This window comes from Drosophila tropicalis, unplaced genomic scaffold (genome assembly GCF_018151085.1).
Source record: "Drosophila tropicalis isolate 14030-0801.00 unplaced genomic scaffold, ASM1815108v1 contig_158, whole genome shotgun sequence".
NCBI lineage: Eukaryota > Metazoa > Arthropoda > Insecta > Diptera > Drosophilidae > Drosophila > Drosophila tropicalis.
Genome location: NW_027172602.1, coordinates 11,496,416 through 11,602,861, shown reverse-complemented (window position 1 = coordinate 11,602,861; position 106,446 = coordinate 11,496,416). Strand labels below are relative to the sequence as shown.

The 106,446-nt window shown below is 38.6% G+C and overlaps 6 protein-coding genes across 18 annotated transcripts in view; 5 read left to right on the top strand and 1 right to left on the bottom strand.

Moving 5' to 3' along the window:
* The first annotated feature begins 5,729 nt into the window (after positions 1-5,729).
* Cngl (Cyclic nucleotide-gated ion channel-like) lies at positions 5,730-48,285 on the top strand. 6 transcript variants are annotated; one of them, XM_068303297.1, is made up of 20 exons: positions 5,730-5,960; positions 22,871-24,095; positions 26,853-27,130; positions 33,409-33,453; positions 36,691-36,826; positions 36,897-37,103; positions 38,298-38,405; positions 38,475-38,615; positions 38,692-38,844; positions 38,908-39,038; positions 39,183-39,266; positions 40,217-40,370; positions 40,439-40,839; positions 40,905-41,255; positions 41,317-41,545; positions 43,094-43,216; positions 43,374-44,734; positions 44,795-45,273; positions 46,691-47,019; positions 47,087-48,285. In XM_068303297.1, exons 2-20 carry the CDS (start codon positions 23,931-23,933, stop codon positions 47,984-47,986), a joined length of 5,775 nt encoding a protein of 1,924 aa, XP_068159398.1. In that variant the 5' UTR covers positions 5,730-5,960; positions 22,871-23,930; the 3' UTR covers positions 47,987-48,285. The 6 variants fall into 6 exon arrangements, with proteins under 6 accessions (XP_068159398.1, XP_068159395.1, XP_068159396.1 ...); XM_068303294.1 differs by having other exon boundaries at positions 43,010-43,216; XM_068303295.1 differs by having other exon boundaries at positions 5,730-6,004; positions 43,010-43,216.
* Positions 48,286-53,480: 5,195 nt separating this feature from the next.
* Positions 53,481-57,610, top strand: LOC137586663 (WSCD family member CG9164). 2 transcript variants are annotated; one of them, XM_068302780.1, is made up of 5 exons: positions 53,481-54,104; positions 55,908-56,060; positions 56,123-56,252; positions 56,574-56,978; positions 57,051-57,610. In XM_068302780.1, the coding sequence occupies exons 2-5, from the start codon at positions 55,926-55,928 to the stop codon at positions 57,368-57,370; spliced, it is 990 nt and encodes a 329-aa protein (XP_068158881.1). In that variant the 5' UTR covers positions 53,481-54,104; positions 55,908-55,925; the 3' UTR covers positions 57,371-57,610. The 2 variants fall into 2 exon arrangements, with proteins under 2 accessions (XP_068158881.1, XP_068158882.1); XM_068302781.1 differs by having other exon boundaries at positions 53,483-54,104; positions 56,577-56,978.
* A 2,523-nt stretch (positions 57,611-60,133) lies between these two features.
* On the top strand, positions 60,134-90,022 carry acj6 (abnormal chemosensory protein 6). 6 transcript variants are annotated; one of them, XM_068302588.1, is made up of 9 exons: positions 60,134-60,284; positions 61,058-61,648; positions 69,448-69,504; positions 69,985-70,161; positions 87,932-88,109; positions 88,160-88,300; positions 88,440-88,671; positions 89,095-89,258; positions 89,316-90,022. In XM_068302588.1, exons 2-9 carry the CDS (start codon positions 61,523-61,525, stop codon positions 89,375-89,377), a joined length of 1,137 nt encoding a protein of 378 aa, XP_068158689.1. In that variant the 5' UTR covers positions 60,134-60,284; positions 61,058-61,522; the 3' UTR covers positions 89,378-90,022. The 6 variants fall into 6 exon arrangements, with proteins under 6 accessions (XP_068158689.1, XP_068158690.1, XP_068158691.1 ...); XM_068302589.1 differs by having other exon boundaries at positions 60,134-60,875; positions 89,101-89,258; XM_068302590.1 differs by having other exon boundaries at positions 60,134-60,875; positions 89,322-90,022.
* Positions 77,748-83,333, top strand: Pp1-13C (Protein phosphatase 1 at 13C). Its single transcript, XM_068302593.1, has 2 exons — positions 77,748-78,025; positions 81,895-83,333. The coding sequence occupies exons 1-2, from the start codon at positions 77,984-77,986 to the stop codon at positions 82,897-82,899; spliced, it is 1,047 nt and encodes a 348-aa protein (XP_068158694.1). The 5' UTR covers positions 77,748-77,983; the 3' UTR covers positions 82,900-83,333.
* A 5,354-nt stretch (positions 90,023-95,376) lies between the features above and the next one.
* Positions 95,377-100,357, bottom strand: Ranbp21 (exportin-5-like protein Ranbp21). Of its 2 annotated transcripts, XM_068298506.1 has the most exons (3): positions 100,159-100,357; positions 99,884-100,095; positions 95,377-99,783 (listed from the first exon to the last, which is right to left on the bottom strand). In XM_068298506.1, the coding sequence occupies exon 3, from the start codon at positions 99,773-99,775 to the stop codon at positions 96,017-96,019; it is 3,759 nt and encodes a 1,252-aa protein (XP_068154607.1). In that variant the 5' UTR covers positions 99,776-99,783; positions 99,884-100,095; positions 100,159-100,357; the 3' UTR covers positions 95,377-96,016. The 2 variants fall into 2 exon arrangements, with proteins under 2 accessions (XP_068154607.1, XP_068154600.1); XM_068298499.1 differs by having other exon boundaries at positions 99,884-100,357.
* Positions 100,358-100,824: 467 nt separating this feature from the next.
* Positions 100,825-106,446, top strand: part of Elys (AT hook containing transcription factor 1 homolog) — a 6,543-nt gene continuing 921 nt past the window's right edge. Inside the window, 9 exon segments of the mRNA XM_068300469.1 lie at positions 100,825-101,107; positions 101,183-101,815; positions 101,875-102,179; positions 102,240-102,606; positions 102,672-102,862; positions 102,930-103,820; positions 103,884-104,569; positions 104,571-104,976; positions 105,041-106,446. The exon segment at positions 105,041-106,446 is cut by the window's right edge and continues 921 nt beyond it. Of these exon segments, the coding sequence (XP_068156570.1) occupies positions 100,978-101,107; positions 101,183-101,815; positions 101,875-102,179; positions 102,240-102,606; positions 102,672-102,862; positions 102,930-103,820; positions 103,884-104,569; positions 104,571-104,976; positions 105,041-106,446 (5,015 nt within the window). The 5' untranslated portion in view covers positions 100,825-100,977.

Genomic DNA, 106,446 nt, shown 5'->3' with positions numbered 1-106,446 from the left:
GCGGAACTGTAGAAAAAATTTTGAGGTTTTTCAAAACCCGCGTCATAACTGGGCCCTCTCCCCTACTATAGTATATACATACATACATACATATACTTATTTATACATACATACAAACAAACATATATTGAAATGCGAACATAATGATTATGATTCGTGTGAGCACGTGCTTCTGTGTGTGTATGTGTGTGTGTGTGTGTGTGTGCGCAAACCCAAAATTAAATGCAAAAATAAATTATGAAAAATACTTATAGATGTAAAAAGAGATTTGTTCATTTTTGAAAACGATTTTGTTTTTAATTACATTTTCTAAGTCAGTAGAGGAACTAGTGGTAGGGAAATTTGATCAACTAAGAGGTTGAATATTTCTTTTGGAAAGTGAAATTTGCTCCAAAAAAACCCTTTGATAGTTAGTTGGTGTTTTTATGAATAAATTTTGGGAAGGCATATTATAAAGCTCTAGTTTTGAGTACTTCCAGTTGATCTTCCACGTCGTTTCCAAGAGATCATATGACCCAACCCAAATTTTTGGTCAATTCAATGATAAATTGTAACTACTATTTGGCCTTTTTGGCTGTTATCTAAGATAGTGCGATTGTTTAATGTCTCGCAAGATTTATCATAACGAAAGATAAGAAAATCGCGTGAGCATAAACTTGTTGACAACTATTTATATGATAACTTGGAGAATTTTAATGCTTAGATATACACTTGGATCTTGCTTAGTTGGTCCTCATTTAAACACTACCTGGCTGCGTCCTTGCTTGGCTTCTCCAAGGACAAACGATCCACAACATTTGCTCACAATTAGGCGTTCAATTAAAAATCACATAGAAATAATAAAAAAAAGGTTTCTTTAGCCTCTGAAATGCAACCTCTTGTTCTGTTTATATCTCTTTTAAGAAGGACTCGCAAGTAATCTTTTCCGAATTAGGCCAGGTTTAGGCTTGGGTTTATGATAACTTTCAGATGTTTGTCTGTTGTTTGTTTGGCTTATGTATGTATCTCAACTATTTCAACCATTAGTTTTCTGCCAAGGAGAGCTTAGAGCATAGCAAAATTCAAAATTCCAAAAACTATGCACTATCGACAACACTTTGGGGACTAAAGCGAAACGTGTTTATGCATATTTGTTTGATAAACTGGTCAGTAAATAATGCTCCATAAACCTGACCTTCACGCAATTCTGTTGGCCTTGGTCCTATTGCCATGTCTTGTCTCTCAAGCCATCTACCCTCCCCACCCCCAAATTGACATGCTTACTTTTCTCATTTTCATTGCCACGTGGCATCTAAATTCACAAAATTAAATCAACATCAAATGATTGTGCAACTTGCTTCCATCATCTTTTGGCTGCGCCTGCCCTTTGTCGCAAATTGACATTCGACAAGATAACTAAACAAAAAGAAAAAAAAAAAGCAAAAGGAAAATGAAAATTCTCGTCAAATATTCCTGCAAAATTGCACACACACACACACACACACTACACACATCGATGAGTGTGAGAATTGCAACAAATTGCACACATGTGGTGTGAATTGAGTGAATATTTGCTACGATTTTTTGTTTTTGTGTTTGCTTGCCATTTTATCTGCCGCAATACGAGTAGATGCAGTGCACCATGAGCCGTGGAAGCAAGGGGGACATGTGCGGGGCGGGGGCATGAACGAGCAAATATGCTCAAGTGCTGCCTGCTGCAGGACCATCGTTAGCCGCTTGAACTAAAAAAAAAAAAAACCCAAAAGGGGGCGGCGAAAAAAAAAAAAGAAAAGGCAAAAAAGCACTCTCCAACATGTTGCAGTAGTTCTTGACCCGCTCCCATCTTCTCCTCCTCCCACATGTTGATGTTGATGAGGTGAGATATGGTGAGGGAGGAGGGGCGACTGAAAATGTATGCCATGGGTGGCATATGTACCTTTACCTTTTACATGATTGTTCGCTAATTGCTGTCAACGATTTTGCTGCTGCTGCTGCTGCTTCTATTGATTGCCATTTCACGCTCTCAATTTGCTTGCGTGCTAAGGACGAAGAAACGGACCGCTGGACGGATGGACGAATGGACTGATGGGCTGATGGACTGTTCGGACATATAACAAACAAAAAGGACAAAGTCAAAGAACAGCTTATTGATTTTATGTCCATGTCTATCAAAAACCAAAACCGTTGAAGAAAATGACGGGGGCGCAGGTTAAATTGAAAACACAAGGTAACAAAAAAGTCAAAAGAAACTCCTTTTATTTTCCTTTTTTTATTGTTTGACGCATCAAAATAACTTGCAGTCACTTGCAGGAACAAGGAAATTGCAACCTAGCTAGCGAAATTAACTCTACCTGCTTGAAAACGGGGTTGGGTTGGGTTTGGGGTTGGGGTTGGGTGGTGGGCCACAGCAGGCAAGTAACTTGTAGTTGCCAATGACTATTCATACTCTTATTCACCTTAAAGGATATGCTCACTTTGAACCGGAAGTCAAGAAATTTCATGGTATCAACTTAACACACGATATGGAAACTATATACTAGTAGGTACTAGCAGCAAATGTTAAACTTAGAGTGTGGGAACCATCTTTACAAGAGAATCCAAAACTTTAGTCTCTATTTAAATAAGCCAGTTAGCAACTTTATGTCTATGTGTTAAAGGATCTTCAAAGGGAGACATCAAGACAAGAAACAGCAAAGAGAGACGATGCGATAGCTAACAGAGATTCCAGGACAGATTGGATTAGGATCTATTATCTGCGAGATCAAACCACATTAAAGCTTAATCAATAACTAAAAAAGATTGCAGAGATTGGACTTGACTTGTCAGGGGATTTATTCGATTGTATTCAATTATAAATATGCAACAATTAAGACCCAATGAGCACAAATTGGGTTGCAAATGTAAGAGATGGAGAGATGGACAAACGGACAAATCGTGCCAATTTTTCACACTATACGGAAGTATTATGTGGGCCACATTTCCTGCTGCTTTTAATTAAAATCTTGCCATTGACGTTGCCTTCGTTGCCGTTGCCATTGCCGATGTTGTCGTTGTAGCTGTCGTTTGGCGGAAATACAAATTTCTTCTTTTTTTTTTTGCCGTTACAAAGCGCTGAAAACGGCTCTTCAAGTGGTAGCCAGAGCAGAGGCATGGGCATGGACATGGGCATGGCAAAGGTAAGGTAAGGTTGAAATGAAAGGAATGGGGAAAAAAAGGAGGAAACTTAGCTAGACGGCAATTTGGCTTAATGACTTGGCCAGAGTTAACTTCAAGCCGAAAGCTCGACCCGAGAGCACGACCTAAGCCGAGCATGAGAACGACACTCACAACCTATTGCCCTTCATACTATAAGTATATGCGGTATGTAGGATCCCCAACAACAACAATAATGATGGTGGGGCTACCAGCAGGGACACATTGTTGTCCTCCACATTGTCCACATCTTCTTCATCTTCCTCGTCGTCGTAGTCGTCGGCATCGGCATTGGCATCGGCATCAGCATCCTCATCTTCGTCGTCGTCGTCGTCTTTGTCTTGGTCTTGGTCGTCGTCGTCCAGATGATTTCAACTCAGATTGAAGATAAAACACATGCGCTCATCACGTTTGCTGTTTGTGTTGTGTTCCCATAGTTCCATGTCTCATGTCCCACGTTCCATGTTGTTTCTGCTGCCAATATTGTTGTTGTTGTTGTTATCACACACACTTGCACAGAAAGGCCGCACACACACGCGCATATGATTCGCGTTTCGGTTGCTTCTTGGTCCATTCCCACTGGGAAATGAGCAGCAGCCGCCGCCGGGCGCATGCAAATATTTTGTCTCACATTTCTCCAGAGATACGTGTTTGGTTTTCCTTGCTTTCTTTCTTTCTTTGTGTTTTCCATCCTCTTCGTCGTCGTCGTCGCCGTTTTCCACAAATATTAAGCTCATCATTCGATTTATTTTCCTCAAATGAGAAAATTAAGCAAATATCATTACAGTTAGATTAAGAAGAATGCCTAATTTTTGGTAATTGGGTTACCCTAAATACTCATGAATATACTTGACTCATGTTTGAATGAGGATTCATGTGACTAGACTTTTTTCTTGGGGACCTTAAGCAAACATGGCCAACTGATTCAGATTGCAGATTCGATCAATTACTATCAAAGTACTCTTACTCATATGTCCTATTCATCACTTGAGTTTTTCTATTCATTTTGAATTGAATCAAGCATTGAATAAACTTCTGAGTCAGCATTTACAGATCGATTGAAAGATGAATGACTCGATCATGCCTTAAGTCACAGATTTTTACCTAGGAAATGATAAGAACAAGAAGAGTTAAGACAAATCTCTTTCCAACTTTGAAAAAAAGCACAAGTTGGAAAAGATCGAAAGGATTCCAATCAGAGTAATGGGCGTAACTTTTTGGACTTTCTTTAGATTAGTTTTCTTTGTAGGATTAACAATTGACTTCAAAATGGGAACAGTCAGGAAAGTTCTTTTCTACATTTCTATCGATTTTCAATATGCAAGAACAATTTTTCCATTTGAAATTACATGCTACATATTCAGGGACCTCAATTAGGAACTAATTGCGGGTTGGCTGTAAATAAAGTGGGGTTTTCTCTACCTTTGAGAAATTTTCACAGTAAGTCCTTCTATAATTACCATGAAATATTATTTTCCAGTGTAGACAATATAATCATTTTTTTTAAGACATTTGGTAAGATAAATACACTTTCAATTTTGGTAAGTTTTGTGGACACAGACCGAGAGTCATGGCTAACACATGCGTTTGTTCCATTTCCCCAATGGGTTGCCTCTGGGCATAAGAAGCAGCAGCAGCAGCAGCAGCAGCTGTGGCAGTGTCTTTCTCGCTCTCTCTCTCACTCTCTCTCTTTTACTCACATACTCTTTACTGCTGGCCTGCTCTTGCTTTAGGTCGGGCACATCTTTTGATATGCAGCTCCCGGTTATTTTTATTTATTTTTGTTGTTGTTGTTTCCCTGTGTAGTAAGGCAAATGAGTCGAATCCTGGCTGAAGAGGTTTGCTTTCTTCAATGAACTTGAAGGAAGATGAAATAAATTTCTATTTCATTTTCACCGTTTTTGTTCTTGGTGTTGATGTTGTTGTTGTTGACTTCGCGCATATCCTGTGAGAAACCGAAACTGAAAACCGAAAACCGAACGCCATGCCGAGATGGTAAAATTGGATTCGTTTAAAGTATTCGGCTACCTTCTCGTCTGATGCCTGATGATAAGCTTGGCCAACTGGCCTCACCACGACTGTTCTGTGTGTGTGTGTGTGTGTGGCTAACATAACTGACTATGTGTGTGTTCCGTTCTATTCTGTTTTAGTGCTGTGTTCCGTGGTGTTCTGTTGTTCTCTGTTCTCGGTTCTCGATTCTCGATTCTGTCCGTTCTGTCGCCCCAAATAGAAGGAGGCCCGCCGACACACAGAAGGAAGGATTCAGTGCCAAACTGTCAATCGTCTAGTGCGGTCATGTCGCAAAAAAGCCCAAAAATAGGAGCCCGCCCCCGAATGTTGCTCGACTTTGCTGCGCTCTTCTCTGTCAAACAGAGTTTTGCTTTTGCTTATTTATTTAAATAATAATAATATTAATATTAATAATAATAACAAAATACATAATATAAGTCAAAACCAATTAAAAATAAAATAACAACAAAATAAACCCTCTATAATTGAAACCAAAAATCCTATAAAATAAAAACCAAAAAAAGTTAAAAAAGCAAATTGAAGCAAAAGAACAAATATATATATTTTTTTTTGTTTGTTGTTTGTTGAATAAAAGTAAAATAATTATAACAAATTAAAAAAAGAAAATCAAAGTGCAAAGTGCCAAACACTACCAAAAAAAAAAAAGGAAAAGAGAAGAAAATCTATAGAAAATTATAGTTTGATAACGCGTGCGATGTGAGTCAACGATCGGAAGGAGAAGAAGAAGGACTAAAAACTACTGGCAAAAACTGGACAAAGTAAGAAGATGCTACTGGCTGTTTCTCTTGTTGGGCCTGGCAATGTGCGTGAATTTCTGAATCAAACATTCTAGAATCCCATTTTCAGGCCGGTTGGTGGTGTTTAGGGGCAGCTGAGGTGGAGTGTGGGCGGGGGGAAGGTCTACATCCTGTGCTATGAAGCGAATTATGCAAAAGGCTCAAGTCGAGACTCTTCATACACATTCGCACAGTGGCATATATCCTTTGTGTTCTTGTGTATTTCGAGTCCTTTCGAGTGTGTGTGTGTGTGTGTGTGAGTGTGTGAGTGTGTTTGCATACATATGTGTTAACGTTAATCCAATTTGTGTGTCAAGGCTGACTCTGTCTCTGCCTTTGACTTTCCCTGCTTTCTCTTCTCTTGCTTTCCAATTAGTTGACAAATTACGCAAAACTAATGCGAATAACAACAACAATAACTACAACTATATCTACAATAACAACAACAACAACAACTAATTGCCGTCACCAAACGCCGCCGCCTTCAAAAAGAAAAATCATTTTGTTTTTCTTTCCACCACATACATATATACAAACGTCTATGTAAAGCTTTCTTTTTTTTTTTTTTTATATAACACAAAAACTGTCACACAGACACACTCACACTCACAGTCACACACACACACACACGCACACATACAAATTGGGTGAACTGGGATGCTGCTTAAAGTCGTCTCCCTAGGTCCTTCTCCAGCCTTCTCATTCAATCTAATGAAGTTGTGTGGCTAAGAGGGGAAAAGAAAAAAATTACTCAATCGTTTTCTCTATGTGTGTGTGTGTGTGTGTGTTTGGTGTGTGCGTGTCTGTACTTGGGTGTGTGTTCACCCTCGGGTTAGGCCTTAGCCGCCTTCTTTATGTGTTTCGTTTGTGAGTTTGGGATGCTGGTTTTCCTTTGCCGCCTGCTCCTTATGTTGTTGTTGTTGCTGTTGTTCTTGGGCCATTGCCGACTCTTGTCTTCGCCTTGTTATTTTTACAGGCTACTTGACCAAAATATATAATTTGGGGCTTTTCATTTTGCTACGGCTGCTGTTGTTGTTGTTGTAGTTGCCTGTCCCGTTTGTTGAATCCTGGCATTTCCATTAGCTGCATTTGTTAAAGAATTCTTGAGATTTTGTTACGTTTTCGTTTTGGTTGTTGAAAATTATGCGAATTATTATAATTTATTGCTTTTAGTTGCGGGCAATGAGAGAATACAAAATAAAGTATACTTAATTTAATCAACATAATTAACATCAAAATCAACTTGATTTGAAATTTTGTACACTTAAATTGTGAATAAAATTGTAATCAATGTGAGCAGCCCAAAAAAGTATGCTATATTTTTTTATATTATCTCTCTATATGTAAGCCATGCCATCTCTCTCTCTCTTTCTCTCTCTCTCTCATACACACTCTATTAATGTATAAGGTTGATATGACAGGCTCACTTTCAAATTTATGCCACACCTCCTTTTGGCTATTCCAAAAATGTTGTATTTAACATATATTACGTATACGCACCGCACACATTGAGTATATATACATATGTATTTATCTAATTGTCTCTCAAATTTGTTGCAATTGTTCACATAGATGCAATAAACCGATTGCAATGATGATTTAAATTGCCAAGCATTATGACAGACAAATGAAATGAGAGCATTTCGATTGAAAATTTCTTGCAAATGATTAAAATTGGTCAACAAAATTTGCTCTTTAAACAGAAATGAATGCAAATGCTTTGCATTAAGTCTGGCAACCATTGAAACGAAATTTAAATGGCAATTAACCAAATCCAAAGACGCTTCAGCTGATTGAGTTTAATGCAAAATATAACCAAAATTCATGACTAAATGTTTCATTTCATTTCATGTTGCTTGATTGTTATATTTGGCTCAAAGCTAGCTTTGTACATTTAAATATCTAAAATATCAGCTGATAATATGAATCAAATGATTGTGGCAAGTCATGGAGTGATGATCTTTCTTTGATGCGATGAGTTCATTAGCTGTCTAAGGCATTCATAGTTTCACATAGAAATCAAGGCAAAATATTGTCGATTTCAAAGGTGTTCAATAAGTTGAACAAAGTGAAAGTTAAAGTGCCTTAGACATTCGTTTCCTGGATGTTTACTAGCCATCATGGCCACAATGGCAAGTCCAATAGGTCTTAACTGTAGATAGAATGCATTATAGTCCCAAAGTTGAAGTAAATAGTGAAATATATTAAAGTCAATAGTTCTTATTTTAACAAGTGAGAGAGTAGACTTAGTTTCAGTTAAGGCAATACGATTGCATTTCATTTCATAGGAATAGCTGTGAGTGCAGCTTTAGCCTGGTTTTTTTCTTAATGGTTTGAAACCAAAACCAAATCCAAACAATATTTTGTTTTTTTTTGTGTTTTGGTTATTTGAATTTATTTTATAAATAAAATCAAAATATGTTTCGTTATCAATTTTCATTGGAATTCAAACCATTGACAGTGGATTATAGAAATAGCCATAAAGCGAGATAGAGAGAGAAAGGCAGAATGAAAAAAAATAAAACGGGCGAAAGAGATAGAAAGAGCTTTAGTCACATTTTCAATATTAATTGTCACACATTGACACACACACACACACAGAGACAGAGAAAGAGAAAGAGAGAGAGAGAGAGAGAAAGAGACATCTAAACCCCCTTCTGTTGCCCTCATTTTTTGTCCATACAGACGCAAAATGTGTTTGCCTGCTTGTTTGTTTGTTTGTTGGCCTGGCCTGGCCTGCTCTGGTCTGGCCCAGCATGGGCTTTGGCTTGGTCCTCGTCGCCGTCATCGTCATTGGTGACTTTGATGGACAAAAATTGGATGGATATGGGATGCTGATGCTGATGATGTTGGCCATGTGAAGGCGTTGGTTTTCATCCATTCACTGGAGCGGGGAGATCGGTCCGCTATATGAATGTTAGTGTGTGTGTGTGTGTGTGTGTGTGTGTGTGGAGGAGGTCACATTTTTGCTTGTGCTGCTATTTTTGTGCTCTGATGATGGGGGGGGACGGGGGGGGACTGAGAGAGCGGCGGACAGTGGATCGGGTATAGCGGCTGCTGTGTGAATGAATGTCATAATCGATAAATTTAATGTGCAAAGTGGCTGGCGGGTTTTTTTTTTCCATTCATTCCCCACACCCCCAAACGCCCTCTTTGTTTTTCGCTTGGCTTTTCCTTTGGGTTTTTTCGTCTTATTGTTGTTGTTGTAGTTGTTTTTTGGGTCCCCATAAACGTGTTTAATTAATGGCAAAATGAAAATGGCTGCAGAAAACAGAAAAGCGAAAACAAAAAATTATAAAAATATATAGAAAATAGAAGAAGGAATGTTGGCCAGGCAGATGAAGAAGAAGAACGAGGAGGCAAAGAGACGAATGTAGAGGCAAAAGCAGAAATGACACTCGTCGTGGCACATTCGAAATGTCGACAAAATAAACACGGAAAACAGAGGCGGCACACCAACAAAACAAGAACGAGAGCGAGAGAGCACACACACACACAGAGAAAAGTAAAAGATGAAGAAAAAGACGACGTCGACGACCACAACGACGTCGACGACGGCAACGAAAAAGAAGACGCTGCCGACTATGAGAAAGGAAGGACACAAAAAAAAACAGAAAAAAAGAACCAAAGCCAGGCGTTGAAAAACGTATGAGTGTGTCTCAATGTGTGTGTGTGTGTGAGCGCTCTCCGGCTCTGTCTGTGTGTGTGTGTAACGGCAATAATAATAAAAACCTAGCAGCAGCATGTGTGACTCTGTGTATGTGTGTGAGTGCTCAAGCAAATGCCAAGAAATGAAGTATCTCCTCTCTCTTGGTCCCTGCTTCCTCTTTATATCTACATATATTTATATGTATATCCCTCTCTTTCTCTTGCTCTTTAACTGCTTTTCTCTCTTTTCTTATACGTGTATGTGTGTGTGTGTGTGTCTGAGCCCTACAATTACATAATATGCTTCGCGCATAAGACGAAAAGTATTGCTAAAGCCTTTTTTGTTGTTATTCTTGCTGTTGAGATTTTCTTGCCAAAAACCTAAAACGAGCGGGGGAAGTGGTTAGTAAGAGAAAGAGAGAGAAAGAGCAAGCACAACAGTGGGTGAGAGAGTGAGAGAGGGGGGAGATTTCATATCATTCCTCTGCCGTCTCTTCATCCAGCATCGTCTTCTTCCTGTATTTCTCACTTTCATGTCTCCGTCTCCGCTTCTGTGTCCGCCTTCATCCTCTTCTTTTTGTCATTGATTCAAGTGGTGAGTCTTAAATGAAAGTGAAATTTGTCGCCTTCGGTCATTTTCTTTTCTCTTTTGATTCTTATATGTATTTATATATATACATATACATAGTTATCTCTCGCTCTGCACGTGCTCAATGCAAGTTCTTTTCTAATGTTCTTCCCTTTTTCGCTGCCATTTCTATACACACACACACACACACACATGCAGTGTGTTGTGGTGCAAGTGTATGAGTTTGTCCTACTGCCCTAATGAAATTACATGGCATGCATCAACACATTCTCTCACCCACACACACACACACACCCCCACACTTATACAGAGAGTGAACTCGTTTGTTCTTTCTCCTTCTTATCCCTCCCCCCCCAGCATTTTTTGGGTGCATTTTCTTTGGTTGATTTTCCTTGAGTTGTAATAAGAATTTGTTCACAGTTTTACTAATTCAATTTTAACTAGCAGCAAGCTCAAATAGTTTTCCCTTAGCTTTTTCCCATTAGCTTGTCATAATACAGTCAACTTCTCTCTCTCTCTGTCTCTCTCTCTTTCTCTCTCGTTCTGTCCAGCCATCTATATCATATCAAAAGCTATATCTCAATTGTTAAATTAAATTGTAACATAAATTTACTTAAATTCCATTATCCATTTCCTTGTTATGACATGTTTGCTTGTTATTGGTAAAACATTGCGTATACGTATTTTGAAAAGTTTCAATTAATTGCAAAATGACAATCTTTAGTCTTTGTTTATCTTGTAATGCAAATAATGATTATCTCGTTAATTGGGTACACAAATTTGTATAAAATTGATTTTTAACTCGATTTTCGATTAATTTCAAGCAAAGTCATTGCTTTTATTTCTCTCTCGACTTCCTTCTCAAAAGTTACAGTACTAAGAATCAGCCTCCTATATCCCTGAGGGTACTACTAATCAGTATTTTCTCATTGGGAAGGAAGCTCCACTTAAGGTCAGAAACTCCAAAAGAGTTAAGCTGGCTTGAGGTTTGAGATTTTAAGTGATAGGTGAGAGGATAGCCAATAAATATTATCAGCATGTAATGGCAATACCTATTAAATTCTTTATCAAACATTAAGAAGCCAAAAAGCATATGTATAATATGTAAAAATCACAGACTATTATTTCAACTAAGAGTTTCATTTCATCCAATCTGAAGGCTAAGGAGGAAAAGCATCATATTCTGGAAATTATCTAGCTCACTCTCCAAATGAGCACGTTTCAAACATTTTCGATTGAAACTCAATACGAGTATCGAACTCGTATAGGAGACAACACATTTCGCTCGTTCGTTTCATTCATTTGCCAAGCCGAGCCAAGCCAACTTTATTGTGATGTCTACTCCTCATTACTAAACTGTAGATGGCTACAGTTACAGTTGCCAGATGCAACTCAACTACCTTCATCTTCATTTGCCATTTGCTGTGTACGTGTCTATTAGCCGGAACGTGTTTCATTTGAATGCTTCAGTTTAAGTATGTGTGTGTCTGTGTGTGTGTGTGTGTGTATCTCTTTTTCTTACCCTGTGCGTGTGTTGAGAGATACAGCAGGGCCTCTTCATTAATTTCCATTTGCTAGCAAATTAACAATTTTCAATTGAAAATGTATAAAAGGATGCGCCAAAAGGCTGCCAATTTTACCCTTTTTTCATATCTATATATATGAATTTTTTTGTCACAATCAATCAATCTGGGTTTTTCGGACCAAAAATTGATTATGTTTGTTGGAATGGGCTAAACGGCAAAGAAGTGTAAAGAGAAAAGAGAAAAGAGAGGAGCAAATCGTTTGCTCAAAAAAGTAGGCAATAAAAATGATGTACATTGAATTTAAAGTGAATTTTTATAAATGAATCAATCAAATACATATGCATATACAAAAATATATGTATATGTATAGATGTACATGTATGTACGCTCTAAACCTAAACATTTTTATTATTTTTTGGGCATTGCCGCAGCAATTTGCTTGCCAAATGATTTAAGGGGAACGAAGCCCTAGTAAAATGCACACCAGGGACTGTCTGACTTTCCGCAGAGACCCATGTGAATAGCTGTGTGTTTATGTGAGTGTGTGTGTGTGTGTGCAGGAAATGGAGAAGAAGAACACTTTGGAGGGGCGTTTGGCCTAGCCTTTGCGTGTGTCGGACATGAGCCATGTCAAATAGTTGTCAATTATTTTTATTACAATTTCCCTTTCCCGTCTGTCTCTTGACTTTCTCTTTTGTCTTGTTGTTGGTGTTGTTGTTGTCACGGTTCCGCCTTCGCCTTCAGTTGTTGTCATTTCATTTAATTTTTTGTTTTCCTTTTTTTTTTTTTAACGCATTTATTATTTCGAGACGCGTCTTTTGTTGATTGCCAGAGAAAGCTAAAGTACGAAGGACGACTCGTTGGCTTCAAGTGTAGGCTTAATTGGCATTCATCTCCATATGCGTATGTGCGTATATACATACATATATAATATATACACTTGTATATTTTATAATTTTTCCATTTCTCACAAGCAAACAAACAGACATACACACACACACTCACGCATTATATATATATATGTACATACATTTATATATATGTATATATTTCCTGTGCTGTGCCACTTTTTTATGCTTTCATGCGCATTCTGAGCACTTTTCCTGTCATTCGCGTAATTGTATGGGTGAAACTGTCTGTGTGTGTGTGTGTGTGAGTGCCATTTGATGGAGCTGAGCAAGCTTAACCAGCTGAGCTGAGCATCTACCTATTCACTTTCATTCTTCGTTTCGTATCTGTGTGTCGTCAGAGTTAACAACAAAAATTCAAATCCAGCGGAAGTAATTTGACGCACATGCGGGGGGTCACCTGAACAAACGCACTAACGGTACTCTCCTTCAGCTCCCCATTATCTCTCTATCCCAGTGGGGGTGCCACTCTCACACCCCCCTTCCAGCTCTCTGACACCCCCATTCCACCCATCGCCATTCATCATTTCAAGAGTGTGAGCGAGCAAGTCAATTATGTGCATGCGTGTGTAAATACATACAGCGATACAGTGTGCGTGTGTCTGTAGGTGTGCGTGCATGTGTGTTTTGTATGTAAATATGCCTTGTTGAAACTTTCACGTTTCATTCCTCAATCAGATTTTCATTTTATTTGCCTCAATTAAATATTTAAGCTAATTAGCTACACCGAAGATTGATGTTGGCGTTGAAATGTTAACTTAAGTTATGTTATGTTATGTCATCTTTATGTTTTTCTGTCTGTCTGAACAATTAAGCCGAGTGATCCAATTTGAGTGTTGAATTGACAAGTGTTAACTAAAGAGGAGATTGATTGCTTTACTTCAAATACCCAAAATGAGCCAACTCCATTGACATGAAGTAGAGCGACTTGACTTGAGTATATAAACAAAGTTAGTCACTTGTTACCTAGTTAAAAGTATTCTATGATTTATTCTTCTTCCATTCAATTTTAAGGAAACATTTGTTAAGTTACCTCACATTACGTATCCGACAAGTAGTACCTGTTTTTAATCTCATCAGCTTGTCAACCATCACTCCATTTGAGCCTTCCTACATCCTTTTGGTCTTTTCCCCTTTGGCTTAGTTCTCCTTTTTAGTTAGTCCTTTGAGTTAACTTTCCATCATCTTAGCTCATGGACAAAATATAGATTCAATAGAATATTTTTAAAGTTTCCTGTTTACTTTGTGTGAATTCGATTCACATATTTTGATCTTTTGTTTTAACTTTTTACCACCAATCATTTCATATTGTTTAACTAAATAATAAATTATGTAAGACATTTATTAATATTTAATGTTCTTATTCGGATTTTGGTCATTGGCCTGGTTTAAAAATTTATTAATTGTGGTAGCACATTTCATTCAATTTGCTAATTCAATGGCCAATTGTGAGTCATTTCGGGTTAATTTTACATAACACATTCTTATATTTTACAAGCAAATGCATTAACCAAGAACTCAGGGCGTATGCGTAATATAAAGGCCATTGGAACGTTAAAGACCGAATATGGTTTTAGTATGATATCGTTTGATATGGGAATGGAAACAAAATTAAATGCCAGCCAACTGCCAACATCTGGCCATTAATTTTCATTGCCGTCGCCATTAAAACACAGTTCAATTTTTCAAACCAGGCAATGCGCCAAAGCGCCAAGCGGCAAACAGCGAAAAATTTCTGACATTGAAAAATTGTTTTCTTCGCCCCCGAAAAGAAGGCGACGGCGACACTGCAATCTTAAAGATAGAGAGAGAGAAAGAGAGAGAAAGATTGAGAGTAGGTATATGAAAATGAGAAACAGGTAAAACTCAGGAGTCGCAGTCGAGTTGATAACAAACTTGAGTTGCAAATTTATCTGCCTCACTGATTGCACGATTCGGCTTTTGTCTGAAGTTGATGGCCGATGGTGATGGCCGATGTGACTGTTGGTGTTGGGTGTTCTGTTGCCAGACAGGAGCAGCTGAACCAACAGCAGCAGCTTTAATGAGTTCACGTCGGCGTTTTGGGGGTAATTGGGGGTATAACCACACTTCTAAATGCCGACTGCCGATTCCCCCACTCTCCGTTCTCGACTACGATTGCTATTCCGATTGCGATTCCCAGATTCGTGTTTCTAGGTGAGCAACATTTTGAGCTGATTAGATGGTAATCGATTGGACTTGGGTCATTGATTTGATTGCCAGCAGCCTGCGGACAAAAGATATGGCTTAAATTGGTTCGATTGGTTTCCATGATTTGAAAAGATCGTAACACAATTTTATTATAATTTGATGGTTTTATCATTCAATTTGTCAGTTTTATGTTTTACTCAAATCCATGTAATTAATAGCCATTTGCTTGGAGAAATAGTTCATTCAATACCAAAAACACGTATTTCTTTTAACAATTTCACTATTTCCAACTTATAAATCATTGAGTAAAGTTTTTATCCAAGTATTTCAAACGATTTCGAGTATAAGTTACTCAAATTGAATGGACTGTTCTAGTAGAAGATGATGATATGAAAAGCTTATAGTAGATAATTTGATTTATCCATTCAATGCAATTAGAATACTTACATAATACAATTATTTGGGATGTCTGATGGGGGATTATCACACATGTGTAAGTCTTGAACTTGAAGACCAAGTTGAGTCAATATATATGCCTTTATATTTATACAGTTTAGGTGCATAACTGAACGCCAAGTTAGGCTAAGTCAATGGCTTATATACACATATTTTGTTGTAGCCCCCAGCCCAACCCAACCCAACACTCTGTCTGTCTTTCTGTAGTCGTTCCGGCTGTCCGTTGGCCATGTGAAGAAAAGTAAAGTCGTTCACCTGGCGCCCAAAAAGCTGCTACCCATGGCTGGTACTCTGATTATTTAAGCAATCACTTGGCATAATCAGCTTTCGCACACAGATGTGGTGCCGCACGTTGGCAATAAAGTGCCCTGATGCAGCACTTGGGACCAGAGATCAGGACATATAGACAGCCAGACCGACACACACTTAAAGTGAGAGGGAGAGACAAACCACAAGCGCAATAGCTTGAAATACCGCATATTGGTCGGTGGGTTCACAGCTCTGGCAATGGCCACCGAAGCATCAGAGAGAAGAACAAAAAATCGAAACCAAAAAGTGCATTAAAAATTCAACGCCTTTGCGAGTGATTTTTCACTTTGGTCTGCCTGCTAGGCGGACGATGAGAGCAACGATAATGCCTTCTGACTTCGTTTATTGCATCATGTATCATGTAGGAGACAGGAAGCCAGGACCAAAAGAAGAAGAGGAAGGCAGCTTAATGTGGCTATGTGACTGGCTGTGTTAGTGTGTGTGTGTGTGTGTGTGTGTGTGAGCGCTTTCATTTCCCAAACGTTCACTTTATTTTTCGGGTTTTGGCTTAATAATTTTATTGCTTTCGGTTACGGTTTATGCTTGGCTGAAGCAAAGAGAAGAACCTTTTTCTCTCGCTTTCTCTCGCATTCTCTGTCGCCAACTAACTATCGTCCTGTGTGTCTCTGTATGTGTGTGTGTGTGTGTTTGTGTAAATCCTTCCTGTAATTGCATTAAAGCTTTCGCTTCAGGCAAAACAAGAAGAGAGAATGTTTGTGTATGTGTCTGTGTATTTTCTTTTCTTTTTTTTTTTTTTTTGTTGTTGTTTAATTGAATTTCATCCTCACCTTTTACATCCTTTCTCTTGCTGCATACATATTTCATTCGGCTTCTTTATGCTCTTCTTATTTACATATTCGGCCTGCCTTTCTTCACCATTCCTCGTTGCTACCATATAAATCACGATTCAAGAAAAACACAGAAATATGCCGCTCTCTCTCTCTCTCTCTCTCTATCACTCATTCTCTCTGTGAATCTCAGTTCTCTCAGTTTTTTCGAGTCTTGTCCCTAGTGATATATGACCTTTATTATGGGCCATAAATATTTTGTTGAGCTTCGGTTCGACGAAAGGCGCTTTTCCGCTTCTTTTTTTTTATTAATATTATAACGAGTACACACACAGAAACACACGCGCACACCGGGCGTATGAGTAACAATTTCGCACACTGACTTCCTCAATTGATAAAAGAGAAATCGTGAAATGGCACACGGCAAAAAACCAAATCACGGCCGCAATTTTCACTGAAATTGCTTCATTTTCATCGCGCAAAAGAGAAAAACACAAAACGAAAACGAAATGAAAGCCGAGTAGAAGAAGCAAACAAACGAAAAGAGAAAAAATAAAACACCGCTGACAAAATGTCATGTTTATTCATGAGTATTTCCATGCGTACAGTTTACCTGGGCCAAGCTAACACAGATGGCGTAAACGAAAAAGGGTTTGATTGATTTAACGCATCCGAAACATTGCAAAATGAATTGCTGGCAAATCAGAACCCATCAATAAGCTGGGCCCCAAAATCTGTCAGTCCTCCAAAAACAAAAAAACACACATGAGAATAATTTAAAAATTGTTAACATTTCCAATCATTGAAAGTGTACAATAAATTTAATCCATTTTGATGGATTTACATAATGCCTGCGACTTGATATCTTGGAATCCACCATATCCAGTGTTTAGTCCTTACAGATCTTTCGATGGCTTACTTATGGCCATATTTGTGCTCAGAGTAATTGGCCGCATTGAGAGAATATATATTTCTTTTCATTGGAATATAGACACAAAGCTCCCCCAGCCAAATAGCAGCAGGTGACCTTTGCGCCATGCAACGAAGAGTTTCCATTCATTTTTCTAAACGTTCCCATAGGGACGTATGTTGTGCGTGTGTGGGTGTGTGGGAGGGTGTGCGGGAGGGGGCCATTTGTAATATGCTAAAGCTGTTAGCATTGAGGATAATACAATATTGAGGCACGATCCATTGAAATATCCAACAAAAGAAGGATTCGTCCCTGCATCAATTTAATTTTGTCTTGTCTCTAACATCTAAAGGACGCTGCTCTCAAGATACATAATAGAGAGGAAGCTGGGAAGTCTGAAGTGGACCTACTGGACCACATTCCTCTATTTGCCCCAACTTGGAGATGTTCAAGGTCTACTTCTTAATGATCCATCTTATCGTAGACTAAACATTGCAAGTTTCTTCCAAACTGGACAGAAAAGTCCAACTAAAAAATGTCAAATTAATTGACATGGCAAAAACAACTAATTCAGAATTTAATGTCAATTAACTATAATGGCCATCTATTGCGTAGACTAGACTAAAATGTTTAAGCGCTAATGAGAAATCATTACAGCAAACTTAATTATTAAAGTCTCTTAAGCATTTTCAATATGTGGGTAGGTATCTCTATGTATATGGGAAAATGTTTTCTAAATACTTTTTGAAATATTGATTCAATGTTTATATACTACCAACACGATCCGCCTTCTGGCTGTCAAGTGGAGGCTTTTTACCTAACTTCAGTGTTTTAATTACAAGCGCTAAAAAACCGTCAGAGAGAGAGAGAGAGAGGTGGAGAGGTGTTAGGGAGGAATCAGAAAGTGAATTAAAATAATTTTATCTGGCCACGGCTGTTGATTTTGTATAAAATTTGTAAATTGAGGCAGTCGACTATGGTTACCATGGGTTGACTTGCTGCTTTGAGTTGGATATTCTGTTGCGGTGATGTCTCATGCAAATGTCTGCCCCTAATTTATGCTGCGGCTCAGTTACAAGCAAAAAAAAAAACACAACTACAACAAAAATGTACAAAATTTACATGAGGCAGCAGCTGCTTGACCTACTATATACCTCGTCTCGTCGTACTCTCCTTGCCTCTGCCTTGGTGACCATAGCCCATCCGGAATCACTTAAGTCCAAGCTATATGCATGAGCAATGGCAACATTTGGTTAAGCTAAGGATCAAACTTCATATTCATAACATACAGAACCCCCGACACACACACACACACACAGCACAACAATTTTTTTCAATCTTGTTCCTCGGGCTTAAGACAAACGAAAGAAATGCAAACCCCTCCTAACAAGTAGAAAAAAAAAAAACTAACTGAATTTGCCATGTGAAAGCGTTAACAAAAAAAAGAACATGGAAAACGGAAAATGAAATCGGAACAAGGGTAGGCAGTGCCTGACAGCCAAAAAGAACTAAGCAGAACAGAAATGGAAATGAGCGGGAGAGGGGGGGGATAGGAGGACAGAGAGAACAAACATACATAGAGATTGGCCAGGATAGGACAGGCAGTTAGGCTACTTAGTGGCTAGCCCGATGGCAAGCATTTGACATAATCGTTGATAAGGGATTGCGGATTGAGAAAGAGGATTTCTGCCCCATGTTGCTCCCAATGCTGGCAAAGAGACATGGACACATACACACACACACAGACAGACTGCAACAATTTGGCAAGAAATTTTGAATACCCTAAACTAAAACGCCTCGCATCGTTTATAATGAAAATCGGTTTCGTTTTTTTAATGTTTTCTGTTTTCATCCTTTATGAGTCGATTCTAAAGACATTTTCAATTTGTTGAGATATCGGCCAATCGCTCGATACCATTTATTACAATTTTTGGCCCATTCCACACTTCGTTTTCATTCTAATTGTCATTCCATTTTCAATTCGAATTGAAATTCAATTACCATTTCCGGAGGTGAAAAACTTTGTTATATGTGTACATTATTTTTATGTTCATCTTGTGATTTTGTTATTTAAAAGAAAAGATTCAAAATAAATCGATTTCCTCAAGTTGGTCAACATTTTTTTGTACAAGAGAGTTTTGCGGGGAAATGGACACGTGGTCTCTTAATTATATTGGCCAGCAACAACCAAAAAAAAAAAAAGAAGTGAGAAATAAAATGTAGAAAAAGTTTCCATTTTTTTTTTTTACTTTACTTTTTATGTACTTTGTATGTTATTTGTTGTAGTTGCTGCGGTTGGTCCTTTTCTCTCTCTCTCTCTCCCTTTCTTTCTCTCTTTCTCTCTCTGGTTTTTGTTGATTGCAACATGACGATAAGTTTTTGATAAATTTTTGCGATGTGCGATGTGAGGTTGCTCTGAAGGAGCTTTTGACAAGTGGCTACCATTTTTTAATGTCACTTTTTTTCTCTTTTTTTTTGTGGCCACCGCCAATTTTGATGTTGGGGAGGAGATATGTAGAGAGATTGAGAGAGAGAGAGAGGTATGGAAGAGTAGGATAGCGAGTGTTTTTACTGCTCAATGGAGCGTATATTTTGAAATTGAAATCATAAGAGGCAGGCAGAGCAATGCCAGTGGCAAGTGGCTAGGCATGGGGTTTGGGGCAAGTGGAGTAACTGCTGGCTGGCAGGATGTGCAGAGTAGAGAAAATGACAGAGCAGAGATGAAGAGCAGTTGCTGTTTATCTCCCACGTTGCTGACTGTCAGTGGATGCTTGCTTCATTGAGTTTTATGGAAAAAACGCGGCCAGATATTGTTGTATATAAAACTCTGTCGCCTTTTGCCTCACCAACTCCCACTTCCACTCTCAATCTCACACTCTCTCTCTCTCTCTTTGGCTGAATGTTGTCTCGCTGGCTGTCACTTGATGGCAATCAGGGGCCAGCAGAAAAACTCATAAAACACAGCAGCCCAGAAGCCGCTGGGACCAGAATTTAAGCCGTTTAAGCGCTCCGCACAAAGTGTTAAGTCTTTTACTTTGTTTGCATCTCTCATCTCCACCCGGGCTCTCTGCCCGTCTCTAGTCGTTTCTTTCCCGTTTACTGTTTGAATGCTTTATAATTACATTTTATGTGCCAACAGGTGCAAACTCGCCCAACTTGCTCGCTTCATCCAACCATCCAACCATCCAACCATCCAGCTAGCTTCGGCTTCGGCCTTCGTTTTGTGCTTATTTAGTTTCCACTTTTATTGAATGCTTTCATTCCTTTCACTTCTCCGGCTTTAGAGACTCAATACCATGGAGTTTGAACTTTATGGTCTCATCTCCCATCTCTTTACATTCATTCTTGCTCGTAAAACAAACATTGAGATTGAGATGAAATCATTTCGACTTACAGATGCTCTACGTTCCATCGTTAAGGCTTCTTGCTTCATCTTTTTCCCAATGCTTTCAGTTGGTGTGAGCCCACAGAAAAAACAGGGAAAGAAATACAAAAACGTGAGAGACAAATCTTTTCTTGGGGCATTCGTATTTAATTTTCCGTTTTCATTTCATTTTCATTTGATGATTTAAATTATCTGATTAAAGCCGATTGATTGTCTGTTTGTCTTGTGTATGGGATGCTGATGAAATGTTGACTTAATTAGCTAATCCGATTCGATTTCAATCAATCATCGAATGCTGTGTAACATTGAAATCATATCAACTCCCAACACACACACACACACAGCGACAAATCAAATCATATCAAATCAAAAGAAAGTTGACTGAACTTTTGCTTCTTACAAGCTCAACTTAACTGCATCCTTTTTATTTTTCTATGGGAGCAAGGAAGAGAGAGTTAAAGGGAAATACGGGTTTCCGCATCCTTTGCTTGATTTTTCCCAAGACGATTTATTTATGATATTCTTTGGAGGGAAGGCCAACAAAGTTTTTTTTTTTTTGTGGATTAAATTGCGAATTCTCCTTCCATTTACATGTGCACGTGTGTGTGTGTGTGTGGGTGAGTGTGTGCTTGGATACATATGTGTGTTTGCTTTTGCAATATTAATTTGAATGGTAATTTGAAGAAGCTTGCAGCAGCAGCACTCACTCGGCCAAAAGGATAATATAAAGTGAGCAAAATTGTCTGCAGGGGGTTGGAGAGTGGGCGGGCAGGAAGAATTTTCGCTTGAAACTGGTTTGTAATTATCACATTTAGCAAATTGCAAGGCAGGCTTAACCGCAAAATGTGTGAAATTCCAAACTGAAGTGAATAAACTGAATAGTTGCTTCAATATTCTCTCATCCCCCTCCCAGACCCCTAACAATGCCTTCTTCAAATTCCATTCCCCCTATAGTCAACATCTACTATTTATGCATTGTGTGTGTGTTTGTGTTTGTGTGTGTGTGTGCCCCAACAATGTGTAATTAAATACTCTTTCCAAGGTGACCCCCAATAATTTAACGATGCCAGCAACAACAAGAATATTTCAACTAAATTTCATAATACCAAAACTAGTCGGCCAAAAATAATGAACCTCAGAAACGGATAGCAGGTTGATATTTATGTACATACCCATGCATACATATCTTGTGTCAATTTCTATTCCGAAATTCCCACAGTTTTGTGTTATTAATGAGACATTTGGCATTATGTATTGATAATGCATTTTGACAAATTGAACTACTCCTTCTTTGTAGTTTAAAATGTTTCAAAATACTTGTGATCACATATGCAAATAAATGGAATTCAAATTCTGCTTTAATAAATTTTAAAAATTTATCGTTGCACTTCAGTCGATTTGCATAAATTACAAATTTTATAGTTTCTTTGTTATTAGTTTAACTTTCCACTCCATTTTGTGAAATTTAAGCAGAGCCTCAGCTGCTGCTGCTGCTGCAAAAAGTGGAAAAATGCAAAAATTTTGCCGAATAAATTTTGTTTAATGAAAACCAAAAATGTCACCCAAGAAATATGCAAGCCAAAGTATTACCAACTGGGGCGAATAATAAACCCAAGTTTACGGGAAGGAGAGGAGACAAAAAGTGTAATTGGATACATAAATATTGCTAAAAGTACTTAGAATTTCAGGCAGGAATTGTTATTGTTCTTGATGATTCCATCAAGTAGTTCGTTTTGCTCTTTTCTATCGATTGGCTAAAAGATAGTTTACTCTTGATTTACTGACTTGCAAGTAGAGTTAGTAGTAAGTAGAAGCAAATACATAGAAACCACATGCTTTGGTCTTAGTCATTAATGCTTTTACTTCGCAAAATGTTGATTACTTCAAGTTCATAAAAATGATTTTCCTGCTTAACTGTGTATATTCTCCAAAGAAGAGCTATCAAATTTGGCTAAGAAATTCTATGGCAAAGTGCTAGAGCAATGATGGATAATAAAATTCTTGTGCATTGTGCGGTGCGCTAAAAAGTATGCTACAGTCCTAGGCTTAGAACATTGTCTCTGCCTTTGCGTCGCTCGTTCTTTCTTTTGATTTCACACACTTGTTTAATTAAATTTAATTTTCATTTATTTTACTAGCTGTTTTTAAACATTTATCATTTGAAAAGTAAACTGAACATTCAAAATGTCTTTTTCATCCTGCAGGCGACAACCAACAACAGCAACTACAACTACAACAACAATAACCAGAAACAACGATATACATCAGAAGGGCAGAAGCAGCAGCAGCAACAACAAAAACAACAACAACAACAATAACAACAACTACAGCAAACAGCAACAAAAACAACAAGAACAAAACGCTACTTGTAACTAAAGTGACATGAGGCCTTAACAACAATAACTACAACAACAACAACAACAGAAACAAGAGGAACAGGAACAACAAACAAAAACCGTAGAGCACTAAAACCCAAATTACAAACAATTAAAAAGCAAGCACCCAAAAGGATCCTAAAAACTTCTACTTTCACTCCCTTTCTGCTCCCTAATCCAGAAGCCGCCTGCAGAAGCTTGACAAGAAAGGCAGGCAAGTAAGGCGAAATGTGAGGCACAGCCATTCAGTCAGCCAGCCAGCCAGCCCGCCAGTTAGTCAGTCAGTCAGTCAGGCGAAGGCACTGAAAACACCAACACTGAACACACCAAAAACAGACATAACCCAAGGCAAAAACATTTATGACCAACTAAAACTGAATAACAACAGCAGCAGCAGCGGCCAACAAAACGCGTAGAAACGGTGACGGTTGGGCAAGCGGGTGGGTAGGAGGAAGAGGGGCAAACAGCACAAAGGACACCAGACACCAGAACGACTTCCACTCCTATTCCTTAACCCCATACAGCTGTGTCTCTTTGTGTCACATCCACAACAACACAAAGGCACAAACAAAAGGCGGCAATAAAAAACATTTCGCATTGTTTGCTTTGCTTTGGTCCACCCAGCGGCAGAGGAGTAGGCGGAGGAACACATATTTAGTTTTTTTTTTTTTTTTTTGTTTTGTTGTTTTGTTTGGTGCCTTTTGGCTGGCATCGCCTTTGCCCCACTCAATTACGCTCACTAAAAACGGAGAGCAAACTGAAACCAGACAAACTCAAATACAGTCAACTGGCCACGGTAACGGCCACGCCTTTTGTGTGAATAGGCGTGGATCCGTAACCGTGACGGACAGCGGACAGAGGACAGAGAAGCGGAGAGTTTAATGTCACAATGAAACTGAGCGTGAGCGCATATCGGGCGCATGCATCCGCACACAAGAAAATACTCTCGAGCGGCTATCATTCCCAGCTCAATTACGGCAGCACTGGAGCCGGAGCATCTGCGGCCGCATCGTCGGCGGCCTCAACATCGGCCACTGTAACAGGCCTTTATACGGTAAGTGACCCAAACTGTCGTTGCCAATGTCAGGTGAGAGCTCTGTCAGTATGTCTGTCTGTCTGTCTATCTGTCTGTGTGTGGGTGAAGAGGTCAATCTAAAATTTTGGGTGTGAGCCTAGTAATTTGCCTAGTTTTACGACATTATTCAAAATGCTAATCAAAATATATTAGCAAAACGTCTTACCTTTTGCCCTTACACACACACACATAAACACACACACACACCGCCACACACAGACACACTTTTCTAGACATTTTAGCCCATAATTACCTATCCAGAGTTTAAAAGTTTAATAAAGTTCAAACGGTTGTCAGAGCAAAGAGCAAAACTTTTTTCATACCTTTGAAGTTCATAAATTAAAAACAGCAACAAAAAAAATAACAAACTGTTGGTGAAAATGTGCAAAATATAGTTAGGGCTGGCTGTCCATCATTTCAGTCAAAGGATGCTAAAAGGACCTAATTACATTAGAAACTTGGCAAAACTAATGCTAAATACATTATGATTTCACAAACTAAAATGACAAAGTACATGAAACTTCATTGGTTAATGAAACATTCTAATATTATTACTAATATTAGGCATACTTTGAGTCTGAAGTTGTGCGATTTTGTCTCCCATCGATTAGTTAGCTTCAACCCTTTGAGACTTGAGAGTTGCGACTAAGAGTTTAACATATTGAATTGAACCCGTTTAGGTTAAGCAAGGAACAAAAAGAAGCCCACATAACTATATACTCTGGTCAAACGAATTCCATAGCAAAACACATTCGGAGGCAACACGTATAACGAGGTATTACTGTATTAAAGTATAATGAGATGATTTTGCCTTCAGTTCAGGCTAAAATTTCGTTCGCAATTTATTAGTTGCTAACCATTTCATCATCATGTCTCTTTCGTTTGATTTGTGACATGAATTTTCTTTGGATTTTCCTTCTTTTTTTCTTTGGGATTGCTTGTGAATTTTTATATTCAAAATTTTGGATGTCCCATATTCATATTCATATTCGTAAAAAAAACTGTTATGATTATGAGAGTATGCAATTCGTTTGCTGCGATAAAGATTGTGGCAAGGCGGTGGCTGGTTTATGGTGTTAGGAAATTGAGGCGACGTGGTTTTGCCAAGTTGCCAAGGTCTGGGGACAGAAACTAAGAGAGCATGAGAGAGAGAGAGGGGGGGACACCCTCTGTCAAAATTTATCACTGCTTAATCAAATGAATTTCATGGAGATGTTGTTGTATACACATTTTTATATTTTTTCGGCATCCCAAAAACTTTTTTTGGGTATAAATTATTATGGCCTGTGGTATGGTATGGTCCTGTTACAGGATCCCCCATAACCGCACAATAAATTCCAATCAAGTTTTGTGGCACATTTAATTGCCATGAAGCACAGTGAAGAGCTAAGGCCAGCATAGCAACGATTTGTCCCAAACTAATTGGTCGCAATGATAGAGATAGGATATAAAAGTGGAAATACAAACGCAACGAACATCTATTTACATATGTACATAGTATGTACATATACATAGACATATATATATATATATTTTTGTATGTATAGAAATGTTATGTGGCTAGAAGCTCTGTTAAGGGATTTGCCAGTTTTTGGCAATTGGACAACCATTGAATTTGTCCCATTGGTAGCATTGTTAACCTGAGGCCAACAACTTTTGGCCACAACTTCTGTTGGCTCAAGTCAAAGTGTTGTAATTTTAGCCATTCCTAATGCCATAAAAGAGAATGTTAGCAACAGGGCAAATAGCCTTAACTATTGGGTGCAAATTGACTGGAGTTTATTCTCCAGTTTTCTCATCGTCTCTCTCTCTCTCTCTCTCTCTCTCTCTTTATCTCTCTTTAATCTGTACGCCTAACTCTTATTCTGTATTTGTTCTGCGTTTCTGGGTTTCTCAATACCTCGAGTAAGAAAAAAGCGAATAGAGATGAAGCTAGAGAAAGTTACTACTTTTCTGTCGCGTTCTCTCTTCACCCACTATCCATCTTCATGTTCTTTTTCACTTCTCTTCTCTGTGTCTCTCTCTCTGTCCTTGCCCCTTTGTACTTTGCATAAAGATACACTTTCTATCTCTCTTTGTTTTTTTTCTTTTCTTTTCTTATTCCTTTTTTATTGTTTGGAATCTTAAATGTCATCTTTATTAGTCACTCTTCTTTATGCTTTCTTTCTATGGTATCTCTTCCTTCCTTCTTTTTCTCATCAATTTGCTGAGTAGTTCTTTACTATTTCTAAGCTTTCGCTCTTCAGCTGATCTTTTCTTTACTTCATTCTCTTGGGCATTCTTGTTCAACTGTAATTCGCTTTTATGTTCCCCTTATTCTTCTGCTTTTCTTATTCGCAGTTTACTTGGCTATTGGCCTGTTCCTTCTGTTCCTCAAGAGCATCATCGTCAACATTATCATCATCATCAGCAGGAGCAATAAAATGTAATTTTAATTACCTATTATCGCCACATCCTCCACATTGTTGTTCCCTACTGGGAGCATTTTATGGTTATGTATGTGTGTGTGAGTGTGTGTGTGTGTCTGGGTTGTGTGAAATTGACTGCATGAGACTGATGCTTAAGGGGAAATTTGCATAATTCTCTTAATTGTGGATGATATTGATGTTGATGACGTTGATGCTAATGATGATGATGATGATGATGAGACGATGTTGATAGAGATGAGGATGGATAAAGCTCTCTCTTATATACACACACCAAGCCAATTGTATTTGATTGCCTAACTAATTTCAGATGGATACGCACGAGCATGAGCATGGTAAATTTCCCAAGGATATGGCACGCAAAATGCAGCAGCATGGCGAATGCAATAGCGATACGGATGTCATCAGTCCAACGGGTACCAGCAGTTCCGGTGGTGGCGGCGGCGGCGGTTCTGGAAACGTTCCCAGTGGTGACGGCTATCATAAGCGGCATCATCATCACCATAAGGCGATGATGGCATTGGCCAATAATGATGATGACAACAATAGTGCGGTGCATTCCTCCGATAGCAAGAGTCCTAGTCAGCGGTAAGTATTTTGAAAGTCTCACACGGCATTATACACACAAAGAAACATACTCATACTCATACATACAAGCATACATACATACACATATACAAGTACATTAAAAACAAAAATAAAAAACCGCGAAAAATTACCCACCCCCCCACACTCTAAAAGAAAAAAATTGATTGAATAATATATAAACTCTCGCCTGGCAGAAAAAAAGGGATGAATTCCGATGTTGGCCCTTTCCGCCGTTCCACGTCTTAAACCAATTGTGCTTATTGTGCAAAATAAATATATTCATAACCATACATTAACTCACACATACACATAATTCACACATACATGGATCACAAATCCATATACACGTATCCACATCCACATCCCGTGTCTCATAACATGCCGTAAGCATAAATGTGTAGCATACTTTGTTGGGCTTCGCCTTGACAGCTTTTCGTAATTGATCAAACGCAATTGGAGTACATTTAGTAGGTTATACGTATCTGCCGTATTTATGGCTCGTTCTATTCTTTATATTTAGCTATATATATATGTATATACATAAATGTGTATGTTGATAAAAAAAAAGATCTTTGCAAGTATTTTAAATGGTAAATGCTATGAAAAATATGTTCAATAAGTCAAATTGAGCGTATTAGCTGCTTTTTCTCTATTCTGATTGTGCTCCTCTTAAATCAAAGCTCCGAAAGGACATTATTCAAATATGGTTTGGCTTGTGCTCAGTCCAATTATTGATTGCTTGCTACAGTGTCAGTTAGAATTACATGAAAACTGCACAAAAGAGGTCTATGAATTCAAAACTTTCACCTCTGTGTGTGTGTGCGTGAGTGTGCTCGATAATGGAAATGGCCATCAGTAATTACAGCAGCGGCAGCATTCGTACCACAATCAGTCACAAGCCTGACAGAAGTCTGACAAGTTACATACGTGAGACATTGGAAATGTGATCTACTCGTATGTCAATTAATTACCCGAAATAGTCATTGATGATTACAAGTATCTAAGAGTAGGCATTATATTCTCACAGTAATGCTACACTAAAAGGTTTCATTACTCACACACACACGCACACACAGATTGTTGTGGCTACATTATGAAAAGTTTCTAAAATTAAACAAATTATATTGAGCATAGAGAGAACATTAGTAAATGTTAAAGTTTTATTCTCCATTTGCTAAATGAAGTCAAGTTTTTATAATGTGACAGAACCACCTACAACAAGAACAACAACCAAACAGGGCATAAACAAAACGAAACTTTGCCATGGGTTTTATTTAGTTGTTGTTGCTTATTGTCGGCTGTCTCTTCCTCTCTCTGTGTGTGTTTGTGTGTGCTTATGTCAGGGATGTGGAAATTAGCAATGACAATTAGCTGAGATTTCTATGTCACACACATATACACACACACACAGAGACAAAGACAGACACAGACACAGACTTACTCTCATTAGCCACAAAGTTGACAACTCTTTGGACTTTTGGTTAAGTGAATTATCTCTGACCCAACCCACTCACACACCCACACAAACAAAACCGCCCCTCCAACAGACACAAACAACACTGAGAACATTTTACAGCAAAAAACCTGTTTTTCTTTTTGGTTTTTGGTTTTGTTTTGTTTACACAATTGAAGAAAACCAAACTACTTAAGCAAACTTGGTATTTTTGTGTCTTTGGGAAAAATGACGAAAATGAAAATTTGAAAATTCGAATCGAAAGATCGGGCAACTCATCGCAGATCTGTGCAGATCTAAGTAACAGCAGTAACAGTAACTGTACAACTAGTTTAAGATACACAGAGAGGGATAGACTTATATTGACAACTGGAGAGCAGGACGAGCCTCGACAACGTCGTCACCGTGGTGGCAAGGTGGTGCGACTTCATTTGAATAGTCCATCCTCTGATTGCAGTTTGCAGCCGGCGTTGCAAGGAAACGGACGTTTGCTAAGCTCCTCATCGAGTTCAATCCAATTACATCATAGAACAAAGACCCTTTCATCGTTCATAAGCGAGCATCCTGAAGAGTTGATGATAGCCAAAGCTGATGGCATTTTAGATGATAACGGCAAAGAGCAGACTTTTCATCAGGACCAGCAGCAGCAGCAACAGCAACAACAGGAGCAGCAACAACAACAACAACAACAACTTACCAAATGGAAAAGTCTTAGGGCCGTAATGGCCTATTACTGTTCACTGCGTCGCATTAAGAGGAATGAAAGAATAATATTTATTCATACATATTAAAAACATATCTAAAAAATAAACAAAGAAATTGCAATATGTAAACGTATATTCATATATATATATATAATTCTCTCTATATATAATATATATAATTCTCTCTCGTATATATCTTTTGCATTTTGTGCGTGCGTCGGCGTACGACTGTGTGTGCGTGTGTGTGTATGTGTGAAAATCAATCCCTAAAAAAGCAACAATCATAACAAACTAACTTTAGATCTATCTCTCTCTCTCTCTCCCTCCTCTCTCGCTCTCTCCCATCTGATCTAACTAATATCTAATTAACCATACTAACTAACTAACTAACTAACTAAGCAACTAATTACTAACCCATTCATCGAACCAACCATCATTCCCACCAGTTTGTAGTGTATATGATCCTATGTGTAAAAACTACTACTTACTTACTACTTACTAAATCATTTGATGTGTAAACGAATGCAGTCCTTTTTCCCCTCTCTCTCTCTCTCTCTCCACTATTTCTATCTTACTCTACTCTCTCTCTTTCTCTCACACTGTCTCTGTCTCTGTCTCACTCCTATTCAAAGTAAAATTTTCTAATAATATCAGGAGGAAAAAATGAAAGAAAGAAAAAGTCTTCGTTCGTTCGTCTTGCCATCCTTTATATATAAACATACTGAATACATATATATATATATATCTCACTTTTGCTATAACTTTTTTCCGCTTTTATGACCGTGTGTGTGTGTGCGCGTGTGTGTGTGTATAAGTCATGCGGTTACTTTGTTATGAAATAAGTTTTTCATGATGGTTCAAAGTGAATGATGTTTGACAGGGCAAACAGTAGAGATATCCAACTTCACATCAACTGACAGCCAGCTTAGATTTCACTTTCACCGAAATGGGATACCAACTCTATATTCTTCTCCAAACTCAGTCACATAAAACTCTAAAAAGAAAAACCTGAGAGTTGGTGAAAGTAATGACCAATAAAGAAAAAGAAATTCAATACGAATGAGAGATAAATGATCGCAAGTAAAGAGAATTTCTCAAAAGTTTATTCTTCGTTTCTTGTTGGCTAATTTCATCTTTAGATATTTCAAAATCTGTTGATGATAAAATAATTGTTCATCTGCATAAATGCTCCACTGTACAGTGTAGACTTTATATATAGTAAATATGGTATGTATGTTGGGTAAGCAGGGGTCACCCGTCCCCCCTTACCGTCTTCTATTCTTTGCTTCACCCCATCGTTTATACTTTTGTCCTAGTTTTTAGTTCATTTTTGGCCAGGGCAACTTGCGAAAGTTTTTCGGCCAGAGAGCTAAACAAGTTGCTGCCAAGTAGGGGCTAAAAGTGCCAGAGCAAACACACACATACACACACACGAAGACAGACAGACATACTGGTACACTTATATAGTCATACACTAGCTTGTATGAGATCTGAAGTTTCACGGGGGTGGGAGAAAACAATCTCAGCAAACAGCAAAAGTTAAAGTGGCTTTTCTCTATGTGTCTATGTGCGAGTGTGTGTGTGTCTAAGTAGAGGGACAATCGATATGTTTAAGCTGACTGCTGCAATGTAGGCAAACTTCTGATAAACATACACACACAGAGAGAGAGAGAGACAGAGAGAGAAAGAGAGAGACAGATACAACATGCGCCTATGCATATGCTACACGACTTTTGCTGCTTCTGCTTTGGCATTGTGCATGGAAAATGAGGGAAAATTTAGTCCTAAGCTTCGTACCGAAGCGTCGCTGGCATCGCAGCCATCTCGCATCTCGTTGACTGACAACTTACAAAGAATTTGAATTTAGAAAATTGTAAATTTATGTAGAAACCCCGAGCAAACAAACACATACACACAGCCAGACTATATGTATCTATATATAGACATCACGCAGAAAGGAGAGATAGACGATTGAGATGGTAGGCGACGACAAGAATTTATGCAGCATTGGCTGGCAACGATTTGGTTTAGCTGCCAAAAGAGCATGCCAGGCGCCTGCATATGCATATTCAGTACACTCTCCCTCTCCCCTCCCCACCCAATCCCTCTAAGGAGAAAGTAGTCCAACCGTATTGGGTTCTTCTGGTGCTCTAGTCTTTGGTGTCTCTTTGGTGAGGTAACTAATTCACTTACAAGTTTCCCCCTATCGAATTCATTGTTCGATTTCTCTGTGTATGTGTGTTTTTTGTCAGTCTATCTGTCGTCATCTGCTGGCAATTGTATTTTGATTTAGTGCTATTTGAGATTCCAAATGCATAAAGGGGGATAGAGAAAAAGAGAGAGAGAGAGAGTAAGACTATTTATATAGAAACCACGAGAACTAACATTTTACTGCATTACAACAATAACAAAGTTTCATTTGCTCTCCAAGAAGTTTTTTGATGGCTAAATGTATTCCATTTTTTTTTGTTTTGTTTTCTCACTTTTTGGCATAACGAAAGCTGCCAATTTCAGACAATTTGCAAACATATTTTTTGGTCATTTGGGTCAGTTTTTGTAGGTCACTCCCATGGGATTATTACCTGGGCTTACCTGGGAGTTTACCCCAATTTAAAGCCCTTGGACACACAAACACACACGCACAGTGTAATTCATATTATTAGAAGCATCTGAATATGTACCTATATTTTTCTATGATAACTTAAACATATTAAGGCAAGTTCACTCTAAGCAATATTTGCTTCGGGGATTCTTAGTGTGCTCTTAAAGCCTATTGCATACTTTAGAGGGCAAAGTTCCTCTCATTTCATTGTTATCTATAACTATAACCTTCCATCAGAAGATCTTTTTCATTGCCAAGTCCTAGGCTTCTATATCGAAATGAAGGCACCTTAATATATATTCTTTTATTTAAGATATTTAAATATTTATTGTTAACTGAAATATTCATTACAATTAAATGGTAGCACATCCCAATTCTCCCTCTCTCTCTCTCTCTCTCTCTGTGACCCTCTCTAGCTGCACTCTCCAACCACCACTTCCGTTAGGGATAATGACTGGCCAGAGAGTTGGTTGGTCGGTCGGTTGGTCGATTCAAGTGGCTTGTCGTAATTTAAGCATATATATTTGTTTGTTTTTTTTTTTTTTGGTTGTTGTTGTGCTTTTGGCCAGGTCATGCGAACTGACAGGCCGCAAAGTAGGCAACAAACAACAACTGGCCATAAGGAGAATGCGTTAATTGAAAATCAGCTTAGGAACCAAAAACAAAAAACCGAATACATCGACAACCATCGACATGGACAGTCATTAAACAATAACAATTTGCTCTGGGCCCCATGTCCGATGATTTGTGGTGCAATAAAAAATTCCATTTAACGAACAAAAACCCGTTTACATTATATTTACTGTTTGTGTGTGTGTGTGTGTGCGTGTGTGTGTTAGTTGGTTAACCTTTTGTTTGGGGCACGAACCCAAAGAAATCGAATTGGAAGGCAACAAGAAAATGGCTAACCAAACCAAAAACTAACAAGCTCATTTTCAATTTATAATAAATCGAAAGTCCAGCACACAACATAAAAGGTAATGTTTTTTTTTTGTCTACATGTGTGTGTGTGTGTGTGTGTGTGTGTGTGTGTTCTTATCGTGCAGCAAGCCTTTTTTCCGCTTGATATCACTCAGCTGCCATGGCCCGCATGTGGCCATAATGGGTCTCTGTTTCTCCTGCGTCCTTCGTCCTTAGAGGGGCAAGTCAGCAAAAGGAAAAGAACCCCCCAAGGGAATTGTCTGCTTGAGTGTGAATGAATAAAAGTGTCTCCCTATTCTGTTACTCTTCTCTCGTCCCTTTGCCTAACTCTTTTGCTCTCTCTCTCTCTTGTTCTCTATCTCTCTGTGTCACTGCCTCTTTTGTCTCTCTTCTGTCTCTCTCTCTCTCTCTTACACTTGCTCATATCTGTCTCAACTGTCTCTTTACTACTTACTATACAAAATACTACATAGCATTATTAACAAAACAACAACAATCTATATACATATATACAATCAAAAAGAAAACCAAAACCAAAACCAATCCAAAAAGAAAAGAAAAGAAAACGAAATGAAACTTTCACTCACAACTCGTTTAGGAAATCGCGTATCGGAGATGGAGCTTCAGATCCAGATTCCGATTGGTAAGTTTAGTTTTGCTTTTTCTTCTGTTCAAATTTTATTATTTCTTTTTGTGTTTTTTGCCTTATTGTTATTATTATTATTACTATTGTTGTATAATTTCAAACACACACACACACAAAGACACATTTATACACAAAAAATACACTCAAAATGCTAAGCAAAAAGATTAAAGTTTGTTTTGATTTCATTTTCAATTGTTTTTGTTTGTTCGTTTCTTGATTTTCTACGATTTCGTTTATAATGTTAATGATGATGAGAATGATGATGATGATGATGATGATGTCTAAGATCGGCATGTAAGCGCTTCATACAAATTTTCAATTGCGACAAAAAGACAACAGCAACAAAACAACAACAACAACAGAATAAGAACAATAAACATTTTTTTTTGTAAGCAATTTAGTACAGTAAAAAAAGGTTTGGTTGAACATGCTGGGACTTTCGCCTTTTAATATAGAGCTAAAATCCTAACAAAAACCTTATCTCTTACCTTACCACTACACACACACACACATACACCCTGTAAAAAGCACACACACACACACTTATATATATATATACATATACGTATACAAATGCCTAGTGGCGCTTTTTCATTTGCTTTTCATTTACATTTTTCGTTTGTTTTTAGTTTTTTCCTTTTTCTTTTTTTTGCATTTGCATTTGCAATTTGCTTACTTTAGTAGCACAAAATAAATTACCAAAAAAAAAAAAAAAAAACTATAAAAGTCAGCAAAACAATAAGAAGGCAATCAGCTGTAAATATGTAGTAAAAAAAAAAAACAACTTAAATTACATATGTAAAAAACATTGACATAACAAAAAAAAAAAAAAAATATATATATAGTCTACTTTTTTGGTCTTAAATTAAGCAGAAAAATGTCCCCCCATTGTATATAAATATCAACAAAGTGGATCCAATAATAAACCACAAAAAACAAAAAAAACACATAATTAATATACATATATAGGTATATTTTTTTTAATGGCAATTAGTGACTTAGTGACCAACAGCAACAAAAAAAAAAACTTCTCGAAGCTTGGATATGAAAATAAATTTCCAATAAGAAATAGATGGAAACGCTTTAAGAAAAACCAAACCCAAACTCCCACAAATTCCCACTAATTTCCCCACCTTCAACATTTCCCGAGTTTTCCTGTAGACATACTTGAATTTAGTATAGTTTTAGTCTGCCTATATTAGTTAATACACATACATATAATCAGGAAACTCTTCCAATTAGCTTTCATTTGCTGTCTCTTTCTTTGGATTTTCGTTTTCTTAAAGAAAACTCAATTTTCATACTTTTAGATGAATTTCATCTGCTAATTTAATTATTTTTCCTTTTAGTCATTCCATTTTTAGTTGAAAATTCAAATTCTTACAAACGAATTGAAATATTTTTGTATAACTTTTCTAAAGGATATTCTCATGGAAAAGTAGTAGAGTATTTTTCAATTTTTATTGGAAACCTCCCTAAAGATCAATATATCGAATAGTTTTTGGACTTTCATCTTGACTCCTCCTCAGACTAATTACTGAGCCGAAAATTCGAAAATGCTTTCTTATTTCCTATTACTAAGGCTTTCAGTTTCTTTTTTGACCATTCTAGAGAACTTCAAATGGCTACAGAAGTTGAGTTGAATCTAATAATCTACTTCAAATAATAATTTCCACTACAAACCAATAGAATCCTTTTTGCAATTTCTTGAATTTCGTTTCTACCAATATGAAAGTGGTTTGTTTTTTATTTTGTTGTTGCTTTCTTTCGCCCCTTTGCTTGGCTTCCCAAGCTTTTATCACTTTCTTACTTTCACTCTGGCCAAATGAAATCTGTAGGACAAACAGACCACACAAAGACATACATACATATACAGACACACGAAAAAAAAGCCAAGCAAAAGGCAAAAACAAAACTCATTTTCGTCCTTAACTGAAAATCGAAACCTCAAATATTGCTTCCAATTCCAAATTCTCTTCCCATCGACGACAACGCCTACTACTACAACTACTACTTACTACTTACTACTACAACTTACATTCGTTAAGCTAAATTTAATTTTCCGCCCACTTGCGCTTTTTCTGATTCTCTCTCTCACTTTCTCTATATATATAATGGCTATATATATTTACCTCCTCTCCAATATATATGTATATCTCTTATCGTTGTATTGTTTTTGACATTCTTTTTGTTTGGTTTTTTTTTATTTTGTTTGACTCCTTATTACTTATTATATTTATATTTATTATTATTATTATGATTATGATTACCCACTTATGTTAGTTGGTTCTGGCCGGGTTTCGACCCATAACAAATGCATTTTCAAGCATATTTATCTAATGTATAATCGATTGCACACATACACAAAAACTAGTGTGTTATATATTGAATTTAGTATCTATGCTAACCTAAATATACATATGTACTAACCCAGAACAAAAACCAAAATGTTGAAAACTTTATCAATTTCATTTGAGTTTTTGTTGTTGTTTAAGCATGGCCGACCGACAAATGTTTCGAGAGATTAATATTCAGCGAGTCATCATCCTGTTTCATTTCATTTCGTTTCATTTCGTTACTGTTCCGTTACTGAGTTCCTGTTTATGTGTGAGTGTGCGTGTGCGTGTGCGTGTGTGTGTGTGTGTGTGTGTGTGTGTGTTTACGTTACGGTTTTTTGAGTTTCCGTTTAAAATGAATATGAAGATTTTTTTTGTGTTTAAGTTTGTTGCCATCTCCTTTTTACATACATGTATTACATATTATAGTTACTCCTAGTGCCCCAGTGTGTTTGCCTGTGGCCCGTTGTTCGACCGTTCTTTGCCGTTATTTGTCTATGTAACTGTAACTGTAACTGTATCTGTGTGTGCTGTGTGTTGTGTAAGTTATTGCCTGCTCCGTAGTTCCTTAGTGTTGTTGTAGTACGTAGTAATCAGGCACCGTAACGTAAGCGCACGCTTAGTTGGCCTTAAAGCATGACCGCCCCAAACCCCCTCCATCTATCACTCTCTCTCTCTCTATCTTTCCTTATCTTAACTATCTACCTGTCTATCTACTATCTTTAGTTGCTCGCTAAATGTAATTAGATTTCTATTTGAATGTAGTTGTTTTATGTTTTCATTAATTTCCATTTTAAATTTTTCGGTATTTCGATTTTATAAAGAACCAAAAGAATCGTATTTTATGTTTATCCCATTGTTGTTGTAAGCCAATACAATTTCAATTCAATTCGTACAGGACACGTTCGAATCAACGCTGGATGAAATTACGCACCACGGTACAAATATCATCGGCCATACAGAAGAAACCACCGCTTAAGCGTGAAGATTCATTCCTGAAGCGTTTCTCCACAAGACAGATACCCGAGACACAGGTAAATCTGCCCCCTCCTCTGTCATCTGTCTCTGATTTGGATTCTGATGCGTTTGATCCTTATTGTGCAGGAAACTGTTGAAGACACGGGTTCAGAAAGTGCCTCTGGTGACGTCGACAAAAGTGTTAAACGTAGTAGACGACGTTATTTACAGAAACGACGCTCCGTAGTTAATCCAGATGAGAATTTTTACTTCTATTGGTTAATGATGTTAACTGTATGTGTTCTATATAATCTATGGACCTTAATTGTGAGGCAGAGCTTTCCTGAACTGCAGGTGAGTTCCGTTCACTTGAGATATTCCCCCCAAACAAGAAACACAATGACCGAATGTATAACAACAACAAGCCGTCATGGGTCCAGTTTCAGCTCCTGAGGCTATTCAACATCAACAATAACAAGAAAAATCCCTTTGTTCCCTTTTTTCTTCGTTTTTTTTTTGGGTGTGCGTGTGCTCTTAACACTCTATGCATACATAAATACTGTATTATATACCATCATGGCTATATATACAAAAGTATATATGTATGTATGGACAGGGTATGAAAATGAACACTTCTTTTTGGACACCCCATCATTATGTAGGCGTTTTAACTATGTGCGAGAAGCTACCTTAACTTTCTTGACCCTTCTAAGTGAGAGAAGTTGTTGCCTTTTAGCCAGGAGCAAGGTTTCAAATATGAATTTTATAATTGTGAAACCTGCCACAAAATATTCGAGCGAGTTTGCAAGTTTTCTTGAACTTGTATTTCTATTGAATTGAATTTTCTTTTCTACTTAGAATATTGTAAGTAGGAAGCTGACAAAGATTTTGAATTCAAAAACTGTTCCCTCCATTGAGTGAGGATTAAAATTAGATTAGTTATTCATACAAAGTGATGAATTGATCTGAGGCATAGAGCATTTAGCAGTCGTTGTGTTAAGTTAATGTGAGCCTGGGGATTCTTCTTCTTTATGATTTTTTCTTTCGTTTCCTAGCCTTTTATCTTTTGCTGTGCCTTGTGCCTTGTGCCTTTATGCCTTGTTGTAATGACTCAATTATAAGACACGCAGGCCGAAAAGCAGCCACCGAAACTTAACTCAACTCATAAGCAGAAAAATGGGGAAAATTGTGAAATGGGTTTGGAGGGTGGTGGGTGAAGGGAGAAGGAATACGGAAAAGGCACGGCCAAGAGCCTCCCCCCTAGACCTGGGCAAATGTTTGTTTTACGGCCCAGTTAGCTGGTGTTTGTCATCAGATTAGAGTTTGGCTAAGCGTGTTGGCCTTTGTCTCCGTGTTGACCTTTTCATTCGTTTTCACACACACACACTCACACAGAGGAATGAGATACAGACAATTGCACACTTGGCTCCAGGATGTAGTAATAATTGCCCTTGACCTGATACTAAAAATATGAACTGATAAATTACTAATCAAGCAAATTGTGTGTGTGTGTGTATATGTATATTTATTTTTGCTTTTGATTCACAGCAATCTGTGCCTACATTTTGGCTTATCTGCGATTCAATGACAGATGTTGTATTTATCTTAGATATAATAGTTCAATTACGCACAGGATATTTGGAGCAGGGCTTAATGGTGAGTACACAGAAGAAAGGAAATGAGCATCGAGAGAGTCGTTTGGGATTAATCTATATATACTTCTAGGTATACGACGACAGGAAACTGGCCTGTCACTATGTGCATTCGAGGGATTTCATCTTCGATATGATAGCACTAATACCATTGGATCTCCTTCAATTGAAAATGGGCACACATCCGCTTTTGCGTTTTACGCGCTTTTTTAAAGTAATTGATCGATCACATTGATCAGTCGGTTCGAAGGTATTTCTAACTGGTTTCGATTTGGTTTTTGTTTCTAAAGGTTTATCGATCTGTGAGATTTTATTACATCGTAGAGAGTAGAACAGTTTGGCCAAATTTATGGCGCGTTGTTAATCTAATTCATATCCTGTTAATATTGGCCCATTGGTTTGGCTGTTTCTATTTTTTACTATCCGAGGCGGAGGGTTTTCAGGTAAGAATACGTATATGTATGTGTGTATACACACTCATGTTAATGTTTGCTTTCTGTTGATAGGGCGATTGGGTCTATCCCTATCGACCTGGCGACTATGCCACTCTGACACGCAAATATCTGGGAAGTCTATATTGGTCCACGCTTACCCTGACCACAATTGGGGATCTGCCAACGCCCGAAACGAATGCAGAGTGAGTATTATAAGTTGTTTGCCTTTTGTTGTTGTTTTGTTTTGTTTTGTTGTTTTTTTAAGGCCAAGACCAAAAAGTTTTGTCATCTACTGTGAATTCGAGTGGTGGTGGTCACGTTGCCTTTCTTTCCTTTATTGTTTTTAGACCGAACTTTTCGGTGGACGGCCCCAGATCAATACCAAGACGTGGCATTAAATCACGCCTTCTACAGTTTGGCTCGAGTTATGGGTACGGCACACATGATAAGCAACAAAGACAAAAAAAAATATCATAAATTCTAAGAAAATCAATATCAAGCAATTTGTATTTTGGGGGCTGTCCACTGTTAATCGTTCCATCCGTGTTCTGGTTCACTTTTAATTCAAGTTTTGGCCTTGCATCGAAACAAAAAAAAAAAACAATTAAAACAAAAATAGTGTATGAGAGAGAGAGAGAGGGGGGGAGTCTCTCCTCGCTTTGTCTCTTGGCATCAAAGTTTTCGAAAGCGTGCGACAGCCTTCAGCGAATTGTTATTGAATATTTATTTTCTTCATTTTAAATACAAGCTGACTTCAAGCTTTCGAAAACTTTGATTTGGATTGAGTTTCAGTTTCAGTTTCAGTTTTGGTTTTTAATTTTATTTATTAATATTTAATCCTTAACTTCAATTTGAACCTCTTTTTCTTGTTTTCTCCCATTCTTTCTCCTTGTCTTCTCCTATCTTTCAATAACCATTATGAAATCTTCTCTTAACTGCCTAGGAGAAGGATCTCTTTATCTTTTTCTATGTTTTTCTTAAACTTCTCCTCCGCTTCTTCCATATTTCTTCTTCCCTTTTAAATACCTTTTCCTACCTTTCTCTAATCTTACTCAACCTTCTCCTAACCTTCTCCTATTCCCTTTCCTAGGCATCATTTATGAAACCTTCCCATAACTTTTTTAACCTTAACGTTTAAACCTTCTCCTAAGTTTCTCATATCCTGCACCTTGGAGAAGTTTAGAACAACCTGCTCCTATCTTCTTTCAATCTTTTTAATCCCTTCTCCTAACTATCTTATACCTGCTCTTTAATATTTCTTATTATTTTTTTTAATCCCCTCCTAAGCTTTATCTCAGCATCATATTAAGTTGCCCTTATCTTTAACATTTTTGGAATTTTTGCCATAAATTGTTTCTAATATTGCTTGCACATTTACTAGGTACATTTTTACGATCGTTAGTTATTTGATTGGAGTTTTTATCTTCGCCACAATTGTGGGCCAAGTGGGCAATGTGATAACAAATCGTAATGCAAATCGTTTGGAGTTTGAGCGATTATTAGATGGCGCTAAGACATATATGAGACACCATAAGGTAAGTAGAAGGGAGAGAAAGATTTGACTTTTAAGGACTTAATCAAATTGATTTACTTTCCCAATTAGGTGCCTGGTGGAATGAAGCGTCGTGTTTTGCGATGGTATGACTATAGTTGGTCCCGAGGTCGCATTCAGGGTGGCGGGGATATAAATACCGCCTTGGGTCTGCTGCCCGATAAATTGAAAACCGAGTTAGCCTTACACGTTAATCTAAGCGTATTGAAAAAGGTGACCATATTCCAAGAGTGCCAGCCGGAATTTCTTCACGATTTGGTGCTGAAAATGAAGGCATATATATTCACGCCCGGCGATTCGATTTGCCGTAAGGGTGAAGTGGCGCGTGAGATGTTCATTATAGCCGACGGCATCCTGGAAGTGCTTAGCGAGACAGGCAAGGTTCTTACCACAATGAAGGCTGGCGATTTTTTTGGTGAAATTGGCATCCTCAATCTGGATGGTCTGAACAAGTAGGTGTGGCATTTCGTTTGAACCTATCATGTACTCAATTCTCTCTCCTCTCTCTCTCTTTTAGACGTACTGCCGATGTTCGTTCTGTGGGCTATTCTGAGCTCTTCTCACTATCACGTGAGGATGTTTTAGCTGCCATGAAAGACTACCCAGATGCCCAGGAAATTCTACAGACCCTCGGACGCAAACGACTCATGGAAGTTCGTTGTGTGAATAAGAAATATGCCAAAGCTCAGCTCGATAAGGAGAATGCGGCATATGCAGCCGCTCATCCGCATGCCCCACATCCACATTCACATCAGCATCAGGGTCAAGTGCATCAGAGTGATAGCAGTGAGAACAGTGCCTCCAAGAAGATAGTCGACAAACTGAAACACGATGTCAAGGGTTTTCGTAATGTGCTTAAAAAGTCCAGGTGGGACATGCGTCCATTTCCTTACAGTTGTCATTCACACTAACGAATTTCATCCATTCAGAACTTCACGCAAAAGCGACGAGTCACTTGAGATGCAACCACTGCATAGTACCTCGCCGCGTGGCAGCAAAATCATGCTGAAACGTATGTCGCGCGTACGTTCCGATGAGAAGGATAGTGCCGACAAGGAGAGCGCCGAGGCCAAAGATGAACTGCATGACAAAACACCGAGTCCCATTGGGGCAGGTTTGCCGCTGTTGCAACGTCTGCGATTGCTTAAAGAGAAGCAGGTAGGCTAATACCATTGCCCATTGCCTAAACTAACATTTTTTCCATGCCACGCCACCGTTCCACCGTTCTTTTGTTCTACCACCGCCACCACTAAGTCACTACGTTACCAAATCACTCCAAGATGATCACTCCTCATGCCACATCATCATTTCAACATTCCTTTCCACGATTCCTCCCCTCGCCAAAACAAAAAGCTTTAAATGGTTTTAACTAAGACAAAACAGACTAAGGCATTGAATGAATATAAGCTTGACATAAACAAAATTCATACAAAGAAACACACTCTCCCCCCCACACACTCTCTCCCCGCCCACCGTTTTTTCTTTTTATCTATATTAATAATTATAGACTCGCTTTCTCGATTTGCTTATTTTACTTATTGCTTATTGGTTAACTTTCTGTAATGCAGTTAAATTAATTAAATTTCCTTCATTTTTAGTGCACTTTGAAAATAGTTTACTCACAATTTTGAATGGTATGAAAAAAAAGTGATAGGGACATCCCCTTTAGACAAGGTTCTGCAACTGAAATAAGTTTGCTTATCGGCAGAGGGCTCTAGTGGTTATAGATGATCAATGCGTATGCTGATCTCTAGAAATTAGAATCAAAACATTCCAATATGCTGAGAAGAGTTCAAAATAGAACGAAGATCCCTTTGGATGAGGCTTTTTCAACTATTAAAACTAATACAAAATATTTAACATTTCGTTACATAGATTAGAAAAACACAAGAAGTAAAACCCCACAACTTATTCCTACGGGGATTAGTTGCAATCAGTCCATTAGTTATCATTGACAGAAAAAAGTTGATTAAGACCTCCATTTTAAGTTACTTCGCCGCCATTTTGAGTTTCGTGCACGTTGGGGTCACCATTTTGAGCCTTGCTGTTAAACTTTATGATCTCAATAAAAAGTGAATTTGAAAGGACTTCAATAGAAAGTTGCGAAGAACAATTATAACTCGACAGGCTCTAATTCAGCTTATTATTATGGAATTCTATTAACATAGAATTATTAGACTATTTTCCTCGCTTTCATCAGCTTTGGCTTAAGGTGATTGATTTTCCTCTGGCTTGTAGTAGAACGAAATAACTTTATGGCTGTCTGCGTTTCCTTTCAATTGATTAGTTAGTTGCTTATATTTATTTTCTGTTTGAATGGTATACACAAACAGACTTGAATTAAACCTGGCCTTAACAAACACTGACACACACACACATATATAGACATTACTTATACCATACATACATACATAAGAAGTCACAGATAAACGTACATACATACATATATACGAAGACAAAATGAATCAAGTTTTTATTTCTTTTTTAATTTATTTTGAATTTAGCAAAAATAAAACACAATGCAAAAGAAAAACAATGAATACAAACTTTATGTTGTTGTGTAATTTATCCCCGGCTCCTAAATAGTAGTTTTTGTATGTGTCTTTATGTGTCTTGCACTAGGATCGCGAAGAGCGAGCTGTTAAGTCCACCACACCACAGAAATCTCCACCTCACTCACATGTAACGTGTACGTTATCGCCGCAGGAATCGATACAGGAAGAGCCCGAACGCGAGTTCAACGAAGGCTTTCCCCTAATCCAGCGTCTGCAACAGTTGAAAATAAAGAATGAACCTCAAGCGAATTCTGAGACCGGAGTCGGTGTTATGGTAAAGCTAAATGACCCAACTTACCCAACCTAACCCCCTAACCACCACCTCACACCCCTCTTCAAAACCAAGTCCAATCCAACAACAACAAACCTTGACTTGGCTTTAGCTTTCAAAATACTAATCTATTTGAATGGTCTTCTTTGTCGCATGCTAGGTGAACACTCCGGCGAATATCAGCAGTAAAATTGATACGCATTTCGGAGCCGGACCATCGGGGGCCATGGCCTCTGTGGCTCAGATAAAGCCCATTATGAAGGTGTCCTTTAAACAGAAAATCCAGCAAATGCAATCTGGCACAAGTACAAGCTCAGCGGGCTCCTCGACTGGTGCCATTGCCAAGAAGGAGCCGCCCAAATCTTTGGCCGTAGTGGCCAAACACGCCACTACTGAGGAGACGACAACGACAACAATTGCAGTGGCCAGTGGAGTGGCTAGTTCGGGAACAGCAGTGGCAGCAGCAGCAGCGGGAACATCTGTTGAGGGGGGAATAGACCCCATAAAGAAAGCAATGAAACCATCCCTGAGGCTCGGCGGTACTACTCCTCCACTACAATCCGATACGGACACAGATGGCACACCCATCAAACCATGGTCCAAGCTTAAACTCGCTACACTAATGTCGTCTAGCTACACAAGTCTCACCAATTGTCAATCGCCCGATGACGGCACGCCTTTGAAGAATTACTCGTTGAGCAATATACCGCAGCATGCCATGGAGGGGATGAGTTCGCGTCCCCGACATCACAGTGCCCGCAGTTCGCGATCGCCCAGGCATTACAATCAGCAGCATGGAGGGCATAGTGGTCATGGGCATGGACATCATCATGGTCACCATCATCATGGTCAAACATCGAGCTCCAGCTCAACACGAAGCCACCAAATGAGTAGCTGTACAGCTGCAGCCACAACCCGCCCACAGAAACCCGAGCAAAGGCTACCGGAACCAAATAGCAATGAGGCCATCGGCGAGGGTCGCAAACTCTATCAGAGTGTCTTCGACCTATCGCCGGAGTATTGCGGCTTGCCCTTTGTGAAGCGGCTGAAGATACTCAATGAACGACAGAAGTTAGTCGAATTGGAGAATGCCCTGCAAACGCGTAGCTTTAGTCTGGATTGCTCCAAGTCGAGTATCAACAGTCAAATGCCCATCAATGAGTCATTGTATCGTTGTTACAGCGATACATCCGGCATCTATTCACAATTTGTTAGCACCTATGAATCGAATACAACCACCAATACAAGTTCTACTTCCACTTCGGCCTCGGCCTCGGCATCGGCATCTGCCTCGGATAGCAATTATCAACGGCAAGCATTGCAATATTTGCCCCTACCACTAAGTCCTGAATCGAATGAAACTGTTGAGCGACGCAAGCTGAAGAGTATTTTGAAGAAATTACAGAAGAGTAATAATAACAACAATCCAACGAGCAGTGGCGATGCCCCAGAGGCAAATGAACCCTCATCTCTGTCTCTGTCCCTGTCCAGGGGCCTGCCCAGGGAGCCAACCTTGGAAGGGTACGTGGCCAGGCACAGTAAGCTCTTGAAGAGTGTAACATTCCATTCAACTCTTTCTAGCCCGCCCGCAAGTGCCAAATTGACCGAAGAAGATCCAGAGGAGGATGGTCAAGGTCAGTTCGCTGCCTTGGCCCCTTCCCACGCGAACGTGAACGTGAATGTAAATTTAAATGCGCGCGCGCCGGTTAGTTCGATAGTGTTGAATAAGCAAGCGGTTCCGGATCCGCCAACAAATTCACCGCAAGATAGTTTCGCGTCACCATCGGCATTTGCGTCAAGTAGTTGTGGTGTTGGTGGTGGTGGTGGTGGTGGTGGTGGTGCCGAAGGTGGCACCGCCGCCGCCATTACATCGTCATCGTCGTCGTCGTCCGCATCTGCCACCGCATCGTATATTGTTGAATCTCAGCAGCAAATTCTCTCACAGTCTACCACAACATCCACAGATTTGAATTTGAGTTTGCAGCTTCGACAGAATACGATGAATGCTTCATCCACATCAACGACAACGACAAGTGTCGCTCAGGTTCCCAAGTTGGAAGGTAAATATACGAATTTCCATTTTTCCTTCATTTTTATTTTTCGCTTCACCAATGACAATCCTTCGAACACTAAAACAACAACAACAAAAACAACAGGAGCAACCGAGCAGCAACACTTGCCTAAACAATCTATCTGATCTCTACTCTAACCAATAATCTTTCCGCTTCAATCTTTCTCTGCTGAAACTGTACTTTTCTTTTCATTTTCTGTTTTTTTGTTTGTTTTGCTGATCCTCTGATCCTTCTACTGTAACTGTTTCTACATTATGTTGATCCATACATTGTTCTATCTCTGTTCTGCGCATGCCTCAAGAACAACACACACAGTTTGTCTCTCTCTCTTTCTCTATGCCCCCCTATTTCTAGCTTTCTCTCTCTCTCTCTCTTCATTTTGAACTCTATTTTAAGGCTGACTTATGCTCAAATTCAAACTTTACACATTTGGCAAATATTTTTGCATGATTAGCGCTTTAAAAAACCGCTTACTAAACATTCAACTAGTTTGAATTCCATTTTTTTTCCTCTCAGTTGATAACTAAGTGCGTTTATTTATTTGGATTAAGTCCTCCAAGCAAGATGGAGGCTCCCTCACCCATCAACCCCTACCAACCCCCTCCAATCAAGTGTAAATACGCGAGAAAAACAAATATGCTTTACCTAGTACCCATGTACATATATTTTAGTATAAGTTCATCCATTCACTTTTGCACATTTAGCTTTAAGGATATTTTTCCAGCTACATAGATCCTCGAGCGTCGCTAGCTCAAGTAGGTACAGTCACGCACAAGCACGCTACTCACACACACGCCAAAAATGGAACGAAACGATAATGGAATGGAACACTGTCCACTGGAGTGAAACGCCCCACAATTCTTGAGCCGAGCATGTGCAACTACATTAAATAATAATTTTAGCCAAAATGCTTCTTGTAAATACCTTTAACTAACTGACACACACCAATACACTCACACAAGCACACACACACACACACACACACAGCTTTGTGATGGAGTTGTGACATTTTTTTATTTGAATTTTAAACGATGATCGCAAGGAATGTGTGTAACGTATGTATTCTGTAACCTGTAAATAACTGTAATTGTATATATACCTATATTCTTTTTTGATTTTGGGACTATAACCAAGTAAATTGCTTACCACAGAATCACAAAAACAATTCAAAATACCAACAGCGTATCCAAAGTGTTTTGGTAGTGGCAAAGAACGTTCGTTCGATTGTAGTGTCTACTAACTTATCACTCTCAAATCACAATGCAAGATTAGCTACAACAATAACAAGAAAAACTACAACCAACTTGTGCGACCAAGTGCCTTTAACTTAAATCACTAATCCCTCACTTTGGCTTACTTAATCTTACTAATCTCTTGGTTTTTCTTATTGAATCTGTTTTTCAAGGATTTCCAGAAGCTCAGGACTATTTTAATCAGATACTGAGCGGCATTAATCATGTGATCAAAACTCATATGAACGAAATGCATTCGAAATTTGAAACACAATTCTCTAGCATGGCCGGTGAGGTGAGACGTCGAGATGCCATAATAGCCCAATTACAGTTAAAGTTGCGGACCATCGAACAAAAGTCAACCACATCATCCTCATCCGCAGCCGCGTTGATAACTCGCCGACAGAAGCGTGAGAAGATGTCACAGATATCGGTGGATGACGATGAACCATGTGAAGACGACAACAGTAGTTCCGGCTCCTCGGCAGAGCTTTTATTTATGGTGAGTCCGAATCAGTGAATAAAAACAAATGCTGACAATGATAATAATAATGATGATGATATTTCAGCGAGGCGATTCTTTAGATACTGTATTTACCTCATCACCGCCCATTCAGGGCAGGCGGAGTATATCGCCCAGTCCTGGCTCGAGGCCAAGTCGTTATCATCATGCTGCCTCGGCGAATGCTCTGAATTGTCCGAGTAGTTATTACACGGGTCCAGGCAATCTCACCACACGTCATGCCCAAAGTCATCCCAGTTTTTATACAGCCCACGGCAATGGAAATGGCAATGGCAATGGGAACGGTCGAGGCAGTCGTATTGGCTATAGAGATTGGAGTGGAAGCGAAGAGAGAAGCTCTGTGGGTCCAACTCGTATGGTGGCCGATGTTACGGGGAATCTGACACGTCTCTCGGACAGCGTTATCTTGGACATTGGCGAGAGTTCTAGCTCAAGTTCGTCATCGAGTAAACTGAACATAGCCGAGGAAGACGATGAAGATGATGAAGGTGATGGCCATGGGGAAACGGATGCGGGAGCTGCCTTAGTATCTAGAAGCCATGGCCCAAACGACTGGGAAGTCCAAATGCTGGCCGCCGAAATGGAGAGGCAAGAGAAACGCAAACGTGGACTCTCCCTAACCGATAATCTTGGCGAGCTAAAACATTGCAGCACATTCTTGCGCAGACGTCGCAAATTCAGCGATACCGAAACGGAAATCAGCGAGACGGATTTGTCAAATGAACAGCAGCTAAGCGGCAGTTGCCTAGGAGCTGGTAGCTCGGGCACTCTAGCCACCTCAACGGAGGCAGCATCTGGCAGTGGAGAAGCTGCAGCTAGAGCTGCCATTCAAAGTGGCAGCCAACGTCCAAGGGCGTCCAGTCTCGACCAGTTTAATTTACGTTATGGCATTGGACGGGGAATTTTTAAAGCAATGAGCATCGATCGTGATAAAGACAAGCTTTGAGAACTATAATCATTATAATCAATATATGTATGTATGTTCGATCAATAACCCTCCAATTGGATAAATTTCTAAGCAATTCCGGGCAGTATTACTAACAACAACAACAACCACAACAATGGCACCGATACAACCTAAATGTTGGGACAAAAAGGGCAGCATATAGAAATATATTCTGCTTAGCTCTTCCAAAAACGAATAAAAAGAATGGATATCTATATATATAAATGAATATATGTATAACACATGGATATGAATAGTTTTTAAACACAAAAAAGAAAAATTAAACCAGAGAGTTTTTCCATTCCACAAAGTTTCCTTTTGATTTCATTTCATTTTCAATCTACTACACTCTGGAAAACCAAAGAAAACAAAATATGGAAACTAGTTTCGAATGTTAGAAATACTGAAATGTAGGAAAAGTTTCTTTATTTTTTAGTTTCATTTGTACAATTTTGTTGGTTTTGTTTTCAAATGGTTGTGTTATATTAGATTTCTAATATTTAGTAAGATACTTGGACATCTCTTTTCAAATAATCTCGTGCCTAGAACGATATTACACAGAGATCGAGATCGAAATCGAAATCGATGTCATTGCGTATTCAATTCATTCTATAGTTTATCGGTTTTTAAGACACAAATATCGCAATTAACTTAGACTTTTATTATTATTATCCAATTGACTTAACTGAAGATCGTTCAAAATTGTTTCAAACGATTTTCAATGGTGGCACGAACTATTAACGATCAACGAACTTATTCGATATAGACTTATCGATAATAAAAAAAATGAAAGAAAAACCTGTTGAAATGACATTTTAAAGATTTTGCTGATTTCGAATACCTTTTGCTCTGGCTTTTCCTCTTGGAACTTCAAAAATTAGTTTCGAAATTGAATTTTAAAATCTAGGCTAGGTTATTTTTATGTAAATGTATATAGGACGTTTTTAAAGATTTGTGACGATTTTTTTCCGAGTGTAAATCATTTCCATTTAAATGAATGAGTTTACTTTGAGTGACTGTGTGTATGTGTGTGCGTGCGTGTGTGTGTGTGTGTGTGTCTAGCATGTGTGAGTTAAAAATTCCCACATTAAACCGTCCTACATAACGTCCATGCCATTTGGAGCATGTTTGTTTTTGTTTTTTAGTATGATTCGGAATTGAAATGGTAATCGCTATATACATACTTATCTATTCAACTGTATGCATGATCTATCCTCAGTTAGGGTTATCTTGGTTGGAATCACTGCGAATGGGCTCTCTCTTTATAATGATTGTTTTTCTTTTCTCTATTATTCAAAAACATTAAATGTGTATATATTATGTACCTCTTACTGTTAGAGACTAAGATGGGAAAATATAAATATATATATATATATTTTAAGTATATACATATACACACACAAATATACCTAGAGACAGAAAATAAAACAAAAAAACCAAAAAAAAAAATAACAACAACAACAACCTAGTCTAATGAAAACCGAAAGCTTTAATACTTATATGACAAAAAAATAAAAACAAAAAAGAAAACATATTTAAGAAATGTTTTAAATACTAATCAACCAAAAAAAAAAGTAAAGAAAACAAACAAACGATAGCTGAAAACGAGTTATGATATAAACTTAAGTCGAACACATACATACATACAAATATATGTACTATTCATATGTATATGTGTGTGTGTATGTCTAGTTATTGAAGCCTCCTCCCATAGTGTATGTATGCCAGAAAACTGCAAAATGATATCCTTTTTTCTTAATTAAATCAAATGTTAGAAGAATATTCCATAAAACGAAACTCAATCATCAATTTTATGCATTTTATTTGTAGAATATTTATGCAGTTCTCTGGTTTAACTAAGCCCTAAATCTTATTATTAACTAATTAGCACTCTCAATCTAAGTTTCAGCTAAGGAAAACCTACAAATCCTACAATCAAGAGCTAAAACAAACTGAAACTCTCTCTGAAACAACCGACACACACACACACACACACACAGAAACACATACACTCTGTCTCTAACTCTATCTATCAATCTATCTAACTCTCTCCCTAATGTATTCCTAAGTAGTGTTTAGTGCTAACAATATGTATTTCAACTAAAAAGCTTAAAGCTAATTTATGCAAAACGAAACAAATGAAAAACTGTAAAATTGTTCAATGAACTCATTTGAATTGTTTGAATACTTTGAAAGGCCGACAGACAAAAAAAAACATACAAATTACTAGAAACTAACAAATAGCTAGCTGACATCTAGACATCTGACATCTCAGCCCCCCTCTTCTTTCTATCTCTTGTAGTCTGTAGTCCGTAGTCCGAACACTGCAAACCAATCCACTTCACTCCTTTGAAACCAATATATACATATATACCACCAAGAGTTTTTTGTAGCGAATGTTGAATGAAAACCAAACTAAACTTAATCTCTCTTGCATTAAGGCGGCACGCGGCAAACTATTCCAAAAGAAAACAAAAAGAAAAGAAAACGAAACTTATATACAATATGTATATAGTATAATCTATATACATATATACTATATATATACATATATATTCTTAGCCATATACTGGGTTGCATTGTACAAACAAAAACCAACCAAAAAATATGAAACGAAAATTCAAGGAACAATTTCAATGGGTTCAACCAAAATAAAAATGGGTCACAGCCAGCTAAGCAGTCCAATCTATGTAAATCTAATAAGTATGTACCACGCACACACACACACACACACACACATACACAGCACAACACACTTGATATAAATATATATATATATGAGATATGATAATGGCCAGAGAGCTCTTCACTAAGCCTAACTATTTAAGGATTCACCATTCTGTTAGTGTTAGTTTAGTGTATTTCGTTATCCTTCTGTTTTGTATCGGTTAATCGATTCAACTTACTTACATACATACATACATACATATGCCAGGGACCACAACAAAACTATTGTGTTTTTTTTTGTTCTTCTTTGGGTTCATTTTTTTTTCTAAAAAATAAAAAAAAAAACAACAACTAGCAGACTACATATATATTTATAAATAAGAAACGAAAAACAAAAACAAATGCGAAACAAACAAACTTATTTATTAACAAACAAAATACCAAAATGATAAACTTACCTTTGAAGTCCTAAAACGAAACGAGTTTAAACGAGAGGAAATTTCAATTAATTATGACACAAAAAACAAAAGGATTTCGGTTAACCGAAATGAATATACTCTTACAATGAGACAACTTTCTTTAAATGGGCAAGAAGGACTAAGAAGATCCGATTAAAATGGATCGATAGTTTGTTGTTCCAGTTCCATTGATTCCGATAGACAAACAGACAATCGGCAATCGAGATCTCATTTGCTTAATCTCAAAACGAAGAATTAACCTTTATGTTAATAATATTGAAGGATTGCCAATTGTATGAGTATATAACCACAAAAACAAAAACAACAACAAAAACCCATGTATATAGAGAAATCACTTCAGCTAGCTCATCTAACTAGTTTATCCTCCATTTGAGTTTCGATACGTGTATTAAACTTACTCTGTGAGTCAATTATGTGTATAATGTCATATTTGTGAACTGATTTTAAATGTCTCCCCCTTCCCCTTACCCACCCTTACCCTCTCCTTTCCTTACACCAAATGTGTATCTTATACTTTCTCGTTTAGTATTCCATTTGTATTTGTTGTATAATATAATATGTATGGCATATATATATACCTATATATAAATATATTTTAAATTGCTTGTCTTTAAGTTTACCAATATTTTTGTACATTAGTTTAAGGTAGCTCTAACAACAAAAACATAAATGAACAAAACATGAGTTTATAGGACTCATTGTTGTTGTCGTCGTCCCACGAGTTTAGTGTAAAATTTAAATGTTTTTTTTTCCTATGTCTAATTTTTGCGATAACAAAGAAAGAAAACAAGAAAACCAAACCAAAAAGCAAGTAAAAACAATTATTTATAGAGTAAAAAGTTAAAATTATATGCAAAAAAAAAAAAAAGAAACTAAAACTAAAACTAAATACGAATGAGAAATTAGCACGTGTTAAAGAAATGCAAGAAGAAAAAAGAAATTAACAAGAACAACAACTACAACAGGAGATAAAACAGAGAGAGAGAGAGAGAGAGAGAAAATAATAAATGTGTATATGGAGGAAATTTGAAAATTTTTAGTGTGCCAAATCTCTTCTCTCTTTTCTATCTATGCATCATATCAACTTTTACTCACCAAATATATGGTATGATGTTGCTAATAAACAAACCAACAACCAACACAAACAACAAAATAATGTCAACAACAACAACAACACCATTATGTTGAACAAAGAAATCAGAAATCTCCCAAAATGATCATAAAAATAATTATACCAAATGCAACCAAGGTGAAAAAAAAGAAAAAAAATATGAACAAGAAAATGTATTTAACTAAAAACCAGCTAAACAAAAAACAAACAACAACAACAACACACTCCACTATAAAAATACAAACATAAAATTTAATAAAATGTTGTATTATTTTAAAAGGTATTTATAAATACTTTCTGAACAATGAATAAGCGCAGACGAATCCTTAGGGGGGATGGCCAATGAAACTGATCGACTCTTCCCTTCGCAATTTCCGATTTGACCCACCGATCTCTTTCAAATACCGATTATGAGCTAGCAAAGGATATATGTATAATGTCAGTGCCGTTTGCTTGGATATTTTAGATAGACTTTATTCTTCTTTCAGTTTTTCCTATGCCTCGGCTATGGCCCTCTATTAAAGATGGGGAGAGCGCTGGCTCAGCGGTCTCACGCTGGCTTAGCCCCAGCTTCCCAGCTCATGGATATGTTTATATGAATACGTGAATGTGCGTAAACATAAACATTTGTTTATTGCGTATATTTATAATTGATTACCACATTATGTATGTATGTAAACATATTTTGGATGAGCATAAGATGTGGAGTCGAACTAAAAATAGGAAGACAATATGTCATAACATTATGACGATCGGCAATGCAAAGCAAAATGAGATATGCAGTGGTAATTCTGATTTTGCCGGCTCTCAAGTGACTTGATATGGAAATTTTTTGTTTGTTTTTCAGCATCTTTGTTGTAGATCTATGATTTTTTGATTTTGGCTTTGGTCTTTTGTTTAATTCTGGAATTCTCTATCGACATTTCTCAATGAAATTGTATGAAAATTAGGTTGTTCTCAACGTGTCTCAGAATAAATAGGATAATTTCCATGGAAATTACATGAAAATCAACATGACTATGTGACCTCTAACTTTAGATACTTACTCAGACAGCTAAAGCTTTGAAAGTATTATGCTTAACGGTATGCATAGCTTTCTAACCGCAAAAAGCTTAAGAACAATTTCAAATTTTCATAACGCAAGCGCAGTGCGTATACGTAATATTTGTGTGTGTGTTTCTTGCGGCATGAGTAAACAGTCATCATCATCAGCTGAGCACTCAACCACCAAACACAACCAACCAGGGGATGGTTCTTTGCATAACAGTGTGGCAACTCTGGCCAGAACACTTTGCCGTACGGTTTTCATAGAGCTTTCACCCCCCGAAGCGATGCTGAGCAGCAGCAGAAGGTCTTAGGCAGTCGGTAGTGCAACGGCTGCTACAATACAAAAAGGAAAAGACAACAAAAAACCCCAAAAAAAAAAAATACATAAAGAAAAATTGAACAAACAAATTAGAAATAAATAAAAAATTTCAAATAAAAATCTAGTTAAAATTTATACAACAATTTTTGATTGCTATACGTAGTTATAAATAGTAAACATTGCGAGACCTGCACACCTAGAGGGAGTGAAAGAGAGAGAGGGGCAGAGAAAGAGAGAGAGAGAGAGCACCAAAAAAATAAAAGGAAAGGAAAACGTCTTCTGCTTTAAATTCAGTTATCTGTGTCATGTAGCGGTATTTTTTGTTTCAACTTTTTTTTTTTGTTTTTTTTGTAATTTTCTTTTGTCGTTTTGTTGTTGTGGTTGTTTTTTTCTCGATTCTGGGTGTCTCTCTCTCTCTCTCTCTAGCCTTTGGCATTAAGACTCCCTCTTAGGCATATTCACGTGCAAAAGAAGGACAAGGGGAAATCGGAATCGGTAAGTTGAAAATTTGGTCGAAACCAAATTATTTGTTTACATTTCACTCACATGCGTGTGTTTGTGCCTGTGTTCGTGTGCGTGAGGGTGTGTGGTGTGTGTGTGTGTGTACTCAAGAGATTTTTCGTATTGTTTATTTAATTTGATTTCTAATGTTTTGAATCGACCAACACAGAAAGGTCGTTTTCGAACCTACAGATCTATCATCAATATGCCCATCAAAATTGAATATATTTCTGTATTTTAAGTGGTTTGCCACCACCGCACCACACCTTCTCTGCCCACCCCACATTGTTTCTGTGTAGAGGGCACCTCAATTATACTTATCCAACGCCTAACAACCGCCTCTTAATTATTATGTAAAATACGCCCCAAATCAAACACAACAAGAGCAAACCAAACTCTCGGTGAGGTCGATCTTTGGGGGTTTCTCTGTATGGTCATTCTGTGGGGAATATGTGGCGAGGTGGGGGGGTAGCTCCCCATCATAATAATTTTCGGTGTGCTAATATGCGTGGTGGTCTCTCTATTGTCTGATTTAATGCCGTAAAACAATCAAACTATTGTCCATCATTCCGCTCTTCCGTTTTGCTATGTAAAGCTTTTATCTTGATTTCCATTCCTTTTTTAGCTTAGCTTCAATGAAACGATTAGTCAGTTGGCTTTAGTCGATTTTTCTTTAACGTTTTTGTGTCTTTTTTTGTTTTTGGCCTTGTTTTAATATGAACTAGTTTTTGGGCTTAATGCTAGAAGAGATTCCATAAGCGAGGGTTCATCCAATAGATTGTCAAAGCCATGAAAGAGGAAACTAAAGAACATGAAATGAATAGAATTAGGGATCCGAAATTCTGTAATTATTCAATTCCTTTCAAAGCCTCAAAATTGACATTCCCAACATTCAGTGACAAAATGACACAAAGCTAAAACGAATTGCCTAAATGTGAATATTATTAGAACTTTTCAAAGGATTCAGTTAATCATGTGTATTTGAAATCAAATAACATTTAGATTGACAAATAATTAGAATGCAATATGTACTTATGATTTAATCTGAACATCTTTTAAAGCAACCCTCGCCAATTTTATCCCCAGCTGTTGCATAAATTTTCGCATTTAGCTGCTTGTCTTTCGCATATATTGTACGAGTATGTATGTATGTATGTGTATCTATGATTATGTGAGATTGTATGTGTGTGTGTGTGTGTGTGTGTGTAAGGTTGTATCTATGAGTTTATGGATGTCAGTATGTATTTGCGCTTTTGTGGATTTCGTGCGCGTTTTATGCAACTCAAGGAATTTCTCTTGGCCAAGAGGCCTGACAAGGCTTTTTTTTTGTTTGCTTCTTTTATTTCATTCTATTTTCCTTGCCTTCTTTTTTTTTGAAGAGTGTTCCTTAATTTTTTCGGTTTTTTTTGTTTTTGTTGTCATCGTGGTTTGTTGTCCGGGGTTACTTACCTACCCATACGCTCTCCTCTCTATTGAGGAAAAAGGTCCTTGTCACATTTTATTTTTGCCTTTGTTTTTGTTTTTGTTTCGTTGTCATAACAAAATCAACAACATTTCGTATATTATGGCGACAGACAGAGGTTTTACGAAAGAGGCAACTTAATTAGTTTCATTAGGCCTAAGCCGAAAAAAACAATGTTCTATTAGATTCTACATGCATATATTAACATATCTATATTCGATGAATACGAATGGAAATATTTGTGCATATCTCAATAAGTTCTTTTCGGTGTGGGCTTCGGGTTTCGAGTGCCTTTTGCGATCCTTGTAATAGTGTTCTGTTGGTTTTGGTTTCAGTAATGCAAAGGCGGCGTTATGGCACTACAAGGCTGGCGCTTTTTCGGTGTCTCGGCAACCATCATCATCTACATAGGCGGCGTTTTATTTCTATCCATGAACAATATACCTGGATCGCATCCAAAACGCACACGGATCGAGCGTTTTGCCGAGGTAAGTGTGTGTTTATAACTACAAATTTGGACTGGTCTCAAATTTGATTACTTTCGGTATAGTTTCCCAGCTTTCATAGTCCCCGATTTCCTATGCCTAGCCGCAAGATGACCATACGCTGGTGTCGAGATCTCAAATATATAAATCGTGATCTTCCAAACTATACAGATTACAAGGCTGGAGATTTTTTCAGTAAGTAAACATGAAATAACCCACATTAATGTTTAACTTTGGCCGTGTCGAAGTTTGTGACTCTTCCGTTGTCGATCAATATATATATACTCTATATACTTGACGGTTCCTTCTCCTATACGTTCTAACCACAATTAATATAACCTTTTAGCAAGGATATATACATAAAAATAGACTGACTGATTGCCAGACAGAGAGATTTTATGGATTAGCAATAAAGCACCCTAGACAGGGTACAAATGTGGTTAAAAACGTTAAGACTAAGACTTGTTAAGATGATGAATGTAATTAAGAGGTTTCTTTTGCTTTCTTATTTTCCAGCAGCTGCCCTGCCCAGCAGCATTCTCGGCAGCAGCAGCAGCAGCGATGGCGAGGCATTAATGCCACCAATGGCCATGCCCATGCTAACGGCTTTGGCCAGTTTTCCGGGCAGTGGCAACACTTGGTTGCGTTATTTGCTGCAGCAAGCGACTGGCATACTCACGGGCAGCATCTATAAGGATTATGGACTGCTCAAGACCGGATTTCCGGCCGAAAATGTCTGCAATAGCTCAGTATTATTAGTGAAAACACACGAATGGGGCTCCAAGGCTTGGGCTCCGTTCTCCAAGGCCATATTGCTGGTCCGCGATCCGGAGAAGGCCATTATAGCCGAGTTTAATCGGCAGAGTGGCGGCCACATTGGTTTCGCCTCACCCGATCGTTACAAGCGTACCAAAGGCAAATGTATGTCCAAATGAAATTCCATTCCATACAAACCGATTAATTATTACTTTTGCCCTTGGTTTATTTTGACAGATTGGCAACAGTTTGTTAGCAACAAGCTAAAGGGCTGGGAGCTAATGAATCTTAGCTGGGCCCGTAATTTTACTGGCAGTATTAAGGTTGTATTCTATGATGATTTGGTCCATCATACCGAACGTGAATTGCGAGCAATTTTGGAATTTCTTGAATATCCTGTGGACGAGCAGCTGATGCGTTGTGCTCTGATGCGCAAAGAGGGCATTTTTAGGCGTAAGAAACGTGTATTATCCTTTGACCCCTATACGGATGCCATGCGAATGGAGGTGCAGACACGTAAACGTTTGGTCTACGGCCAATTGGGCAGACAGGAATAACAATAAGGACAACAACGAGACGAAAGCAACGATTATGGAGCAACGTGCAATGAACAGACAAATGGAGACAAAAACGACACAAAAAACGGAAAAAAAGAAACCAAATACGTACCACCAATACCAACCATAGCAATAACATCCTTATCAATATATTCCATGCCACGCCCTTGCCCTTGCCCTTGCCCTAGTCCTTGCCCATCCCAAACCCCTGAAAGTTTTCTTCCTTCGTTCCACACAAAATGACTGCAATGCATCAAATAGTAATAGTAATAATTATAATTACAATAATAATAACTTACAGTTTATATTTCACATAGGACCATAGATCTCAATGATGGAATCAAATTGCAATAGGATAGATAGTTTAGACCTTACTTTTTGGATCCACTTTTCCCCACACTGTGTGCGCCTTCTTCCAAATCAAAGCAAAAACAAAACCAAAACCAAATTGTTTTCGCATTTTATCGTTTGCTTATAGCCAAATAATAGCATAAGCTTATAGCCTAATATTAGTTACTACTACTACTACTACAACTAGTTTTTTTTTGTGTCTAAGTTTTGTTAGCTCTTTATACCTATTTATATATATATATTTGTATATATATATATATTTACATATAGTTCAAAAATGTGGAGGAAAAAGGTATTATGATTCCTGAACGAATTTATGAAATTCATTTATCGCTTTATCGCTCATCCATACATATGTATGTATGTATGTATGTATATATCTACATACATATATATTCATTGATATTTTGCTCTGATTAGTAACTTTAACAACAACAACAACCACAACAACAACAACAACAACAATTAGACTATCCTTGTAAAAAGTTTTATACACAATTCTACAAAGCAAAAAAACACAAGAAAACAAATGAAAAAAATGAAATAACGTTAATTTATGATTATATTAGATAATTGTACAAATTTGAAACTGAAATAAAAACAAAACCCTATATACAAATAGAAACAAGGATTCAAAGGATTCGTTCACATCTAAGCTTTAAGCTCTTTCTATAATTTCAACGAGCTTAAAAGGGGTTAAAAGAGTCTCAACTAAAAGCTTTTCACAGGACACTCAAGCCAAGTCCTTTTGAAAGAACTGCGAAACACAGATGGCGCCACTGAGGGCGGCAACTAATTCATGAACCTACTAACTCATCTGTGAACAAATGTGAATTACTAGTTACTAAAAGTATTTCCAATGAAAATAATAATGATCCTATATACTCGAGCAGAATCCGGGTGTTTCTAAGCTGAAGGCCATAGTTGCTAGTCCTTGTTTGCCTACACCTATATCCTTTACTGACAATACTAATATGCATTCGAATCAAAACGAATTGTATGTCCCATTCATTATTTCTACCTTAAAAAGCCAAAAGTTGTCTATGCAAAGATATTCGAAAGTATTCATTAGAATATGGTGCCAAATTTCATTCCAAGCAAAAGTCGTCATAGGTGTGAATGCTTTGCTGGACTAGAAACACAAAAACAGCATTCAATCAGTATGAATACACCTTCTCATTTTGAATTATTCGAATATACTCATGATAAACTCTATTTGTTGAACACTCGTGTTTTCAATGCATAATTGGATTGATTCGAATATTGTGTTGAATTTCATGGATTGAATATTTTATTCAGTTTAAGTAAATATTTAAGATTATATCTCCATTACTCATTTATACTTTGTGTCTATCTGTGGTTACCTTCAAGTCTACATTCTGGACGATTTTGATTTGAAATTACTGCCAGAAGAACTTGTCGAGGGCTGATCTACTAGACTAGCTACTACAATAAGATTAGTAAAAATATTTCAAAAGAATATCTAGTCTCGGTAAAGAAGAGATCTCTGAGATTCCCTCAGACACAGAGAGAGCAATTTTAAAGTCTCTGATTGTGACACCCGTTAAATCAGACAACTGTCAGTATGATTAGGTAGGCTTTAGAGGAGACACCCTGTAAAATTGTTTAGCAATGTTGCATGCTTTTAACAGTTACACTAGCCCAACAACAACAACTATGAGTAGGCCTCATATATGCCCTCGGCCTCCAAGTCTCTCTCTGGCTCAGTCTATCTCTCTATCTCTCTCTTACTTTCTATGGTGTACCTGTACCTCTACCTCTCCTGGCTCTGCCCCTCTACCTCTTTCTAACCCCCCTTGTGCTTGCTTCTGTTGTTGGCGTCGTTTTGTGCCTTTTGTTAACGCCAGTGCCAAAAAATTGTGCCATATGCCGGACGCAGGGCATTGCGATGCTTACAACTCGCAATAGCTAGGCAGAAAGAGAGAGAGAAAGAGAAAGAAAGACAGGGAAAGCTACTTACAGGGTGTGTGTGTGAGAGAGTGACAGCGAGTGACCAAATCGCATGAGAGTCTCGTCCTGGCGGCGGGAATGAAGGAAAGGGAATAAGACACTGCGCAAACTCTGACCCACTCGCTGGCTCTGCCACTGGATGGCAGACTTCGTCAAGTTATGCCTAGCCAGGACTCAGGTAGAGACACAAAACGTTCGCTCGTCCAATTCCAGCTGAACGAAAGCGCCGCTGTTGCCGGCTCTGTGTGGCAAGGCGACCAATCAGCGCTTATATAAAGCCATTTTGTAGGGGTGGCGCTTGGGCGGACTGGGCACGACACGGCTCAACATTGGACACGCCCACGCTGATAAATAATGAAAACATGTCCTCCCCATTTGGAGAAATAAACTCTGAAGTTAGCGAAACTCATCATAGAATTCTTTATCACAACACCACGCGCGCTTGTCTAGTTGTGAAATCTGTTCGCTTGCGTTTAGTTTCGACAATAGTTGAAGGCGTGTATAAGGATAACCAAGCATCAAACAGTAGCAGCAGCAGGATACAATTACATGCAGGCCAATATCAGCTGAGCAGGCGACGGCTGGACAAACAGTTAACTAGACGCACTACCACACACACACACTCACTCACACACACACCACACACACACACACACACACACACATACACAAACAGACGCACACACACACACCCACCTATACACACACCTACACACACCCTACCACATGAATGCCTAGCAAACGATAGAGGAAAATAACTCCCGTGTGTTGTGCAAAGAACAGCCAAAAAGGACAAGCAGCCAGGAGTTAGGAGGCTTAAAGCTTGGCTTGGCTTTGCTTGGCTCTCGGGGCTAGGCTTGGCTTGCGCCTTCTTCTGCCTGATTTGTTTTTGTTTTGTTGGGGTTCCCTCTTTCTTCGGTCACGACGCCGAAACGAACACAAAAATTATTGCATTGTCGCGCGTTCTCGCTAAACGTGTAAACGCCAGTGACGCATACGCTAAAAACGCCGGAAACGGAAACCGAAATCGAAACTGAAACCAAAAACGAAAAACGGAACGGAACTGCATCCAAACACACACAAAAGTCCAAGGATCAGTATCGTCGGCGCAATTTGGAATTATTAACTTGACAAAACGGAAACGGAACTGCCCAAAAGGGACCAACAAACAAAAAAAAAAAAAGTATTAAAAACAACAACAACACAACAAAAAGAAAAGTCCTTTTCGGTGTTTGGCTTTTGATTTGCCGCTTAACTTGGCCGTTTGATATGATTTCATTTGATTTTTGGTCGTGATTTTGTCCTTTACGCGTCGGCTAAATGCAAAGCAACATCCTGATTTTTTTCTTGTGATTTTTTTCTCAGTTGTCTAAACCGCAAAACTCGTCCATAAGCCAAAACAACAACAACAACAACAACAACAACAGCAACAACAGCGAAAAATAATAAGAAAAATACAAAAAAAAGAAAGTGCTCAAAACCAACAAAGAGAAAATCAAGTGAAAAAGAGAGAGAAAGAAAGATAAATAATCAAAGAAAAAAGCAAAAAAAAAAAAAAAAAAGAAAGAAAAAAGGCAAAGGGTATAGGATCCAATCCAAAAACCTTTTTGTTCATTGTTTTTCAACTAATCGTATATATATATGTGTATATATATTTGATCTTATACATATATATATAGACATATATATTTATAAAATTCACAATTATCCTGTCCTGCATGCCAGGACAGTCGGTCAAGTTGTTAAAGTAAGTGCTTCAAAATTTATTCGCCAACAACATTCGACGCCTCAAGGGCGTTCAAACTGGAGGAGGATTTCGTCGGCGGCTGCATGACAATGTCGATGTATTCGACAACGGATAAAATGAAAATGTCAGCGCCCAGTTGTTTTCCAGGACGCTACAGTCCATCGTATCGAAGTTCAGAACAAATGCGACGCTGTATGCCAAATCCATCTGTAAGTAATCAACCAAAGAAAAAGAAACCAAAACACAAATTTACATTAAGCCACTTTCATCCCGGCCAATTATCGACAGACCACTATTAGATGTTACGTCTTATGCCCAACACTTGCTTAAGCATTTATCCAACTGATGTCACAAGATATTCCAAATAAGGCCTGATTTCATAAGTTCATAAACAATATTAGTTGAAATGTCGTTTGGAATAATGGTTAAAGATATTTGGGTTTCATTCATTCCGTTTCGTTTAGCAACAATCACAAAAGTAAAGAGTTTAAATACAAATTTCAATCATTAATAAGAGTTCTCAGATTGAAAAAGTATGGCAAAACACATTTGAAAATGATCTAGGATAAACAAACCAAACAAACACATCATAATCAAGGGCGTTTTATATCAATCTATGGACTTTCGTATCCTCTTTCCAATTAGAAGAGTCATGAAGGAGTCGATTTTCTCAATTTGAATGTTTACTTTGTCAGGAGCACATGGCCCCCTAGCATCGTCTTCTCCTTTTGAGTTGCTTATGAGTCCTTCTACTAATCAATTTTGACTTCTTATAGAGTCATATTTCTAATCAATCAATTGTTAGCCTCACATTATCTTAAAGTACTCTAAATGAAACAGTTTCAAATGCATAAGGAAAGGAGACTCAAAAGAGTCTCGTCTAGGTGATGTCTGTTCAAATAAACTTTCAAATGTTGGTTTAATAAGTAGTCCTTCGGTTTTTCGCCATCGTATTTACGAGTTCCTCAAAAGAAGGTTAATGAATTTCTTAAATATAAACAACCAAGCATTTCAACAGTTTTTTGTGGATTTCCATGTAAACTATTACCCCATTTATTCAGTTAGGGGGAGGGACGGATAATTGAAATGGCTCACCAAAGCTTTAGAGCCACCAACGGTTGGCCAATTCACATAATGTTTCATTCTTTCTAAAATCCCCATAGTCCAAAGAACACTCATCGGGCTTTATAATATTTATATTTTCTCATTGAAGAAGACCACGCGTTGCCACCTCCTTGGACAACAAGAAGAAAAGATTGAAAAAAACAGGAGTGGATTTTACTTTAACTTACTTTTTGTACACGATTTTCGCATTGAATGTATTTTTGTCAATTAATGTTATCTAATAGTTACTTATCACTCAGGATCTCATATTTAAGTGGAAGACTTCTTGAGTTATTGCAATGTCTACGTGGCATAGAAATATCATTTAGATTTTCTACACGCGTTAATGATCTCTGTTGAGTTTTCCTTTTAAATGATAAAAGATTAAAATTTTAAAGAGTTTCGTATACCAGGTATCTAGATGTGTATTCTTTATCCCCCTAAGATTGGAAGGAATCTCAAGGCACATATTGGCATTTCTCATTACATCATGAATTCTTTACACTCTTTTTAAGCTTTCTAAAATTCTCCAAAAACTATCAGTTTTAATTATTTGTTGAATTAAAAGACAATTGCTTAAAACTCATGAGGTTTATAGGAATAAACAAATTCCAGAAAAGTCATGTGAGTCCGTTTGTGTCAAGATATTGAAATTCACATAATTTTGATGACTTAATAACATGAATTTCTATTATAGATCAGTTCTTAAACCATCCTTCATCCTGTTAACTTTTTTTACTATATTTTTTAATCTCCGTCATTCCGAGAACCGAAACGAACATTCTAAATTATCTATAACTTTGCTCTTATCGTTTTGATGACCTACGAAGACTAAACTATTTTATATATTTGGTTCCATTTCTAAATCGTTTTTGAGGGCATTTATTGGTAGATACTAGGATAAATTTCTTTCAAATGTTTAACAAACTTGTGATTTTTATGAAGTTTGATATAGGATTTTATACCACTCACACACACACACACACAAACAAACATTATATTATTACGGCTTATATCCAGACATGTTTATTTATACAAAAACAAAACGGAAACGGAAACTAACAAAACAAAAGAAAGAAAGAGGGAAAGACCAAGCGAACAAATATAATAACTGACTCTGTCTCATTTTTAATGCACTTGTTTTGCCACACCCACTTGCTCTACGCCACCGCCCCCCTTTTTTACTGCCTTTCACTCTGACTTGTTTATGTTTCACTCAAGTTCAGCCCAAATATAACAATAAGTAAATATTTGTCTTAATTATTGCATAAATGTCGCAATTTTTTGCGTTGCCTTCTCGTTTGTGTTTTGTTATTTGTTTTGTGATTTTGTTTTTGTCTTTTTTTTTTGGTTCTTTTTTTGGTTAGCCATAGATTTATCAGAGTTTGCTTACATTTGGCCCTAATGGGCATAACCTTGAAAAGTGTTTTGTAATTTATTTGCATTAAATATGTATTAACTATTGTTTGGCCAAACAACCAGAAAGAGACAGACAACCACAGGGCACGAGCAGACGGAGCGACAGACAGGGACAGAGCGAGAGCGAGCACAAAAAATGTGCATAAATAAATGATTTGGGCAAAACAGAACAGAACAAAAAAAAATGATATACAAAGAAGACTTGGTCGAAAAGTTGATTGCATACACACTCACACACAGACACACACACACACACACACACACACGACGAACGCAAATACTTACTCACCTTCATGGTACAGGTGAAAGTAATAAGAGTTAAGCAAAAGGGTGTGGGAGAAAGTTACTTACATTCGGCTCATGTTTTTCTTTTTTAAAGAAATCAACGCTTAAATATTTTCACTTAACATTTTATGTTGGTAGCATTAACTTTTGGGCCATTTGAGTTGGATTCTTTTGCTTCTTCGAGTTTTGTTTGTCAGTCTTAATCTGTTTTAACTCGTAGAGATTGTTCAGAAGATTCGAAAGAGTATCAAGTTCCTTGGTATTAATATAGTTCTCTAGTTGATCAGGTTCTAACTCATTATGGTTAATATCTTCTGGCTTTAGCCAACTTATCTGGTGATTCTAAGTGTTTTTCGCTTTATCTAGCTATGACTCCCAACTAATTTTAGCATTGAATTAGTGACAATTCTAGAATGCTTATTGCAGTCGACAGATCAGGAAACTTAATAGAGAAATTGTCAATTTCATCGAACTGAGTGATCCCTAGGGATATGTATATACCTTAAAGTTATCCAAAGAATATTGAATATAGCATTCGCTGGAAAAAGGTATTCTCTTAGAGGATGAGACCGACAAGTACATTTGCTTATCGGATTTACTTTACCCCCCAATCCCATGCCATATTCAATCGGCGTCCATACCCTCAACTCCTCCTCCTTTCAGTTAGCCACTTTTCGGCTTTTCCCAAGACCCAAACGAAGCAAAAAGTATGTGATCAAAGCGGCGGATTTATAGGATTTATAAGCTGCTGCTGGTTCTACTGTCCGCCACCCTTGGCGCATTAGAGAGTGAGCCTTGATATAGCCTTGAAAAGGCGCAATGTGCACGACTGTGGATAGACAATTGGACAGAGATTTTTTTTGATTTTTTGTTAGCTGGTAGCAAAAACCAAAAAAAGAAACACTTAACGCCTTGCAGTCCATTAAATGGAAATTTGTCGCAAGCGACGCAGGGGTGTACACCCCTCTGCCCAGGGGATTGAAGGCAGTGAAGGTGAATAGCCAAGGGATGGAATGGGAAGGGGAAAAGGGCAGGGGGTCCACTTGAATTGTTTGCAGGAAGGCGCTAAATGGACAGCGGTGTCCCGTTAATTTGATTTAAATATTCATAAACTGCATTAAACTGGCCGCGACAAATGTGCCGAGAACTGGACAAAAATTACCAATTTGTAATTGTCTGCATGAATGAATGGATGGACACTCTAATTGTGGAAAGCAATCTAGGGATTTTGGTTAGATGAATGGAATCAAATGTGATTCCCATTCCATTCCATTGTTGTCTGGTTTCCAAATTTATGAACTTCTTCACACTTTATTCAACTAAATATTTACCAATTGTCCTTCGATGGGAATTTGTAGTTAACTTTTTTGAAATGTTCGGAAGAAAACCTTTAATTGAAATCCTTTTAAACAAGTTGATTTTATTTTAAAGCTTTTTTGATTGGCTTGGAAAAAACATTTATATTTATTATGTTAGGTTACCCATAGCTGCTAGATAAGGGTAATGGATAGGAGATAGTGGATAACATTTATTTAGTATACAAATGAAATTGAATTTGTTTGAATCCACCTTCCATCAAAGACATTGTAACTGCTTTTAATATTTTCACCTTCTAAGTATTAGCAGCTTAACTTAAATGAACTTCAGTTGTTGTAAAATGAATGAAGAAATAAATCAAATTTGTAAAACATTTTGTTTCAAACCTGTAAATGAAGGACATTCAAAAACCAAGTAACTAAATGAACTCTAAAGTTATGTAGTAGTACCTGAGAATTGTTAGAGCTAAACTCTGTCGTAAGCGAAATCAAGTAAAAGTCCAATTCGTTTAAGGAAACTTAACTTGGGTTCAAGCTCTCACTTTAAGGCAAAGAAATGACGTTAAAATTTTTCTACTCGGTAAGATTTTTGTTAAGATATCGACTTATTCGATTAGATAAGACATACAACAGTTCTCGACAGATTAAGTCATGAATTTTATTACGAAATTCGTGTTGAGATGGCTAAATAAAGACTAACTAACAACACTTTCGTCTCAAAATTTCATGTAGTTACTAAAAGATTCGAAAATTGTGAGGGAAACTTCTTATTCTATTAATTGAAAGTTCTCTATAAATGTTCCTTCCAAATGGCTTATTCGAGTATCTAATGGACCTTGAGTCTATTGTATTTCATATTCTTTTCTCTTCCGTGCCAAAAATCTTTGATCTCAACAATCTCTATGTTGCAGTTTAAATTCCGATTCTTGAAATGTTTTATGGCTTGTTTATTTTAGTTCACATTAAATTTCACCCACATGTTATCTGCCGGGCTTTAAGATACTTTCACTCAAAAACTTCTACTTCTTTATGCTGTGCTACTTTCTACTTTCATTTTTGTTTTTTTTGGCATTTTTTGTGTGTATTTTGGTTGGTTTTCTTTTTTGCATTAGTTTTGGTTTTTACACACAAAATCGATAAAAATTTAACATTCAGCAATGCGTATCTATTTACACACACATCATAAATATTAAATGGCTGACAAGCAGCAAAAAAAACGCACACACACACACAGAAATGAGAGCGAAAACAAAATAAACAAGTAAGGAAGAGAGAGAGAGAGAGAAAGAAAGGAACCAAAAACAGAAAAAAAAAGTTTACTTGATTAATTTTTCACACTAATAAAGAATTTATGTGCAAGTGTCAAGCTGCACTGCGGCGCCCCCCGTCTCACCCGTCGCCTATATTCCGCTCCATGCTCGCATGCCAGACAACGTGCAGGTCAAGACTTTGAGAGAGAGAGAGAGAGAGAGAGAGAGAACAGAGAATCCATGAGTTCCGTATTCCTGTTTCTGGTATCTCTGTTAATGGCTGCTGGTTCCCGTCTCGACTGCTTTCTGGGTGACAGAAAGTTCGGGTGGGGGTCGAGTGGTAACTGGCTGGCTGTCGGGTGTGAGTTCATAATTTGATGAATGACTGCGCATATTAATTCATAAATTAATTTGCTGTTTATATTGCGGCTATTTTTATTGCCCATTGGCCCAACATGGCAAATTGTTGCCTACTTTACAGGGCCAATCGACCGAAATACGCACAAAGTCACACACACACATACATTTACGTCATACATACATATGTGTTTTATGAATTCCACATTAGGCGAAATTTATTACACAAATTTAAAACTTTAGGCGAATTAACAATGTTTTACTTAGTTTATTCTACTAGTTTTAGTTCGACTCTTGACAAGTATGTAGCTTATCTAGACATTAAAATTTCTGTGATTAGTAGTAAGAATTAGCTAATCAATAATCAATCTCTATGTTTAACTAGGAATATGATATTGCGGAAATGTGCCCCTTTTAGTATGCAATAGTTGTCTTAAGTGCTGTATTAGAATCATCCAGTCCTAAAGAGATGGACTTAAAACAATGTTTATCAAAATAATCTTTGATTAGATACAAAATTAAAGTTTTCTTAGCCGCTTATCGAGGTTGGGAATGATTTGCCCACTTTCAGGATGGACTTGTTATGTAAAAAAACAAAATCATGACTAAAAATTGTTAATTTATTTCTCTTTTTTCACTGTCAAATGAAAAATTAACTATAAATTAATGTTTTCAAATTATAAGTTGATAATCCGATTACAGAGAAACTTTTCAAATATCTATAAAAAGTAAAAATAAATTAAGTAATAATAATAAATTATTTGATGTCTGAATAACTTATGTATAAATTGCAACTATTTGAAACAGAAGCTGAAGAGATCAAGATCAAAACACAAATTTTTCGTTTCAAAATTAGTTCATTTTTAGGAAGTTAAAAACAGTTTTTGAATGTGGTTTTGAATTGTTAATGTCCAGTGCAAAGATGATATTCAAAGAAATCAAATTTGGATACGAGAATATCAATAAACGAATACCTAATTGAGAATGTTTGAAACTTTCATTTCATGAGTGCTGTTTGTGTGTCTGCGTGTGTGTGTTTGTGTGTGTGTTTGCTTGTGTTTTCTGATGATTTTGACATTGTGTAAATGAGAGCACGCATAAAACCTGTCGCTGTCTAGTGTCCTGTCCTGGTACTTGTCTTGTGCTGTCCTGCAAGTTACCATTATGTGGCTGTCTCTGTTCCGTTTCTGTCTGTCCTTTCTACCCACATACAAGCACACATACATACATACATATATACCTAAAGGACTGAATGCAAACAAAAACTGTCGCTGTCACATTATTTGCCTGACGCCCACAATTCGCCACGCCCGTCGACCAAGTTTAAGCGACAACTGCCTCGCATGGTAATGAGTAAAACAAGCTACGGGGCAAGTGTGCGGTTGAACGAACGGGAGGAAGTGGGGAGTGGGATGGGCTGTAAGTGGGTACGACACTGAGGTATATTGAGCAAAAGACATGCATTAAGAATGCACAACATTTTGATTTCCTACAATGGCCGCCACCCGGTTATTGCGGTCTGTCCTAGAGAGCGAGACACGTACTCATGGCACACACATACAGCCAAATCAGAGAGCAAACTCACGCTGAAAGAGAGAGAGCCAGTGAGAGACTGAGTGGGAGTGGGAGTGGGATTGAGAGCCTCGTTCTTATTCTTCTTACGCCTTTACTTCCAAAATGAGCGAGCAAATTTTATATGGAGACCATGTGAGTTGCCTCTGTCGCTGCTTCTGCCACTGCCACTGCCGACGTCTTCATCTCATCCATTTCAAGTTTCAAGTTTTGTGCGCATCTAAATAATTGATTAACTGAAAAATTCGTGCGAGTTTTCCCTCATTTTTGTTTTGTTTTTTTTTTTTTTTTTTTGTGTATATATAACGATACGATATATAAAATCGATAAAGACGACGGCAAAAGTCTATGAGAGAAGAGAGAAGGCAATTCTAAAAAAAACCAAAAACAATAAACCGTAACCATAACCGAAACCGAAACAGAAACATAAAATATTTGATATGTATGTTTCTTTGTTTTGATTATTTATTTAAAACTTTAGCCAGCGGCTGGCAATAGAAATCGATATGACAGAAAATACTTCAAAATGATAAACATCAAAGTTGAAGTTGAAGATGAAGTTAAAGCTCTTGGCTTTTACACATATATAGAGTTATATGCTTAAAGCGATCTAACTCGAAATTCATTGAAAAACAAAATAAAGAACATGTCCATCTAAATCCTATCCATTTGTATCTATTCCATGTTCTGTCTCGTCTTTTTCAGAGTCGTTTATTAGAAGATGCTTCCCTATTATGCAATTCGTGGTCAGCACGTCAGAATGTAAGTTTAATAACAACAACAACCACAAAAACAACCACAATAAAAAAAACATCAATTATATATTTATAATGACTTAGTCTTATTTTGTTAAACAAAACAAATTGTTTTGTGACATTCAAATCTATTCTAAATGCTATTCTAACAATCGACTCTGTTTGCAATTTCCTTTTTAGTTTTTTTTTCGAGATTGCATTACAAATTGGTACCAAAAACAAAAAAAGAAAACAAATTCAATCCAAAACATACATATAACTACCATATGATTTCAATTCGATTTCAATTTTCTTTGATATTTCGGGGTTATTCGGGTAGTTTTTAAAAAATACCTCAACCAACTGAAAAACCTACAAAAAAACAAGTTCATTTCAATTTGAAAACAATCAAATATTGGCCTGAAATTTCATCAAATGTATCTGGTATTATCTTATTTTATGAATTTGTTTGTGAAATCAACTAATTGTTTTTCTGTCTTGTTCACAGGGTGATATTTTCGCGGGTATCAACGATGGCATACTCAGCAGAGCGGAAGCTCTGGCCGCCGTTGATATACAGAAACATCAAGCCCAGCATGTACATAGCCAAATGCCCTCCCAAATTAAGCACGATGTGATGTATCATCATCATACAATGAGTGGGCCCCCGCAACGTCCATTACAGGTGAGTGACACAAATCTTGAAATGAACTTTTGGGAGAGAACTATCAAAGATATGCTCCTTAAACTAAGATCGACTACTTACGACAACTCTGAATCTACTTAATTGATTCCTGTACAAGTAATGCCAGCCGGGAGTAGCTCCAGAAATTCGTATATATGTAGTTCTATAGGACTGTGAAAAGACCTACATCAATCTTCATATACCCATGCTCCATGTCAATCGATTAGATTCGCTTTCCATGAGTTTCTTGATCGGTTCTTGACTTCCATTCGTTGCTTGAAAGAATTGATTCTGACATTGCAATGGGCTTAAAATTCAATGAATGAGATTTAAATTCATAGAGAAAGATCTTATCCATGGATAGAATGGTGGATGGAAAAGTGTTGTGTGGAAAAGAGAAGAGGTCCTTAATGTTTTTATAAAGAGTTACAACAAAAGTTCTTCGACTTTAACTTAAAACGACGAGTCTTCCGATTGATAAAGAAGGACCTAACCTTAGACTTCCACTTTAGTTCACTTTTAAGCCATTTTCGTGGGGGGCTTATCTGTTGGATAATGAGAACAAAGACGAATGGTTTCTCGGTTTCAGAAAGGAAGCATTTGGTAATCAACTTGTTAGTTCTTTTTAGAATTTCGGAATGTTTGTTCTTATTGCTGCTTATTCATTTCCCCGCCTTTGTTCGAATCAAAATGTGATTATTATTGAACAATAAGGAAAACAAGGATAACCCTTCGTGTTATAACATAAATGAAATTGAAATTTGTCACGGTACGGATGCCTGAATTTTGTCATAATTGATTTGATCTCACTACTAGGTTTTTTATGTGTGTGTGCGTTGAGGATATGGCATATTAACCGCCTTATGCTACATTTTATGACTGTCATTTTTTTTGTCTATAACAAGGAACTTTAACTTTCAGTTGTAATTTGCTTTCTATGGGACATATAAATTGGGCGATTTCCAATTTTTTGTCGATATTTGGTGTCCCACACGCACATACAGAATGGCTGTGAGTGTGTGTGTGTGTGTGGGTGAGAGAGCGAGATCAGGGGCAGAGGCCTTCGCGCTGTTAATTTGAAATGTTTCTTTAATAAAATTAAAATTGTGACGTGTAAGCCTTCTGGGAACGGGCCACGTGACGGTCGTTTGCCAGGTAAGCACATCATGATTCGTGTCGTTAATTGTATTGTACTTCAATTTCGTGGCAATACGCAGGACTTGGGCGTTCCACAAGCGGGTCGACAGCAGCAGCAGCAGGTCGGCTTCACCTTCCTTTCCATTCCGCGTGGTGGGCACAAGTGGCATTATGTGTCTCTTTGGCGCTGGTGCTGGTCCTGAATCATTGGTGGTTGGAACTCTATTAGAAGTTGATTGTAATCAAATTACATAAGCAACCTGTTTCAGTTCTTCGTGTTGTTGTTGCTACTATATTGTATGTATTTATGTATATCTAGCCTCGAGGCTAGTTGTATGTTGTTGTTGTAATGCCACTTGTTTTCGGCACAATCGAGCATGACGAGCAAACCAAGTGGCGCACACCACACCACACACTGTCCACGCGCCATTGCCGTCGGTGGTTGATGCGGTGATTCCCATTCCCAATCACTCTAACTCTACCAAGTCGTCCCATTCCCATTTTCATTCCCATACTCCCCTCGCTGCACTTCTCAGAGCGTGTGTGTGTACCGACTTTAATTTTCAGCAAAAGAAAGAGGGTAAGGGGGTGAGCATTTGGTTTAGATTTCAATTGTCTCAGGTGCCACAACCCGCTCAATCAACCTTCACGACATAACCAACCTTGTTGCCTATCCCAAGATGTGCCTTCACAAATCAATCTAAGATTAATGCACAAATGTTTTATATTGTTCTCAGCATATTAAATTTTAATTCGGTAAGGTGAATCGTTTATGCATTCCAGAAAAGAAACAAAAACGTGATGCCAAGTTCTTGACCCGTTTTCAAGAGCCCTTTTTCCATTTTTCATACCAGATCTGTAGAAAATTTAAAAAATTTTAAGACCAATTTCAAGAGGAGAATATTTGTAAGACTCTGAAGAGACAAGAACACTCTTGAATATCACAAAATCTGCTCAAAGACGTGAAGAGATGGTATGAGGCATATTAGGTTATCCAATAGTATAAAGCATACATATATACTCTTGATAATCATAATGATTCAAGATCGAAGATCGGCCCACTATTTCATATGACTCCCCTTTGGGAAACGTTGTTTGATCTCTTTTCAAAAAGAGTATTAAACTTATTATAGTATATATTTAAGTTATATTTTGGAGAATTAAAAATAGTCTTAAACTTTATGTATGTATATACAAGGCAGAGAATGTTTGTCTCGGAAAACTTTAATCAATATTTGCGGTTTGTCGTTAGACCCATTCTGACACCATTTCCGATTGGGAGTTTTAACATGTGCCAAACACGGTGGTCATTCATTCGGCCAACCAACCACACGTCAAATCTCACATCAAATATTCGGTTTTTGCAATGGGAATGACCTAGTATTTGGGCACCTGTTCAAATAAGCAAGCAAACAAAAACCTGAAAAAAGAATGAGGATAATTAAAACATTTATAAGATTTTTTGGTTACAGTAATAGCAAAATCAATTTTAATTTCAAGTGAATAGTCAATTTTTGATTAAGTTTTTTAATGCTTTGAAAGACTACTCAAATGACAAGTCCCCTTGTTGAAATGCTTAGGGAAAGAGTTTATTCCGATTTCATAGACAATCATGTCTACGATCCGTCAATCCGGTCCAGAAAACGACTCCGGCACTTTCGACTTTCAGCTCTAGGTGTTGTGATACAGACGGATTAGGTAGATTGACCTCAAGAACAATGAATATCAATGATAAACATAATATAGTTAGACAAATCTTGGCTATATCTCCTATATATGTAAATGTTCCCCCGTATCTCCCCATAAACACATCAAGTTTCACTTGAATGAAAAGGGTAAAATTTAAAGCTCAAAAAATGTTCATTCCATTCCATTTGATGGGCTGTCAGGTAACTTTCTCTTTTTTATTCTTGGGTAACATGTGTCATAATCGTAATGCGTAAAATTCCCCCCCAAAAAAACAAACACAATGACAAGCACAACATTATAAAACTCATTAAATTAAACTAATTTACGAGCTACAACTCCTTCACTCCTTTACTCCCCCGTTTGTGAGTTTTGTGAGCGGTTTTGCGAGCATATGAAATAGCAATTATGAGGCAAGAGGCAATTGCAATAAAAGGCAACATCAAGCCCACATCATGGCTATGGAGCAAAAGGGTAAATAACACCGACAACAACAACAACAACATCAGCCAGTAAATATAATGCTAATTAAAATAATCATATCCATCATAAAGTAAGACTCAAACATTTTCAGATCTGGCCTGTTGGTTGTGGCGGTGGTGGTGGTGGTGAGTTTTCATTTTCAGTTTCGGTTTCATGTTTGTACATTTGTAACAATTACCGAAAGGAAAATGTACATTATCAATTTATCCCAACTGTGCAGAATGCAAGAGGGTAGGAGGGTTGGGCAGGAGACTGTAGACTGGCCACTTTGCAGGCATTTATCACAGATTTTTTCGTTGCTTAGACTCAAGGCCAGACTGAGGACAGTCCCCCCCATTCCTCCATCCTGCCCAAAGTTTGTAGGAAGGAAATAACAAAAATTTTGTTGGTACACTTAATTCAATTTAAATTACACTTTCATATTTCCGGTTAGAGAGGGCCACAACAACAACAACAACAACAGAACATACATATCTAAAGCGGCAAATTGTGGGGTGAAGACTGGGTGGGGCTATCCATTAGTATTTGCAACATATGGCTCAATTTCCCTCAAATCATTTTCCAGCTAGACCAAACTATACACGCACACGAACAATTCGCCCCGCAGGTCCGCAGGACTCGAGCGTAATTTGTAGTCCATGCCATGGGCTGTCTGTAAAGGGAGGGGGAGAGAAACGAAACAGGGGCAACCACAAGTGGTTTATCATATTGAAATTCATTTAGTGCACCTGTTTGATTTTTACGAACTTCCTTCCTTCCTTCCTTCCGTCCTTCCGTCGCTACGTCCTTCCTTCCTTCCTTTCCTTTCGTCTTTCCTGTCATGCTGTGGTCGCGGTTCGGACATACCTACATATTGTTTTGTAAATATCGTTAACTTTCCATTGCCGTTGTCGCCACTCGGCACGCAATCAAATTCCACTTAGTGGAACTGATGTTATACATGGAACAGCTCCAGTTAGGCATTAGTTAGTTCAGTTTGCTTAACGTACAATGACAAATATTTGCCATAGAAAAAAGGGACAGGCCTAACACAACCAAAAAGTCCACAAATGTTCAAAGAATCCCATCCTGGGAATAAAGAATTACTACCCCACTTTAAGCCAATGGAGTGATCATTTATCCGACTTCAAAAACAGAAGCGACCTAGAGGAGACGAAAGGGTTTCAACATGTTTTGTTTTTAGTATTCAACAAGTTTTTTTAAATTTTGCAAAAAACATTTAAAATAGATTCTTTCATCCCTAAAATTTCTTGCATCCAGTTTTTTGGAAGTTGAGAAAATTGATTAGTTTCTATGGTTGTCTTCACTACGCCGCAAAGTATGCTATAAGACGTTCCATTGGTGCACAGTTCTTGGTTAAGAAGATTTAAGAAAGCTGGCAAAACATTGTCCAATTAGTAATCAAAATTTGAGCAACTTTCTTTTCATTGATGAGAGCAAATGTTTTTGTATAAATATTGATTCAATTAACGCCCTTTTTTTCTGGTTCATTCACCTGGTGTGGTTCCTGGGCCTAGTCGGTGTTAACAATTACTGTTTTATTTATTGCCCAATGATTGACATGATTAAATGTGTAACCATATTTGATGTAACACACACACACACTCACATAAAATATAGACACTTATAAAATATACAGCAAATTATGATTACTAATGCATTAACTTTAGTGGTCCTTAGTGTTGCCTCTTTTTGTGTTCGATTTGTGTTAACGCCCCAGGTTAAAGTTGAACAGTGTTATTTTTGTCTACTTCTCTCTTATATTTTGTGTTGTGTCCTTTTTTTTTGTCGTTTTGTGCAGAAAGCTTTGTGTCATCTAGTGACAATTTAATGCCCATTGTTCTTGGTTGCTGTAGTCATTGGCGCTACCTTTCGTTGATTTTATTTATTTATTTATTTAGTTTTCTCTCTGTTTTTCCTCCATCAATTATTTAGGTTTGTCTCTCTGTGTGTGTGTGTGTGTGTGTGTGTGTGTGTGTGTGACCGACCCCTTGTTCTTTGCTCTTTTCTTTTGCCTTCATTCCATTGCGGGACAATTGACGCCAGCAAAGACAAAGTCTGGTCCTTTTGGTTAGACCGACCCAACCATGACACATCAATATCGAGGCTAGCCATCCATACACTTCTCTAGCGGAAGGTGTGGGGGGAGCGGGGGCTCAGTTAAACGTTTTTACAATTATTTTACGAGCTCTACTACTACGCACAACTACAAATTGCACTTTCACCGTTTCGTTCCATGAATATTTGAGAGTGCATGCAAAATGCATTTGGAATGTAATTCAAATCGAGTTTGTAGTTTCAAATTGAATTCCCTTCATTCCCCTCTCTTTTCCACTCTCTCGCTCTTGAGCATCAGACAACAAGAACTTACTTTAAGTGAGACTTTTCGAACTTTCATTGCAAAAAGTAGCAAGGAGCTTACAGAGATTGACATATGCACATAAGTGGGCTAAAGTAAAACTTTTTACTTTCTTGATTTGCCAATTCAAGTTTTGCAAGTCAACCTAAAGAATGGAGAGGGAAAACGTTTCATTGTGTTTCGTGAACCTATCCTTAAAGATTGTTAGTAGATCATATTAATCGATAAACGATAATTAAACAATCTTCTATGTCGATTCAGACGCCTAACGATACTTGAAACAGAGACAAGTTTTGGTTTTGGATCCCAATGTGGGGCATTTGCATTTTCAACTGGGGACAAACACACTTTCAACATCTGCCTAATGTAATCTAATCTGTCCACCTCCACATCCCTGTCCATTCCATCTGTTTTGTGATAATGGAAAACCTTTTTCAACACCCAGGTTAACCTGCTTAAAATGCACATCAACGCATCACTTGACCCAGAATGGACGAGGCCAACCCCTTGCAAACTAAGAGAGTGAAAAACTCTGACATATGTAAAAAATTTTCAAAACAAAAAACATTGAAATGGCCAACAATGAAAAACAACTTGGAAAATTATCAGGCGGGCATCAAAACACCATTAGATCAAAACCGCCCTCTCTTCCCCTTCCATTGCTTGCTCTTCTTCTACAACAAAATATGTTTTCGAAACATTTTTCAATAAGGTTGTTATTTACTTTACACCAAAGTGAGCATCAAATTGATCGTATTAATGGCCATAACTAGTTTATCCCGCCCATCTTATCAATTCAGGGGGATTATACGCAGATTTCCATTACGAAAACAACAAATGGCATGGGCAAAGGGCATAGAAGAGCAGAGCAGAGCAGAGCAGGGGGATGACTCAACTCGAAAGCAGGGAACACTACGAAACATTAATGCAATTTCAATGAGGTCCCCTTCTGCTACTGTGCGTTGAACTGGGACTGGTTTGGTTTGGTTTGGTTTGGTTTGGTCAATGCTATGTCGAAACATTGAAACACTCTTTTTCGATTTGTAGTCCCCGTCTCCGTGTCTCCGTCTTTTACCCCACTCCACTTCACATTGTTGTTTGATCCGCTTGTATTATTCGTTCCTTTTTTTTTGTGTGTTTTGTGTTTTATATGCCCAGAATGGGCATACAATTTGTTGTTTTTACCTTCAGAGGGTTGGGCCGAACTCCCACAGGAATTCCCAGGCAATATAACTGAAAGCAAAAATGAAGATAACAGTCAACGCGCGGCAAGTGCAAATCCACCCGTCCATTTAACAACTTGTACTCCATCCTTCCATGCCACCAGCCACCAGCCACCTGCCACTCTGTGCCCCGTACTCCCCCCGGCCAATCTCTCCCCCCCACCCGGTGTCTTGTACCTTTTTTGCCTAACCAACTAACTGCCTTGACGGTGCTTCGGTGGTTGGGAAGATGGCTCGATGGGTCGATGGTTAGCTCAATGTTTGGGTGGCTGGCTGGGTGATTGGGCCTGGCCTCACTCTCACTCTCACTCCCCTCTCTCTCTCTTTTCTCTCTCTCTGTCGTTCGTTCTTTGTTTGATGCTTGTAAAGACCACTTTACCCGCTATAATAAAAATAAATCATAATATTTTGCTCTCCCTTCCGCACAATTGTCGCGTGTTGTAAGTGCAGTCGTCTCGATTGTACAGTGTCACAAGATCTAATGGAAAATGCACCAACATTTCAGAAATGAGAAATGCTTCATTCCGATTTCTAGTTCTTCTTCTTATTTGTTATGTCTAAGTGATGATAGAGTAACGATATTCCAACAGTAAATGAACTCAACTACTATTTATCATCACTAGACAGAATTTATTTTCTTGTTAACCTAGAGTAGTAAGCATATATTTTTCAATCATCAAAAAAAGACCAAAAAAAAAACAACAAAAAAAGGAAAAAATACAAAAATATAAAAAAAAAAAACAGAAAACAAATTGTCGAACAAAATTAAACTTTTTCTTTCCGAATTGTGCTCTCAAGTTCCATCTTCATTTGCTCCCATATGCATACATAGTATATGAATGTATGTATATAATATATACATATTATATATGTGGTAGGCCAAGATCTTCCGCAGACATATACATTGATAACTAGCGAATCGATTGACCCCCAAATGGAAACAAATGCAGCAACATTGAAGTTATCGCCAGAAGAGGTAAATACAAATTTTATAGAACTCCTCAGCACAGTGGTACGAAAAAGAACTTTACCTGATGCTGTTTCTTGCCCGCTTTCCCACCTACCAACTACACCTTCGTCTTGTTCATCTCCTCGTGTTGCCGCTGTCGTCGTCTCTGTAGCTGGAGGTTGTAACCCCGGATAATGTACTTAATGCATCTACATATTAATGTCGCCCGACACACAAAAATCTAACCTACGGCCGGAGAGCGAGCAACCCTCGCTGCTTGTTGTAGCTGTTGCACGTAGTCGAAAAGTCCTTGCCATGGAATAGTGTGTCTGTCTGTCTGTCTGTCAGTTTGTGTGTGTGTGTGTGTTTCGCAAAGGTATATGCAAGTGTATGTGTGTTTTTCTATTACTGGGCCGTGCTGTAATCCCTTGTGTCCGCTACCCCCTCCTCTTACTCCCAGGCATGTCGCTTCTGTGTCGTCATCATCCTTGCAACCTTACGTTGTGCTTTTTGCTTCCTTATACTACTTAGTTGCGTGTATCTCTGTGAGTGTGTGTCTCCCCTTGTTGTTTTTATTGCACGGACTTAGAACGAGGTTTGCTGCCGCCACCGCCGCCGCCGCTGCCGTGTGATTGCCACTCGCTGGTGCCGCAGTCGGGTGCACTTGTTCGCTTGTGTCCCCTCCCCCTGGTTATATTGATATGTCTCCCAGTAGAGCTGGAAAAAACAAAACACAGCCGTCGCCGGTAGCACACAGTTAAGCTGGGACCGCAATGTGTAAAAAATTACGAGCTACAAAAAAAAAGAAACACCGAATGAAAAGGAGGGAGACGCAGAACACACGGCAGCAACAAGGGGGAAGGACGCGAACAAGGTCCACATTGGCAGGTGGTTGCTTTTCCTACCACGCATGATGAGCCAACAACAATATGTTCGTGTTAACCCTGAAATTTTCTATGTGTGTGTGTGGGTGTGTGTGTGTGTGAGTGTGGCAGCCACTTTTAGAACCGACGTACACTTGAAAGAAAATAATCGCATCAGACTTAACGGAGAATGAACCACTTCAGGAATATACATATTATTCCCCTCCGTCTTTCTCTCTCACTCCCCTCTTGTTACTTAACCTTGAGCTTGAGTGGTGCCACTATAATCCAACAGCTGATTGGAACAGCTGATTAGACCAATTCAATAGGAAAGTAAGAAAAAAGAATTCTTAACCCTATAATACTAAATAAGAAACGAGTCCTGACTTTACAGATCGACAACAAATCTCCTGTATATGATCGGAGTTTTCTTCAAAGGAAACCGTTTTCTTTTCCGATTTCTAAGACAGAGTTAGAATGATTCTATCCCTTAAAAGGACCTCTCGAAATGCTTTTACCTCCTGTAAATACTTTGAAGTATACATATGTATGTTTATAGTATTTAGATGATCCTAATAAACTAAAAGGATATTGATAAATGGAATCTTAAATCTCGGACTGTATTCTTGTCCTAATCGACACAACTAAACGAGAAAATCGTCGAATTACGTTTCATTAAGATATAAAGCAGACACGAATCTAGGATATGGACACATGATCCATATTAACGAAGAAACTGCACACATTTCTGTGTCCTGCACGGGTTATGAAGTTTCAAGTGTCCTGAAGGTGAACATTTATTGTGCCCAGTGTAGAAAATCAATGTGAGTGGGGGGAGGGAACGCAGGAGAAAGTCTCTTTAGCAGACTTTTGACTAGCTCTAAGCATTTGCGCTCAAAAGGTAAAAAGTAAAAGTAAGTAAAGCCACGATATGACCCCTCGAACTCTCTCTCCCCTTTCTTGCTGATCCGCATTCGCATCCGCATTCGCATCTCTCAGTAACTTGTTGTGGGTTGCATATAAAAATAAAATAAAATCTATTACGTGGCAAACCACCCTACATTTATGTGGCAATTTGTTGTTACTAGATTGTAAGAGTGTGCGTGTGTGTGTGACTGTCGCCCTCTCTCTCCCTCACTGGGTGGGGTGTGGGTGTATATGAAAGTAGGCAAAGTAAAGTAAAGTGTATCATTTTCCCATTTTGACGACCCCTTTTCCACCGTTCGCACTTTGTCTCAATTCCCAACTGTCTCTCTTTTCCCCGCCTCTCCAATTGCTGCAATTTATGAAGATTTGTGTGGTCCGCCCTTACTGTTACCGTTACCGCTTCACCCCCTCCCCTTCCCCTTCCCTTCTGAGAGCACAGCCCCTAGTGCACTTGTTTTGATTTGTTTGGAATAATAACAGATGCTTACCGTTCATATTATTCATTGTTAAAATTATTAACGCTTGACAATAAAAATTGTATTTGAACAGCTCTCGAAGCGGAGTGCCAAAGGAAACGAGAACAAGCAACAGCGTAGAGAGAGGCGGGGAGGAGAGAGAACAGGCCAAGGGCCATTTCCATAGATGGAATGAACTTAACTGGGCTTGGGCTTGGGATTGGGCGAGTGTGTGTGTTCGAGCAAATTGCAATTTGTGCAAATATTTATGTACATTGAAAATTACTCATTTGTGTAACACCAATTAATTTCAACAAACAACAGCAGCAGCAGCAGCAGGAGCAGCAACAACAACAACAAGGACAATGGCCAACCATTTATAAAACTTGGCCTGTAACTTCCTTTGGCAGCCTTTTAGCTCGTAGTTCATTGTTGTTGGCCTTTGCTTTTACTCTGCTTAAACAAATGCTTACCAAAATGGGCTCTTTTGTTTCCCCAAAAAAAAAAAATAAACGAATGCTTCGCATGATGTTTGTTTGCCTTACGACACACAGCATCAACATCAACAACAACAACAACAGCAGCAACAACTACGACAATAGCAACAAAAGTTTAACAAACTCTCTTGTGCAGGTGCCTTACTTTTCTCCCTTCTCCTTAAACTTCCCCTTTCCATCCTCCTATATCCGTGTCTCGCTTGCTTCTCCTCCCCCCACGTTGATTAGCCCAATGCATTTTGATTTTCGGTTTTTCCTATCCTCTTTGCTTTATCCTTTTTGCGGTTTTTGCAAAATTAGTACTTCTCTTTACGTTTACATTGCAATTTTTCATTACACGCCATCCATCCAACCAACCACCCACCCACCCACTCACTCACCCGCTCAGCTCGGCAAGAAGTTTGAACAAATTGCAACTAATTAGACAAAAATGAAGAACCCAAACTTAACTACAGTTCATGATGAGTTTTTCCCCCAGTCCTGTCGCTCTCTCTCTCTCTCTCTCTCTCTCGAATAATGTTCCATAATATAATGCAATAAATACTTGTACGGAAAGATAGTTTAAAAAGTTTGTTCCTTAAATGCTTTAATACAAACGACCGACCTTGGCATAATCTTATTTAGTAGCTGATGACTAATTCATAGCTTAGTTCTTTAAAGACTTGTCCAACCTTATCAAGGGAAGCCAGAACTTAGTAGTTCTTACTAATTAATCTCAGGCTAGTTCCAGAATGTTTCAGTTAGATGGTAAAGACCTTCGTAGTCCAAACAGGATATAATATAATCTCTTGTAATTTGAACAATTGATGCTTTATGCCCAACTCTCAAAGAATAGAAGTAAGGATGTTGGATTTTGTATTTTGATGTTTAGTATTGTGTTAACGAGTTATCCTAGACTTTAATTTCGTTCAGTTTGATCAAATAAACATTCGATATTTTTGGTCCTAAGCTATTCACACTGGTGGTGTGTGTGTGTGTGTATGTGTGTGCGCGTGTGTGACAATGTGTGAAGCAAAGAAACATATAGAACAATAAATACAAATTATATGTAAATGTGTGTGTGTGTGTATAGTTTATATAGATATTTAACGTGTATATATCCCCCTCCTACCTTCGTCCCATTTCTTCCTCATCCGACGACGACGACGATTCAGTGGGTCAGTGACCAGAAAGCCGCACCAACGGCGTCCCAAGCGCTTAACCGGCAGCCACAGGACCTCGCCATCGCCGCCCAGAAGCCTGGTGGTGCCATGGCAGAGGTGCTCAATCTGGATAGTATAATATCCAGACTCTTGGAGGTGCGGGGAGCCAGGCCCGGCAAGAATGTTCAGTTAACCGAGGGCGAGATACGTGGCTTGTGTCTGAAATCCCGTGAGATATTCTTGGCTCAGCCGATTTTGCTTGAACTAGAGGCACCACTGAAAATATGCGGGGACATCCATGGCCAATACTATGATCTCTTGCGCCTATTTGAATACGGTGGCTATCCACCAGAATCGAACTATCTATTTCTTGGCGACTATGTGGATCGTGGCAAACAGTCGTTGGAGACAATTTGTTTGCTTCTAGCATACAAAATCAAGTACTCGGAGAATTTCTTCCTGCTGCGCGGCAATCACGAATGCGCCAGCATTAATCGCATCTACGGCTTCTATGATGAGTGCAAGAGACGATATACCATTAAATTGTGGAAGACGTTCACCGATTGCTTCAACTGCCTGCCCGTGGTGGCGATTGTCGATGAGAAGATATTCTGCTGCCACGGCGGACTCAGTCCCGATTTGACATCCATGGAGCAAATCAGACGCATTATGCGGCCAACCGATGTGCCAGATCAGGGTCTGTTGTGTGATCTATTGTGGTCCGATCCGGACAAAGATACCATTGGCTGGGGTGAGAACGATCGTGGTGTCAGCTTCACATTCGGGGCCGAGGTTGTTGGCAAGTTTTTGCAAAAACATGATCTGGACTTGATTTGTCGGGCCCATCAAGTTGTTGAGGATGGCTACGAGTTCTTTGCCAAACGTCAATTGGTCACCCTGTTCTCGGCCCCAAATTATTGCGGTGAATTCGATAATGCCGGTGCCATGATGTCCGTCGACGATACTCTAATGTGTTCCTTTCAAATTCTGAAGCCCATTGAGAAGCGCAAGAAATAGATGGCCAGATTAAAAGAACACAGATGGATGGCCAAAGAGGTTACATATATATATAATATAATTGGGACATTCACGCACACACACACACACGCACACACAGTTTATTCAAAATTACCCAACCGATTTCCAATTCAAATGAATGGAAATGGCTCATCTTTAACCCAACGAATTCCTTTCCTCTTTTTCTTTTTTTATTATTCACTATCAAAATCATTTTTAAATTCTAAATTCCAAGTAAAATGTCTTGTTGCAGAATCATTTATTTCAATTCAAAGGTGGCTCTGCCGCCAATTATGTTGCATTCTCATTCCATATCAGAGATAATAATAATGTAAAATAACACGCCATGTAATTTGATTTATGTACAAGAAACAAAACGACCCTTCCACTCGATCATTATGATTAAAACAAATACACTATATACTACATCAACACATGTGGTTTTTTCTATTCAATTGTCCTTTGGCTTTATCCTTAAAGGTCGGCCAATTCGTGGTTCACACAGAGAAAGATTTATTTGAATTGCGCAGAACTTTCCTCCTGTTCTTTATCGAATTGAGTCGCGATCCTTAAGAGGAACGATTTGTAGTTGTAGTTGATTGTTTCCTGAGATATTTAAGAAAGTATTTCCAAAGGAATTCCATTCTGATCGACCTTTGGGCATGGATAGCACGAACGAATGCTTACTTAAACCAGGAAACCAGAGGAAGGCCTCAGAAGACTCATACCCGCCGCCATAACATATTAGCATTGTTCAAAAATTAATGAATAATAACAGAAAAAGAAAAATGTTTACACAAACACGCACACAAACAAACACTGCCAGACAACGGCGGAAAAGCACACGAGAAAGGGAAAAAAACGAGAAGAAAATTGCACAAACGTCAAAAAAATACAAATTTAAAGAATATAATCGAAGAAAATATACCCAGCATTAGACTGAGAAAAAGTGAGTTAGACGATCAAATTTGTCATTGCTCTCCATCTTTTTATACTATTAGTTTAACTTTAATCCAAATGGAAGTTTAGATTAGGTTCAAATAGCCTTAAATATCGCCCCTACATTTAGATATATAAATATTTTAAAGGGTATCAACAATGACAGCAACAAATTACATTATCTATAATGAGGTCATTTGCGCGTAAACAATCAAGGAGCAGAAAGGAGAAGGAGAAGGATATGAGTTAACGACAGAGTCAGAGAAAGTATATACTATCTTGTAAGAAAGAGACCGAAACACATAGCGAAAGAGACAGAGAGAGAGAGAGAGAACGAGAATAAATTGCAGTCACATGTTTATCAACAAACAGACAAATAAATAAATTATGTTCGGGCAGCAAAAAAAAAAAAAAAAAAAACCATACTCATAATTCATGAAGAAAAAACGCAAAAAAGAAAAAGGAAAAACACAAATCTGAGACAAACCGAAATTCATATACTCTCCAAATCACTTTATAAACTAATTATATCTTAAAAAAGAATGAAAATAGCCAACTACTAAAGTTAAACTAAACTTTAAGACATTGAAGCAAACCAATTTGATAGCCAATTTTGAAATTTTTTCTATTTGATATGTTAGAGTATTCGAATGTTCATATGTACATAATGTGCAGTTGGTTTTATGTCAATTTAAGCATTTTTCGACTTTGGGGGCTCGTTTCATTTCAGTTTATTTATAGCAAATGTGGGAATTCCATTCATACATGAATTGTGCAAGTATTTTTCTATTTAAAGCATTTTAACTTGACTTAAGTCCTAGATTACCAAGAAGCGGTCAGCTAAGACGAGAATAGACAACCAAAACCAAGCAAATAAATTGGGGAAATTTGTTATATATCCTTTGATTTCCTATAATTAACAATGTTAAGTGTTAATCACAGCATTCTAATATTAGTTCACTCGGGAAGAAATAACAATTTAATCACAAAATTTACCAGTTTCAGGTGCCCAGGTGCTTTCTGCTGATTACTTTTGATTTGGCTGGCCATTAAAAGTAATAGCTTGATTTGGGAAACATTATTGTTTATATAGAACAAGCGTACTTTAGTCTATTGAATTGTTTTTACGAGGAAATTGCAATCACAAGACGATTTGCATGTTTTATACATGTTTTTTTTTGCAAGTCCCAAAAAAGTAGGCAACATTCTTTTAACTCGCGCTCTCGCTTAGGCCATCTATTATCTATCTATCTATCCTGCTCATTCAAAATGGCGTATGGCATCTATGGATGTGTGTGTGTGTGTGTGTATTGCAATAACAACAATAAAACACACAAGAAAATCACACAAAACAAAACGAACACACACACAGAGCGACAGACATAGAGTCCCCCTCTAGAGAGAGAGAGAGAGAGGGAGAGAAACCAATGACAAAACAATAAAACAAAAAAAACAACACACACACACACACACAATTTCTGTTTTCTTTTATTTTGTTTGGACAATTGATGCCCGGTATTTTATTTACCATTTGCCAATATTTCTTCTCTTTTTGTTTTTTCTTGCCAAAATATGCATTTTGCCATAAAGTGTAAGAGGGAGAGAGAGAGAGAGAGCGAGAGAGACAGCGCGATTGAGAGCGAGAGGAATGGAAAGTAAAGAAAGAGACTCGCAATATAAATTTGAAGGAGGAGAAAGAAGAAGATTTCAGCTAATGTGAGAGAGCGAGAGAGAATGAGGTGAATGCCACACCCACACACTCACACACCCGACCGCATACATTCCCTTAGTGTCGCCACCTAGCGCCTAGTTTGAGCAAAACAAGACACAACAAACGAAATAAATGAAATATAAATGCTTAAGATTTCATTTTTGCCATTTTATGCGAATTTTGCGTTGTGTCCTTTTTTTGTGACTGTTTTTGGTTTTGTTTTCTTTTTTTTTTTTTGTTTTTTGTGTGTTTTGTTGCAAATTGACTTTCATGAGATTGTATTAATTAGAAATTATGCGCCTAATGAAATGGATATGCCGACGATGATGGAAGGATGTTTGGATGGGTGGTCGGTGTCGGGGTCGGGAGGGGATCTCCATAGAGGGAAATGAATTTTGCATAAGCCTTAACCAACCACAATGCAGCATAGAGCAGGCAGGCTCTCTCTTTTTCTCTCACACTCACTCAGTCAGTCAGTCACTCAGTTGCTCATTCTCTTACGCTGGCTGCAGCAGCAACGATATCTCTCTCTCTCTTACTCGCTCTCGCTCTCTGCCTATGAAAGAGAGAGAGAGAAAGTGTTTGGAGGTAGGTAGGTAGGTAGGCAGGCAGGGTGGTTTACAGTTAGTTAGATTGAGCCATGCGCAGAGGCATGGAACCAAGAGTTGAGAGCCAGCAGAGCTGAGCCACCAGGGTGCAGCAAACCAATAACAGTCAGACTAATTTTGGGATTGGTTTATAATTGAAGAGTTTGCCATTGTTGTCGACAACGGCAACGTCCGTCGACAAAGGCAGAGGCAGAGACACACTGACACTGCAGACGGCAGAGGCAATGGCAGCGGCAGAGCCCGATACCGTGACCGAGGCAGAGGCAGAGGCAGAGGTTCTAGCAGTGGCAATGTCTCCTGAATTTGGCTCCTGGCAGCAGAGACTTCTATATAGTTTTTATGTACCCAGGAATATTGTATCGTAGTTGATATTGTTTTTGTTGTTGTTGTTACATGGCTAACTGTTTTGCCCTATCTTATTGTTTTCTGTGTGTGTGTGTGTGAGTGTTTTTGTAGGCCTCCACCCTCCATGGACAGAGCGCCTGCTTATCATTTTAGAGTTTTACATAATTGCTCCTCTCTATCTCTCTCTTTCGCTCACACACTCTCTATGACTCTAGCTCTCTCGCACTTAACACTCTTACACACAGCTCTCTCTCTCTCTCCATCTCATCACCATCTCGCTCTTTATGGCTCTCTCCCTTTCGATCTCCATCTCTCTCTGTCGCTCGGTCTTTGCAGTCTCTCTGCGGACTTGTCCATTTTCCAAAAGCCGAAAATTCTTCTTTTTTGTGTGTGTGTGTGCGCGCGTGTTTTTGGGGGCGTGGTTGTTGTACTATACATAGACAACAACAACAACATTTGCTAGTTTTTCGGCCAAAAAATAAATAAATATGAGTGACCCAAACGCCCACTAAAACGACCCTCTTTCTATTCTCTCTTAGTTACTCGCTCCACCGCCCCGCCCGGCCCCATCCCGCCGACGCCATGTCTTTGCTTTAGTTCCTTTTTTGCAGCTCTTTTGTAGCATACTTTTCAGCTGTAATCAGTTTAAATGCTTAACAAAAAGTAAAATTGGAGTGAGAGACGAATTTTCCTACTCCTCTGTTACACAGGACCACTTCAACCGTCCCCCCGTCCCGCCACTCCACCAGCACCTTATTCTCATACCAGTTTTTAGCCTTCTAACTGTGGCTCTGCCTGCTTTTTAGTTGCTATTCATATTTGTTTTAATAATTGAACATTTCTATAAATATTTGATGCGTAGACAAAAGAGTTGTTGTGTGTGTTGTTCCAGCCGTATCCGTGTCTGAGTTACCTATAGAGTAACCCCCCTTTGTTCGTCCCTCCTCTACCCGCGCCACTCAATTGCCAACCGATACCGACAATTTCGTTTTCTTGCCTTGCCTTGCCTTGCCTTGCCTTTTAAGGGGACTTCTAAAGGGTTAACCTGACCTGAGCCATGTCGAGCCCAGACCCAGCCTTTAATTAGAACCAAGTCGTTTATCGCTTGTAAAAACACACAAGAAACTTTAAATGCACTTCTCATGTTCAAAATGAGGCAAAAAGTTTCCAATTATATTAAATGAAATTGGGTATGGCTGAGAAAAGGCAGGGAAAGCTGAGATTTGGGGGGCAAAGAGATGTCTTCGTTTTTTTGCCAATCTGAATTATCTTTTACAACTTTCTACTCTAAGACATTAAATTGTTATTCAGTTAATAAATCACTGACCCAAGATGAGAAACAAAAGAAAAACAGATTTTCCAAATAGTAAGGATATTAGTGGGCAGAAAGAAATGAAGCTGTTATTAACATAATGATTGGCGATTTCAGATGCACCATTCAATGGATCAACTGGATATGCTCGATCCGACGGGTTCAATGACCACATTAGCACCTATTTCGGAATCACCCCTAACGCCAACACATCAACACCTGCACGGTTCCTATCACAGTATGAATCACATGATGAGTCATCACCATCCGGGCACGTTAAGTGGTCATACGGCGGGTAAGTGGCCAGGCACGAGCACATCGATCGTTATTAATCCCTCTATTTAGGGCATCATGGACACTCAGCGGTGCATCATCCTGTTATAACGGCAGCTGTGGCAGCTGCTGGCCTGCATCCCGATACCGATACCGATCCACGTGAACTGGAAGCGTTTGCGGAACGCTTTAAACAGCGGCGCATTAAGCTTGGTAACGATCTCCCATTAACCATTCGTTAGAGCCATCCAATTCATTAGCACGTGTCCTTTGTGTCATTTGCTTATTTTTCTTTCTCTCTCTCTCCCTCTCTATCTGTCTATCTATCTATCTCTCTGGTCTGGTTTGACAGGTGTCACGCAAGCGGATGTGGGCAAGGCCCTGGCCAATCTCAAGTTACCTGGCGTTGGCGCTCTGTCGCAAAGCACAATCTGTCGTTTCGAGAGTCTGACGTTGTCGCACAACAACATGATCGCCCTGAAGCCCATTTTGCAGGCGTGGCTGGAAGAAGCTGAGGCGCAAGCGAAAAACAAACGTCGAGATCCGGATGCGCCCAGCGTTCTGCCGGCGGGCGAAAAGAAAAGGTAGAAAGTGTTTCGATTATTCGTAAACACATCCACACCCACACCCATACACACACGCCCACGTACACTGAGCCCAAGCGGTGCCAGTGACCAAAAAGACCAAATATCAATTTGCAAATCACAACAACTACCAAAACTCCTCCGTGCAAATCCCCGTGATATTGGCCAAAGAACCACAAAAACAAAAAAAAAACCAAAAAGATTGACAACAATTTGATATGAATTTTTTGTTTTCTTGAAAATTTTTGTAGAACGATTCCTAAACAAAAACGAAATCCCCTCTTAACCTTGTCCTCCCCGCTCCCCGCACACCCAAAACAACAAATCCAATCGAAATCCACCTCCCCCGCTTCCCCACCCAGCTAAACCGTTCGCTGTTAGGGCCCCATTTCTAAAGTAATCTATATCGAGTCTTTTTTCAAGAAAAAGGACTTCCATTGCGGCACCTGAAAAGCGCTCCCTGGAAGCCTACTTTGCCGTCCAGCCGAGACCATCTGGGGAGAAAATCGCCGCCATTGCCGAAAAGCTGGATTTGAAGAAAAATGTGGTGCGAGTCTGGTTCTGCAATCAACGCCAAAAACAAAAACGTATGAAATTTGCCGCACAACAACACTGACAATCAAATAATACAGCCACACAATTAGGTATAGTTAGTAGTGTACAACCATCAATGACGGGCCACGGTTCGGCGGGATTCGGATACTGATAGTCATTTATGACGGCAGCAACAGCAGCAGCAACAGCAGCAGCAGCATCAGCAGCAGCAACAGCAGCAGCAGCAACAGCGGGAACAACAACAACATCAACAGAAGCAGCAACGGGATCGGGATCAGCGGAATCAATGACCACGCCTCCACAATGCATACACGGCGGCGACTATTATCTATAGTGATTGACACACACACACACACACACACATAAATTGATGAGGACAGAAACGACTTTTCAAATTTTCGGATACGATTCGGAATTGGAGATGATCGACGACCACCAAACCCAGCAGCAGCAATAAACATCAATCTATCTGTCTCTCTCTATCTTTTTTTTCTCTCTCTCTCTTTCCCCCACAACCCCATGTATTAGCAAACAACACCAAACACTCCCAACTCCCCTTCCCTCACCCTCCGCCACCCAACCCCAACACACACACACACAAACACACATCGAAACTATAAAAACAACAAAAAAGAAATTAAAAGCAAGAAAAAGAGAAGATAAAAAACCAAAAAAGAAACGAAATATTGAAAAACCAAACCAAGGAATACAAGAATTTTTTAGGAACGAATTATGAAACAATGGACCAACATATCAAACGCAATAATTTATACATTTTGTATAAGAGCAACAAAAGGTGAGTGCATGAAACAAGGCAAATCCAATAGAAAACAAAGAAAAAGCAAACAAAGGATCGAGGTGGATCGAGAGATGTGAAATGGATGAGATTTGCTAACCAAAAAGTCTGAAATGGCCAATAAAAAAGCCAAAGAATAGAATATCTGCCCCTTAAAGTATGCTATAAGCAAAGTTTTGCATTGAAGATCATATTTACGGGCTACAACGCATTTCAAAAACTTTTCATAAGAATCAAAAATTGAATACTTTGATTGCCCATTGCATACTTTAAGGAGCAGTTTATATCCCAGTAGAATCGTGTTGGGCTAAATGATTGATTAATGATGATAACATTCACTTATTTATTAATGTGTTAAGAAGTCACTGGTTCTCTTCACTCACTACTGACTCATTTGTTAAGTCTGTACTGACTTTATTGTTTTTATGAGGTCCTTGAACAGTTTTTAAGTTAACTATCAAAGGAGTAAGTCAATGAACAAGGAGTCACTGAGTCAGTCATTGAGTGAACAAGTCAGTGAGTCAAAATTAAACAGTCATTCACAAGCCAACACTACTCTAGAGTCTAGACCCTCTAGGCAGAAGAGTTTGCCATGAGAGCCATTAACTTTTTGGTTTTCAAAGACTTCATCCAGTTCATATCACTCTCATTCTCTTTTCCTCCCTTTTCCAAAGTCAATGACCGCTTTCTAACTCTATTTGCATAGTCACTCAAGACTTTTAGTCAAGACCTAAACCTAACTCACTTTTTTACCCATAAAATGGGAGTGGCCAATCGAAGGCTGCGAAATGACGGATGTTTGCCCCCTAAATTATGCAATAATCAGTTCAAGAATTCGCCTTTTCAATACGAAAGGATATAAATTTGTTGAAAACAATGCATATTGCATACTTTAAGGGGCAAAGTTTCGCTGTTTCAAAGTTCTAGATGTAGTAGGATGATAGGAGACAAATGAGATGTGCTTAAATTTTGAAATTAGATTAAAATACTAATTCATTTTTTTGAGTTGCTATCAAACAACCCAATTCTCTCTTCAGATACATAGAAATAGGAGATTTACCCTTTGATATATATGGAAATTTAAGACTAAATCAAATCCTTTAAGCTAAATTCATTATTTTGATCATGTTCATTATATTTATTTGCTTTTGTGTTCTTTGTTTTGTTTTGTTTTTTGCAGAAAAATAAATAAATTGAAATGATATATCGATATCAATGGGCCTTTCCCGCACCGTAAACCCAGACCATTGCTACACACACACACACACCGACACAGACACACACACACGGACAAAGTTGCTTCAAGTGATCCGATAATAAGAATTGCGCTATTTAATACTTAATAAACTAAGCTCAACTGGATAACTGACTAAACAAACAAACCAAAACGAAAAGAAACAATACAAAAACATCAGAAAAGGATAACTACAACAACAACAACAATAGCAGCAGCAGCAGCAAACAGAAGATGAAGAGGAATCAACAACAACAACTACAACTACAACGATATGCATTAGTCGAATGTATATAATAGTTATATTATATATAAGGATAATATATATACCACACACACACACACACACAAACACACATCTATATATATATAGAATTTCGATTCAACTCTAAACTTGTAAATACCGCAGCAGCAATAGAACTTTGTCATATAGAAAACTAACAGCAACAGATCGCATAGAACAAACTATCAACAACTATATATATATGTATACATATAAACTAGATGCAATAGTTAAAGCCAGAAAAAAAAAAAACAATCGGAATCGTAAACGGAATTGGAAAACAAAAGTAAATCAAAAATTTCTCCAAAAACAATAACAAGAACAACAATCTGAACAACAGCAACAAAATTTCCTTCATCAATGATTTCCACTTCCTTTCAGAATCCCACAACACATCCACACCCACCCACACCCACACCCACACACACACACACACACACATACGCAGTTAAGGGGTTAACCCACTAAAAACCTACACAAACAATTAAAATAATGAAAGAAAAAAAGTAAAATGAAAACCAACAACCAATTTTTTTTTTTGTCTAATTATAAGTAAACAAATGCAAATAAAATAAAAACCAAAAAAAAAAAAACAAAAAAAAAAATATATGCACACACATTAGGCATAAGAAGACGGAAGAAATTTTGATTGATTAATTTGTAAAATATTAAAAATGAGTACACAAATTGTTCCAATTGATTGATCCTTGTGAGTTAAGTTTCATAAGCCACGCCCCTTTGCCCGTTTGCATTTAAATTTAATACACTAATTGCTATCATTAATGCCCAGCGACAAACTTAATTTCATTGAAATCAGACAAGAAATAGCCAAGTTATGCCTAAAAATGGCCATGAGGCCGATATTGGCCATTGCTTAGCTCATTCCTCTTGAAGTCAGAGGAATTTCTGTGTGTATAGAATTCTCTGCCAGAGAAAGCACTTGTCTGAGACTTGTCACTTTGTCTCTAAGAAGGAAGTGGTCTAAAAGCCGCTCCTGCCTAGGATTAGTCTCTCGCCAGATTGCTCCCGTTGGGCATTTTCGTAGTTTTCTGATCGAAATTTCCGAGCGTCTCTTATGCCTTATGTAAGCAGCAACTGGAGACATTGCAACGAATTTAAACTGTTGCCAAACTAAACTAAAAAAAAAAAAAAAAAAAAAAACAATTGATTACAACAAAAACAAAGCAAAGTAAATAAGAAATGAAACTCTAAAAAACTATTACATATATATAAATATAAATTATATATATATATATATACTTAATTATATATATAAAGAATTTTTTAAAAAATACATATATAAATAATTGATTATTTTGTTGTAACTCCTTTTTTTTTTGTTCGTTTTTTTATATATATATAATTTAGCACATTTTAAAATAGTTTTACTAGAATTGTACATATATATATATAAATATATATTATATATTGAGAAACCAAAATGCTAGATATACATATATACATACATATACATATAGGCAGGATCATGTGGCTTATGTGTATGTATGTATGAGTGTGTGAATGATGAGGGATTTTTTGAACGGCATCAGAAACATGCGCAAAATTCAATAATAATTTTAATAAACTAAAAAGAAAGTAAATAAAGCAAAGAAGAGCAAAGAAACGAACAAACAAAAAATAGTTTTGTATCAAGAAGAAAAAAAAAAAACACAAACCAAAAAATTTAATTAATAAAATTGCCGAACAAATTAGTGCATAAACCCCAAACCCCCCTCCACAAAAAAAAAAAAAAAAATCAAGCAAACATAAAAAACCAAAATAATAAGAATAATTTTTTTTCAAAAAAAAAAAAAAAACAAAACTCATAATAATGATTATAAAAAATTATAATACCAACGGTAAAAATTGCAAACCTGGACCTGTAAAAGCCGAACAGGACGAAGGACAACGCGGTGGAGAAGGAGACGAAGAAGAAGAAGGAGACGCTCTCAAGCTCCCAACAAGCTCATCTTAACTACATTTAAATTTAATTTTAGTAGTTTCTAGACACAAGATAATATTGTAGCATGAAAATCAATTGATAAGCGCAAATTGTCGCCGGAGAAATAAGTAAATAATAATAATAATAAAAACCAAGCAAAATAAGCAACAAAAATAAAAAAAAATATAAAAAAAATAAAAAAAAAAGAAAAAAAAAACCAAGAAAAAACAAAAAGAACAAAAAAAAACAAGAAAAATTACAAAAATGATATATAAACAAAGATTTCGTTTTCATTTATTTCTAAATTTTCAGGGCGATAATTCTCAGACGTATTAATAGACGTTTTAACCACGATCAATCGAACATTATAACACTTGGATCTCTCATTCTCATGCTCTCAGTAATTGACGATTTCAATTCAAGTCATTTGGAATGTGGTGACTAATTTGTTAAATAATTTGTCTAAAGGGCAAATCAAGTGAACGAATTCCTTTTGAATCTAAAACGAAAACAAAAGCCTTGCCATTGACTTTTATAATGATTTTTAAACTTTTTGACAAATCCTTGCTAAAAATGAACTAAAATTCTAGACCAAGTCTTCAGTAGACACACACTCGGGATCAAAGTATTAGCTACATAAGCCATTGAGAGTAATATATTTCAGAGTGTTAGTGAAATAAACATGGAAATCGTTCCTAACTTTCGATTAATTGAATATTCTTAAACGTTGCAACGTAAATCCATAAGGAACTTCGCCATAAACCAGATGAGTCTAAGTACAGTGGACCCTAGAAACGTACACAAATAGATGCCCAGCATCTTGTTCGTTGTTGCCCACTGTAAATCTTTTAGTTTTCCCAAAACGTTCCTTACTCTATTCGACCTTCGACCTATTATTTCCTTATCCTTTTCGTCCTTCTACATATTATTTGGAAAACTCGATCCAAAAATTTACATACTATGGAGGACTTGGGGGAGATCTTGGGCAGTTGTTGCTGACATACATGTATGAGAATAAAAAAGGATTCTGTGTACTTATTATTTTGACCACGAGTGTTGCAAATTTTGAAAAGCTACGGGAAAGAGCAAAAGGATTTCCTAAAAGATTTTTTTAAATCTTTTTCATTTATAAGAAAAAAAGATTTTTTTTGTGATTTTCGCATTTGATTTTATAATTTTTATTTCAGTTTCAGTTTCTTGGTTTTTGAATTTTTTTTTTTTAATTTTTATTTTTTTTTTTTGTAATTATTTCGATTGTTTCTTCCGTTTTTTATGCTTGTTTCGATTTGTGTTTTGTAAAATTGAATTTACATATAAATAATTAATATACAATTTGTTTCGTTTATCTTTTTAGTTAGTTTTTTTTCGTTTTTGTTTTTTTTTTTTTTTTTTTTTGAATATTATATACCCGCATCATTATACATACATTTTTATATCATGTACATAGTAATTCTTAGAATCCCGATGTGTATAACAGTTTTTTTTTTTTATCTTCCGTTTTTAAGTGGAGTTACATGAGTAGAGGAGGGGGTGGAGTGGGCAGGAGAATAGGAAAATGGTGGGGAGGGAAGGAAGGGCAGTGTTATGCCCTATATATATATGTATATGGTATATGTATGCAAATGTGGTGGATTTATATTATATAATAATAATAATAATCATAATAATAATAATTATAATAATAACTCGTAATCGAATGCTTAAAAACTAAAATTAAAATCTAAGCGTAAATTGTTTTTGTTTTGTTTTGTTTTCTTCCGTTTGTTGTTGTGTTGGTTTATCATTCAGTTTGCTTTTGTTTTTGCTTTCGTATCAAAAAAGGGAAATATAAATGTTACATGGAAGGGGGTGAAGTGTAGATGCATTTGGTATGGCGTGGGGGGGGGGGCAGTAACTTTTCCTTTTACGTTTTTTCTTTTGTTTTTAAGCACCAGAACAGAGGATCGACCGTTCGTTCAAATAGTTAAATGACTTTTCTTTCTTAGAAATAAACAAACTTAAACCAGATTGAGAGGAATGCAGAGATAATCGAATAGGGCAACGGGTGGGGGCGATAGCTCCGTGGCGGGGGGATGGACTGGGTTCGTGATTGCGTTAGTTTAGTTAGTTGCTTAAAAAGAATGAATTTACAATTTTTAAATGCACTAAATGTAATAAATTATTAAAACGTATTTAATAAAAAAAATGTAATAATTAATAAAAACAAGAAAAAAAAAACCATCTAAACTGGGACGAGGAGCGAAAACGAAGAAAAAAATAAGATTAAAAATAAACAAGTGGCGACCTCCTAATCCTCCAAATCCATAGACAATTCATGCTAATTTACAAAACACATGTATGTGTGTTTATGTGTGTGTGTGTGTGTGTGTGTGTGTGTGTGTGTGTGTGTGTGTGTGTGTATATTATTTCTCCAGTATTCAGCTTCTTTTTTGTAGTAGTTGGTTCTAGTTTTCAGTTTTTTGAGTTCAGTCGTCGCCATCAGGGTAGCCTCCTCTGCCTCCTCTGTGGTGGTGGTTGCTGCTGCTGATGCCCGTGTCACTTATCCGTGCGAAATAGCTGGGCGAGATTGGCATTCTGATTGCTATCCATTATGTTTACATCCACAGCTCCGATCAGCGTTTTGTTGTGCGTTTGCATGGGCGGTAAATTGGCAATTTGGACTTCGTGGCGAAACAGTTGATTGACACTACGTCCTACTAGCTGGGCAGTTAGCTTCTTAAACAAATCCTTTTTGGCCCGATCGACTTTGTTGCCCTTGACCGGAGCCACGGCGATTTTCTCGTCGAATTTCTGGATATCGGCAGCATTCACGCTGGGAATGTGCTGCAGCACCTCGGTGAGGATGGGAAATTTGGGACGCAGTAGCTCATAGAATTGGACACCGAGAGTGATGAGACCCGATTGATTCGCCTCATGCTGGCCATGAACTTGCATGCCCTGCAGAACGGCAGTAAAGGCACTCACCGCCTTATTCTCATCAATCAGATGCGGTTCGGCGGCCAGGAAACGCATCACTGGAGCTGCTATATTCACGGCCTTCATGTTGCACATGCCATCGTTCCAGGCAATGGCCCGGAGCAATGTTAGTAGTATATAATTACCGATTTGTTCGTTCCTCAATAGTTTGCCGCCCAGATCCGAGATGATGTCCGAGAGTAGAGCCGATTGGGCCGCCCGTGACTGCGGAGCACTGTCCATTGAATGCTCCTCGTTCTCCATGGCCATTGCATTGGCTGTTGTCGAATGATCGGCTCCAATTTGACCGCCAACCAGGGCAATCTTCAGGACATCCAAATATTCGCGGGTCAATGTGCGATTCAGCTGATCCTCGAGTACTTCTTGGGTGTCATTGACCTCACCATTCAGTTGGCCACTCTCGTATAGCGACGATATATATAGCCAGCGCCGCGACAAACGTTCACACATCAATGGCGTGAGATGTGCAAAAAGGGGAACTAAAACTGATCCATAGAAACTGGGTGGGCAGGAATATACAAAGGGTTTGAAGAATACACGAATAATGGGCCTCATCCGATAGTCGGGTACGATATCCAGGCAGCTAAATATATTCGTTATTATGGCATCCGATAGACCCATAAGCTGGTAAAGATCTCGGCCCAGTGATGGACCCGCCGAGCCCATCAAATGATAACAACCTTCGACAAGGAGCAGCAGGAATGTTTGCGTCTTCTCGAATGGTGTGGGTTCCGCCTTTATTGTCGTATCCAGGGGATCAGCGGGTATAGCACAAATGCCCATTAGCAGCTTCTTCTCATGCTCCATCATGCCATGGATTTTCTTATAGCCCTCTGACAGGGCCGCTAAGGCTCTTGGCGTAAACATCTCATTAAGCATGCGCATGAGGGCGAGTATGTGGGAGAGCAATGGCACCACATGCTTGGTCGCCGGATTTCGGCATATGGGATTACCCAGTTCCGTGCATCCAATGACAAAGCCACCACGTTGAGCCCTATCAGGATCGTCGGGCCATGTGCAACGTTTTACCACACCCAAGACCACATGCAATGCATCCAGCAGTCGGGAACGATTCTGTAGGCATGGATCCATCTCAGGCAGCATTATCTCCGGCGATTTGTCCAATCCCACAAAACGTATGAAGTTCAATGGTGTCTTTAGTACTTCTCCAAATGCCGCCCATTCTGCCCGCTTTTCCTGTATGATATGCTCAATAAATAAAGTTTGCCGCTCAAAATCACAAAAATGATTCGATATCAAGATGAGAGACTCCTGCAAGGTGGTGCTAACCAGCCGGCACAGCTGATGCGCATGTTGTTGATCCTTGAGCAGCATCTCCACATGACCATTGATTTGCTCGAACACGGGCAGCAGCAGCAGTGGATACTTATGGGCCAGTTTAACCAGCAGCGAGGATGCATGACGCCTTAAATTCTTAGCCGACTTCTGTTGCACCTTCTCCAATTCGTTGGGTGGTTTCAGTACCAATGCCCGAAAGATTTTGTCCAAGACGCGTGGCAGTAAATTAACTCCACTCATAGCCACACAATTGTTTGGAGTTAACTGGCACGACGACATGCTGAGGAAGACGAACAGGGCCGAAATGCATGACAGGAGTATGGAATATATCAACGGATTTGTTGTCTCCAGTTTGATGCAGTCTTCCAGAAGGCGCAAACCCGCCGTTACCGATGGCCGTTCAGCCACCAGTAGGATGCGACTGAGGACACCATCCAGCACACAGACCAAAGCATCCCATTCCAAGTAAATGGGATCGAGAACACTGCACGACATCGATGAGCCGCTGCTGGCCTGCTGCTCGACGGCAGCCAAACGGAGACGGGTCTGTAGCCACTGCTCGCAATAGCCATAAGTTATCAGAGGCTGGACCAGAGTGGCCAAACGAAAAATCTCCAGGAAATCGGTGCGACAGCGAAAGAAGAACAAAGCGAATTCCTCTTCGCTATCAAATTCCAAGATTATATAGTACTCTGTGGGGCGACGGCCACTGCCAGAGACTGCCGGGCAATTGGTGGGATAAGGCAATTTCACAATTCTTGGCGCTATGGTGTGTATGAGCTTAGGAATGTAGGTGATCAGGGCATAATCCTTCGATGAATTCTCATGCTTGAGCAGCAGCTGCCAGATAAGTGCCGCACCATGGGCCACCGATAAAGACGGATGCTGCACCAGTTGCAGTAGACACTCGAGCAGAATCTCTAAATGAGCCGGACGCTGTACAGTTTCATCTTTGCCCCACAATGCAACCAATTGCTGCACCATTCCATTTAGAACTTGATTCAGTTTCTTTAGGAAATTATGCTCCTGCTCAATGGAAGTCTCCGTTGGTGGTGTTCCAGCTCCAGATACATCAGCAGGCGATTGGCTACAACTGCTCATTGCCGACGAGTAGATTAAACGCATCAATTCCTCCTGATACAGTTGCATTAGCGGCTTACGTTCCTTGACTTGACCCTTGCGATTCGTAATCAGACCCAGGCACTCGGCCGCATTGCATTGGAATGCCTTGTCGTTTAGTAGGATGCAGAGGAAGTGCAACAATTTACCATTGCTTGACATAATGTGTTGTATGCTAACCCATTCCACAAATCCACTTAGGGTCAACAGTGCCATTTCCACAACACGCGAATGGGCTTTGGCCTGCTGAAAATTGGCCCGGCTGGTAGTCTCACGGAAAGCGGTCACATGCTGCTCGACAAGGCGCAAAAAGAATTCAAATATATCGTTCATGTTGTTATTTAAAGCCTGATACATATCCTTGCGCCGTTGATTCGATTCAATCGTTTGGAGCAGGGCCACATCCTCCACCAGCCGGAGAAACACCAAAAGAACCAGCTCAGTTTGAGCCTCCCCCTGATTGCAGGCTTGGCTTAGTTCAGGCATTAGATCGGACCATTGCTGGGGCCATTCGCGCTTTATCATCTCGACAATAATGCGCGACAGGGCATCCTTTAGGTGCAATAGACGCTTATCTTCCGCAGGACCGACGCCCAAATTAAGCATTTTAATGGCATTATCCTTGATGAAGACCTTCTCCTCGTGAGTGATTTGATTCCATTTGAATTTAATCGTATACTCCATCAATTGCAAACCAAAATGATGAGCCTGCTGATTGAACTGGGGCGAACTGGCCAAATAGAGGCCGACTTGAGCGCAAAGTGGTGATTCCTCCTTAAACCGCTCACAGGCCATATAGGCTTCCAGTCGGGCCTGTTGTGTGGTCGTCGGTTGCATGATCATATCTACAGCCTGGGCCAGTTCCAAGGCCAATGCTTCAGTGCCTCCAAGCTGAGACATCGCAACACCTAAGTAGAACAGTAGCCAGACCAACAGAGAAAGAGGCAAAACAAATGTCATACTCAATTTCCATTGCAATATGCGAAATTCGTTTTCTTGTCTACTTACTCTTTTACTCCTCCTGCCAGACAGCTATTTTTCTGTTCTGTTCTTTTACGTCCTCCGCCTCTTCCTACTTCTTTTCTTTCTTTCGTTATTCTTTTTTTTAAGCGTGCTTCGTTCTCAGTTTGTTGGTGTTGGTGTTGGTATGTGTGGTATAGTGTGTGTGTGTGTGCAATGTTGTTGCTGTTGCTGTTGTTGGCGCCTTTCAGTGGCAGTGGCTGCTTGATAAAATAATGGTTAAGCTTCTTTTTTTCGTTTATATATTGTTCCCTCTTTCTCACAAGCGCTCTCTCTTTCTCGTTCCAAACAATAGTCCCAAATTCCTGCCAACCGTCTACATTTAAATATTAAAATATTTATTATAAGGGTAACAGTTAGTTGATTTTCACATTTAGGGAACAGCAGCCTCCTGCTCTGAAATTAATTTTCCGGCTATAGCGTGTAAAATGGAATTTCTTAGAAAGGAGGGGCGCAAGCGGGGGAGACTGCAATATGTGTGTTAAGAACAATGTGCAAATAGTGAACGACCATCGATATTAATCGATATGCGTCTAAAATGAATGCAGCTAAACTAGTTCCGGATCACAATATTTAATTAAGGAGCTAATAGACTCGTTAAATATCTTTTGACAACCCGAAATATTACTGGTTAAAAATAATTTTTAGTGTCCTACAAATAAACACTCTAAAATACGTTTTAATTGTCTGAATATTAAGTGAATTATTTTCTCAAAACGACTTGGAGTCGGTTGTAAGGGTGATTGCCATCAAGTGTATTGAAAATTGTTATTGATTGAAGGCGCCAAATCTACTTTGTTCCAATCCAAATTTACTTCGTTTTCTTTTAAATAAACAATATACGAGGTAATCGTGTAAAATTCAATTATCGAATTTTGCACATGGCTTGGAAAATTCACAACATAACCGTTTTCCAACACTAATCATCGATGACAACAACAACAACAGCCGGCACATGTATGTGTGCAAAATTAGTGCGCTTGTGTTGAAATGTCAGAATCAATTTAAAAACTAAGGGAAGAGTAGGTAGTTGATAATTGTTGTTAGCAATTTATAATAAAACTAGCAAGTGATCTTGCACAATGGAGTGGTTTGAGATTGAACTAAATGGCACACGCACTATAACATTTCCGGATCTTCCTGTTCGCTGGTTAGATGACGAAGATGCCGGCAACGATGGGGAATTATTGGAACAGGAAGGTGAACAAAGGGGTAAGTAATGTACTTTGTTTCATTTGCATTTTACTCTATTTACCTTGATATTTTTGGGCATTTCTTTGCGTTAAGCCTTCTTAACGGGCGGCATCATTTTTGGCGGCAAATGGGGTTGGCTAACCCGACGCTATGCATCAGATGCCACTTTGATTATATCCTGTTTGAAAACGGGCTACACCATTGCTCGTCACGTCTTTTGGACTGCACATCACAACGATGATCATAACGTCAATCGTTCAACGTGCAGCAGCATACGTTGTGTGGAGGAGCTCTATCCCAATCAGGACACCAAACAACCAACTATTCTGGCCATTTGCCTAGAGACATGGACTCGGGGCGATCGCATGAATACCATCAAGACGCATTTGGCAATATACTCTGTTAAATGGAATCAAGTGCTGCGTCGTATTTATCTCGATGGCTTCTTGTGCACCACATTAACTTTCCTTAGCCCAGAAATATGCTGGCGCACGAAAAGTTTTCCTCATTTTGATGGTTGCCTGGCAATTGGTACCGATGATGGTACAATATTCATAATGGATTTGAAATTTAAATATCTTTTGAGCAAACGACAATCAAATTCCCTTGGAAGTGCACCCAATGGGCAGATTCACCGGATTTGCAGTCAAAGTCAAAGATATATCATTGATTCAAATATGAAGCAGTGCGGCCGAAACGATTTGCATACGGCTGTGGAAATTAATGGTATAGTCGTCACTGTGAGGACGTGGTCCCAACAAATGTAATAATCTCTGTGTTTTCAGTTACAAGGAGCAGCATACGGTGTCTGGTGGTCATTGATTTAATTGATGGTTTCGCCGCTGGCCTTGAGAATGGACAAATAATTCTGTACGATCTGAAGGGACTGAAACTTCTAACCATCTTGCGTACAACAGAAGATTTAGGCAACCTATCGGTGGAGCGTATCTGTTGCGTTGTGCCACCAGATGATCCAAAACCGTGTTTCTATCTAAGTGCAATGTATCAGAGTGACGAGAGAATGTTGGCTTTGTTGCATGTCATTAGCTTTAGCCGCTCCAGATTCCAAAATGATCCTTTACACTTTGAGGTAAGCAATTCATATAATTGGTTCCTGAGTTTCTTAATAATTTGTTTGCATTTAATTTAGCAGTTCCAATCGAGTCACACTAGCGCTCGCATCCTGCTTGATGGTCCCTTTTGTACGGCAATTGATTGTTTCTCTACTTCAACAGCTGCAATTGCCGGTGACAATGGCACTTTGCTGCTTATCCTCTCCTGGTACTCGGAGCCAGAGGAGAAAAACAAACTGATACTGTTTGATATCAATCAGTGGTATAAAGACGAGATGCCCTATCTGATACGTTCAAGCGATAAACCCAATTGTCTGGCTGCCTTTGTGCTGAGTGAACGTAAACATATGGGATTTGGTTTACAACTGAAACCATCTAGCATTCTACATTTTGAAGCCTTAAACCGCTATGATGCTCATTCCTATCCCAATTCACTGACTTTTGGTAAGAATGATTTAAGAATTCATTGAAAATTTAAGGTGACTTACCTTGGATTTCTATTTCTGCAGATTGTTCTTTATTAAATATCAAGGGATTTCGTTATTATGCCCACAATGGTGCACAGAGTCGCTTTATTAACTGCCTGCGTCAGCAAAAGGCCACTTTGTTCCTGAATCCTCAAGTCTATCATGATGATATCATACGCCTGTGTCTTATGCCGCATTTCTCTGAGCTAAATCCAAATGCCACCTTTTCAAGGGTATGTTTAGACCACATAAATGCAGTTTTTTTTATTCTAATCTAATCTCTCTCTCTCTCACCTGAAGACCGCCATGCATGAAGAGATCTTGTCAGTAGCGTTGGAACACAAATGCTTAGCCCTGCTTTATGATTGCGCCCGGAGTTGGCTAGATGATAGTTTCCTATGCAACAAGGTCAGTCCGACAGAACTATCGCTGGCTACTCTAACCAATTGGATGGTAAAACAAGCAAACTGTATTAAAAAGCGTTGTCTTGAGCTATGTCAGGGCATATTCGATTACAACGGCTACGCCCTGGATGAGCGGGAAAGGAAAGAATTCCAAGTATTGTCCAGCCAGTTGAAAAACCTCGTGGAATTGCAAACATTTATAATCAAAAAGGGCAAGAGTTTGCTTTGGGAGTCGGTTCTGGATGAATATGAAGCGAATGCAAGAGCCCTAGAATTGGTCTATAATTATCAATGGCTGCTCTATTGGTTCATGCAGCGGGGCCTATTACCCGAAGGCAATCTAATGCAGCATACATCAGAGCAGAGTCAAAAAACGCAATTAATGCAACTGCAACGTGACTACGATGAGAGAAGAACACAAAGAAAGAAAGCAAATATGCCTCTATATATAGACACTTTGCTCCAGAGAAATGGTCTAGGTAATTGCATGAACGATATGCAATCATATCCGCCCACAACCATGAAGGCTCTCATGCAAATGATGCTCTCCACCGATGCCCAATTGGAGCAGAAGCATGAGGTTGTCTTGTATTTTTTAATGGATCTGGATAGGATCAACCAGGGATTAGTTGTAGAGATGGATCAAACAAAGCCACCACCGAGACAGCTGCACGAAAAGAAATTGTCAATGGTATTGAGCCAACAATTTCACATTTTCGTTAATCTGCGAGAAGAAGTGATTAAATCGGTGAAATCATTTTGGCATCTAGATCGTGCTGACTATTGGGTAAGTCAACTTGAGTTCAATTCAAATGTAGTAGTTAATTTTATGCTCTCATATGGTTTGCAGCAAGCGGTCGATGATCTGTACGATGGAATATCCACAATTCGTCACTATGAAGATTGGCAAATGCAATTGCTCATTGAAAATCTACTGACGGCTAATGCCAAGAGATTGGCCATGCGTTTGGTGGTTCGACCGCCAGGCCCTGTTAGCTTTCCGCTGTACCTTCGTGTTCTTTTGGCCAATGATCGCATATCCGAGGCTTTTCATTATGCCCGCCTCTATGACGATGATAAGGGACGTCCGTTGTTGGAACATTTCTTTCGATATTTCATTAGACTTGGTAAATTCAAAGTTTTGACCGAACTGTCGCTGCGCGAGGATGAGGAGCAGATAATCTACCGTTTGTTGCGCGAATCCAAGACCCGTAAAACGGACAGTGTTCACTTGATATTGTTACTCCAGAGATTCAAATACGTTGAGGCCGTCTCATTTATGGATGAGATAGCTGTCGAGCGGCAGCAGGCTGCCAATGAGTTATCTAATAATATATTATCAGCATTTAGATCGACCATGGCGCCCGTAACCCAATCTATAGCTGGAACATATTTGCAAATTCGCAATCGATTGGATGGTCGGGAAGTGGCATCAAATCAGTCACCTGATCCGTTTAGCTGCCAACTGGTTAAGCAGAGTGCATCCAGCGATATGGTCGGTGGCATCTTTCAGAGTTCTGCACTGAGTACTCATTGGGCCACCGCAGACTATGAGCTGGGGGGGGCAAGATGCACTCACTTGCCAGAATGTGCCATTTCTACGAAGTTCCCAACATCGAGGACATGGCCATAGCAATCAGCATCGTCGTCATGTAGTTCGCTCAGTTCCCTATCAGATAGTTTCGAAGCGTCAGCGCGAAAGACAGGATCTGGAGACATCAGCAAACCCAGCGGGCTACACAACGCAGCCCCGAAAGCGGCGACGATTGCTAGGCGAGCAGTTAATCACTGATCTCCAAGAATTCGTCAATCGAAAAAATTTGAGGGCCAAGCGGAGAATACAACTCATGGGCCGATGCTTGAACAATCTAGCGTGGAGCCTAGAGGAATCTTTAAGCGTTATCCAATTGCAGCATCGAACACAGAGCAGGCACCAGAAGAGCTGAATCGATCGGAGAGATCCCAAGAGTTTGTCAAGCAATCATCGAATGTGACTGAAAATGAAAAATTGCCTGGCAAATGTTTTTTTTCCCACCGCCAATCCCATTGGACGAGGCGGCGGCGGAGGTGGTGGTGGAGCAGACTGATGAGGATGAAACCGATGAGATCATTATGGAAATTCAGTCTCGAGGTGGGCCGGATGAGAGCGAAACGAGAAAAACTAGCACCAAAGATTTCTACTTTGCACCGCCCATTCCTTTGGATCCACCTGTTGTAAGGGTGGCACAGGAGGAGACGAAGATGGAGGAGGAACAAGATGAAATATTTGTAGAGTTTCAATCAAGTGGTGAGCCTCAACAACTCCCGGCTGGTCAAGCCGATTCCGAATCAAACGAGAGTGACGAGGAGTTCATGTCACCTTTGAATTCAGCAAATGTCTCATTGGTACGAGAGCCGGAACCGTTGCCCATGGCACCACCGACTGGACCACAACCACGTCATCCGCTATTGCACGGTCGAACTGAAAGTAGCAGTGGTTTCGGTAGTTTCTCAGCCACATCCATGCGTCTGGCACACACGGCCTCTTCTCGGGATTTCGTGCCAACCATTTGCTCATCGAAAATGGGGGAAACCACCACCTATATTAAGATCTCAGAACGGACGACCATTTGTGGCGAAATGCCGGAGATAACAGAGCCAAGTCAATTTTTAATGCCAACCAGTACCACCACCAACTTGGGTTGGTCCGTGCCAACCAGAGCCGGGCGATTGCAAGATATGCTAGACACTACCTTGGGCATGTCAAGCTATGATATAACAAGCATGGAGCAGCGTCAAGAAGAAGAGGGCGAGCCCAATGAACAAGAGGAGCCCATCCAAGAAATGGAAATGGAGGAGGATCAGCCAAGCGAAAGAGATTTTGATCGAGAGCAGGAGGAGAAAGAATACCAAGTTATGCAGCATGATGAGTACGAGGCGGATCAACAACAACAGCAAACCTTTGAGGTGGAGGACTCTCCTTACAATCATCCCTTTATAATGACTACTTCAGGAGAAGAGGTGGTGGGGGTGGATGCAGCCACTGTGGATCCCGCCATTCCTGGACCACCAATCAGCAACGAAGAGCTACTCTCCTCGCCCACCTTCAGTGTGAGCAGCGGACTATCCGACAATTCATCATCGGAAGTGCAACCGTTGGCTGCAAACCGCTTACAGGATGATCCGATGTATTCGATTGTTGTTGAGTCGACTGGTTCGATAACCACATCTCGTTCGGTAACCCACACACCGACCTCCTTCCTGCCCAGTGACACAAATGTCTCGCAGAATTCCAGCCCTCGAGCAGCACATGGCGCCGCTGGTAGTGGTCCAGGCGGCATAGGTGATGCTTCACCACGATCTCTATACCGGGCGAATAGCTTGGAAACTGTAGATGATTTGGACACCACCAAAGGCTCCCTGGACGAGGACGA

Bases quoted from the DNA above. Each gene is read 5' to 3' on its own strand.
- Ranbp21 (XM_068298499.1), bottom strand. From the start codon at position 99,775: ATGTCTCAGCTTGGAGGCACTGAAGCATTGGCCTTGGAACTGGCCCAG.
- Pp1-13C (XM_068302593.1), top strand. From the start codon at position 77,984: ATGGAAACAAATGCAGCAACATTGAAGTTATCGCCAGAAGAG. The intron at 78,026-81,894 runs GTAAATACAAAT...ACGACGATTCAG, and splicing joins TGAAGTTATCGCCAGAAGAG to TGGGTCAGTGACCAGAAAGC.
- acj6 (XM_068302588.1), top strand. From the start codon at position 61,523: ATGACAATGTCGATGTATTCGACAACGGATAAAATGAAAATGTCAGCG. The intron at 88,301-88,439 runs GTAACGATCTCC...CTGGTTTGACAG, and splicing joins ACAGCGGCGCATTAAGCTTG to GTGTCACGCAAGCGGATGTG. The intron at 88,672-89,094 runs GTAGAAAGTGTT...TCTTTTTTCAAG, and splicing joins CCGGCGGGCGAAAAGAAAAG to AAAAAGGACTTCCATTGCGG.
- Cngl (XM_068303294.1), top strand. From the start codon at position 23,931: ATGAAACTGAGCGTGAGCGCATATCGGGCGCATGCATCCGCACACAAG. The intron at 37,104-38,297 runs GTGAGTTCCGTT...TTTGATTCACAG, and splicing joins AGAGCTTTCCTGAACTGCAG to CAATCTGTGCCTACATTTTG. The intron at 39,267-40,216 runs GTACGGCACACA...CACATTTACTAG, and splicing joins CAGTTTGGCTCGAGTTATGG to GTACATTTTTACGATCGTTA.
- LOC137586663 (XM_068302780.1), top strand. From the start codon at position 55,926: ATGGCACTACAAGGCTGGCGCTTTTTCGGTGTCTCGGCAACCATCATC. The intron at 56,061-56,122 runs GTAAGTGTGTGT...CTTTCGGTATAG, and splicing joins GGATCGAGCGTTTTGCCGAG to TTTCCCAGCTTTCATAGTCC. The intron at 56,253-56,573 runs GTAAGTAAACAT...CTTATTTTCCAG, and splicing joins CAAGGCTGGAGATTTTTTCA to CAGCTGCCCTGCCCAGCAGC.